Below are 144,179 nucleotides of genomic sequence, written 5' to 3' on the forward strand. Positions count from 1 at the left end.
CGCACCATCTCTTGAGATAACGGACGTTTCTCGAAGTAAACCGTACCACATGAAATCCTGGATTTAATTCTGGGCTTTCTGTATCCTGAAAGTAACAGCCCCAAATTACTTGTGGTGTGTGTGTTTTTTTTTTTTTGAAAGACACTCCAAATCCGGTCGTGTTAAGAATCTGTTACGAGTAACGTTATCAAATAAAATTCTCAGTATTCACCACTGTTAGACGTTACGAGTCTACAACAAGTCTTGCCATCAGACCCTTTCCGAGAAACGCCCAGACGTGGTGTGTGAATGATGCACTGCCTCATACAACGTCACATATAACTAAAATTAGCCGCTATATGTATGACTAAGTTTTTAGCCTATTCTGAAACCAACACTTGAAACTTGTACTAAATTAATCGTTGATGAAAAAACGAACCAATTAATACAGATGTTACGCACACAACATATTCATCGAAAAAATAAGATTATAATTACATTGCGAGCACACAACTCGGAAAAGACGAGGCACAACATAGTATAAAAACCATTTCGAAGCATTGAATACAAAATACAGTATATATATATATGTTGATCATTAGGTACGTAAATACCTGAGTATTTGAGCCAAAAGAATGGAGAACATTTTGGTAGAATCAAAACCATTTTCAAAACTTTTGTTTTCGATTGTAAAACATTTTGTGTTTGCTTTCACAACATAATTAGGTTTGAAGTGTAATTATTTAAGAGAATGCAAAAATACAGTAAAAAATATTTCAATTTTGTATTCGATTGATTGAATCAAAAGATATAGTCTGATTGGTTTGAGAATGAATTTCTCAAATACCCTGATTGGTTAAATCGGATTCTGATTGTTTCAATAAAAAGAATTCTGATTGGAGTTAGATAAAAAAACTACAATGATTGGTTGCAAGAGAAAATAAATTTTAATTAGTTGTGGATGAAAAACTTTAATGATTGGTTGAAGGGAAAAAATATTCTAATTGTTTTTGGATGGAAAATAATATATTCTCTAATTGTTGTGATGAAAGACATGATTAGTTGAAGACAAAAAAATATTTTTGCATTGGTTGGATGAAAGACTGGAATGATCTGTTGGATGATAAAATACATTTAAGCATTCTGATTGGTTGGGAAAAGTATATCTTCATTCATAAATTAAAAATATGTATTCTGATTGGTTAAATGAAAAAATATATATCCTGACTAAAAAAAAACTATTAATAATTACCAAAAAGAAGAGGTATATTCTGATTTGTTGAATAAAAGAACAAGTTCTGATTGGTTTACAACCAACTGCAAAGAAACTATTGACAACAAATTTTTGATTGGTTGAATAAAAGAATAAGTTCTGATTCGTTGATTGAAAAACATCTCATGTCCTCATCGGTTGTGTTTTCAGCAAAGCTCCTCCTCCTTTCAAATCAGCAAAATAATGGCCAGCGAAATGAAAGCTTCACTTTATATGCATGAACGTACAGAAATAGGAATATAAACTTCACGTGTACACAAATAGCAAAAATTTATACATTGGCACTGTATAAAAAACACGAAGCATTATTATTTATGACGCTTTTATATGCGTGTATGTATAACATGAATATAGATATATGTATGTATGTACATGTAATATATAAAATAACACCAAAAATTTACGGAGGAGAGAAAAGCACTGGAAGATATTTCTGCGAAGGTAAACATTCTCTGGCGTGGATGGATATTTTCAAAGCGGGAAATATTTGGTTTCAAGACAATCCTTATATTACTGTGTATTTTAAGCGTCGAACTGTTCAGATTTGAAACAAATTTCCGATGCGGATCTGCATAACATAAAAAAAAAGAAGATTTGATATCGATTCACACGATAGCATAATTTCTATGATAGACGAAAAACTTCCTTTTTTTTGGTAAAATATATTTGTGTATGAATATAATATTTGTAAATACCATCTGACAAATTCATTTATTTCTGTATGAGTCTGTCAGTTATATTTTAAATACATCGCTTTGATATCGTATTTCTTTTTTTAAGTTTTTGAGTAACATTTCATGTTATGATCAACAATTTTTAGTACAACAAATAAGCTCAAGTTATAATAATGTACATTGGAAAATTTTGTAATAGTGTAAGCATTTACAATGGCAAGGAAGGTTTGGACGAAAAGAAATTGAATTGAGTGTTTTTCAGCTGGATTTCTGTAAGATGAAGGGCTATCCACACAAACGATGCAGTTTCTATATATGTTTCGTCCATAATGAATTGACCTTAATATCGAGTCCATCATTTAGTTCTGCAAATTCTTTAGCGACAGTCTCTTTTGTTAAATGTTTCTGTGTAAATAGGCTTTAGCAATGTCCGAAAAAAAATTACAAGGTTCTGTAATATGGCCGTTATTGTATCTTACCCGAATCAAAAAACGCAAATTTTCATATACTTTCTGGCTAACAAAGCTATTGTTAAAATGTTTCGATTGTTTCAGGGGAAACCGCGCCGAACTTGGCGGTGAGGATTCATAAGGAACGGATTCTTATTGGTCGGTGCTTATTTGGGGGTTGTCCTCAGTCGCGCGAAATTCTCGTAAAACAGATGTTTAATCGAGCCAATCATGCAATGCGTGAAAAAAATGTCAAGCAATGAATGTTAAAACTCGTAAGCGAAATTCAATTCTGTACAAGACAAAAACACTTCCAACACGGCGTCGTTATTTGAAAGAGTGGGAAAGCGTGTTTTCATGAATCGACACACGCTCTTTAAGAGTTCATTTCCCCCATCTCTTTCAAGTGTTTATACGCTCGGAGAAACAACACTATTTCTTAATCTAAACATTATACTGCATATATTTCCCGAGCAAAAACATTAACCATTTACACAACCTCAGTAACTGCTGCGTTTTAAAAAGACTGGAAATATAAATGAGAAGCAGTTAGCACATTAAACGGGTTCAACATTTCGTAAAACATATTTACAAGGGTCATCTTCGATGAGAACATCAATATACTGCCGTGAAATGACAGGATAGCACTCGTTAAATCACATATATGTTACCCATACTTACACTTTTTTAAGAAGAAATGACGGGATCATGTCACCAAAGTTCAAACTAAATAAAATCTTGTTTTTTTTGTTTTTTTTTCCATTGTAATCCCGTCTCTACTATAGAGCAGTAAATTCAATGTAAAACATCACATACACGTATAATTAAAGAAAAAGAAAATAACATACAGGTCATACTTTCCGAATATATTCAACGCACATATTTTCACGTGAGTCACTTTATAAGAGTCCTGGTTTTTTTTTCCTTTATGCACGTGCCTCCACGTGCGTGAACATTTTTTCACTTTTGTAATCGAGATCATTTTACAGTCCATTGTCAAGTTCGAAGGTCAGATAGAATCGATGATGACACCTGTTATTATCATCAATTTTTATATTTTCATCTTGTTATTCGAAGAAATGCACTGGCATGCATGTTATTACACATGTAGTTTCATTTTCAGAAAGCACAATTTCTAGACATGAGTATAAATGAATTAATTCATTATTTCTCGTCATTTATATATTCCATTGCATTCCTTACGAATGTATAAACGCGAGTTTCGTTCTGGAAGTCACTTGTCAGCTGGTACATAACATTATTTTGTTTAACCTTATAATGAGATAATACTAAAGTGACCAGATTTCATTAAAACGAAACCAGGACATCACACAGCCATTTCAGTCAAATTTTTTTTCCTTATAATACACTCTTCCGGGGTGGCAGATCAGAAATCACCTTGGGAAGTCTGGTCACTCTATATAATACTGTTTGGCATACGATTAAGTGATTGTGAAGGAAGTTGTTATAATTCCTTCCGGTATATAATAAGAAAATAACAAAATTTGTATAAATGAGAGAAAATCAAATTATAGGAGAAAAATTATTTGATTAATTATATATTGGTTCAGATTCTAACTACAGGAAAGGTAATTGCATATTGCGAGATATATAAAATAACCATCACCCCGAAAATATTATAAAACACTCTTTTGCAATGTTCGGAGGGTTTTTGAAATTTGACAATTGTTTGAAATGCTTGTATGTTTAAGGAGTATTTGAATACTAGATGTTCAAGGGGAATACTCATTAGACTCCTGTCTGAATGAGAATGGTGATTCGTTATACTAGTAGTTAAACTGACCATATTTTATCCATAGAGAGAAATACGGGTATCATTAATTCACACTGAAAAGAATTCAGAGTAAAAAGTTGGGTTGGTTGAATAAAAAATGGTTCTAATTACTTGAACAAAAGAGTAGGTTGTTGTTGATTTAACAAAGCAACAAGTTCTAATTGGTAGAAGAATTAGTTCTGATTGGTTGAATAGAAGAATTAGTTCTGATTGGTTGAATAGATGAATTAGTTCTGATTGGTTGAATAGATGAATTAGTTCTGATTGGTTGAAGAATTAGTTCTGATTGGTTGAAGAATTAGTTCTGATTGGTTGAAGAATTAGTTCTGATTGGTTGAAGAATTAGTTCTGATTGGTTCAATAGAAGAATTAGTTTTGATTGGTTCAATAGAAGAATTAGTTCTGATTGGTTGAATAGAAGAATTAGTTCTGATTGGTTGAATGGAAAACAACTTATGACCTCTTGCGCTCCCTTTCTTTTAGCAATATAACAGCCAATGAAAGATATTAAAGAAATCTTTCGTGTATTTTACAAGCATAAAAAAAAGTAATGTCCCATAAAATACGGATTATGTTGTCAGATGTATCGGGTATTATCATCGATATGGAATAACTTGGCTGTAATGGCTGGTATCAATTTCAATATAGATGAGATAAATTTTCTTTTTTCACAATGAAATAAGCATTGGCTTGCTTCAAGATTTCATTGTGTGTCCAGCTTTGATATATAGTGGAATGGCACCAGAGAATGGAGAGCTGGACTTCTCGGGATGAAGCTGTTTTATTCACTGTTTATGTCAGGTAGAAAATTGTTTCTGGTTAATTAATATGAATGATCATTGTTTTATCTACTTTTAAAAGCTGAAAATTTTTTAATAGAAGAAGCTGCCAACGACTCTTATCACGTTGCTGAGGTATCTTTCAGCTCGGATGTCAGTCTAGAAATATAGCGGCGGTTTCACCTTGATGTGTCGTTGAGCACCTTCCGGAGTTTTATTAATTCAGGGGTAAAATTCTAATTCTGTTCTGGAAGAGATCAGGGATGGATTTTGTGGGAACTTCTCCCAGTTAACTACCAGCTGACAAGTACTGTGTTGTTTTTATTGTTGTGGATAGTTCGTTAGCTTGTTCGAAGCATTGTTCTTTCCGACTCTCGGTCAATATTTCTCCGGAGCTTCAGGAATGAGCACCTGCGTCTCGGTGATGACGCTGTTTACGCTGCTGGGCGTGATGCTGTTGTTTGTCTGCTGGTGGTGGCTGTTACCTACGACCGAGTCCTGACTCGGTGATACAGCGTGTTGGGGCAGTGCCGTGAACTCGGAAACCTCCGCCACGGGCGTAATGTCGTTGCTGGTTGTCTGCTGAGGTGGCGACGTCAAGTTGTCGGCTGAATCCTCGGATTCCTCGTTGACTGGCAATTTCTGTACGACTTTCGTGGCTTGCGCTTCGGAGTAGAAAACTTTGATCATGCAGAGTATGGCTCCCATAGCTATCAGCAACAGGCCCACCGTCTGTGCGGCGGGGACGCTGGCTCCGACGCCTATGAAGAGCAACAGCAGGCCCGTGAACAGGAACAGGGTGCCAAGATACACAAGGAAGCGTCTTCTCTGGCGGTCGATGTCGCTGGATGTGCGGTACCGGAAGCGCTGCTGGACGCTGCTTATGGTGCTGATGCTCTGGTGCGCGGCGCGCTTCGTGAAGCTGCGGTTTCGGTTGAGGGATGTGATGCTGGAATGGTGGCTCGGCGGCTGTTGGTTGCCGAATCGGCCGAAAGTCTTGCTCTTCTTTCTGCCGCGCCTAACGGCCACGGCTGGCATCGCTGATATCATGGCTGAAATCGGAAGACAACACGGTGAGATTTGACAATACAAAAGCTACAAGTAGGGTTGTTACAATTACACTGACCCTACTCAGACCTACGTAAAGCCCGTTCTGCTGGTAGTACTTCATTGAAACTTAGTATGACTGTTACGCAGGCAAAGAGGAAAAATAGAACTGCAATAAAAAGATAATAGTTTGAACTTCCACCATCAGGGTAAAACGGGACGAAAGGAAATCAAAAGACACAAACTGTTCATTTCATTACATCATTTGTTCAATGTGCATTCCATTTGCATCAATCACGCGATTCAAGGGCTTTACAGCATGTTCAACAGTAGTGTTAAGAATTTTCCGAGGAACCGCAGCAATATGGCGTGTTATGTTTGCTTTCAATTCAAGCAAGAATCTGTATGTTTCCTCCATTGATAGAAATTCCCTCAATCGGAAGTCACAGGTATTCAAGTCCGGAGAACGAGAAGGTCAGCCATTTTCGGAAAACTTCTCGTCGAAATTACCATAGCATGTCCAAGGTGAGCGCGAAGCAGTTCCTTGACTTGATGGCCATCTTGCATAAAGACAGTAGTCTATGACTTGCTGCTGTAGAAGTTTGGCGTAAAAGGCATGTACAACGGAACACCTTTTAGGAGGAAAGCACTCCTTGCTTGAGGAGAGCACTCCTCAATATTCTCATTTGAGCAGGTGAATGACGCGAATGTATTGTACATTGAACAAATGCTGTGATTAAATAAAATTTAATGTTTCTAATTTGAGTTTCTTGTTCTTGATGTGCCACTTTTCACCTGGTGGTCAAAATTTAAACTATTATTTTTAAAACAATTTTACCGCCCATGTTCGATGTACCGTATATTACCAAGTTTCAATGAAATATGTCAATCAGAACAGGCTCTACACGGTTCTGAGTAAGGTCAGTTAAGTCGCAACCACCCCGTATATTCAACAAAATTTTCTTTTCGAATGAACATATTTGAACAGGAATTACCTCAGGGATGGAAAGGGTTCACCTTGAATTTCCAAATTTAAAAAAAAGAACGCTTCAGAAGAAAGAGCTTTACTTCATCCACATCTCACACCCATTCAATCGATGAAATCCGGTCGGAATCCTGCGAAATAAAATCAGACGTCACTCAAGAAAAAAATTAAAAATGCATAGACATATTTCATACATCATCATTATTATTAACAGGAAAAACTATTAAAAATTTAAATGGGGAATTAAAATTACAGGCTCGGTTAAATGCTGTAACAGAATTCAATGCCTCGACAGATAAAGCCATGTTCGGCATTCAAACGGACGACGTTCAATCGGTATCCAAGGTTTCGACAGCTGGCTGATGCATTCAAAAAAGAAGATTCAATGCGGGGAAAGCTCGCTTGCCGGGTGAGTGCTCTAGACCACTACACTACAAAGGCTACGAACCTCTTTCCTTAGAGCTCGTGTACGGTGCACGGGACCGTACATAGACAGTCATACCTAACTCAGGCCAAAGCTCACATTGCTGCCAATGCCACCAGATGACGACTTATCCAAAGGTGTGTGTGTGTGTTTGAATTTTCTCTCCCAAATTCATTAATTCCCGAATCAGCCACCTGTCGAAACCTTGTAAGAATGGTTAAATCTACCCATACATATAAACACTTTAATTTGACTGCGACAATGACCAATCAACATGCAGCATAAAATCTCCAAGATTTAGCAAATCGGCATGCTACTTCGTGGAGAGATTTTGTTACCGCCGGCACACACACACATGTTGGACTTCACATGCTTTTTCTGAGCAAAATGCTTTTTATGAGCAAAATGCTTTTTATAGCGTGTTAAAGGGTGTGAGGGGTGTCTATTCTATTTAAAGAACTTAAAATACTTTTTTTTTCATACAGAGCACAACTTAGGTCTATCGCTTTAGGCAATTTACTAGCTAGTGAGTTGTGCCGGAAGTGTTAGTGTGTGTACCTAACAATCTGAGTGCGTATCTAGTGTTGTGTCTGATTTTTCAGTGCTCTCGTCTATATTTCAGAAGTAAAGTGAGTGAAGTGTAATGGCCGAATACTTGTACTGTTTGTAGTCCTGTTGCTCTCAGTGGCGAGACATTTTAATCGGGAGATCGGCTCGCATTTGTGCCTCGAAGTTGGGAACCACAGAAAACCAACTTCAGTCGACAACCACTGTGGCAACGGTGGGGTTTCGAACCCGGCGTGATGCGAGTCCGTCACTATGACCACTCGACCACCACAGCGGCAAAGTATTCTTCTTAAAATACGCTTATTACTGCCATCGCTATGTAGATTGCCTGCGAATGTTTTATTGGAAGAATAAGTACTGAAAGATTACTTTGAGTACTTCCAGTACTCCATTTCCACTTTCAGCACTTATTCTATAACTCAAATAATCAGAACCAAATTATTTATTCAACTAATCAGAATTTATTCTTTCAATCAACCAATCGCAAATTATTCTTTTATTCAACAAATCAGAAACAATATTTTTATTCAACCAATCGGAACCAATTTTTTTTAATTCAACCAATCAGAACCATTTTTTTATTCAACCAATCAGAACCATTTTTTTTATTCAACCAATCATAGCTTACTCGTCCAACCAATCAGAACATATATTTTTATTAAATCAATCAGAACTTATTAGTTTGTTGAACCAATCAGAACTTATTAGTTTGTTGAACCAATCAGAACTTATTCTTTTATTCAACCATTCAACCTTTTTGATTTTCATAGGCCTTCCTCGCCACTTCGTATGCCGACAGTCGTCCCTTTTTGGATGGGAATCGGCTAAACATTCTATTCTGGTCTGGTCTGGACGATTTTTCCACTCCTGGTGCAGGTCATCCGGCTGGATAGTGTTTGTTTTGAAAGGCGGTGTTGCGTTTCTTCACGATGACGCACGTCCGCACACGTTTTTGAGCATCCACCATATAGTCTGGACTTGGGGATAATCGTTGAGGGCAACGATTATCCCCTTTTCCCCAAAACTTAAAGATTGTTTTGGCGATCTTCACTATGGGAGTAACGACAGATTGAAAGATGCCGTTACCGGCTGGTTCAAAATTGTGGCGGCAACCGTGTATGCAGAAGGCATAGTAAAACTTGAGCACACCGTTACGACAAATGTTCAAATTTGAATTATGTTTCGCGATTATGTAAGAAAATAGCCAAGGTATATCATACGTTGTAAAATAAGTTTCGTTTCATTGTCTCAAACAATTATGTCTGGAAAGGAAAACGTTCTTCATTTTCCGGATCACCCTCGTACATCAAATGCTTCTATTATAACCGACTATCTCTTTCAATTAGATCACAACCAGTGATCATTGGGACACCCAAAAAGTCAAGTTCCAATCTTGATATGTTTCTCAATGGAATGAGACCATAAACCGACTTTCCCCCCGAACATATAGCAGAATAATCGGCTAATACGTATCGATTCTGATCATAAAAGAACCCTTTATAAAACTCATTTCCCATTAAGTATATGGCAACATGGACCAATGGATCGCTAAAATTATTAGTGCTACTGTTAATGGCCTTTTCAATTGAATCGAAGAGAAATTATCGGATACTGTAATTATTTTTGGCTTTTATATAGCCTTTTTTCCCCCGTACGGCTTCAAAGAACGCATTGAGAGGGTAATAGAAGTTACCAGAAAATTCCATACATGAATGTAGGAGAACAATTTCGGTTCGAAATCGATAAAAATGGTAGAATAATGGTAAAAATGAGAAAAGAAACACCCGAACACATATTTTCACGAAACATTCCATTCGGACGAAATATTTCTCCCTTAATGTTTCTAGTTCTTGGCTCACGTGATGGATACGTGGCCATCAAATGGCTATAAATAGTTGAAAATGTCCTAAAATGAAAATTTAAGGTTATTTTTTGAAAGCAGAACTTTCATGAAACGAGAAGGAATTTTATTTATCATATACACAGTTCCCCCATAAATTCATAAATAGTTTAAATTGAAGGGATTGGTATATATTTGAATACGGTTTGCGAAAAGTTATTGTTACAAAGGATTTCCCCCCTTTTTGGTGCAGAAAAAGATTAGTTAAAATTTTCATCGATAGAGGGTGCTGCAGACGAAAGCAAATCACGAAATATGCAAATCAGTAGGGCGTTGGATTTCTATGTCTTTGCATATTTCACTATTTTTACGTGATGGAGCATATTTCCAAAATTTTAAGGCATATTATGCATGTTTCATAATTTTCGATGAGAAGTAGATTTCACCCTCGCTATTCCAATCCCGCTTCAAAGCGGTTTTATTTCGGTTACCGCCTCTGAGGAGAGCTCTTAGGGCTAGGATTTTTATGCACTAAAAAACGTTGCTGATTGGTGAAAAATCCCGAAATTCAGGTTTTTCAATCAATTATCAGCAATGACACTGAATTGTTAGAGCATAAAAATACCAGCCCTTCAAGGAAACTGATGTGCGGCTGTAAATACAGATTAATCATCTGAATCGCTGTAAGTGATGGTAACACGTGGGGAAAAATTGGCTGAAGTTGGTAAATGGGGGAATTTTTTTTAGCGTTTGTGGGAGATTTTGAGTTTAATTAAATAATTATATATTATTTAGTGATATATTTTATTAAATAATTAGTGATATATTTTATTAAATAATTAGTGATATATTTTATTAAATAATTAGTGATATATTTTATTAAATAATTAAATAAAAATTATTCTTTTATTTAATATAATTCTTTTTTTTTTTAATTTTGTGCTTTTCTAAAGCTAAATACACTAGTTGGTTAGGTATTTTTACCTATAGATGGCAGCACATTGTTTATGAATTTGGAGGAGGAAAAAACTCGCTCAAAAGGGAAATTTTTAAGGGAATTTTGGCTCGATGAGGTTAGATAGTAAAACGAATGATTTCTGTTCATATAATAAGTAATGGTTCAAAATACGCAGTTTAGACTGCATCAACACTTCTCTTCATCATATTATGTTGCTAAAACTAATGTTATTTGAGATAGGAATGAACAAAATTTTAGGACATCTTTTTAGTTTTATAGGACATATTTACAATTTTTTAAGAGCGTAAATGAATATTTAATAGAGCACTTTTTGGAAGTTTTCAGGCTATAAAAATTCTAGCCCTGCAAATCAGAGTCCTATAAAATGCAGTCATTTCTGAATTTTCCTGTTACTGGCACTTACGTGAGGCTTTTATTGTGATGTTGACACTGGTGGATAATGTGTTATTGGTGAAGTTGTTTTACCTCAGCCACAAATAGCTTGACGAAACACACTGCATTTGATAGGACTCGGACCAGCCTCAGACTTACGTATTTCTAGTTATTTGCATTCGTACAGTGTTCTCTATGTGAAAAATTTTTGCCTGTTAAAAACACACATAAACAGCAAATCGTAAGAATTACTTTTTCGAAAACCAATTCCTTCAATTTTTATGAATTTTTAAACTATTTACAAGTTTTATTGGACATCCTGTATATCAGAGGTCTTCAAACTTTTTCCAGTCACGAGCACTGTCTGTACTCGTCATCAAAAGAAGAGCACCCTTACGGCAAGTTTAACATAGGAATGCATGAAATCAGGGGATGATTTCAATCCTTGAATGCAATTTTTAAGAGGTGTTTTAATTGGAACATTGATCAAGTGCTCGCGAGTACGAAATCAGACGCAAGCATCGAGCACTCTGGGTACTTCAGGGAGCACCGTGGTGCTCGTGAGCAACGGGGTGAAGATGCCTGCCGTATATGTTCGAATGAAAATTATGCTTTCGGGACACCCTGTATATTTCGGTTAAAAACTGTTCGTTGATTCTGTTTCATTTCAACGTTGCTTCAACACGTGATCGTCATCTTCATGAAATTTTCCGTCGTCTTGAAAAGGTGGAAAATATTCGCATACGCACGTAACTTCAAACTATTCTTCATTTTTGTGTTATAGTTATTAATCGCAGTCAGTCATGACCGATGTGAATAAAGTTTCTCACGAAGTGGTTTCTTTAATGAAATAATCGGGTAATAAAATGAAATTTATGATGGAACTAAGTGTAAGCAGATGAAAGCAAAAAACTGAAACTTCAACAAATTTTTTCATTAAAGCCGAAAGGCTCTACGCAAGCATTTATCAAAGCTCTAAAAGCCTTAACAAACTTTCTTCAAAGCTCTACAAATGTTTATCAAAGCTCAACAATTTTTTTTCAGTGCTTAAAGCCTTAAAAAATTTTTTTATCAAAGCTTGAAACATCAATTTTCTTTTACCAAAATTCAATCATTTTCTTTTAATGCTGAAAGCCATAAAATTTCTTTTCATCAAGGATAAATTTTTTTTCCAACGTATTTAATGGGTCTCGTTACTCTTAAAGTAGAATTTTCAATAATGTCTCCCAAAATAAATTTCATTTAAAAAATTAAAATGCTGAGAAAAAATTTCGTGTCAATCGGTTAATTTGGTCTTTCATAATAAAAGAAAGAAATAATGTGTGAATTCTAGTGTAAACGTATGCAAGAAACTCATCCGTGAGGTTAAAAATTCTGAAATTTTGCAGAAATGTTTATTTGACATGCGTTAGTAAAATAGACCTCGAACTTAGATATTTGGATATTGGTTAAAGTTTTGTGAATTTCGAAAAAATATATATAAATTTCAAAAATCTAAATTCAACATTTTCTTAAAAATACTTCCCTTCATTCAATTGCTAAATCCGAGGTCTATTTTACTAACACATGCCGAATAAACATTTTTGAAAAATTTCAGAAATTGTGGCATTGAACATTGAAGGACCGGACACACAACGCTTTCCATCTCAAGGAGATATCAAAGCGTTCCCGAAAGATGGGTGCATCCGGAATTTTATTAAATATGTATATATATATCTATATAAATTTGTATAACAGAATAACAAGTCCAATTACAGGAGTATAAATCAACGGAATAATTATGATAAATCATGATCTAAGAATCGTCCTTGGCATGTACGGACTCGATAGTCAAACTCCGTTGGTGGCGGTCCGTCCGCGTTCGTTGGATGTCACTAGTCGTGTAGGCCGTTCAACGACGAATCGATGTCATGTTTGCGTCACATGTCCTGGTCCAAGTGTCCAAGTCAGCCAATGTTCGGACACCCAGATGTTTTAGCTCATCCTAGGCACACATTCTTGTTCCATAAGCATCCTACGTCTTAATTCTCCTGGGCAATTAGGAGATTTTCATCACAGAAGTTGTGGCAGTATTTTTTTTTCTTACGAATGAGCTCAAAACTGCAATCTGAGAAAATCACGTTCAAAGTGTTTTTTCTTGTACTTGTTTACTATATAATTCATTATTTGTTTATTCCTTTTATCATTAAAGAACCAATTAACCGATTGACATGAAATTTTCAGAATTTTATTTGCAATTTAATGAACATTTTTGAAGTCATTTTTGAAAATTAGACTTTAAGGGTCGTGAGACCCTTTTGAAGCTTCAATAACTTTTTTTTTCAACGCTTAAAGCTTCAAAAAAGTTTTTATTTATCGAAGCTTAATAACTCAAGAAATCTGTAAAGCTTAAAGCCCCAAGAAATTCTTAAAACTTAAATCCTAAAGGAACCTTCAAAACTTGAATATCCTAAAGGAACCTTCAAAACTTGAATATCCTAAAGGACTAACCAAGTCGTTATCAAAGATTCGAAAAATCTTCAAAGAGCTTAAAGCATCTTAACCCGTGATCACGTGCAAGGGGGTGTTTCGCACCCCAACCGAATATATATCACGAATTTTATAACTTTGCTATTTTGAGAACTAGTATAACCTAATGTAGCTGCTTCTGAGGTCATCTTTTAGCAGGGGAACGTGTCAGACGCGAAATTCCCTCTTTTGTTCACTTGAATGTGTTGTTAAACACCCCCTTGAGTTATGAAGATGAGATTAAATGCCTACAAAAAAAATTTGAAGATGTTTCTACAGATGAAAAAACAATATACGAGTCAGAATTAATAATAGGCCTTTCTTTTCTTTCAAACCAAGCACAACTCAGGTCTATCACCATCTATGGGAGATTTACTACCTAGTGAGTTGTGCCGGAAGTGTGTGTGTGTACGAAACAGTCTGAGTGCGTTGCGTTAGATTTTTTAGTACCGCCATCTATATTTCAAAAGTGAGTGATGTGTTATGATTGAATTACATTTGTACTGTGTGTGGGTCTGCTGCTCTCCGTGGCGAGACTTTTTAAAGGCCTAAGGCTGGGATTACACTATAAAAGTTTGATAAAATTTTTTTTATAAAATTTCGAAAATGCAACCAATAAGCGTCTCGGTTACATTTGAGCAAACGTAACCGAGACGCTTATTGGTTGAATTGGAAATCAAAAAGCTTTTACAAAACTTTTATAGAGTAATGCCAGCCTAAGAGCTATCGCAAGATCTTTCTCAGAAGATCTTACCATAGCTCTTATGGAATCCGAAGATGTCGTGGATGTTGTAGATGAAATCGGCGTTCCATATTCTACTACTAAAATTTCAAATAGATTTTTCTTATGAAATTTTTTTTTTTTTCGCATTGCTCACCATTGCAATCAATGCAAGGGTGTTCTCGTTATCAACGAAAGAAATGCCAAATGAATTCAAGAAAAGAAGGCTCTCTTCCACCTAGAAAGACCCTAGCCACTCAGATCCCAAATAGGAAAACAGTCCGCACTCCAGCTTAAAGGAAGAATCTGGAAAAAAAATTTCAGCTTCCAAACCATTTGCAAAAAAATTAAAGACTGTTTTTTATGTGCGCTAGAAAAAGACAGGAACACAAAAACTAGCTGCTCCAAGTCCAGTAAGTATACAGGGTGGGCAAAAAGTCCGTAGAAACTTTAAAAATGAATAAAAACCGGAAAAATAACTGAAATAAAAAGTTTGCAGGGCCCAGTCACCTGTAATGGAACCCCAGGGGTTCCACGGAAGACCACTTGGGAAACCATGCGCTATATGTTTTCCTTTCGTGACCATCCGATACCGACGGAACAAGGGCGAGTGGTGTACGCCGACTGTATTACGACATTTCATTACGTGATATTAAACTGCGTAAATGATTTTTTACTTCATAAAATTCACGAATTTCGTTTGAATTGGACGATTCCGTTCCTGATTAAAATACAGGGTGGGCAAAAATGTCCGTAACAACTTTAAAAATGAATAAAAATAGGGTTAGCATCGCTAGGTCACGTGAATTATTTTTAAGACAGGAAAAAAACGGCCGATAGAGGGCGCTGGCACGAGCGACTTCGGTGGAAATATGCAAATGAGACGGTTATAAGAACTTGCGTTCCTAATCCACAATCAGTTCACCGTTGTAAACCGTGTATGTGGACCTGCTGCACTCTGCCGTTGCTGGATTTGGGACTCGCCTGCAATGTGTTATCCCCTGTAATGGTGGTGATCACGGAGAACACATACTGCTGTAATAAAACGGTTTGGAGGCATTCTGTGTTCATTATTTGCGTATCTTTTCTTTGACTCGTGTACGTCAGTGTCACCTATCGGCTGTTTTTCCCGTCTTAAAAACATTCCCGTGACCTAGCGATGCTAACCCTGCAAACCGTTTTTATTTCGGTTATTCTCCCGATTTTTATGAATTTTTAAAGTTTTTACGGACTTTTTGCCCACCCTGTATTTGTCAAGAATATACTATCGGCCTGTGCGTGGAATAATGTAAGATTCCATATCAAATAAAAATACTAGTATTTACTCGTAAATTCTTCCATTTTAATTAAATGTTGTTTTCAATATATACATTTACAAAAATTTAAATTAAAAAAAACGCGTTTCAGAATAAATTAAGGAGTAGGGTGCAAAGCACCCAATTGGGCGAGCTAATGTTCTTCCCAGTATAGTCAACACCACCTATAGAACAAGGCCTCCGCACGAAACTTGTGACGTCAATGAACGCCATTTCTCCTATTGCCATTGGATATATTGCAAAATAAGGTAAAGATATCGCATGCGTCGGCCTGCTATATCAACACCACACTAAATATATTTAGTGTGGTGTTGGATATATCCAACGGCAATAGGTGAAATGACCTTTTTTCAGTGACGTCACGAGCTTCGTGCGGAGCCCTTGTTCTGTAGGTGGTGTTGATATAGCGCGCGTATACCCATTTATACAAGGCATCTTCAACTCGTTGCGCGCGACCCCCACCACGGTGCTGCCCCTATAACGTACCCAGAGCGCTCGATGCTCGTGTGCAATTTCATGCTCGCCAGCACTTTCCAACGACAACTTTCCAATTAAGTAACCATGTGCGAATTGCATTCGCATGCCGAATTTGTCGTACGTGTGCTCTTACTTTGATGATGGGGCAAAGGCAGTGCTCGCGACTATAAAAAGGTTGAAAACCTCTGGTTTAAACAATGATCAGGTTAAAACAACGCATGCACTTAAGCTAAAACAAATCCGAAAGCTTCAACAAACCTAAAACCTCGTGAAAATCTTAAACCTACATTAATTGAAAGCGTAGAAGAAGAAAAAACAAACCCTTCAAGGAGCAAAATGTTATTAAAAACTTCTTAAATTTAAAATATCTTTCGGTTTATCCTTCAAAACACTGAGACAACATGAATGTTGTTGTTAATTCTTTATTACATCTCGATCCCACTTACAAGTAAACAGATTCAATATGCAGCGAAATACGCGATGAAAGATTCAATTACTTTAATTCAGGTTCAATATATAATTTCAAATACATATTTTATACATAATCTCGACAACCGCATTCATACTCCTTCGTAAATATATTCATTGGAGAACATTATCTAGGTTGAAGAAATATCTACGAAAGCGTTCATTAATTATTCAAATGTCATTATCATGTTGATGATGTTGGGCCACAGAATATTACCCTATACTTTCATTTTCATGTTTGAAGTGTGTAAGAAACGAATTTTATTGGAAATTTCATGTTCCGAAAATGTTAATAATATATAAGATCGGTAATATGATTAGACCCCAATTTCTAATCAAATCAAATTCGGTTTCCATCAAGCTTTCATAGGTCTAATCAAATTTCTTTTGAATAACCGAAGCGTGTTTGCTTGCTTTTTATGCATTATTTATGCAATGCCAATTTATGCGAATGCTAAATTTAATAAATGTATATACTTACACAATATCTTTTCAAAAAATACAGACAACGCTCGTTTTTAAACAACCGCCATCGTTCGGTCGAAAATCGATGTTTTGTCGGGAGTAATTATTGTTAGTTATTATTAAGTATTATTATTTGTAGTCACTTCGGTCGTGTGGGCATCATGCTGCACTCTCGTCCTGAGGATCCAGGTTCGAACCAACACCATCTATAACAGAAGGCCTCCGCGCCACCTATAACAGAAGCTCGTGACGTCACTGAGGAAGGTCATCTCACCTATAGCCATTGGATATATACTGCAAAAAAAAGGGGGTAAAGATAGCGCAATCGTTGGCCTGCTATATCCAATAGCTATAGATGAGGTGACCACCTTCAGTGACGTCACGAGCTTCGCGCGGAGGAATTCGTTAGAAATTCCGAAGAGGAATGAGTACGAGTTGCATGTACAGTAGTTTCCTCGAAAATAAAAACATATACAGTGTAACTCGGTTATTCCCTTAACTGGCGTCGTGGGGGTCATTTTGACCCCAGCAAGTATAAACGCATTTTAAAAATCAACAAAAGAAATTTTCATAAAAGCAATGGGTTTTTCACATGACTTCATTCATCTGTCAATTAATTCACTAAATAATTTTTCAAACTTCTTTAATTATTTTCCGAAAAATTTTCTTTCATTAAGACACACATTCGAAAGAAATGGAGGGATACATGACTTTTGAAATTTGATTTAAATTAATTATTAAATTTTTTTGAACGGAATTTTCATGATTAAAAAGAGAATTGATATGATTCAAATATATTCAGAAAATAAAATTTACATATTAAAATATTATTTACTGCATTTTCTCACAAGCGCTAAAATTAGTCTTATTCCAAGTCGGTAACACAATGAAATGAATGAATGAACGCCAGGGTCTCTGCCACCGGACTTATCCCGTTGCCGAGATCTCTCCCAGCCCAGCTTCGTGGCAGAGTCTGGAACAAAGTGAGTGCACCTAACAGTCTGAGTGTGTAGCTAGTGTTGTGTATGATATTTCAGTGCTGCCATCTATACTTCAAATTGTGAGTGAAGTGTAATGATTGAATACTTGTAACGTTATAGGCCTGTTGCTGTCTGTGGCGAGACTTTTTAACGGGGAGATCGGATCGCATTCGCGTCTCGAAGTTGGGAGAAAACCGCAGAAAACCAACTTCACTTCAACTTAATGCAAAATTTTAAACTATGAGCATATACTAGACTGAATGATTCGCAGTGAAACCTATGATTTTTTTTTTTCAAACATGATCCTCATGCACTTCCAAGAGATCCATAAGATCTGTACAGGAAATTTGTTAGTGTTAATAGACATCGAAGAACTGGGATTCGAAGCCAGACTTGCACAATCAGAGGCTATCTCCACTGGACTGCCGGGCGACCATTTTTGACGCATTTCATCTGTCTGGGAATACAGCAGCGAGTTCTTGGGACTATTGTACTGGTGCGACTTACGCCACTATACGCCAGAGAGGTGCCGGAACTGTCTCGCACGGGTAATAATAATAATTGACTATAAGATAAAACCCCTGAAACCATACAGTTGATCCGCTAGTGACGGACTCGCATCGCGGGAACCCGGGTTCGAGCCCCACCGTCACCACAGTGGTGGTCGGCTGAAGTTGGTTTTCTATGGTTCCCAACTTCGAGGCGCAAATGCGAGCCGATCTCCCCGTTAAAAAACCTCGCCACAGAGAGCAACAGTCCTACAAACAGTACAAATATTCAGTCACTACACATCACTCACTTCACTTCTGAGATATAGATGGCAGCACTGAAAAATCATACCCAACACTAGACACGCACTCAAACTGTTAGGTACACACACTTAACTTCCGGCACAACTCACTAGGTAGAAAATTGCCTATGGCGATAGACCTGAGTTGTGCTCGGTTTGAAAAAAAAAAAAGTTTCATCCGCTAATGACTCAAACATTTCAGCATTTTTAACTTCACGTCCTTCTGTAGAAAGCCTTAAATTTGTGATTTTTGTATCGATTTAGTATTTATCATGTTGGTTGAGAATGACAGTGATTTGTTTTATTAATGCGTGAGTCTCACCCGGACACAATCCAAGGACTTCGTGACAAGTAGATCTGTTTACAATTTGCGAGAGTTAGTATGCAAATTGGTAAGGCAGGGATTTTTAGTTGGTAGAGAGGGTCCCCTCAAAAAAATCAGTTTGTCAAATTCCCCCTACCCCCATGATGCTGTTAAAAAAGAAGCTCAAGCTAACTTTATAGAAATTGCACGAAATCTCATTAAAAAACTCAGCATTAACGTGATCTCTAGTTTGCAATACTATCAGTTTTTCTGTATTTGTGCTTGTGCCATGCTTTGAATATATCTTCAATTATACAATCAATCAAAAAGTTTTAGGATTTTTTGCCGGATGCTTGATGCTGGAAAAAAAATTATACAAAAACATTTTGGCAAACTATTTGTGGTGCCCCTTTTCTCTTGATGCCCTAAACACGTGCTTATTTTGCTTAATGGTTAATCCAGCCCTGGGTGGGGGTCATTTTGACCCCACGGAAAATTTGATCAATGATATAGAGGAAAGAAAAAGTAGAATAACATCATAAGTTTATATCAAACACACTTTAAACAACTAGCTTGAAAAAGGTACTGAAAACAAGATCATCCAGGTGCATTTCTTTCTCAATGGGTGGCGAGATTAAGAATGCGTGTGGGGTCAAAATGACCCCCACCATGCCAGTTAAGGGTTATAATCCACGAAATTTTTTTGTTATAGCCGAGATGTCGTTACAACCAAGGTTGATGTTTTTAAGACATTTTTCGACGGAAAATATAATAAAATAATGCGCACGCGAAGAGTTTTCATTTCTTCACGATTAGGGTGGCCATATTTGATAAAGAAAAACAGAAAATCGTGTTAAAATCAATACTGGACATCACGATTCTCCTCAAACATGCTGTCAAATGTTGGCGGGAGTGCCTAATATTACTTATAAATGACCCTTGGTGAGATCCAAAGCCTCCGTTACGGGGTGTGCGACAGGTGCGATAGCACCTGGCCCCGGTCTATATGAGGCCCTGCAATCACGATAAATTATTAGAAAATAAATAATAAATTTTTTATTTCATTCACTTATTGTGAATTTCCGTCAATCGCGGAGTTTTTTTTTTCCCATTAATTCAGAGTCTTCATCAATTCTCGATGTTTTTCTCCCGTTTATTCTGAATTTTCATCAATATTGCGGAATTAATAATTCCATTAATTTTCATCAATTCTAGAATTAATTCTTTTTATTAATTCCGAATTTTCATCAACTGCGAAATCATTAATTTCATTAGTTCTGAATATTCATCAATTCTGGAATTATTTCTTTCGGAATTATCATAATGAGGAGAGAGAAATGGGAATTATTTCTCTCTCAATTCTTTTTAATTCATCAATTCTAAAATTTTCATTAGTTTTGGGAATTGTTTCGTCTCATTGTTTTAAAATTACCTCCAACGCGCTAAATTTCCATCAATTTTTTTGTGCTAATCTATTTAATTGTGTGAAATTCATGTGCCGATTCTCCTCTCTCCCATAATATATATAAAATTCGTGGCAAAAATGGGTGCCCTGAAATTGTTGAGACGTACCTACCCGCGTCTGGTAATGCTGATCCTGCTGATGACCACGGATACAGCAAGTCTGCGGAAAAAAAATCTTTTTATGGGGAAAAAATTAACTTTACATGTATGCGAAATGAATATTCATTACCAGGGCCGCAACTAGATACTTTTTCCACCGGGGCAAACCGGCATTTCTTCGATCCTTGCCATGTAGAAGAAGCAGTTAAAGAGTGAATTCGGCTTCCCACTTCTGGTCCAGCCCCCAGGGCACCAGACTCACCTGCTTCCCCTAGTTGCGGGCCCTGTTCATTACAACGCAATTTATAAATTATGCAAATTTCCTTCATTCCCGATTCTAGTAAAGATTGGAAATTAAAACCAGCTTCGGTGAAAAAACGGGACATTTCTATAAGAAAAATTCGGGAAGGGCAAAATACGGAAAAATGTTTTGTGTATTGGTCATATCAAGTCGAAGCGTCAAACACGGGAAGTCTTTTTATTTACAACAATAGGTGTAGATAGAACAACAGACGAACATTCCCTAGATGTGATCAGCCTAATCTTGGGAAGTTCTTGGAAAAACGTCATTGCAACGCAAAATGTGTCACTATATCAGAGGTGGTTGATTTTCATTGACATTATAAGCAAGAATCATTAGCATTATTCTTCATGTTAATCAGTCCCGACCACCAATTATTTAACGTTACAACCGAGGTGCCGTTACAGTAGAGATCGTTATGACCGAGTTTGAATGTAGGACACACGTGATATGAAAAAAAGGGGTCTTCTCCTATCAGTCGTTATAATGGAATGTTAGCTATAACGTGGGGTTGTTATTACTATCGTCAATAGTATAAGCTTCCAATCAGTATACGTTTTTGTCCCCCCCCCCCCCGAAATCCACAAAAAAAAATTCTGTCTAAGGCCGTGAACATACTGGGCGACCAAGAAGTACGGGAACGTATGATATGTTGTTGGTGTATTGTTTTTTTTCTACACCGCACATACGCGAGAGGCAACTTCACGAGGTGTGCGATTTGAACAAACAAGTTTGTTTTTGCCTTAATCTTTTTTTGGTCTTCGTTTCTCTTTCTCCCCCCCCCCCTTTTTTCCTTTCGCTCTGAAAAAGAAGAGCTTCTGCGGAGGAATCGTCATCACACCCTTACATTTCAGAACCCTCTGGTCATTTTCTCTCTTCCTCCACCAATAAGCGATTTTTTTCTTTCTTGTAGTAATTCTTGTACCACGTGCGTACCTCTTCCTCCCGGTATGTGCACAGCCTGATCGATTAGTTAATAGTCACTCGTTTCCAGTTTCAAAAATAGATAGCAGCAACCGAGATGAACATTTATTATACACGTAGCATTTAACACCCACACGGATAGGGTTACCAGATCCGGAAACTCCCAAATGAGGACGCATGCTAATGATTTCTTTGCAGCGAACTCATTTGCAACAGATAGCGCCACTGCATTGGGAAAAAACAACGGTAGTTTTCTAATTGAAATAGAACTGCTATTTTGATTTTTTTGGGGGGCCTTTGACAAGACAGCCATCATCAGATTTGGAACTCCAAAATGGGGATGCACACTTGTGGCTACACGCACTGCCTCTATTGACAACAGATGGCGCCACTATACCCAAAATCCCGTACTGGTGAATCAATCAAAATAAAACTGCTATTACTATTTTTACGGCTTTTAACGTGGGCTACTGAATTCCGATACTTACAAATGGCAACGCATCCCCAGCAGTACATCTGCATGGAACGACGTAGAGATTTTGGTATCGTTCGATGTCGTTTACCGATATCGTTCGACGTAAAAATCTCATACATTTGTCGACGTAGAAAAAAAAGCAACACTGAAACGCGCGGCTTGTAAAGGCGCGTATGTATTAACGAGCCGATCTTGCAACGCACGACCCACTGCAGCGGTTCTAATCCACACTTGGGTATTCCAGGTGAGTCCAGTAAAAACAGCTAAAGAATCGAAATACGAAAGCCTGGATAACCAAGCGGAGATCGAAATGTGTTTCAGAAAGAAAATTCGCATTCCTCTGCGGGGAATCGAACCACCAATCTCTCACTATCCGGGCGAGTGTTCTAACCATTGAACAGAAAAGACAGACAGTTTTCCTTCCTTAGAGCATATGTATGAATGCTGAACGGGACTGCGCACGGACAGCCTAGCTCAGCTAATAGCTCTTAAGACGTTAGCCCCCAGATGGCGACATATAGAGAGAAACGATATCAAGAGCTATTTAACTGAGCTAGGAGGCTGTCCATGCGCAGTCCCGTTCAGCATTCGTACATATGCTCTAAGAAGGAAAATGTCTGTCCTTTCTGTTGCTCAATGGTTAGAACACTCGGCCCGCATGGTGAGAGATTGGTGGTTCGATTCCCCACAGAGGAATGTGAATTTTCTTTCTGAAACACATCTCGATCTCCGCTTGGTTATCCAGGCTTTCATGAACAGCGGAGAGTGATATCGTTTCTCTCTGTAGCTCAAGAATCGTTCACAACACCGTACAATTGCGAATGCTTTCATATCATGATCTGCGCGCTTATGTACACGCGCCTTAACATGTATTTCCCTCTTTCAAAATGGCGGTTTTCATTGTCGATAGGGAAGTCGGGACAGGGAGGGGAAATGAACGTCGTTTTCCGTCGTTCTAAATGGCAATTTCGACATTATGATGTGTGAAAATTTGAATTATTACAAAGGGGACTAATTATTATATCAGTAATTTTCCTTCGAAACGAAAACCTGTAAAAATGAGAGTAAGACAATTTTTTTAGAGGAAAAAAAAGATATATTTTGGCGTTTATACTGAATGAATACATTTTTACTATATCGGAAACGCAAAAATTTCCGACGCCCTCACGATATCGTTGTGCTACTGGGGATGCACGCACATTCTTGGCAACGTCACTCACATATTTTCACAACCCCGATGGCATCTCTGTACCAAAAATCTTTGTTGGCACAGAAGTGCATTTGATGTGTATGCAGTATTATTTTTCCGGGGGGAGGTACATTGCACGATGGTAAAAAACAGCCCTAGGTCGGGTGACCAGATGAGGTGCGACAAAACCGGGACAGTTTCAAAACTCAAATTCGGTGGGCATTTCAGTGTAAAATTGCAAACTAATAATGTATTACGAAAATATCACTACTTTTACATAGAAGCGCAAAAATAGAACTGATTGAAGTCATTAGATTAATACTGTAAACGCTTTTCTCCCAGAAGAGACAATCCCAACCTTAACAAGATAACATGCTTTTATCCCTTATCGGAGCAAAAGTGAAGCCATGTCCGGTTTTACTTTAACACAGCAAAACGACTCTTTTGTGGACACCGGCGGGACAAAAAAATTCGTCCGTAAAATAGAGGTGTCCATTAAGAGAGGTTTTACTGTATCATCTATGAACTCGGTGTCAAAGTTCTCGAAATTTCTTATATACCTGCAAAGCAATCTGGCCACAATTCTTTCAGAACTGAACTCATATTTCTGTAAGCCACTTTCTCTGGCTGCTAATTAATATAATCAATAAGTATACTGTCATATCAATAAGAGCTATCTCAACAATGTAATACAGTATTAACATGGCAAAAAAATATAACAGTGAAATAATAAGTTCCTAGCATAATACCGGGTAGGCAAAAAGTCCGTAGGAAATTTAAAAATGAGAGTAAAAATTGGAAAAATAACCGAAATAAAAAATTGTTTGCAGGGTTGACATCTCTAGGTCATGAGAATTTTTTTAAGACAGGAAGAAAAAACTAAAAAACAGCCAATAGGTGGCGCTGACGTACACAAGTCAAAGAAAAGATACGCAAATAACGAACAAAATTCCATCAAATCGTTCAATACAGCAGTATGTGTTCCACATGACCACCACAGGGTAAAACACATTGCAGGCGAGTCACAAATGCAGCAATGGCAGAGTGCAGCAGGTCCACATACACGGTTTATAGTTGTGAATTAAGAGCGCAAGTTCTTATATCCGTCTCATTTGCATATATTTCCACCGAAGTTGCTCGTACCAGTGCCACCTGTCGGCTATTTGGTTTTTTTTTTCCTTTCTTAAAAAATTCCAGTGACCTAGCGATGCTAACCTTGCAAACCGGTTATTTCGGTTATTTTTCTTCTGGTTTTTATTCATTTTTAAAGTTTCTATGGACTTTTTTCCCACCCTGTACCTAACGTAGCTAAGAAAGGTAAATTGGAAAAATATTGAAAATAATTCAATTTCATTGTGCAATCAAAAACAAAGACAAAGAGGCATCCCGATAGCGAAAAAGTGGAACACGGTGCAAAGTTTCACGGTGCAATTTCTTTCGCCTCAAAAGTAGTAAAAAAATTCTGGAACCCTAAAAAATGAGAACAAAAGAGGAAAATTTCAAAAACGCATAAGGATTACATACTTTACATGACTCCGAAATGAGGACACTAATAATGTACAGTCTGGTAACCCTAGTTTATGGTTACTCTGTGATTTCTCGGCACAGGAGAGAGAGAGAGCTACTCAATTCTGAAAGCACACTTCCTTCACTTATACCAGAAATTTGCAAATCCATTCATGAAACTGAATTTTTGAAAGTAAAAGTACCCAACACACATATAAGCACTGCATTCACATCTTGGATCATTCTTAACTCTAATGTGTGTTGTATCTAATTCATTAAGAAACTTATTTATCCACTTATACAGTTTGGAAATTTAATAAAAATTTTATCAGTTTTAATAATCAGTGAAATTTATATTCAAAATGTAAAAAAAAATGATTTCTACATGCAAAATTTCTACAGCCCATCATAAATATAACATCCAAGTGTCTGTTTACAATGAACCAAAAACACAAACAAGATATTAAGCTTACAAAATTTGTAAAAATCAACGCATGTTTGTAGGGTCACATGAAAAAATGTCTCTGGAAAATACTATTTAAGTAAATATTATAATATGATCTCAGCATAAATATTTCAGAATCTCTAATAGTGTGACTGATAACATCAAATAGTCATGTTTGTGTTGGTTGAAAATGTTGGGACACTGTTTCTTGCTGCACTGGAACTTGAAATGTAGGAGTCCATGTTTACGAAGAGAAAGATGAGCTGGGTGAAGGGGTTGGAGGTGGATTATCAATTGTATCCCATGACTGCAGAATCACTTGCTGGATTTTTCTTTTTACTTGGCGCAAAAGCGCGTCACCACCGGCGTCACGTAGTCCCCTTAATTCATCTCCAATGAATTTGACAAAATTGTCCACCGAATCGTTGGTTTGAGGTTGATATGGCCTCTTAAGTCGATTATCTTTAATTATTTGAGTCATTTCTGTCATGGAGCGTGATGCCCGATACAACATAGAATCTGCATTGTTATTTGACATTTTTCTTTTATTGTTTCTTTGTTGACTTTCATCTTCACTGTTGCCACTAGTTGAAGCCGCATCTGTTGCCGTAGGATGTTCCACAGAGGTATCCTGAAAATTAAATCTGAGTGTAAATATATGTCACACGTAATATTCTTAGGTAATTACATTTTAATTTTTTTTCCAGGGTTCCAAGCATAAAAGAGAAATAGAAAGGACTGCAAAGGGATTTTCAGGAGATATGGAATGTTTTAAATGCACTTTGGCACTACGGATGGCAAGCACATCCACGTTGTTTCGCCTCACCTTAGTGCAGGGGGTTCCTAAAATTTTTCAGCCATGACCCAAAATCAATAACAAGATCAGCTACATGGCCCATGGAACTATTTATCTGTAGAAATTAGTGAACAGTGACGCAATTGTGATTTTATAACAGGACTGTAAGTGGATTAGTTCGACTCATCTAGGAAACCATGAATCAAATTTTGGTCGTGCCCCATGGCTCAAGAATCTCTGGCTATTAATGGAGTCATACAACCCACCTTGGAATTCCCAGTAACTCAGGTTTGGGTCGTGACCCATAGGTCAAAAATCCTAGCATTAGTGGTTCACATTTCTTCAACTATAAGTGTTGTAATATCATAGATTTGTTTGCACTCTCAGATGCTAATTACAAATTTCTATTTGTTGATGTAGGGAATAAATGGTAGAATCGGTGATGGTGGTGTGTATGCAAAAAGGTGAACTCGAGGACTGCTTCACAGACACTTCAATACTGAACATTCCTAATACACAGCACAACTGCTTAGTGTCATCACATCGGGAATCAGGGTTTCTGATTTATAAAAATTATAACTGTAAAACCAAAAAAAGTCCTGATTGTATGCACAATGACCATATGCTCTATTTAGTCAAATGGGGCAACTCCATTTTCCTTTCCCACATAACGGGTTTTGAAATATTAAATGGTGTTTTTTTTTTTCCCAATTGTTTTTAAACAGGTCCCCCCCCCCCTAAGATATAATCCTTTTTGAACCAGAAATTGTCATGAAGCGAAGTGAGTGTATAACGTGTATATATGAATTGCGATAACACTTTTCAATGTATGCTCTATAGATCCTAAGAGGAAAGTCTTCAGGCCGGGGGACTGCAAACATGGTCAGTTGAAAGAAACTGACAATGAACTGAAGAAAGGGATTTCTATTCATCTTAGACATGCGTCAACTATAGGAGGCAGGGGCGTTGGAAGTGTTCAAACCTGCGGGTGCTCGTTTCGAGTTTTACACATAGGAAATTTCGATTTCTGAATAAGTTCTGGGGTTGCTCAGACCCGAGTCACAAATTACCGTGGGTGCTCGAGCACCCACAGTACCCCCGGTTCCGACGCTGCTGATAGGAGAGCCATTGCAAAAGCAGCTCCACACACACATGGATCATAGCGGCTATTAGACGAACATTGAGAATCTGAGTACGGAAATTCTTGTTAATAAGGAAGCTTTCTGACCTATTGCATAGTCTTGAAGATTGACAACAATAACTTACACGGGGAAAAATGTATCTGGTTCAACATTTTCAAAATATGAAAAAATGAAAACAAATCCTCAAAACAAAATTGATAACTATAAATATTTTTTCCCATGTAATGATTTCGGTCTAATCTGTACTTAGAGAAAATGATAACATTGTCTGTGATTTCAACAAGCTGCATCTACTATAATCAAATTCTTCCTAAAAATCAACATTAATGCTCTATTTGTAGTCCTTGCAGATGATGCGTTCCCTTTTTTTTTTTAGGATACAGTTACGAAACCGTATCCCTCAAGGAGAGTGACTGAAAGTTGTTTTGGAGTTTTGGCTACCAGGATTTAGAATTACTTTAACAGCCATACACCTATCATTTGAAAAAGCAAAAAAATCATCCCCCCTCTCATAGCAAAAGTTACATCAAAGAGTTCTACTTTCAACCAGCATTGCTTTCAAGAATGTCACTTTCAACCAGCTTTACTTGCGGCACATGTACTACATAACATGCTGGTTTAAAAAAGGAAACATCCATATATTCATCAGGACACTATTACGTTTAGTTGTAAAGATGGTACATACAGTAAAATCTCCCCCTTAACGGACATCCCTTGGATATGGTCTCCCTTCATTTATAACCAAATAATAATTTTCCCTAGTATAATAAAAGTATGTATTTCAAACCCCCTCATTTATGGTCACCCCTGTTTTACGGATGAATTTTTTTTCTCACTGGTGTGCACAAAAGAGAGATTATACTGCATATATATGTTATGGCCAGCCCAAAAACAGTCAGTTCGCGAACTAGCTAGTCAGTTGACCATGCCAAATGTCTGAATTTCTGGCTTTGGCCGGTCTCTATATATCAATCCCTATATATTGATATTTTAATTAATTTATCTTAATGGTTGCCACAGCCAACCGTAACTATAAATTACCATAATTAACATGAAAAAATACACCAACCTGGAAATTACCTTAAATCATCAGGCTATACAGGAGCCGGTCAATGACCGAAATTCTAACATTGGCTACCACTTCACCAACTCTGGCCATATCGCTATATCTTGCAATTTACTGCCATTAATGAAATGGGCTGGAAATGAAGGCACTGTCTATCTAGCCTCAAGCTCGTTAGAGAAAATATCTTTTCTATATCTTCCCTCAGGTTTGATTAGATTGGATTTTGAATTTACTGGCGCAAGGACCAATTTGGTCAAACTGTGCCACCCTCGGATTTGAACCTGAGACTCTGACAGCAACCTTCATGGTGGTAGAGATGAGCATCTAACCACCACGCCACTTGGGCGCTCTGGCATTGGCTAGGTCAACTTGACAGATTTTGGGCTTCAGCCATAACATATATACAAGAATCCAACAATTAACAAGGAATGCCAGGAAATGCTACCTATTAGCAGGTAACTTCATGCTTCAAGTAACTGTAGTGGCCATGAGATTAGGGGATGCCTGGAGTTATTTTATAATGGTCCCGGAAGATAGAGATGGATATACCGGGTGTTCTGTTAATGAATCAACAAACTCAGAGGGTTGTTAGTAGACATCAAGAGGAACAAAAATTGCAATGGAATATGGTGTCGCAAACCGCGTTGAGAGGGTGAAAATCGCGAAAAACTCATGCAGGTTTTGAAGTCACGCTAGAACGATAAAAAGTACAATAACTACAAAAAGATTTATTTGATTATTACAAGAGCTGTTGGTTACTACATTAGGTGTACTACATTGCACAGTCTACAACAATATGAAAACTATTCCCAGATGTGCTTCTGATGTCCACCACAGCAACGACAATCTGCGCTATCATATCCTCTGGTGTGTCCACAGGCTTCGCAGAAACGAGTGATTTAAAGTGACCCCCCATACAAAAATGTCACACGGATTCAGATCCGATGAACATGGAGGGAAAGCAACGGGTCCAGCGCATCCAATCCACCTCCTTGGGTATGTAACATCAAGGTCACTACATGCTTACTGCTGCAATAGCACTAATTTACTTTGTCCCCAGCACATGCATTTTGCAAGTCAGATATGGTGAGAGAACCCACAAACTTGTTCAGTGATCCAACTTTTGTCTCCTCTGGGCTCAGAGCCTGCATGCATTTTTCGTGATTTTCACCCTCTCAAAGTGGTTTGCGACACCATATTCCATTGCAATTTTTATTCCCCTTGATGCCCACTAACAAGGCTCTGAGTTTGTCGGTCCATTAACAGAACATCTGGTATATATATAGTTCTGCTGCATGTTGGCTACACCAAATTTTCCACCTTTCTCCCAGTTTAGTCTAGCTTTCTTGACCACTCATTCTTAAAATTTTCTATCCTGAGCAATTGTCTGCTCAGCCCAATGTCCCTGTTAATAAACCTACGTCTTTGAATCACTCTGTTGGTCACGCACATGCTTGCACACTTTCTTGGTCACTGAACAGATCATTTGCTCTCTAGGTCACTCTTTTGGTTAATGCATGCTTACGCACTCATTGTCGGTCACACTTTTGGCCACTTACCGACCAGGTCTCTCACTCTCAGGGTCACTCCTTTTTGTCATTCACATATTTGCATACTGTTTTGGTCATCCACACGGTTGCAAACTCTTTAGATCACTATTTTATCCCTCACTGACTTTAACCCTTGCTCTCTAAGTCATTCTTTTGGTGACTTACATGCTTGCACATTCTTTTGATCACTCTCACGTTTACACACTCTTTGATCACACACATTTACACACTTCTTTGATCACTCACATATTTTCACACTCTTTTGATCACTCACATATTTTCACACTTTCTGATCACTTGCACATTTACACTCTTCTGATCACTCGCACATTTTCACTCTTTTAATCACGCACATGTTTGCACACTGTTTTCTTCACTCACATTTTCACTCTTTTGATCATTTGCATGTTTACATACTTTTTGATCACTCACATGTTTCACACTCTCTCTAGGTCATTCTTTTGCTCATTGTTGTGCTTGCACACTGTTTTGTTCACTCCCATGCCTTCAAACTCTTTCAGTCACTCACCAACCAGTCTCTCACTATGTAGTTGCGTTTCTCCCTCTTGCTCACTCACATTTTTACAAACGCTCTAGGGGACTCACTGACTCTCTCACTTTTAGGTAGAGATGGATTCATTGTTTTAGCGCCTGTGGGTATGCATCTTTTGCGGCTATTCCCCCCCCCCCCATATTCAACTGATCTTCTCAACCTCTCATTCCTCAAAGTTGCTGCCCCTCTGGGCTATAGCCCGCTAAGCCTCCCCCCCCCCCCGTAAATACACTTCTGCCAGAAGTGGAACCCCTTAGTAAGAAAAATATGTATAACAGATAAAGTAAAATGAAATATAAACACTCACCATCTCTTCAGTATTACTCTCTGAGGGAGTAACAAGTTCTAAGTAGCTTAAAACATCTAAATTTGAGACAGATTCGTCTGCCACTGTTGCACCCGTTTCCAAAAACTTCAACATGTCATACCAGTACACAGTAGGCTTGTAAACATCGTCTCCATCAGCTCCACTTTTTATACTGTTTGCTACCTGTAATAAGAACCACAAACTGTAATGGACTTTCGGAAATTAAATGAAACAAATTGAGACAATAAACTTAGCGTAAAAAGGTACTCAAGTTTCTTTTAAAAGATACCTCAATCATTAGGCTGGTCATCTACTGGAAGCGATAAAAAAATCATGCACTGTCATCCGTATTTGCAAAACTGATCCCATTGTACAGGAAGTAATAGAACAATCCACTGCAAACGATCTTGAGTGAGTGACAGCAGCAGATGAACAAAAAATCCCACCAAGGAAACAGATTTTCCCTGGCTATTATACTGAGATAAACTCTGAAAGAAAAGTCATCTGATCTTTGCCGAGACTCAAACCTAGGTCCTCGTGCAAACTGGGCAACCATGCTACCATCTACACCACTACTTTACCGCATGCCAACTCCAGTCATGTATCACCATATGACAATCTCCAACTAGTGGAGTTGGGTGGGAAATGAAGGCACTGTCTATTGGTGGTCACCCCAGGTTCGATTCAAACCTATGGGCTTTGACGGCAACCTTCATAGAGGAAGACAAGCATCTTACCACTATGCCACTTGGGTCACACCACTGGAGACACGAACCTGCCACCCTAATTTCACACACTGATGCTAGGCGCCAATGTAGAGCCATTAGCAATGCCTCTCTTAACGTCAGCAAATGGCTTTTAGGTGGGATGGTAGAGAAAGAAAGATAGACAGCTTTTTCCTCAAGAGGAGTTTGAGTCCCAACAAAGACCAGATGACTTTTCCTTCCAAGTTCAACTCGGCATAATATCCAGAAAATATCTAATCCTGATACATTCGGCTGAGAAAAAACTGTCTATCTGTTACCACTCTACTGGGGCCATTTGCTGAAGTTAAGAGAGACCACTAATGCTTCTACTTCAGCAGCTTATGTCATAGTTTATAAAACAAAAAAAAAGGGCAGGGTTGTGTCTCTAGTGGTGTAGATGGTAGCATGATTACCCAGTTTGTAAGAGGGCCTGAGTTCGCATCCCAGCGGACACCAGATGACTTTTCATTTCAGAGTTTTCCTTGACATAATATCCAGAAAATATCTGTTTCCTTGATATATTGGGCTGAGAAAAAGCTGTTTATCTCTCTCTCTCTCTCTCTAAGTCCCACCAAATTGGAATTTTGCATGTTTTACCATTTCTGCACAGGTGTAGTGTGGTCGTTTTACTTTTTTTCCCCTTCTGCTCACTGTGTTTTTTCTCTCCTTTGTCTCTCATATTTCCAGTGTAAATATAAAAGATGAAAATTTCATAATTGCCGTTCATGGGTTGTGATGGCAAGTAGTAATCGATTAAATATTATTTATTGACATAATGAATCCCTTTCCCGACTTTGTGTCAGATGTCTCATCAAGTATGGACATAATAAATACAGGTTCTCTCGATCTATTTCTAAAAATGTGTGTATATGTGAACACACATACATGCATGTATATATAAAATGATGTGTTGTCACGAGAAAATATTGGTATGATTTTCATTGATCTGCCGTGGATGGACATAGGTTCCTTGAGAGATCATACACTTGCATTCAGTTGTGTTGTTTTTTGTGTTTAGTCTTTGTATTGTATTCATGTGTGTAAAAAATTATAATGAATTGCCTATGAGATTTCGCAAAAAATATATGTTTAGATTTGAAATACTTTCTCAAAATTATTGCGTGAACTGTAGTCACAAACTCAGTAACGTGAATGGTCACTTTCAGTGGACGACCAGCATTACGTTAGTTTGTTTAGATTATTGAACAATCTAACAGATTATTAACAATTGTATCACATTATAAGAATTTATATGCATTACTAGTGAAAGCGTCATAACAAAAAATGATTTGTACTTGCACTTACTTTCATCTTTTCTGCAAGGTACTGGCTCCTCAACCCGTTAAGTTTTTTTTTCACATCTTCGATGGTGTATTGGAATCCATTTGCTTTCAAAACATTTTCTATTTCTTTGTAAGCTTCCGACCGTTTGCTTCTGTTTTTGTAGTCGGCATGACGGGCATCATAGAGAAATTCGAATCTCTGATATCCATATATTAGGATCTTTGTGGCTCCCACTGACCACCTATCACTCATTTTTTGTTTAAATTATTTGATCAGATCACGAAGTACGTATCGTGGTCTTCAGCAGTTGAAGCTGCAGGATAGAAAGTGCATCAACATATAAATCTTTTATCAAACATCGGATGAGGCGGCTAACTTTGACAAAAGAAACTTTTTGACAAAAAGCATCTTTTATCAAAGTTAACCACTACACTATCATATTTCTTTGTCAAACTTATTTTACAAATGATCTTTGTCAAAGAACTTTTATAGTGTAATACCAGCTTTAGGGTGACCAGATTTTGAAACTCAGAAAGGAGGACACATTTGCACGAGCACTCATCAGCAAATTCAATTATACGAGCCTACAACAGTCAGCGCTACAATACCAACAAAGAAGAAAATTGTTTTTCCATCCGAAACAGAGCCGCTTTTAAGGGGGCATTCAAGTATTATGTCAGCATTGATGGGGGGGAAACAGGAGGTTTCCGATTTGCTGACAGGTGGGGAGGAAGTTTGGATGATGCATTATCATGCTTACATCATCAACCACCCTTTGTGAAAATATAAAATATTCTTTTTGGCTCAATTTCTGTTAATTTCAATGCTATTTGAACAAAACAAATTCTGTGACAAAAATGGGAAAAACCTTTAGTTTGTGGGCAACTGAACTAACATTCTGCCTATTGATAAGTTCCCCTACAGAGCCACTTCAGTGATCTCTAAATGTTTTGCGGATCCAAGTAATTTTGGAAATGTGTCAAGGCCACCCTAGAACTGTGCCGCACCTCACTCAAGCGATCCGTAATAATGTCGCAGATCACACTAAAGTAATCTGGGAATGAGCCAAAGGTAACTTGAGTGATGTAGTAGAGCCGTACTGGGTGCAGCTTAAATGCTCTTAAAACTGTGCCACCAGTCATTAAGTGATCTGTTAATGTGCCGCTCAGTTCATTTTCACAAAATTAGGTTTGAGGGCAGGCCACATCAGATGACCCCTGCCACATTTGGTCCGCAGGCCAAGGGTTTATCATATATGGCTTAGAGGATGGGTTGAATTTCTTAAAAAGAAATTTTGAGTTCTTCAAGTAGCATTGAAATTAACCGAATTTAAAAATATATATATTGTTTGCAAGAAAAATGAATTTTTGATCATCGGGGGGGGGGGGGAGCCCACTATTCCCCCCCCCACCATACCGTATACGTCTGATCCCACCAGTATGGGTGAGGAGACAGGGCAGAGGTGATGACGAAATTTTGCTGATGGGAGGGGGGGGGGGTGTTAAAAATGTCTAAAAATTTGCTGACGTAATACTTGAACAGCCCCTAAAATGTTGTTGACTAGGTGGTCATGAGTATATACAGGGTGCCCCATAAATTCCCAAATAGTATAAAATTTCATAAAAAAGGGATTGATTGATTGGTAGGTATACTTGAATACGGTTTTGCAAAACAGTTATTCTCATGAAAGGGGAATTACTTTGATAGAGGGAAAAAAATTTGAGATCAAATTTTTTTTGGAAAGACAGCGCTGCATGAAAACAAAAATCATTGGAAATATGCTAGATCAGTCGTATAAAATGTAGAGTGTGCGACTAATAAAGCTCACTTCTCAATTTTCCTGTTACTGTGGCGCTCGCATAAGGTTTCCATTGCGATGTTGACAACGGTGGATAAAGCGCTACTGGTGAAGTTGTTCTACCTCAGCCACGAATCGCTGGCTGAAGCTACTTATGAATGCTTCATAAAGAGCTTTACGAGACACCCTCCATTTAATAGAAGTCATATTCTCATTTCCAGTGATTTGCATTTGTGTGTGTAGCACCCTCTATTGACAAAAATGCAAAATTATTTTTTCTCTTGTACCAAACAAAAAAAATATCATTCAGAAGAATAACTTTTTCGCACATACCACATTCACTTTTCAAACCAATCGATTAAATTTTTATGAATTTTAAACTATTTACAGATTTATTGGATACCTGTACAAGTTCACAATAGATGGCACCACTATACCAACAAAGGATGACAAATGTTTTCCATCCAAAACAGCCACTTTTGATATGTGCACCTTTTACAGTATAGTAAAATCCCTCTTTTGCAAACACCGCAGGACAAAAATTGGTCCATAAAAGACAGTTGACAGCTAATCAACTTGGGAAAAATGTTATTTTAGCCATAAAAGGGGGGGGGCAACCATTAAGATACAAAACTGCTAAGTACTTTTCTGCAAGTCATATGCAGCGGTTATCAGGGCTGAACGAATCCTAGGTGCCAGGTCGCCATACATGGGTGGAGATATGGGAGGAAGGAACATTGTCCCCCTCCCCACTCTAAAAGGGCAAAGTCGACTGTAATGTATATGCATATATGAATTGACATCACTATGCCTCCCCAACAATCATTATTCTCTTACTTAATCAGACTCTTACATCTATGTCCGCCTACGTCATCATAGCGACTAAGATGATATCACCTACAGAAGTGTTCACCAGTAATTATAATAGACTTTACGGCAGCGATTGAATTTATTGAGTCTGTTGGCACATGTACACACATTTTTTTTTTGTTCATTATATGTTGTATCGCACATACTGTTTTCCCAGTATGCCATTCGGAAGTTGTTCTCAGGATCACAAATGGAAATATTTCTGAGGTTGTACATATTTATATTTCAACTAATTTTGTCGCATTCTAGCCGTTATAATTTTAATTTTGTAATCGTGTTTTTACTGAACCCAAAGCTTTTTTTTTTTGTCCTGACCATTGTATTACAGTAAAAGTTGTCTTTTACGGACACCGGCAGGACAAAAAAAAATTTGCCCATAAAAGAGGAATGACCATTACCATGGTTTGAAATGCACACTTTCATTATTCAAGAGGAAATTATTATTTGGCCGTAAAAAAAAAAAAAAAGATGTCCATTATAAGAGAGGGTTTTTACGGGGGTTTTTTTTTTAATAGTTTTTATTATCTAAAACAGAGTCCTCAATTCTATACCTGGTATAGGATGTTATACAGTCATATCTCATTATAATGAATACCAAGAGACCAGAGAAATCACTTCGTTATAAAGGAATTCCAGGATTTTGCGCAGTTTCTATGTTAATTTATCTGGGGGATTAGAAAAGTGTTCATTAAAACAACATATTCGCTATAACAGCATTTGTTAAAACATAATTTTTATGCATTTTTAAACTTGATTCCTTATTTAGCCTAGGAATGTTGTTTCGTTATTGTTTTTGTTTGTTTTTTTACCATAATTTTTTAGGTTTTTAACCGCCATGTTATCTACCCTTATTTTTTTGGTGATGCATTGTCAAATTTTTCGTTTTGGCAAGGAAGACGCCTCTGAAAGCATGACTGTTTTACTCATCATGCCTCATCGACGCCTCATCATGCTTTCGGGTGGTTTTTTTTTTTCCAAAGGAAAAAATAATATGCAACACATTGCCAAAATAAAGATTATACTGTAGTTGTTCTCCAAACAGAACGGAACATAATTTACAATAGTAATCAATACTTATTAAATTACTATTAATAAACTCTCTTGAAAGAAAATTCTGTATTTAGGTCTGTTACACTTTTTCTCCAGTATTAAACATTTTTAATTAAGATGTTTAATTTACTTCTTCGATTTATGATTGAACGATTTTCAAGTACCAACATCTTTCAGCAAATGACAACACAAACACAAAGCAGAGCTCACTCAAACGTGAAACATGACGGAGCTCTCAGAAGCATGAAGAACACCCGCATACATAACGTATATATATATGGTTATGATTGTGCACAAGTATGCATTATCAAATTCGCTCAAGCCGCTTGTACAATCACGATGCTTCCTCTTATTACAGCAGTGATTCCCAACGTGGGCGTTCACACTGCCTGGGGGGCGATGGAATGTTCCAGGGGGCGGTAGAAGCTACAAGTATAACATAGAATCCTACGGGTTAGATTCCGTTGGGGGGGGGGGCGATGGGACAAAAAAGATTGGGAAACACTGCCTTATCGTTTCATATATATATATATATATATTCACACACAAGTACTGTTTGCACATGCTATGCTTTTCAAGCTTGCAGTTACATGTGTGGGCACCTTAACACATTATTATGACTGCAAGAAAATAAGTTTAGATAATAATGTTTCTCTCATTCACTAGGTGGACACTTATTTTCCCCCATGCCCATCCCAACAATACACAAACATGTAGTAAATATGAATTTTGCGTTTGTCTCCATTGTTATCAGCCCACCCTGTTCATGCTACTTATTTCTATAATTTCCCCGAAAAAGAAACAAATAATTACTCATGGAAAGATAAGTGAGAAATAACAATAATAAACTGGTAATGTTAAGTACAACGATAGACTCGATGAGATGACACAATGATACACGTGCACCGAACGCAAATGTAAACAAACGAGAAAAGGTGTTAACAGTGTTTCTTCCAACTATACGCAAATGACCGTAAACATAAGTATACGCTTACCTGACCATATTTCTTCGAGAAAAATACGGGATGTCGCCAATTATCTCCAAACAATTGCTAAATTAATGTGAAATTGCCAATTATGGCACTAAAACATTTTAAAATACAGTCGACCCTCAGTTTACCGCGGACAACACAAAATTTTTTTGTTTTACGAGCTTGTCTTCCTTTACGAACACACACAATCCGAAAAGCAAATATGAAAACAGGGCCAGACTTTGACGGGTGCGAAGTATGCGATCGCACCGGCCCGCAAAAAATGTTAAGGTATGGGCGGTAATACGGGGGTGGGGGGCAATGTCAAAGGAGGAGCCTATTGATCTAATGTGTATGCACATATATATGATTTGACATCATCATCGTGCCCTCCCCCAGACTTTCACGTCTATCTCCGCCTATGTGTTAAGGGATCGTATACAACTGAACTTTTTAAAACTATAACTGCTTTAAAAAGTCAGAACATGAAATTCTGTAGATCTATTGGTTACAAAAATATGTCAGACACACATATAACTAGTGCACTCCCCCCCCCCCAATCATCATCCTTGAATGGGGGGCCTTCATTTTTGACAGGATCCGAGACCAAGATTTTTAGCCGACTCCGTGGCGTATTGATTTTCCAGAAAATTTATAGTTTCAAATGCTGGAAAAATATAAGACCGATACTTAACCCCCCCCCCCCCCAACTAAGTCATATTGACACATGGGGATCATTTAGACAAGGCCCGCGTGCCCCGGATGCTTAACTGGGGGGGGGGGGGCACTGAATTCCCCTTCAACTGCTCCTTCTAGATTACACGGGGGCGCCGAAATGTGTGCTGGCCCCTTCTGATAAAATATCTAGTAGCTGCCCTGCCAGGGCGTCAGAAAATGAAATATGGTTAAAATTTTCGAGATTAAGAATTTAAATTGGTAGGCAGGCATTTTTAACCAAGAGTAGTTCCTCAAAGAAATCACTTTGGTCAGGAGTCCCCACCCCTCCATAATGCTCGTGGGACGGTCCTGCTCCAGAGCCCTCTGTTAGCCTTTTCCCTATAGGGGTGTCATGGTCCTAACGGAACCATGACGCCCTTGAGAAAAGAGATTCTCTAAGCACGTCTTCCTATCAAACTTGAGGTGACAGCCACCCCACTACAAAAAATATTTTTCCATCTCAACCACCCAGTGGGCCTATGCCCATGCGTTAAGATGGCTCTTCACTCTGGAACTTCCTCGAAAAAGTTCTTTGACGAATGGTATTTATTCCCATTCCCAGTAAAACCGAAATAACAATTAATTGCCATCATGGCGATTGACCCGGAGTTTTTGGTGGCCAAGAACCAAAGTTGCTGTAGAAATTACTTCCGGTGCGTAACACGAATGCAGGATAAAAGTCTATTTTATTGGGAAATTCCATGAAGTGACTTTCGATTTTCTGTCAGAAACAAAAAGAAAATTTAAACTGATATCATTTTTATCTTTTCTCCACAACACGAATCCATTCACTTTTAACTGTTCTTCTTGAAATTTAACTGAAATAAAATATTGAATCCCAATAAGTCTTCGGGAATCCTCCTCCTACTTTATAAACATAATCCTGACTTATTCCTGGACCGAAGAAATAAAACACGAACTCCATAAAATCGAATGCGAAGAACGTTTCGATAAAAGTTCAACGAGTGTTGAATTCGAATGCAATGTTGTTGTTGTTTTTCTCTGTCAATGGCTCCTACCAATCCTTTTTCGGATATTCTCTTGCATTCAAGAATCTGGAGAGAATCAATATTCTTTGACTTTTACTTCTCCTTCTCTAGAAGAATCGAACTGCGAATGGAAAACATAATAAGTCACAAGAGTTTTTTCCCAACTTAAAGAATTTCTTTCTAAAGAATTTCAAACCGGAATAATTTTACGAATCAGAAGATCGTATACAAAATGGACCCCCTTCCCCCAGATTTTGGATTCTTGAAGTCTGAACGCTGAGCATCCATTTGAAGTGTTTAAATTTGAATGATCTGAATGTCCCGATTTAAAGTCCGTACTGGCGAAGATGATACTACTACTACAATGTCATACAAGCACCTCGTTTACATTCTTCTGCGTAACGAATTGACGTATATTGGAATGAGTGAGTAAATGTTGCGGACCTAACGTGAAGTTTGTTTCTTTTGTAATGCTTGTTATGTGTAGTGCCGCCATCTGAAATCACTTTTTCCAAACTATGAGTGAAGTGTAATAGTTGAATAATTGTATCGTTGTAGACGTGTTGGTCTCTATGGTGGGGCTTTTTTAACGGGGAGATCTGCTAGCATTTGCACCGCGAAGTGGTAAACCAACTTCAGCTGACCATCACTGTGGCGATGGTGGTTGCCCGTCACTATGACTACACGACCGCCACAGCGACTGAAGATGATGCTACTACTACTGAAGCACACATGCAGCTCGTCCATATTATTCAACTTCTAACGAATTGGTACACGTTGGAAAGTGCGTGTCCGTGTTGTGAATCTATAATGCGAAACTTGTTTTGTGTAATGCTTGTTATGGTGCTGCCATCTGCCCCCTATTTTTCGAACTATGAAGATGCTGCTAAATTATCTGTTTTCTCAATGAAATTTATGCCGTCCATCACACAAAGTGCGTGTTTATGTTTTCCCTTTATTGTTTTTTGTCCACATTGTTCTGTCTTACATTTTGACGTTCACTGTTTCTTTTTTTTTTTTTTTTTGACTGATTTTGTTTGTATTTGAAATAGTAATAATAATAAGAAAAGTTCCTGTCAAAATATTAAGAAATTTTAGTATAGTACCCTAAACAACCATAACACGATACGATGATGGAGGAATCTGACGAAAATCTTCGTGACCGAAACGTAGCTGAATTGCATGAATGGGAAAAAGACCAGAAGGAAGAGCAGTCTAGAAGGAAATGATAGGCGCATGGTGCCGAATACCGTTTAGGAATCATTGAGTTTGTCGATTACTGATGGCAAAAAGTTTTGAAACTTTTTGCAGTTGACTTTACATATGGAGACATCATTTCTGAGGCGATCACAGTCCGAAGATGCTTTGAATTCACTCAACTTATGTCAATGACAAATAATTTATACAGTTTTAATATGCGGTCGTATAAATGAAAGCTATTTTATTATGCAAACAAAATCTGTTTATTTATTAATTCAATATTGTTTGGCTAAGGTCTATACAAGAGGATGCGGAAGCAATGTATGACGAAAATGACGATTGATGATAAAAGAAAATTCGGAAATCGTAGTACAATCTGCAATAATTGGTGGTAGATTGTTCCAGTCGATAATAGTTCTTGGGAAGAAGCTAAATTTGTGACAATCTGAAGAGGCAAAGATGGGTTGAAGTTTTGGGAATGGTTGAGTCTAACAGAGAAATGTGAGGGTTTAATTAGAATGTTTTTCAAGTGTCGGTATTAAAAACCCATGGAGAATTTTGAAAAGAAAACTTAAACGAGAGATAAGTAAGTCTATAAGAGAGGAAAGTGGTTGGATATTGAGTTGACACTTGAGCTCTGATATGGTGACAGACGAAGACCAACAATTTAAAATGAAGCGAGTGGACTGGATAGATTCTAATTTGTCAATGTTGGTTTGGGTATGGGGGTCCTATTCCTCACAGGCATAGGAGAGAGCAGGAGGGATATATGTCTGGTAACACAAGTGACGGACAACGGGTAGTTTTTCAGGTTACGACGAAGGAAAAACAGTTTTTGGATGCATTTATTAAAAATATAACCAACGTGAAGATTCCAGGGGAGTTCGGAAGAGATTATAATGCCCTGGTATTTATAACGGGAAACCTCGGAGATCAAAGAATTGTTTATCGAATAAGAGAAATCATGGGGAATTCTTTTACGGGTAACTTTCATAAAAACTGTTTTTGAGGAACGGAGGGGCAATTCCCAGGTTGAACATCATTCGGAAATAATGTTAAGGTTGTGTTGGAGAGATTCTATTGGTCGAAAAAATTGGACTCTGTTTTGTAAATGACGAAGAGAAGAGTCTGATACGGCAGTATATGTGGAGTCGGGTAGATCATTTATATAAATTAGAAATATTAATGGCGAGAAGACCGAACCCTGGGGTGTGCCAGACTTGACATGAAGAAACTGGGAGTTGTGGCCCTTGAATGAGACAAACTGGCTACGGTTAATGAGGAAGGCCTCCACCTATTTAAGCAGTAGAACATTTAGGCCATGTTTGAAAGTTTTAGAAGTTTATTATGAGGTACCCTGTCAAATGATTTAGAAAAATCTAGGAAAATGATATCGGATTGAAGGTTTTGTCAATGGTGTCTGTTAAGTCACGTATGAAAAGTGTTAACTGGGTAGATACAGATGACGATGATCTAAATCCGTATTGGTTAGGGAAGAAAAAGTTAATCGAGTCGAGGTGGGGATACGGATTTCATTGGCAACTATGTGTTCAAAGAGCTTGGAACAAGAGGAGGTGATTTCAATAAGTCTAAAATTAAGAGGATGGGACAGTGAACTTGTTTTATGAATGGTAATTATCTTAGTAATTTTTCAATCACAGGGCAAGTTAGATGTGTTCAGTGACACGTTGAAAATAATGAGGAGATATTTAGAACACAAATAAAACCTCTTTTATATACAAAAATAAAAATGTTTTTAATACAAAAATTAAAAAAAAAATTATACTAAAATAAAAACTTTTATACACAAAAGTAAAAGCTGTAAAATATATATAAATAGAAGTTATTGTGTGTACGAATAAAAGCTAAGCAAATTTTACAAATTCTTAAATTAATTTAAATTTTGAATTAAGTTATGCGAGAAATCCGATGGGGTTTTTTAATCATAGTATAATTGAAGGTTATTTATATAGAAATAAAGGCCCTTTTCGTGTACGTAAATAAAAGTTATTTTATATAATACGAATGCATGCTATTTTGAATAAAAGTTATTTTATACCTGAATGATCGCTTAAAGTTATTTAATTAGGTGAATGCTATTTTATATGTAAACAAAAATTGTTTTAGGCCGGTATTACACTATAAAAGTTTGATAAAAGTCGTATTACAAAACTTGAAAAATGCAGCCAATAAGGTTAACGGTTGCATTTTCTAGAATGTAACCAATAACCTTATTGGTTAGATTTTTCAAGTTTTATAAAATGGATTTTATCAAATTTTTATAGTGTAATACCGGCCTCATACAAAATATAAAAATAGAAACTATTTTATATAAATAACAGCAACTTCAAGTAAAATTTGTTCTTTAATTACATCAATATCAATGCTATTTCATAAATAAATAATATTTTCTTTACAAATAAAAGCCGTACAAATTAAAATAAAATTTCTTAAATTAATTAAAATTATGAACGTAAAGTTATGCAAGAAAATCTTACTGATTATGTATATATATATATCTGTGTCGATCACCTTAATATATAAATGCTCTCAAGTACTTGAGCTTCAATGAAGTTCTAAAAGTTTTCAATGGAAAGAAAAAGTTTGAATGGTTTTATTTGTGTACGGCTCAAGACTTGGAACAAAAAGGTCAAAGTTTTGGAACTGATCCAAAGAGACTCTTTTTTAGGTAAGAAATGGATAAAAAGACGTGGAAAAAAAAAAAATTGCCTACGTGATATATCGTTGAGTGAAAAAGGATTGGTAGTCTCTATCTCCATCTCCTCCAGGGTTTTTTTGAAGGGGGGGGGGGTTTTGCCAATCCAACCATGATATCAAAAACTAAAAATTTACAGTCGGGAGTTCACTAACAGTTGGTCGAGGAAGAAAATAAGAGATCGATTCCCAAGAAGATGAAAGTTTCAAACGAAATTTTATTCTCGGACAGAGTGGAAAAACCTCTCGAGGAGGGAAACGTGTAGACGGATAAGATGGACTTTTTCTGCCTAAATAGATGAAACTGGGATGGGCCGAGGTCATCAAATCTTGGTGGATGGCCAAGTTCCCATACTAAGTGTCGGGCCATCTCCCCCAGGAAGTCATCGTCTCTCTATGTCCGGTTTTTTTCTTCTCCTTTTTGGAAGGAAAATAAGCTTTCGATCCGATAGTTCAGGGAACGTAGAATGCATTGAAGATGAGTTCCCGTGTTTTCACTTTTTATTAACGGTATCCTAAGTCGGAAATGGCCCGATGTGACATCCATAGGCAATTTATTTAGCAAAAAAAACGTCCGAGTCCAATAAAGGTTCTCATTCAAAAGAAAATTAACTTAATGTCCCGTGAGAGAGGAAAAAATTATCTTCATTTTATAGTTTTACAGTTTTTTTTTGTTGTCTTTCTGCCTTTTTAATTATTTACTGCATTTTTGGAAATAACGTTAGTTAATTCATCGTATTTTCCAGCTTGTAGTAATTATACGTTGAGAAATATATTTGAATTTTTTCTAAGATTATATCAATTTCAGAGACTGTAAGGTGAGACGAAGTCCGCGCTCTGTCCCATGAGGGATATAAGGGGCCATTCAAGTATTACGTCAGCCTTTATGAAAATATTAAATATTCTAAATGGCATGACGTGACGCAAAAACGAGAAAAACCTTTCGATAGTTTGTGGGCACTTGAAGTGACATACCCCCCCCCCCACCTATTTATAAGTGTCGTACAGAACCACTTTAGTGATCCCTAAATGTTTCGCGGACCCAAGTGATCTAGAAATGTGTCCGGGCCGCTTTAGTGCTCTGGAACTGTGCCATGCATCCCTCAAGTGATTCGTAATTATGCCACGGATCACTTAAGTAAACTAGGAATGTTCCACGGGTATCTTGAGTGATGTAGAACCGCACTGGGGCCACTTAAAACTGTGCCACATGTCACTCAAGGTATCTCTAAATGGTGTCACGGATCGCTAAAGTGTTCTGGAACTGCGTCCCGGGACATTTAAGTGATCTGAAAATGTGCCGCTTAGTTCATGTTTACAAAAATAGGTTTGCGAAAGGCAGGCCGTATTAGATAACCCCCAGGGACATATTTGGTCCGCGGGCGGCCAAGGGCGTTTATGCGATTTATCATCATAGGGCTTAGAGGGTGGAATCGCTATGAATTTATTAAACATGAATTTTGAGTTCATAAATTGATTATAATAACACATAAAAGTATTTTCTTCCGAAATTTCAATTAATTTTTTTTTTGCATTAAAATTTTTTTTGATCATCGGGGGGGGGGAGCGACACGAGCCCCCTATGCCTCTTCCCCCCCCCTTCCGTGTACGTCTTTAATCTCACCAATATGCGTTAGGATTCAGAGGGGGCAAAGCCCCCCGAATGATTGGACCACACTGAAGAGAACCCCCTTTAAGACCCGAGCGTTCTTTTTTTTGGAATTTTCAAGATGTTTTTTGCATTTTTGGCACTCAAAAAATGCATTGAAAACATCAATGTCACAATGTCATCAAAAATCTTTACTTTTCTAAAAAAAATTTAAATTTTCAATTTTTTTTGTATTATTTATTTATTTTTAGTTTTTTGAGAACAATTTGTTCCAATTTTTTCAGCTACGATGATGCAAGGTTCTGGGTTCGAACCCCATTGTCGCCACAGTGGTGGTTGGCTGAAGTTGGTTTTCTGTGGTTCCCAACTTCAAGGTGCGAATGCGAGCCGATCACCCCGTTAAAAAGTCTCAGAACAAAGAGCAACCGCCCTACAACGAACGATAAAATCATTCAACCATTACCTTTCAGTCGTAATGAGAAAAGTTGGTGGCAGATGGCAGCAGTACACACAACAAGCATTACACAGAAACAAAACTTCACGTCAGGTTCACAGCACGTACACACACATTACAACATGTACCAATTCGTTAGAAGTTCCGCACCTGGATATGGACGAGTCGCATGTGTGTGTGGTTTAGTAGCCAAGATGATGCAAGGTATATATCCATCTTCTCATACAATTTTTTTCCCAGAATTTGGTATATTTTATGTAATAAATTCCCGGAGGCACTTCCTCCTGGAAGTCATCTTAAAAGACCCCTGAAAGTGTTCACCTTCAAGTGCTACCCTCTGACGGAAGCCTCAAAGTTCATATTCATCATATTTCTAACTCAAAAGTTACACAATCCCTTAGGTCAGGGCTTAACTTCCTGAGATTAAAAAAAAGCAACCCATACATTTGTAGCACCAGGAAATTTGTCTTGAAGGGATATACTGCGGCGTTTTTATCTGCAGTTCTGAGCATTTTATCTTATTTTTGCAGTTTATGAGCCACACCTTCAATCATTGGCGATAATAAAATGCGTTAAGTCAAAAAAATATCTCCGTCAATATTGCACTATAAGTTTTTTTTTTTTTTTTTGTAAATGAACTTCTCAGAGAGTCGCATTTACACTTCACGAATTGGAAGTTTTGGTAAGAGGCCATTCAAGTACTACGTAAGCAGATTTTCCTCTTGTCAGCAAAACACTGACCCTCCCCCCGTCAGCACCTTAGAATATTTCATATCTTCAAAAAGGGGTGGTTGATGACGTAAGCAACCTTCAAACCCCCTCCACCCCTGTCATCAAAAGTCAGAAAATCCGAAACCCCCTCCCCCCCCCCCGATGCTGACGTACTACTTGAATGACCGCTAAACAGGGTCTACATAAAAAAGTTTAACTTCTATTTTTTTCGGTATACAATCTCTTGTAAAATTTAAGATAATGTAAGTAGAAAACTTTTTTTTGTAATTTAAAGTATGGTACGAAAGTCAACGGTTGCAGAGTTAACTGCTATGGGGCCGTTCAAGTATTACGTCATCATCGATGGGGGGGGGGGGAGAGGGGATTTCCGATTTGCTGACTTTTGATGGCAAGGGGGGAGGTGGGGGTTTGGATAACGCTTACGTCATCAACTACCCTTTATGAAAATATGAGTTAGGATTCAGAAGAGGGGCAAAGCTGATGACGAAATTTTGCTGACAAGAGGGGGGGGTGGGGTTAAAAATGGCTAAAAATTTGCTTACGTTATACTTGAACGGCCCCTTTGACCTTTGAAGACCGGACACACCTCGCTTCCCAGAGGTAACTGCCATGTAAACAGTTTGGGGACAGCCTGAACGGCAGAATTTTCGCGAAAATCACGGATTCCCGAGGAAAATTCATCAACGGAGTCAATGAATTTGTTCAAATTAGCGTCTCGTTACGACGGAATGTGCAATGAAAGCTTCTAGTTCAGTTTAATTTGTTATATACAGTGTTCGCGTTACCTGATTTACGACATTTATCGTGTTACAACGTTACCACCTGCCACCGCAAATCTGACTGTAACGAATTCCAAGAAATTCTTCACCACTAAAGAAAGAGATTGCGTGCTTGGGAAAATGCCAAAATATTTTCGGTGCTGTCCCGATGCCCTGCTGAGAATTTCACTTACTCCTTTCCCCCCCCCCCTCCTGTGCCAAAACCCCATTAAAACAATAACTGGAGATAATTTTCTCTTAAAAGAAAGAGAACACAATGTATATCCCAGAAAAGTAATTGAGCTTTCTCTCCACGAAACAATTTACGGGAATGAGTTGGATTATGGCCTGTACAGCTGTCACCACTCATTCAATCGATAATCAGTCGATATGAAATCTCTCTATGTATCAAATAACAGTATTTTTAGCGGAATGAAATTTTTTTTTCCCTTCTGTATTCATTTCAGATGTTTTACTTCACCCCGGAAAGGTAACTATAACTTGAGGTTTAATAACGTATACTAAAAACTATAAATATGTACCTATAAATAAAGGTTACCTATTCACAATGTTAGTGAAAAAAAAGTACATAATTACAAAGGTTTTTAACAGCTGGCTGATGCGAAGATATATTCTGGAAGGAGAGGGAAAATTCAACTTATCCCCTGCTGGGAATCGAACCCATGTCCTTTCACTTTCCGGGTGAACGCCCTAGACTACGGAGGCAACGAATTTCTCAATCTTTCCTTGGAGCTCGTGTGCACTGAACGGGACCGTACATGGACAGTCGGACCTAACTCAGGCCACGATTGCTGACAATGCCACCAGATGGCGACTTATCCGAGGATGATGCCACTCTCCGCTATCCATACAGAGGTTTTTAACGGCTGGCTGATGCGAAGATGTATTTAGGAAAGAAAGAAAATTGAACTGCCTCTTTGCGGTCAATCGAACCCACGTCCTTTCACGCAGGGGCAGTTGAATTTTCTGTCTTTCCAAAATATATCTTCGCATCAGCCACCTATTAAAAACCTTTGTATGGATGACATCATCCTCGGATAAGTACATAATTATCAATGGGTGTCCAGCAACTGAATTAATAAGGCGTATTTTCGAAGCATTCTCGTACTTTCTTTCCGACCGCCTCTGTTTTTCTTGTGTTTTCAACCGAGCTTACTTGAATTTTTATTCAAGATTTTACTGAAATCAAAGATTAAGGTTATTTTCATAACTTATAAACAATGCTAATTATGGCTATACCACTGGGCAACCATATTTCAAGATTTTTTTTTTTTGGTTCTGGAGAGGAAAATATCCGCCGCTGCGGTGGTCGAGTGGTCATAGTGACGGGCTCGCATCGCGGGGACCCGGGTTCGAGCCCCACCGTCACCACAGTGGTGGTCGGCTGGAGTAGGTTTTCTGTGGTTCCCAACTTCAAGGCGCAAATGCGAGCCGATCTCCCCGTTAAAAAAAGTCTCGCCACAGAGAGCAACGGTCCTACATACAGTACAAATATTCAGTCACTACACATCACTCACTTCACCTCTGAGATATAGATGGCAGCACTGAAAAATCATACACAACACTAGATACGCACTCAGACTGTTAGGGTACACACACACTTACACCTCCGGCACAACTCACTAGGTAGTAAATTGCCTATGGCGCTAGACCTGAGTTGTGCTCGGTTTGGAAAGAAAGAGAGGAAAATATCCATTTCCTTCTGTGCTGAATACGAATATGACAAAGAATAAGCTGAACTGGCTACGGTTTTTTGTAAATTCACACATTATTGAGAAATGTGTATATGTAAATATTACACTGCTCAACAGAAAAATATTTTTTTCATGTTCTTAAAGAAATTTTAATGGTTTTAGGGTATATTGGGGCTACTGATTTCGAATCTGGCATTCGTTTTGCCACATTGGCTTCAGTTTTTGAGATAAAGTGAAAATTATATTTCAATGTTAATACATAAGTAGCATACAAATCCCATTGAACCTGTGCATTATAAATAAATACAGTAAATCATTGGGAAATATATTTCAGTGATTTTAGAGCCATTTTGGGGAGCTGATTTCGAATCTGGCATTTGTTTGTGTCACATTGGCTCTAGTTTTTCAGATAAAGGGAAAATAAAATTTCATTAGTAATACATAAGCAACATATAAATCACAATGTTGAGAGTATGCATTATCCCAAAAACTAGAGTCAATTCGGCAAATCCAATGCTAGATTCGGAATTAGAGCCCCAATATCACCCAAAAATCAGTGAATTACCTTTGGCGATCATTTAAGTTCACAGTTTCAATGTGATTCGTATTCTGCTTATGGTATTATCATTTATAAAAGGGATCCTTATTATCCCTTTATAAAAGGGATTTTATCAAACTTTTACAGTGTAATCCCTGCCTCAGAGATGTTTACGTCCGGGGTTATCGGTACAATTTCTGAATGTTTGATTAAATCTTTACGTAATTTTAGAACTTATTCAAAAAAATTAGAATTTTATCCTCAGATATATATCGATGCACTAAAAGAATAAACATTTGAACATCGATGTAAAGTTCAAATAAATTTAATTACGAGTAAAATAATTTTTCCATTAAAAAAAAAATTGTCCGTAACGAGTAAAATGTATGAGAAATTATTTCAGTAATTCTTCCTTTATACTTACGAGTGAAAATTATATAAAAACATTTCGATGAATTTTAAAACAAAAACAGCAAAATGAAATATTATATACGAAAAAATAGAATAAAAGAAAATAATTTATTAGGGATTTATATATACATAAATTTTATTTATCAAGAAATTTGAAATGTGTAAAGAAATCGATGCAACGTGAAAGAGGGAAAAAATATCCTTCAATACATTTATACAAATACAAATACAACGCCACAACAGGCAAAATGCCCAACGAGGTGGCTGAGAAAAAGATGCCCATAAAAACATGGATGTCATATATTTCAAAAGTATAGCAACCCAATTAAAAATGCAATTAACAAAAGTTGTAAACAATATACACACATGATAAAACATTATACAATGCCCATAAAGAATACTTATGGTTGTCTTATTCTAAGTATGGACATACTAAGTATAGATTATAATAGTAATTGCGAGTAATTAGTGTGAAATTGTTTCTTAACACACAAAATATTACTAATTAGTTTATTAGTGAATTAACTATACTTCAATGTAATTAGTGGAACTTTTCGTTTCTTAATTGAATTTTTATTTAAAGACAAAATACAATTTGAAAAAAAATTTCCGATACGATCATAATGGAGAATAATACTTGATAAAAGAGAAAAATTTTGTTTACCGATCAGATTTTATTGATTCGTTCCTCATGTTATAATTAATGCCGAACTCGGTGAAAACGACATCAAAGAGTTCCACGAAGTTCCGAAAAAAGTCGTTTCCAAAAGTCGTTACGACCCGAAGTGCCATTAAAACAGAAGTTGACATTTCGAAGACCTTTCAGACGTGGAAATTATAACCAAATAAAAATTTTATTTCTTAAAGATCACAGGAGTTGGGGTATTTTAGCGAGGAAAATACGATCTCATGAAGACTAGAAATTGATGATTCTCGCCAAAAATGTCGCTAATTGTCGGCGGAAGTGCTAATTATTGAGTATAAATGTTTCGGTGAATGTGATAAATGCGGTTGTTAAACATAAAAACCCGTTGTTATGCGTACGTACCAAGCATTGTTATAACTGATAAATTTCGGGAAATGTATCGCTTTTACCGGTCATTAAGCATAATATCCAACCGTCGCGTCTTTGGTAAACATGATAAGTTGCACTACATATGATATACTCGTACTTTACAATGATAACTCATACATGTATTGTATCATTACATCGGGATACGATCGTAGAATATGTTATCATTATATCACGATCCGACTATATTCATCATACGTACTTGGACTCATTTGAGTTTTTTTTTTTTTTTTCATTTTTATCAAATTCACCAATTACACTAGGGTGTCATACATAATCACAGATAGAGGCGATAAATTTCAAGTATTTATCAAATTTTACCAACGACACTTGGTTATTATTCATAATCGTTCCCCTGCAGAACCGAGTTGCTAATTGTTAATTACCGTAGTTTGCACAATCGTTGCATTTTTACTGAAATTTTACAGCCCATTACATTGAATTTTTTCCAAAATTATGTTTTCGGTTATTTTCATTAGCATCTGTTTAATTGTTGGCATTGCTTCGTTCAACCATTTAAGCATTTAAAACAAGAAGTGGTAACTTCCACACTGAGAATATTTCTCTCGGACCCATTTCAGTTCGTGTCCGGAAAATTCACCGCCAGCAATTCACCGACAACAATTCACCGCCGGAAAATTCACCGCTAGGAAATTGAAAGCCAACTCGAGACGGATAATTTCAATTATCTTTTGAGCTTTCTAATATATTTTTATCGATCGCAGCGCCATGGCTTAGGTTCATTACGAAGTGGAATTGTGATAAAATTCGAACAGACCAGTGAGATAGCTTCATTTCGCAAGCAACCAATCAAGGCGTTATAGAAGACTTACACGCAGGCACTCGGCTTCATTCTGGTCACGACGCTTGACTTGGACCGACGTATATTTTTTTTCTTTCCACCGAGCAACCGAGAGTTTAGTAACCAATCCAAGTGGGATCATATGAGGTCAGCGTTATATATATTTTTTTTTATCCTCTGAAGACGACATCCATAGCGTGTTGTGTAAATGACCATGTGAATGATCAAGTGATTTACCAAGTGAGTGATCGAGTGATTGAACGTATGAGTGACCAAGTGAATAACCATATGATTAACCAAGTGAGTAACCATATGATTAACCAAGTGAGTAACCATATGATTAACCAAGTGAGTAACCATATGATTAACCAAGTGAGTAACCATATGATTAACCAAGTGAGTAACCATATGATTAACCAAGTGAGTAACAGCTGTGTGAGTGTGAATGACTGTATGGTTAATTGAATGACCAAGTGACAGTTATTCAAAGCATGATATGCATTGTTGAAATTTTTTCAGTGTACTCACATAATATTTACACAAGAAATGAAATGTCGATCGTGAAATATCCAGGGCTGAATGTTCAACTCACTTGGTCTCTCGGTTGATATTTCATATGATCACTCACTTGATTACTCACCTTATTACTCATATGATCACTCACTTGATTACTCAATCGGTCGATTATCTGGTCAGTCATGTTGTCACTCATACGGTCGGGGCAGGTGAAATATCGGGGGTAAATATCCACCTCACTTGATCACTGATTAGGCCTCTCGTTTGGTCGCTCATATAGTCAGGGCAAACAAAATTTTCGTGGGCAAAGTTTCCGTAAACCCAGGGCACCCCTGCATAGCCCTGCATTTATATGGAACACATGGACTATAAAGTTTGCTGGAGAGAAGAGAAAATAATGATTTTCCTACAAGCCTTTTCTTTTCTATTAAGACTTCTTTGCTCGATAGGAAAAGTAGGTGACCCACCGAACAACCACAACACGCACCAAATCATCTCGCATTCGATGCCATTCCGAGCATTTCCGTGGCATGAAATAAATATCTAATGAATCGAACATTAATTCTTGGCAGGTAGATGACACATGCGTGCATGTGTCTACACACATGCGCTATCCATGCAAAAGAAATATAAAAAAAAAAGTAATAATGACGTGGAAAAATATAAGGAGGAACAAGAGATAAAAAAGCTTATTGATTGGATATCGTTTTCTTTTCTACGTCATTTTCAGTGACAAGTACGTGTTACACGCTACACAATGGCAAGCATTGAAGACATTTTCTTCACATGATTCATTATCATGTGAGACATTGTACGTAATTGATTGATTGGCCGAATTATTCACAGTTCTTTGAAATAACATTTACGTAAGATGGAACTTTTATTCTTACCGAAATGAATGGATTTTTGTGGATTTTAAGATTTTCAAATTTCAGTAGATCTTTCAATATTTTTCGTTAAATTATCGACAATCTAAAGTCCAAAACGCCCGAAGACGGCCCGGATAGGAGTATGGATAGTATGGGTGTGTTTTTTAGATTTGTGAAGGGCGAGGAAGAATGTGAAAGATCTCGTGAGAAGCGACCTGAAAAACAAGTCTAAGGCCGGTATTACACTGTAAAAGTTTGATAAAATTCCTTTTATACAACTTGCAAAATCTAACCAATAAGGTTATTGGTTACATTCTAGAAAATGCAACCGGTGACCTTGTTGGCTGCATTTTTCAAGTTTTATAAAAGGACTTTTACAAAAATGTTATAGTGTAATACCGGCCTAAGTCTCATACAAGGGTGAGGGGAAAAAAAAGATAAATCAAAACTTGGACGAGTCTATTTTGGGGAAAAACATTTGGATGTAAAAGAAAAAGTTTTATCAAACTCAGAATGCAAGGAATATAATTTTCATATTGGTACCAAAATTCCTAGACTTGAAAAATCTGGAGATTGTTATGTGCTGAAATATTTAGATAAAATTCAGGATATATGTTCGGAAATATTTGAGAAAAGAGAAAATTCGGGATATATATTTGAAATTAGTTAAGAAAAATATAATTCTCGGGATATATATTCGGAATAAGCGATAATTCGGGATATATATTCGGAATAAGCGATAATTCGGGATATATATTCGGAATAAGCGATAATTCGGGATATATATTCGGAATAAGCGATAATTCGGGATATATATTCGGAATAAGCGATAATTCGGGATATATATTCGGAATAAGCCGATAATTCGGGATATATATTCGGAATAAGCGATAATTCGGGATATATATATTCGAAAATATTTAAGAACGGAGATAATTCGGGATATGTATTCGGAAATATTTAAGAAAGGAGATAATTCGGGATATATATTCGGAATAAGCGATAATTCGGGATATATATATTCGAAAATATTTAAGAAAGGAGATAATTCGGGATATATATTCGGAAATATTTAAGAAAGGAGATAATTCAATATATATATATGTATTTAACAAAAGAGATAATTAGGGATATATATTCGGAAATATTTAAGGAGATAATTCGGGATATGTATTTGGAAATATTTAAGAAAAGAGAAAATTTGTGATTTTCTTCTTTTTTTGGAAAGGGGAGATTGCTTGTTCTGACCATAAGACCCGTTTTCCCGGGACATTCCCGCATTTTCCAGTAATTTTTGCCGTCCCAACTTTCTTTTACAAAAAAAAAGTCTGATGTTTTTTCCCCTGTATTCTCAACGAAACTTGATTTTTTACTGTTTTACGCTTGAATTTTTATTCCTCGCTAAAATCGAATATTAGAATCATTTCACCAACGCATAAATTACATTATGATAATTATGTTATAAACATGAAATTTGTCATGTTGAACGTCTGTTGAATTCACTTTTAATTCACTATGATTTGCAGTAGCGTTTCATTTCCCGTCATTGGTGATTTTAACAATAACTGGCTTCACTAAATTTTTTTAGCGTCATATTTAGTGACAATTTGCAATTGAAATTTCTTGGAATCCCAATTCCCCGTATTTTTCTCGAGGAAACATGATTAGCCTAGAAATTGCAAAGACCAATGGGTTTTGTTGTAAATATAAAGCATTAGCACCTATAAATTTTAAAATATTTATCTTCTAATTTTATGGACGGATATTGAAATCGTGAACGGTATCAGCAATAAGCTAGAAATAAGAATATACAGTACAAAAAAAAATTGTATATCTATCAAAGAATATTCATAAAATTGATCAAAAAAAACATTAAGTTTTTTTAGAGAGAAACTAACATTATTTTAAGACAGTCGAATCCCGTTTTAAGGAATACCAATATATTGAAAATCTCGTTTTAACGAACACTTCAGATAAGTTTACGTAGGAACAATGCAGGGACCTGGAAATCCTTTATAACGAAATTTCATTTTATAACGGGATTCGACTGTATTACTCTGTTCTGAATGCCTCAAGTTTTGTATTCTATTATACTTTAGTTGAATTTTTCTCTTCAAAAATTTAAAATTTTTCTTTTAAAAAACAAAAACGAAGTTGAAACATTCAATTTATTTTCACTTTTTCATGTATGAGAAATGCATCAAAATCGAATGAAGTACGAGTTTAAATTCGTCACATTCAAAAAATTTCAAGATGCAAACTTACAGTCGAATACACTTATAACATATGCTGGAGATAAACGTATGTTATTTCCACATACGGTTTTGTAATACCCGATTTTTGGTTCATTCAATTCCGTATATCTTCACCTCCGTTATTACATAATCCCGCTTAAAACATACACTGTGAATATAGCATGATATAGCAACACTCTCTTAAATCAGAAAATAATTCGGATACAACATACAGCAAAAAAAATTAAAAAGTCGACGTATTTTGTACATGTAGTGTATGCAGGTGTATTGCACGCACTTGTTTTTTGTTTTGTTTTTGTCGCAGAAAGCTGTGGAAATTTTACAATGACCAAAAAAGTTATTGCCAAAGTAATTACGTTACTACTGTTATGATCTGCAGCTTAAAAGCGCCATCTCTCAGCAATAAATACAGCTGTTATAACAGTAAAATTATGTGTTATTTGAAAATATTTTGTCTTTCTATGGAAAACTGCATGGAATATGCTTTTCAAATTATTGAATGTTTGCATCTTAGATATTAGTTTTGGATCACTCGGTAGATGGCAGTGATTAACTTTGAATTAAAATCAATGGCATTATCTCAAATAATACCAGTAAAATCAATTATATTGAGAAAAAATGTAAGGACGTTCTGTAAGTTCAGTGGGACCTCATTACAACGAACTTCACTTACAAGGGAGAGTTAAAACAATTGTAATAATAATAATAAAGAATTCTTATTTTTATCTGACGCGTTTAAAACTCGTTTTAAGGATTTAAAAAAGTATTAACTTGTTCAAAAAGTATTTCCAAGCAAGCGATTAAACATCGATCGTTGTGTTGTTTTGCGTAAACGTGAAATCGCTACATGAATCATGTCACTCATTAGCCGGAAAAATTGATAAATGCAGTGTATACATACACATCTTTTTCGATTCAACCTATGTTCAAGGTCGTTTTTATTTAATACTGGCTATAATACCCGGCACTGCCCGGGTTTTATTCAAGTGCTGGGAGGATCGAAAAAGTGACAAACCATTATAAAAGAATGAACTATTGTACATAATATTGGCAGGATTACGACAAACCATTACAAAGGCATATACTTTATACATGTCTGAAATGCATGCTACGGAACCACGGTAACCAAAGTAAACATTCCGAAAATGATTGTTGAAACCCAGAAAAACCACTGTTGCCCGACAGTTTTTTTGCCATTTCGGGCATTTGTCCTGCTCTGACAAACTTTTAAAGTAGCCTATCGTTCAACCGGGGTCCCTGTTTGATATACACTGAAGAGCCAAAAAAAACTGGTCACTTGCCTAATATCGTGCAGGTCCCCCGCGAACACGCAGAAGTGCCGCAACACGACGTGGCATGGACTCGACTAATGTCTGAAGTAGTGCTGGAGGAAATTGACACCATGAATCCTGCAGGGCTGTCCATAAATCCGTAGGAGTAAGAGGGGGTGGAGATCTCTTCTGAACAGCACGTTGCAAGGCATCCCAGATATGTTAAATAATGTTCATGTCTGGGGATTTAGGTGGCCAGCGGAAGTGTCTAAAGTCAGAAGAGTGTTCCTAGAGCCACTTTGTAGCAATTCTGGACGTGTGGGGTGTCGCATTGTCCTGCTGAAGTTGTCCAAGTCCGTCGGAATGCACTATGGACATGAATGGGTGCAGGTGATCAGACAGGATGCTTACGTACCTGTCAGAGTCGTATCTAGATGTATCAGGGGTCCCATATCACGCCAACTGCACACGCCCCATACCATCACAGAGCCTCCACCAGCTTGAACAGTCCTCTGTTGACTTGTAGGATCCATGGATTCATGAGGTTGTCCCCGTACCCGTACACGTCCATCAGCTCGAAGCAATTGGAACCGAGACTCGTCAGACCAGGCAACGTGTTTCCAGTCCTCAACAGTCCAATGTCGGTGTTGTCGGGCCCAGGCGAGGCGTAAAGCTTTGTGTCGTGCAGTCATCAAGGGTACACGAGTGGGCCTTCGGCTCCGAAAGCCCATATCGATGATGTTTCGTTGAATGGTTCGCACGCTGACACTTGTTGATAGCCCAGCATTGAAATCAGCAGCAATTTGCGGAACAGTTGCACGTCTGTCACGTTTAATGATTCTCGTCAGTCCCGTTCTTACATGATCTTTTTCCGGCCGCAGCGATGTCGTAGATTTAATTTTTTACCGGATTCCCGATATTCATGGTACACTCGTGAAATGGTCGTACGTGAAAATCCAAAATTCATCGCTACCTCGGAAATGCTATGTCCCATCTCTCGTGCGCCGACTATAACACCACGTTCAAACTCACTTAAATCTCGATAACCTGCCATTGTAGCAGCAGTAACCGATCTAAGAACTATGCCAGACACTTGTTGTGTTACATAGGCGTTGCCGACAGCAGCACCGTACTCTGATTGGTTCCATATCTCTTTATTTGCATACTCATGTACCAGTTTTTTTGGCTCTTCAGTTTATATGCAAAATTTGGCGACGATCGATCTAAAATTGTATATTTGTATACAGAACACACAGACAGAAAATCAATTTTATATATAGATATAATAAACACTTTTTTTTATGCATAACTACTGTACTTTTAATTGATATATACCCTGCTGCATTACACCCCCAAAAGAAATTTATTATAAACCGGACTTCCGTTAAAATGTACGATCTTCAGCTCCATATTACTCCGTTATAATAAGGTTCCACTGTATTGTAATCCGATAAATTTTCAAAATTTCTCAGTATATATCAACACCAAAAACTACGTTCAATATATATTGTATTTACGTGCGGTATAAACTTATTTTGTCCGGGATAATCTCAGTGATGCACTTTATGCATGCATGTGTGCAACTGCTTTATAAGTTAATTTCATTACTTGCTTATAACATATTCACCAAGTGGGTGTGTTTTACAACCGAGCTCGACTGTATTTATTCCTCCAATGGAACTTTGCCTACTGAATGCGATTGTTATGAAGATCACAAGATATTTTAATTTTTTACGATAGATATATAAAACAAGCCGTTAAGTATTCGCGTATCTTTTCAATGCGTTTAGCCGCTGTGGTGGTCGAGTGGTTATAGTGATGACTCGCGATGCGAGGATCCGGGTTCGAACCCCACAGTGGTGGTCGGCTGAAGTTGATTTTCTGTGGTTCCCAACTTCAAGGCGCAAATGCGAGCCGATCTCCCCGTTAAAAAGTCTCGCCACAGAGAGCAACCGTTCTACAACGATAAATCATTCAATCATAACACTTCACTCATAGTTAGAAAAACTGGTGGCAGATGGCAGCACTACACATAACAAGCATTACAGAGAAACAAAAAAAACCTTCACGTCAGGTTTCACTACACGTACACGCACATTCCCGCATGTACCGATTCGTTGGGGGTTCCGCGGGGTGCATGTGTGGTGTAGCAGTAGTAGGTAGGGCCTCCAAAAAATGGCTCGGGGATCCATGATGTTCTTAAGTCAGCCACCTCGTTGGGCAATTTGCCTGTTGTGGCGTTGTAGTTGTATTTGTTGTATATATTGTCACCACAAAAAAATATAGATACCATGAAAAATATACGAAATACAAGCATTCCCAGCTTCGCTTTCTAGATTTTTTTCACGTATATTTTATCTCATTTTTTGTTTATTCTTTATATGTAAATTGGATGCAAATCTAATGAAAGAGCAGAGCTCAGGATTTTTCTGGATAAGAAAGAGATGAAACTGAACATGAATTCAATTAATTTATGGACCGGCTAAAATAATTAAATGGGAGAAATAATTTGCGGACCGGAAAAATATGAATAAATAAGAAAAATAATTTGAGATCCACCAAAAATAAATAGAATTAATATAATTTGCAGACCGGCAAAAAATACATAACAGTATGTAGACTGTATTTCATCTATCAGTCATTAAATATTTGACAATTACTAATATTCAAAATATTCGAAGTATTATTTATGCTTTGGAATGCCTTAAGTTTCATATTTTATTAAATTTTAACAACATATTCATTTCTCCAATGAAACTTGTTTTATACGAGTTTGTTATGAAGATAACAAATTATTTTCATTTCTTGCGATAGAAATATGAAACATGCCATTAAGCGTTCGTGTATCCTTTCAATGCGTTTATATTCTGAACCAGAAAAAAATAGACCAAAACATTTTCAGGAATATACCTTCCAATAAAACCGGAACACGGCAAAAAATGCGCGCAACAGCATGTAGACTGTATTTTATTATCAAACGTTAAATATTTGAGAATTACTTATGCATTCAGAACATTGAAGAAGGTATGAAATACATGATTTCTCAGCGTCGTTTTTTAAGTTTTTCACGTATATCATTTCACTTTTTGTTTTCTACATGCAAATTGAATGCAAGTCTAATGAAATAGCTCAGGATTTTTCCCGATAAGGAAGAGAAAAACTGGGCACGAGTCTCGAATTCAATGAATTTACGGACCACAAAAATATGAATAAATAAGAAAAATAATTTTAGATCCATCAAAAAAAAATTAATTTGCAGACCGGTAAAAAGTACGCAACAGCATGTAGACTGTATTTTATTATCAAACGTTAAATAATTTGAAAACTACTTATACATTCAGAACATTGCAAGTATTACTAATACTTCGAATGCCATTTTAAATTTCATATCTTGTTAAATTTCAGTTGAATTTTTCTCTTTTATGATGAAAAAACAAAGAAAGAAAAATTCGACATATTTTTCCTTGGCTGACGTTCACGTATAAGAAATTCTTCGAAATTGGCGAAATTGGATGAAGTATGAGTCTAGATTCGTCCCATAAGTCACATAAAAAAAACGATACGAACCTATTTATTTCTCCAATGGAACTTTACCTGTTTCATACTATTGTTACGAAGATTTCAAGTTATTTCCATTTTTTACGATAAGAGATACATGCCATTAAGCATTCGTGTATCCTTTCAATGCGTTTATATTCTGAACCGGGAGAGACAGAGAAAAAAAATAATAGACCAAAACATTTTCACGAATATACCTTCCATAAAAACCGGAACGCCATGAAAAAGATACGAAATACGCGCATTCTCTCAGCTTCGTTTTCCAGGTTTTTTTCACGTATATTATTTCATTTTTTTTGTTCCTTATATGCAAATTGGATGCAAGTCTCGTGAAAGAACTCGGGATTTTTCCCGATAAGAAAGAAAAACTAGGACATGAATCTCAACACGGGAAAAGAGAATGAAAAATCCTACCGGTAACGTAATAAAAAAAAATGAGAAAAATGGAAAATTTATGGTCATGGAGGAAAAAAAAAATGAAAGAGATAAAAACTTCGAAAATATCTCTATCCATTGATACTTTTTCCTTCTAGAACAAAGAAATATATATATAAATAAAATGAAAAGGATCCGGGAAAAAAAAGGAATCAATTTCACAAACTAATGAAATATATCGCATATTGAAATATGAGGAAAATGCTATATATGTATATAACAAAATAGTATAAAATTTTTTTATTCTTCTCCTCCCCCTCATATTTCTTTACAGAAATAACAGGAGAAATACCGTTCCAGGATTCTACAATATATTTATTATATTGTGCCGTAAAATTCCGAATGTGCGTTATACTCGGAAAGATACGCACAAAGATGGGAAAATATCTGATAGAAATAAATTTTAATTCCTGATTTATTTCGTACTAGCAAAAATACCCTGCGCTCTTCCCGGGTTTTCTTCAATTACTGGGGGGATTGGAAAAGTTACAAACCGTAATAAACGAATAAACTGTTATGATGGCAGCATTAAAGATGCGACAAACCATTGTAAAGGCATATATACATGTCTGAAACGCATTGTTGGGGAACTACGGTAACCAAAGTAAACATTGCGAAAGTGATTGTTGTGGCTCGGGAGCCATTGTTGCTCTACGGTTTTTTGCCCATTTCGGGCAATTGCCCAGCTTTGACGAACTTTTAAAGTAGCCTAGGGTTCGATCCTGGTCCTGTTTGGTATACAGTCGAATCCCGTTATAACGAACATCAAGAGACCAGAAGAATCACTTCCGGTCACTCAACGAAATTTCTTTATAAAGGAATTCCAGGTAACCTAGCACTGTTCTTGTGTAAACTTATTTGGGGGGTTAAAAACGAGTTCGTTAAAACGAGATTTTTGCTATAACGGTATTCGTTTTAACGGGATTCGCCTGTATATGCAGCAATTGATGACGATTGGTCTGTAACTGCAGATTTGTATAAAGAACAGACACACTTTCACATTTATACATAAGATACTAGCTGATACCCGGCGACGTTGCCCGCCCCGTAAAAAAATTATATATGTATACCTTAATAATTATTTCTTAATCAAAAAAATTATTGCATCAAGTAAGAAAAAATTACTTTTATTTTTAAATATTTTAATGAAAAACTTCAGGCAATCGCTTGTGGATAATACACGATATGTTTTGTTTTTCCATCTGGTGTGTAGATGTACAAATTTTTGGGATTACCAACACGCGACGTAAAGCAGTCCGCGTGAAAATCAGGGCTCAAGTAGGTTGATACCTGCCACTGCTAACGACTGGCCTTGCGCTTTGTTGATTGTCATGGCAAAAGCTAAACGAATCGGAATTTTGCATGTTGGTGAATAATGATAATTGTTTAACTTCGTGCCAGAGTGTTGATGATTTGAGGCAAGCATTGAGTTCATCAGATGTCGTTGAACATTTTTATTCTCAGTTTTGTCGTCGTAGTTGTTGTTCTCTATTATTAGTGACGCCTTATGTCCAGCGCATATTATTCAAACGCCTTTTTAAGCATTCTTTAAATTCAAACTATACCTCTACGATGGGCGGTTGATGAAATGAAGACCGCATTAGCAATTACAGGACACCCTGTGTATAGGCTAGCCATAATACCCAGTGCTTCCTGGGTTTTCTTCAATTACTGGGAGGATTGGAAAAGTGACAAACCATTATAAATGAATACACTGTTATAATGGCAGCATTAAAGATGTGACAATCCATTGTAAAGGCATATACACGCTGAAACGCATTGTTGGGAACCACGGTAACCAAAGTAAACGTTCCGAAAGTGATTGTTGATGCTCCAAAATCATTGTTGCCCGACACTTTTTCGCCCATTTCGGGCATTTGCCCAGCTCTGACGAACTTTTGAAGTAGCCTGTCCTTCAATCCCGGTTTTGTTTGGTATATATGCAAAATCTGCCGACGATCGGTCTAAAACTGTAGACTTGTATAAAGAACAGACAGACATACTTTCACATTTATATATGAGATCCGGAGTTTATCTGTTTCGAAAGATATCGGATCATATTTAGGATATCGCCATTTTGGGTATTAATAATTTTTTGTTACTCGCTTGGTGCTTTATTTTGTAATTTTTGTTTTTCCGCTGCGGTGGTCGAGTGACCATAGTGCCGTACTCGCATCGCGAGGCCCCGGGTTCGATCTCCCTCACAGCCGTCACAGTGATGGTCTGCTGAAGTTCGTTCCCTCTGATTCCCAACTTCGAGGCGCGAATGCGAGCAGCACCTCCTAGAGATAGAAGGCCTCCGCACGCTGCTTGTGACGTCAGTGAGTAGTCCATTTTCCCTCAGAATATTCAGAGGAAAAAAATTCCTTGCTCGTGCCACTATCATCGTTGTTCTGAAAAGAAATGATCGGGCAGAGAATTTGCGATTGGTCTAGGACTTGGCCTGGCCATGGTGGAGGACTTTCCCGAGCCAACAAGTCAACGAGGGAAGACGTGGTCCAGGACTTGGCCTCGCCACAGTGGAGGGCTCAACCGAGCCTACAAGTCAACGAGGGAAGACGTGGTTCAGGACTTGGCCTGTCCACGGCGGGTGCTCACGCGAGCCAACAAGCCAAAGAGGGAAGATGTGGTCCAGGACTTGGCCTGGCCATGGTGGAGGGCTCTGCCGAGCCAACAAGTCAACGAGGGAAGACGTGGTTCAGGACTTGGCCTGTCCACGGCGGGTGCTCACCCCAGCCAACAAGCCAAAGAGGGAAGACGCCTGGTCCAGAACCTGACCTGCCCACAGAGAACAACAAAGGGCTCACTAGGGACTGCAAATACATTATAAGAGCTCATCGATATAAATTTTGTATAATAGTGTACATACCTTTTTTTCAATAATGTGTTTATATTCATGTACTGTATTTTATATGCATAATAAAGCACCCGAAATCACCCAGGCTCCCTCATCCGGGGCAATGGCTATAATTCACAATGGTTGATAGAGCCTGGGCGGTGCACGGTATGAAATGGGCTGAGCATATTCGTGAAAATCCCGAAATGAATAAGTGCCTGTAAATTTGTTTCTTTGCAATACGATGTTGCTTGCGGGAGAGCAAACATTACAAAAAAAAAATCAGATTACGTAATATATTTTTAATGAAAGACAATGAGTAAATGCTTTTTTAAAAGATGAAATAATAAAAACTTATTTTTTTAATAAAAGCATACAATTCATATATTGCTAATGATTTTCAAAATCGGAACGTCGAACAAAGATGTCGCTACGGAGATCTGCGGTGTGGGCGTTTATATTTAAAGTTGAATTTCCATTTTTTATTTACCCTTTTGAATTTGCATAATGGCTACCTCGAATCTTGCGAAATCATTTGCATACGTGTATTCCAGCTAAAGGTTCGAATCGATAAATAACACATCATTTGCCCGTCGCGTCTATTAACTACGCAAAAATGGCGCAGTATATTATAGGAGAGTTTATGTTTCAGACGTGAATTTTTTTCTTTTCTGCGCTTTCAGTTTTCCCTTAAACTTTTGAAAACTTTGCAATTTGTGTAACCACTTTTATACTTTCTTTTCCCTGTTATCTATGGGTAATCTGATGTCGTTCGAAGCATCTGTTCCACAATTTATACCGTTTTTTTCCCCCTTCTTTTATGAATAATACGGTATTTGTCCTTCATCTCAAACTTCCGAACAGCAGATGGTTGAATGCAAAAGTAGTCTTAGTCGAAAAAATTTCCAATCAATATTTTTTATGTTTTCCTGCTGATCCAAAAGTTTTAATCGTTAGAAATTATTATTAGGGGCCGTTCAAGTATTGCGTCAGCAAATTTTTAGCCATTTTTGACCCTCCCCCTGCTGTCAGCAAAACTCTGACCCCCCCTCCTCCCCCTTGTCAGCAAAGTTTTGGTCAGCGCTGCCCCTACCTCTTAACGCATACTAGTGGGATCAGAAACGTACGCGGACGCGGGAGGGGGGGGGGCATAGAGGGCTCGTGCGCCCCCCAGACGAATTTTTTTTTATTTAACGTGAAATGTGTATTTTTTATTAAAAATTAAAATTTCGAAAGAAAATACCTTTGTATGTATAATCCTAATCTTACAATCAATTTCTGTTAATTTCAAGCCTTCAATTGAGGCCGTTCAAGTATTACGGAAGTAAATTTTTAGCCATTTTTGAACCCCCCCCCCCTTGTCAGCAAAAGTCAGCAAAACGCTGACCCCATCCTCCCCTCCTGTCAGCAAAATTTTGTCATCAGCTCTGCCCCTCTGAATCCTAACTCATATTTTCATAAAGGGTGGTCGATGACGTAAGCATTATCCAAACCCCCCTCCCCCCCCCCTTGTCATCAAAAGTCAGCAAATCGGAAACCCCCTCCCACCCATCGATGATGACGTAATACTTGAATGACCCCTAAGAACTCAAAATTCCTCTTTAAGAAATTTATTGCGACCCACTCTTTAAGCCAAATATGGTAAAACCTTGACCCGCGGACCAAATATGGACCTGAAGGTTATCTGATATGGCTTGCCCCCGCCCCCCCCCCAAATCCAATTTTGTAAAAATGAAATAAGCGGCTACAGAGATCGCTCGCTTAAATGACCCGTGGCACAATTCCAGAGCATCTAAGTGGTCCGTGGTACATTTTAAGATCACTGAAGTAGGCCCGTGGGGCACATTTAGAGATCCCTTGAGTGACACGTGGAACAATTTTAGTGCACTTAAGTGCTCTCCCCCCCCCCCCCCCCCCCGTGCGGTTCTACATCACTCAAGCTACCCGCGGAACATTCTCAGATTACTTGATCCGTGGCATAAAAAATTACGGATCAGTTGAGTGATGCGTTGCACAGTTCCAGAGCACTTAAGCAGCTCGGACACATTTCCTGAGCACTTAAGCACCTCGGACACATTTCCTGAGCACTTAAGCACCTCGGACACATTTCCTGAGCACTTAAGCACCTCGGACACATTTCCTGAGCACTTGGAGGACCCGTGAAACATTTAGAAATCGCTGAAGTGGCTCTGCAAGGGATTTATCATTAGGGAAAAGTTAGTTCAGGTGTCCACAAACTAGTGAAAGATTTTTCTCGTTTTTTGGCGCACCGAGTAAGATTCCATTAAGAATATTTATATTTTCATAAAGGGTGATTGATGACGTAAGTGACGTAAGTATCATCGAAACCCTTCCCCTCGCCCTTGTCATCAAAAGTCAGCAAATCGGAAACCCCCGCCCCCCATCGATGCTGACGTAATACTTGAATGACCCCTTATTATTTACAATCGCGTGATCTCAGCCTGAGGCAGTGGCTCCCTGGTCAGGGAGGTGGAGAATGAGTCATAATATTTTTTCAAAGGTGTTGTACCGAACTGAGAATATTTATCTGAGCCTTCATGGTGATTAGGAGAGTCATGCGATTTTTCCCATGTGTTTTCTACAACTCTTACTGAAATTAGCGTGGCACAAATGACTGAACCAATGCAGAAAAGCATACATTCTAGTCCTTGATTATTACCGAGACAAGGGGCCTCTAGAATATGATCCTAGAGCAAAGTAACAGTGAGTATATGACTTCAGGACAATGCAACAGTGAGTATATGACTTCAGGACAATGCAACAGTGAGTATATGACTTCAGGACAATGCAACAGTGAGTATATGACTTCAGGACAATGCAACAGTGATTATACGACCCTAAGGAAAGGAGGCTGTGGGTGTATGATCCCATGGCAAGAAGAACTGCTATGACTATCCAAAAGTGAGAGAACCATGAGTTGTAGAGCTAAAGATTACTAGAATGTGATTACAGGATAACTTCAGGGTTTCCACATCCTATAGCAGAATCGTTGTAAGCTGGTATCTTTGGCATACCTTATTCCAGATTTCTCACGGGTCCCTTTTTAAGGAATTTATTGTGTGAAAAAAAAATGATTGGAGGATCGCGTGTCTCTGGCCTGGATTCTTTTCAGCCTTACCCCCGAGTAAGGGATACGGCAAAGTGGGTGCCACGATCAAGAAAAAGTCGTGTGTGAGTAAATTATCTCAGGCCAGGTTTCCAAAATTACGTTGGTTTTTATTCTAAAATTTTCATTTTGCTGTATAAAATGTAAAAAACATTCGAAGTGTCATGACAAATTGTCATTTGATTGCGCCCCGCGACCGTTTATCAAAGCAAGTAAATGGCCGACGAAAGATTGCCAAATCGCTCAAGTGGCTCGCAACAGGATACTGAATCATTTGAGTGGACCACGACAGGTTTGTAAGTCCCTGAAATAGCCCGCATTCTCCAAAAGGTTGAGCACCTTGCTCTAAGACATTGATTCAAAAACTGGAGCTGTGTGTCGAAATATTCTAAGCTGCTGACGAAATTTTGCTGACAGGGAGGGAGGGGTCAAAAATGGCTGAAAATCTGCTTACATAATACTTGAATGGCCCCTTATATTAATTTTTGTTTAAAAAAATGAATTATGTTTTGTATTAGAAGCTTCCTGAAAAATCAAGCTAAGGCTTATTTTTCTGTAGAATATTAGATATTTTTGAATGATTGTTACACACAAAAAAGAAAAATGCAAATGCTTTTAACATTTATAAAACATTATTTTAAACCTATAAAACATTTCTTTTGGGTGTCGTCGTTTAAAGTAAAGAAGAAGTTCAGTTTATAGATTTTCGGGACCAAACGAGGCGATGTGACCGCCAGAAATACTCTCTTCATTCGGTCCTCAGCGTCCAACTGTATCTGTCGTTTACTTAGGGCCGGGATTACAGTATAAATGTTTGATAAACGATTTTTTGCAAAACTTGAAAAAAAACAACAACAACCAATGAGCCTATTTATTGGTCACATTCGCTCGAATGAAACCGATGCGTTTATTGGTTACATTTTTCAAGTTTAATCAAAGAGCTTTTCAAATCTTTTTTTTTGTTTAATCCCAGCCTATGACAACGACATTCATTGGGTAGCCGGAATATGTCATATAAACTCGGGTTTATGCTGTAAAAGTTCTTTTATAAAACATGAAACAACCAATAAGCCTATTGATTACATTTGCTTGAATTTAACCAATACACTAACTGGTTGAGTTTTTAAGTTTTATAAAAGAACTTTTCTAAAACATTTATAGCGTAGACTAATATTGGCCATATGTTGCTTTTTTCATTTATCATCAGAAACGCTGTGGGTAATAATTTTCTTCGTTTTCTGCGATAAAAGTTAGTCTCAAATTTATCTGTTTACGTAGGCGTTCACCAAGGAGTCCAAGGAGGCCTGCTTAGGTGTTAGCGAAAATTTAATTTTTGTTTATATATATTATAACTTATTTCAAGTATAAATTTCAATGCTGTCATTTATTGATATTTTTATTTGATAATAAATAATAATAAAACCATTATCATTTTATATAGTTCGATACACCCGTCATACTAATGCATCTGATTGACAATTTTAGCTAGGGCTTATTTAAACACCCCCTACAGATAAGAGGGGGGAGCTTATATATAGGAGGTGTTGCTTATTTTCGGGGTAAGTCTTATTTTCAGAGAAACACGGCATTGAAGACATTCAACTCCATTTGTCTACATCAATAAATGTTTTCCATTATATTTTCATGAGAAAATATCATGATGGCGAAAAAAGGAGGTATAATAATAGAAGCGAATGGTTGTCCATCGTCGTCCGCAGCTCTCGATATCGTCCTTGTCCCGGTTGTCATTACATATTGAGCTTGCAAGGCTATTGCAATCGCCCATCGAGGCCCCATTAAGACCATAATAAAAGTCCGTACGAAATATAATAGTGGCCGTGTGTAAGGCGAGCTTTTTTTCTGTTAGGTTTACGTGATATGGTTGTACAATTTATTTTCTCATGCTCTCCTTCGTGTACGTAAAATATAGTAGAAGCATCGTCTCCTTAATGATGATTTGTTTACTATCAGCCGCTTTTTCAGCGACAATTAGTCCGCATTGAGGGTGCTATCATCTTTCCTGGTGGCCGCACCCAAACCAAAAATACTGTTTAATAGGAGGTAATATTGTTGCTCATCATCCTTAGCTCATCTTCCTCCGCTTTCTCATACGATTATCACCGTGGTACATCCAATTAAATAATTAACCTTTAGATAAGTGGCTCCCAACTTGTGGAACATCCAGGGAGTGCGCGAAAAACAGTCAGCAATGGAAAACCAAGAAGAGTTATTTTAAAAAGTGTGAAATATATATTCTGTCCTAATTCGCATACTTATGGGGTGAAGTTCGTACGCATATCAAAATATCCCGCTTAAATTCTTGTGGTAAAAAAGTCTCCTACGCATATCTTGCGTATGCGTAAGAGACTTGTTTACCACTAGAAATACGCATACCTAGTGGTAAACAAGTCTCCTACGCATTTCTGAGGTTGGAGGGAATAAGCAAGTCTTCTACGCATTCCTATGGTTACGAGCGAAAAATGCTAGCCTCTTACGTGTATCTCGGGATGAGATCGGTTAAGAAAGTCTTCCCCCCCCCCCCAACGCATAGTGGATAAGCAAGCCTCCCACGCATACTTACATGAGATACGAACGCAAATCTAGAAATGCGATCTTTTCCTGCGACTTTTAGAGGTGAACTCCATATGTGGAAACCTAGAACGTTATTTGTTTGCTAGAACGTTATTTGGGGGAATCACTGAAGGTGGGAAACATAGTGAAGAGGGGTGAACGCCCTCCCGACTATACCAGCCATACAAACACCTCCTGCGACGAACGCCCAACGCATTCTTGAAATGCGGGAGTCACAAATTAGAATACTACGCTTGCTACATATAATAACGACCAGACCAGAATTGAATTTTGGCTGATTCCCAGCCCTATGGGCCGCCTGTCAGCATACAAACTGGCCAAGAAGAAAGGAAAGTATATATTGTTTGTGCATAGAATTGTTTTGTGCATGTATGTGTTTGATAGGAAGAAGTCTAATCGGTCATGGTCTGTCTGTCTCCCTTAACACATTCAATGCCGCCACAACATACTCAACACCACCACATGACACACATCACCAAGGGAGAAAGTCCATTCGCTCGTAACGCTCAATTCGGGTGGAAAGGGGGGAAAAACCCCCACATGGGTGTCGCGACGCAAACCCCGTCAATTTTTATCATCAAAAATTAATGTTCAAAATAGCCAGTATGAAAGTTCTGCTCAAGTATTCAGTGCAGTACCTTCAGAATATACATATATATTTTTTAAACAATTCAAAAATTCTGCCAATCCGGTTTGCAAGTTCAACACTCTCATCATTCATTTTTTTTCTCAAAAGTTCCATCAACATGTAATTATATGTGGTTAAGGATAACAGTATATGCGGTTAAATATGGCTAAATGCTGATAAAAGTACTATCGCAACACAAAAATTCAAATGTATGTACTTGCAGGTATTTCCAATTTCCCATATCAGAAAAGAATGAAAATGACTTACAGTCAGCCCCCCGTATTCGCGGTTTTTTCCTTTATTGGAATTTTTCTCTAAAATACTCAGCAATCGTCGTTCACGTGTTTTATTTACAAAATTTGAGTTGTGCTTGTTTAGGATGGCTCATTTTTCTAGTGCTACTGATAATGCTTTGAAAAGGTAAATCAAAATGAAAACTTGACAAGAAAAATTTGATATATTGACTGCTTGGCGAAGTCAATACCTTCTGTGGTCCGCCATTACGGAATCAACGAATGTTCGGTGAGTTATATCAAGAAAATGGAATCTGAAATTCGTTCAGCCGTAGCTGTAGCCGCACCTGTGGCAGTCAAAACTTTGCAGCACCTATGGGATCCATGTGTTTCACGTACAGAAAATGCTGTTTTTTGTGGGTACAAGACTGACGCAAAAAAGTATTTCAATTGATTGTAATATTATAACAGAAAATGCGAAAAATTTTACTGTTCCATAAGGAAAGGGCTGGTGAAACGTCTATTTCATCAGAATCTTATGCAAGTAAAGGTTGTTTCATAGGTTTAAGAAACGATTCGGATTGCGCAATGTAAAAAGCACTGGCAATCAAGCCTCTGCCGACCAGGAGGCAGCTAGAAAATTTCGAAAAATTTGTAGAAAACTATTAAAGAGAAGGGTTATGCACCTCACCAGGTGTTTAACGCTGACGAAACTACACTATTTTGGAAGAAAATGCCGCAAAGAAGTTAAGCAACAGGAAGAAATCGAGCTCCTGGTTTTAAGTCAAGTAGAGATAGACTTACTATGTTGTTTTGCGCAAATGCGTATGGGTACATGATAAAGCCCACCATCATTTTCAAATCATCGAATTCGCGAGCGTTGAAGGGAAGAATAAGCAGAAATCCCAGTATTTTGGACGAACAATAAAAAGGCTTGGACTATGAAAACACTTTTCCCGGATTAGTTTAAACGGTTTTTCGTTTCGGAAGTCAGGAGGTACCTTGTTAGTGAATACATGCTATTCAAAGTTCTTTTGATATTGGGTTGACCGAGGAGGAGTTAATGCCGCTAACTGTTACTGAAACTGAAGCAGTACCAGATAAAGAAGTAGAAGACAAGTTCACCACAAGTAACATAGCGAAAGGGATTCGCAAGCTGAAATCAGCAATAGATTATTTTCATAACATAAATCCCTCTATTTTACGTTCTTCACATGTAGAAAAATTAGTAGAGGAAGCCTTGCCAACATACTCCGACATACTTAATGATATGAAGAAGACACGGCAAACAGAAAAATGACAACAACAACAACAACATTCTTTCAGAAGACATCGCCAACAATCTCGCAGCATCCTCTTTTACATTCCCTTCTACCTCTGCTCTTTCTCATGATATTCAATAAACGAGATATACAATAAAAAAACCTATGGTTTCCGTATTCGCGGTCACTCCTGGAACGTACCCCCGCGAATACGGGGGGGGGGTGGCCGACTGTATCATTATTTGCCTAATATTAAGTAATTTTTTATTAAAATATAATACTTTATTACACTATCAACTAATAGTGATTCGATCAAATCATTGAATAATGTTAAATTAAACTATTAGATGTCATTTCATCAGATAATAATTGGGTTTTTCTGTGTTTTTCTGAATAAGATGCTTTTAGAGAATAAAACATAATAATTTTATTGCTGGAATATTCACACTACTAGATGGCGACAAATTACGTTTTCTAATCCATCGCGTTGTATGTCATAAGCCGATATACGGTCGTGCGGGCATCGTGCAGCACCTCCTAGAGATAGAAAGCCTCCGCACGCTGCTTGTGACGTCAGTGAGAAGTCCATTTTCCCCCAGAATATATTCACGGGAAAAAAAATTCCTGCTCATGCCAGTATCATCGTTGTGCGGAAGAGAAATGATCTGGCTCAGTATTGGCGATTTCTACGCCTCACATCCAATCACTATGCAGTAGTCTGTTAACCAATCCGGAAAATTCTACGGCAAAATAAGAGGAAACGTTTATGGCAACCCGTGCAGAGAGGCCTTCTATCTCTAGGAGGTGCTGCATCGCGCTGGGCACTCATCTTGAGCATCCAGGTTCGAACCCCGTTGACGGCACAGTGGTGATCGGATGAAGTTTATTTTTCGTGGTTTTCTAACTTCAATGAATGCGAGCCAGTCCCGCATTTAAAAAAGTCTCTCCGCAGGCAAAACTCTTACAACACACATTTCCATAACATGAAAATTCAAGCATTTATCAACTTTAATTCATAATATAGAAGCACCAGCAAAACACGAAACAAGCACAGTTCTGGCAACATAAATACGTTAGGGCCACACATGCACTCAAAATACGGGAGCACCAATTCGTTAGAAATTCCACAGCAGAATGTGTACAAGGTGCATGTTCGCTTAAGAAGTGGTAGTAGTCGTTGCATAAAGCATATCATATCATATGAAACTAGAAATTTAATATGTGTTGTAATCCGATTTTTAAAATAGTATATTCTTGAGAATTTCTCTTATTATATATATTGTCTGAGTATTAAGAATTCTTGAAGAATTTTATACGGACACCCTATACACACGTTTGCTTCAAGAAATTAGAACCTCCCAGAAACTAACAAGAGCAGTTCATGAAATGCTCAAACTAGAGAAAGCCAAAATTTACAGTACGGCTGTAATTTATATTCTTCCGTCTCCTAAAAGGTTTTTCTTAAGCATATCGGCGGCAAAAAATTGCTTAAAGTAGACTGAAAATGCATCCTAAAATAAATGCCAAATTACTTTTTCAAATTTGTTTAAAAAAAATTAGGAGAGATCCTGAAATATTTTTCAAAAAACTAGAACACATCTGACTAAAAACTGATTATTACATGAATATCTTCATGCGCACTTACATGATCTTGAACGGATGAGTGTTGTATTTTTTTCCAAGTTATGTATGCAAACCCAGAGTAGTTCAATCTCTTCGCATTACGGGTGAAAAAAACGGGACGTCTCACTCAAAGAATGCAAAATTACATGCGCATTTGCTTGGAGATTATGAGAAAACGCGTACCGATATCGTACGAATACAGTGCATTGTACTGTGGCAGTCTTTGGCCTGATCATGTACTAATCATGATCAGGCCAAAGTGTACTAATCATGCTCAAGCCAAAGTGTACTAATCATGCTCAAGCCAAAGTGTACTAATCATGCTCAAGCCAAAGTGTACTAATCATGCTCAAGCCAAAGTGTACTAATCATGCTCACCTCTACCCAGAGAAGTCTTCTGACTCATATTGGTCTCTATTTTTTTGGCAGCAGGAAGACTTTGTTTGAAAACGGAAAACGCAGAGTTTGGATCTGGAATTTGGCAATATTCATCAGGCATCGTCGATACTTCGGTGGTTTCGTGACATCTGACGTGATTGTAGACAAGATTGTTATCTGATGATAATAGCAAGGATGGGATTCATGGGTGAGGTTCAATTGAGATCTGTATATATTTACCGGAGACATCAATCTCTAGCTTGATGCATAAAACCCATGATCTAGGCCACAAATGGCCCACAATACGATATCAACACGCGTTTTCGAATATTATCCAAGCAACTATACGCGTAATTTTGCATTTGTAGAAATGTTCGGTTTTTCTACCTGTAATGAAAAGATTGAACACACAAACATGGTTTACATACATAACCAGGGAAGACATTCAACGCTTATTCGACCAAGTCGATGTAAATCTGCATGAGAATATTCATGCAACAATCCGTTTTAAGTCAGATGTTTTGATTTTCTTAAACAATTTTCGGGATGTTCTGATTTTTTGAAACAAAGAGGAAAAATTAATTTGGCATTTTCCAACGTCGACTGCACATTCGATGTACAGTCAACGCCGCTTATTACAATCAAAATAATGCAATGATTTGGATATTGTTATCACTTTTGCAAAGAACGGAACCGACCATTATCATAAAACGGGAAAAATTCGTTTAGTAATTCAATTCGGAAATAGTTATCAGTACTTTAGTTTATGTTATCAAATTTTTCGTCGATAGTTTTTTTTTTCTTTGCACATTTTGAAGCTAAAGATGAACCAGACTAATTTTCCCCCCTTATGAGTTATCGTTATCAATCTGCAAAACTATGTTAGAAGTCAGAAATCTCTCTTTTCGACAAAAATTTCCGTATTCACTTTCACAATGTCCTAATCGTGCCGTAAAAGCCGCCAGGATCCATGTACGCGTAGCGTTTCTTTTGTAATTTCTTTCCAATAGGTAGTGAAAGAATCTAAGTTAAGAAATCAGTCCCTTTCTTCAGTTCTTGGGCAGTTTCTTTGAACTGACCGCATTCCCAGCTCCTCGGCCGGAAGACTCATAAAAGATCGTACATTATAAAAAGTATCATAATTCGTCACATACATTAGAGAAGGTTCCATTTCTGAATACTCACAATTTCTGTTAACAGCAATGTTAACAATTACATAATGTATAAAAATGTTAACAATTTCTGTTAACCTTCACAATTTCTATATATAATCACATCGAGACTCTGGGTTTCTGATAACAATTACTAATTGATAACTATATCCGAAAAAAGTCTTTGTAGTACGTTCTATGACCATATGTCCCGTTTGACCCTTACCTTTACCTTATTAATGAACGAACGGGACGTATGAAAACGAGACAATTACTTCTCCCCGCCCTTAATTGTTTCAAAATGTTAAATCATGTGCGGGGAGAAGTAATTGTCTCGTTTTCATACGTCCCGTTCGTTCATTAATAAGGTAAAGGTAAGGGTCAAACGGGACATATGGTCATAGAACGTACTACAAAGACTTTTTTCGGATATAGTTATCAATTAGTAATTGTTATCAGAAACCCAGAGTCCCGACGTGTTTATATAAAGTGACATAGCACTGTACTTACTTCATACAAATTTTTTGCCCCCGATATGCTTTTAGAATGTGGAGATGTGTGCAAATTACGACTGAACTATAAATATCGGCTTTCTAATTTGAGAATTCCTTGAATTGCGCTCGTAAATTTCTGGGACGTTCTCATTTTTTTGTGAAACAAACGTGTATAAAATCGGCATTACACTATAAAAGTTTTAGAAAAGTTCTTTTATAAGACTAAGCGTGACAGTTATATTCAAGTGAATATAACCGACTAATACTTAATTAAGCTTATGTGGTTATATTCAAGTGAATATAACCACATAAGCTTAATGATTGTTGTTGCTTTTTTCAAGTTTCGTAAAAGATCTTTTATCAAATTTCATAGAGTACTCCCGGCCAAACAAAATTTAAGGATTCGCCCTAAAGAATATTATACACGAGACACTTTATAATTCAGTACATAGCAATGACGGCAACGATACCGAAACAAAATTGGACGAATTCAATTCTCCGTAATTACAGTCATTTAACCCCTTCGCCTTCGTTTATCTCTGAATCCGCGTTTTAGTTTGCTTATCTTCTATGAATAAATAAGTACATAAATAAACTTCAGAGTGTCTTCTCACTGACCCCCCGTGGTGTGGAACATTCCGAAATGTCCCGGTCGATAAGGGAGGGCGCCATCGCGCAGACGCCATCACGCTCTTAGATCAACCAGTTTTTACCAATAAAAACATACAAAAAAAAGCAAAATGTATACTCGTATATTTTGGATAAAGGTTAACTTTTCAGCTTCTCGGAGTCGTGCGGAGAGAGATATTTGCGCTTGGGTTTACGTACAGGGTGCCCTGTAAGTGTTAATTCGGCCTTTATCTCATCAACCGCCCGTCGTAGAGGTATGGTTTCAATTTAAAAAGATGCTCAAAATGCGTTTAAAAAACCACCCTATACCATTTTTGAGAGTGGAAATAGTGTTACAAACTAAAAATAAAAATGAATTTTTTTAACGGTCCCAGTGTGCTCTAACTTCCAATTAGAAAGTTGTTACTAAGTATCTCCTGAGGCCGACATGTTTGGAAAATGCAATATCAAGGCAAAAAGGCACTAAAAATGACTAAAATGAGGATTAGTGGGAAAAAGCGAAAAGTAACTAAAAACTATACGGTATTGAGGTTCCGAAAACTGGCTAAAAATTGACTGCTGCACTCACTGAATCCATTGTTTTGTTAATACATTATACTAATTTGAGTGGCAATAGAAAAAATAAAGGAAATATATAAGTAAAAATATTACACAAATAGAGAAAGCCGATGGAAATCGTACAAGAAATTTATAATTCGGAATTAGTTCAAAATCGCGAGCTAAACTGTCCAAAGAAAAAATTAACCAAGTTAAAGCTTCAATAGTTTGAGTCTGAATTGTGAAATCAGAAAATTTTCACCATGGGAACCTACGACACAACAATTAATTTAATTAAAATTTCTTCTTTTTTTTTTTCAAAATGAGGATTATTGACTTTGTAACACTTCTAACCCTCCTAATAGTACAGTCAATCCGGCTCATATAACCTTTTTTCAACAAAAATCATCATGGGAAAAACGTTCTATGCGGGAAAACGTTTTTATCGGGAAATTCCGATGGGTATTAGCGAAAGTTGAGATCGCGAAAATAAGTCGCAAGCAGGGTGTACATAATAAATCATTGATTTAAATCACAAAATTTAAATTTCATTTTTGATTTTTAGGGACCAAAAATGTGGGAATAAGTGTTACTAATTTGTCAGGAGCCAGCAGATTATCTAAGATTACCTATAGAACTTATGTCATCTTAGCGCATGGGCCCGCCCAATCATGGGACGTTGGACTACACCAGTGTTTCCCAAAGTGGGCAATATCGCCCCCTGGTGGGCGATGGAATGGTCCGGGGGGGGGGCGATAGAAGTTACGGATTTAACATAGGATCCTATGTGTTCGGTTGAGTTGCGGGGGGGGGGGTCGATGAGAGAAAAAAATTTCTGAAGAAGGGGGCGATGGAACGAAAAGTTTGTGAAACTATGGTCTACACCAGTGATTCCCAACGTGTGCGTTAACGCCCCCTAGTGGCGATGGAATGTTCCAGGGGGGCGGTAGAAGCTACGGGTATAACACAGGATCCTATGGGTTAGATTGCGTTGGGGAGCGATGGGAGAGAAAAATTTCTGAAGAAGGGGGCGATGAGGCAAAAAATGTTAGGAAACTATGGTCTACACGATGAGATCTGGTGCTTTATGATTTTAGACAGTATATGCGTAAGCTGCTTCTTCCAACTGAATGCCCAGAACATCGCCCCAACTGGGAAACCATTATGCTGAGACAGCCCTGCATAGCAGTGTTTCTCAACTACCGGGCCCTGGCATCAGTCAAACCGGGCCGTCATCTTTTAATTCTTCCCCATTTATTTCCCATAGGCGTGTTTATGACCGGGACTTCCCAAGGGTATCGAGGATCTGTCTCCTGGGTGAGGGTAGGACCCTGACGGAGAAAAACATAGTCCCCCGTTAAGATGGGAAACGGAAAAAGCGGGTTTTAAACTCGCTTCAAGGATTTTCACCAAAACCCGTTCACATGAACCGGCACTTTAATCCCACTTTTAATATGCCAGAGGTCACGTTTGCTACATTTTTAAACACAGCATCCTATTTCGTTTCTTATTTGTTTTGGTGTAGAATCTTCCTGATTGGCTCTCAAATGCCACATGGTGATTGGATGTGAGGCATAAAAATAGCCAATTCTAATCCCGGTCATTTCTTTTCCGCACAACGATGATACTGGCATAAGCAGGGAATGTTTTCCTCTGAATATTCTGAGGGAAAATGGACTACTTACTGACCTCACAGGCATCGTGCGGAGGCGTTCTATCTCTAAAACCCCTCTTCACATTTGCAAGATTTAGGGTCGCTTTGGTGATAATTACCAGCATGACAACTTTTTTCCCCTCGTAGGGAAGAAAAAGGTGCGAGAGAAGCTCATAAAAAAAGACCATCTTTCTTGGAGTGGATTGGAGGTCGACACCGACCTTCTCTCCCATAATCCTTTGCCCCTCGAAAACTACTGCAAACTCCTTCGTCAGCCATCTTGAATCAAGCACTTCCGTTCAACCCACGTAACCAGTGACGACTTCCGGAAAGAAGAGGGGGGATTACCGGCATAAACTGAACGTCACATGAATGGTTTGTAGCGAAAATCCTCGTTACCGGGAACTTCCCGGGATGTTTTATTGCACATGTGAACGGGGCTTAGGAGGTGCTAGTTACACTCCCCAAGTATACCCAACAAAGAAGGGGGAAATTCCTGCTCCTCATTTGTTTCCCTAAGAAGGGGAAAAATTCGTCAGACGGGTGCTAAAAATCCCAATGCTACTGCAATGTTGTACATGTAAACGGGGTTTATATGATCCAAAGTGGGAGGGAGGGGGGCAAACACTGAACTAGATGATTTAATTCGGTAAACACGAGTTCATTCTTGAAATTTGTTGATTTAGTTACTGAAGAGAACGAAAATTCGAGAAGTTTTTGCTGTGTTTTGTTTCTGCGCCAAGATTTTTATGACACGAGCAGCCATGGGACAATTACCAGGTAAAAGTTTCGCACTCTGGCATTCTAAAAATGTCACGAGAAACCTCGCGTTTCTGTATTCGGCTAGAAATGCACACACAGATGCAGGTAACGGGGAAAGTATGGAAGAGGAAAAAATACATGATATATGAACTGTGAGTTGAAATGTGTGTGAGATTAATAGAGTTCGTTCGAAGCACTTCGTGGCAATTGGCCAACAACGATTAAGTAATATGCGTGTTCGGTTTCTTGTGTTCCCTCGTCGCCAACGAACACGTGCAATAAAAACCATAACAACTCTCTCAAATCACAGGAACACAAAATAGAAAGAATGTGTCGAATGGCAATGGCTGTCAAATGGCAATCATCTTATTGAGGGGGCGTTTATTTGACGTCACTCATCCATCGACCTTGCTTTCGGAATCAAATGTGTACTTATTCTAGTGTTCATCTACTACTACTGCTATTTCACCGCACGACAACTCCTTATTCACCAAAACACGTTTACATGAACAGCACTTTTAATATACCAGAGGTCACGTGGGTCTACTGGTTCAATTTGCCACACAAAGGATTATAGGAAAGGAGGTTACACTCCCCAAGTATACCCAACAAAGGGGAAAAAAGTCGTCAAGCGGGTGCTAAAAATCCCAATGCTACTGCAATATTATACATGTAAGCCCCGTTTACATTTGAAATAAAGTATCCCGGGAAGTTTCCATTACTTATTTCCCAGTACTCCATTACTTACTCTAGTGTTCATCTACTACTACTGCACCACACGACAACTCCGGTCATATCGCCTTATGACAATTTACTACCAATGAGGTTGGGTTGGAAATGGAGGCACCAATGTTTCAGTAGTCGACTCAGGTTTGTTGAGGAAAAGTTTGTTCTTCACCAGGTGCGAATCTTGGCGTAACCTTCATGGAGGAAGGCGAGCATCTTACCTATCACCGTGCCACTCTGGCGGTGCTCCATTCAATTTGGGTGGATATGGCTATGGCACCTCGGGTATCATAAAAATTTTTGCAGACTTCTTTCTTTTCTAGAAGTCGTTTTTGATCTGTTCTTGCTCATCTGATGTGGCCCGCGGTACAGTTCCAAATCACTCAAACAGTTCGCGACACATTTCCAGATCCCTTGAGCAATTTCAGAGCGCTTAAGCAGCCCGCGGCATATTTACAGATCACTTAAGAGATCCGCGATAAAATAGTAAATCCCTTAAAATGCCTGCGACACATTCACGGATTACTTAAGTGATTTGCGACATATTCATAAACCACTTCAGTCACCAGTGACACAGTTACAGAGCACTCGAGTGGTCTACGACACAGTGCATCCAGTTCACTCAGGTTAACCGAGGAACAGTTCCAGATCACTCAAGTTACCCGCCGCGCAGTTTCAGATTACTCAAACAGCTCGCGTATATATTTTTGAGTAAACTTTATATAGTTTCCAAACGCGTATAGCCGTGTTCGTTTTGGAATTTTGGGTAAATCTAACGTCGATTATTCAATTGTATCAGCATTTGCATTTCACTAATTTGAAGTTTTACACAGGGGGGGGGGTCTACATGAAAAGTTGATTTTTTTATGTGTACGACACACACGACCCCTTGGAAAATTCAAGAGATTTTGAACTACGCGTAATTTGGAAACTTTCTGCAATTTAACGATTTCAGAAGTAACCTGCCCTTTAATACTAGTTCCACATTCAGCCATATTGTAAATAGGCTCGTACATAATCACCGTACCATATAGCTAAATCGACAACTGGATTACTTCTTAATTATTTTAAAAACTTTTAATTATGTAAAAGTAAATTGTTAAGTTATGTTAATCGCTATTTATACTATAAAATTTACATTATTATGTGGCATAAAAATAAATAACTAATAACTTATTATACCAAAAATTTATTTTTTTATATTGAAAACTTTAAAATCAACGCCCAATCATACTCAAAGAATTACAACAAATAGTTTTGTTTTTATTTGATAGGTGGCAGCAGTGACGCTATCGCAACGCTTTCTCTCTGATGTATAGCAATAGATATCACTGGAACCACTGCTACCCAGATTGCAAAATAACTTGTCCCAATTATGCCCGTCCGTGGAATTGTTCACTTAATTTCACCGGTCCGCAAATAGTAAAATGTCTGAAAAACCCTGATATAGTTGATTCTCGGAGAAAACTTTAGGTATTTCAATAGGCAACTCACACACACACTTTTCATGAGAAAAGGGAGGAAGAGCCTCAAAAATGAGCAGAGAAAACGGCGATTAGTACGAGCCTTAATTTCTCGGGGTCCTTTCAACTAATTATTCTCTATATCAAAGCTAGATTAACACTTAATTAGATTCACCACACTTGATTGCCTGTAAAGAGATAGATGATAGCTTCGAGCTCAATTAAACGCGACGCTGGAGCTAATAAGAGATAACCTGATTAATTAAACTTCCCTGGCGTTAATTAAGGAACTATTTAACTGCTACTACGATAAGCGACGGACACGTTTCAATGTTGAAACGATTGTTTGAACATTAAATGGTTTCCTCTATAACAGGGGTGGCCTACAGCTGGCCCGTACGGCCCGCGGGATGATTTTGTGCGGCCCACAGCAAGGTACAAATACATTAAATTAAATTTGTGATCATTATTTCAACTATTGGCTACAACAGCAGATTACCTGATAAACAAACTACAGCGAAAGTCCGTAATATAATGGACCGGAAAGTGTGGCATTTTGTTTTAATCTCTTTACCCCATTCATGGGTATTTATAAACGGGGATTTTCAATACCTTCCAATAGATAAGAGGACCATGTGCTATATCTTATCTTCTTATTATCTGCATGGGAGGTGAAAAAACACAAAATTTTATCTGTAGGTGCGTTCATTAGGCACATAGTGCACGACCCCTGGTTTTGACATCGTTGTTCCTGGAAAAAAATTCTTTCCCCCCCCCCACTCTTTCTCTCTCTCTCTCTCTCTCCTTTCTTGGAATCTTCAAAAACTGGACAAAAGACAAAAATAAGGTCTTCATTTTCTCTGTTGTAAGTTGTTTTCTGCTGCCGGATCTAACGAGAATCTTCGTTGATCTGTCCTCAGGCAGGAATTGGCACAGCTATGGCTTACTCCGTTTAACGAGCACTCCGCTTACTAAGTCATATTTTTGCTCTCCCCAGAGTGACTCATTAACGAGGTTTGACTGTACATCAATATTGGAAACTGGAATTCTACGATATAGATATATATCTTTGTGCTACTTGGGCTAGGATCAACGGTTCGCAAGTAAATTGCGATACCCCCGTTTGCTATGCACCCTGTATATACATAATGAGAGAGAGGAAGTGTCATATAGTTTATACATATATATGGAAGTGAAAAAAAAATCCATTATCAATAATGGAAATTTGGATATTTTAGACCAGTGGTTCTCAACCTGGGGTCATATGGCCCCCCCCCCTTGCGGTCCTGGGATATTCTAGGGGGGCCACGGGAGAAAATAAGAAGAAAGGTGATCCACGACAGGTGGTGAAGGGAGTCAGCGAGCTATGAAGAGGAAAAGCTTCAAAAGTGAAACATGGTTGAAAAATATTACTATTTTCAGAATCCATCAGATTCGTCCATAGAACCAGGGGCATCTTAACCCTTGGGTCTATGTGGGCATGACCCGGGTTCTCATGTCTGTAATGGAGGGAGGGGACTGCACTATATACGGGATCTGGTACTATTATTTTCATACGTAAGCTGTTATTTCCAGCTAAGTATGGAGGGTCGCCAGAGCAACGGTTGATTTGTTGGGAGGGTCGATTTATCGTGCAGATTCGTTGGATCATCCCGTATTTTACACAGACCGTTTTTTACCATATAGTTTGACTCCTGGGAGAGATAATCCACAATTCGAATCCGTGCCTAGCCAGGATTCCAGAGATTGATTCACTCGTGGATGAGGGGGTAGAGAGGGCCATGGATAGGGAAGGGGTCCACGAGATAAAAATGTGATCCATAGGGGGCCATGAGCTGAAAAAGGTTAAGCACTGTTTTAGACAACTAAAATGTAGCTTAACCAGTCAGATTATTATTACTTTGAACAAATAGTTGGGCCAAACTAACCAATTAGACGTATTTTACCGTTGAAAGCTAAACAGAAAAGAACGAAATCATTTATATTTGTCAGAAACATTCGAAACAAACCCTTTGTGCAATAAAACGTTGTCGTGACGTTTCCAGGAAATCGATTGAAAAATTAGAACGCGATAATTGAATGCCAATCGATGAATGACAATAACACACTACAATATCGATTATCTGCAACCTATCACTTTGATTGGTTCAAATGCTCTCTATATCCAAGTCTTGTTTTAAACGTAATCTGACGTTGGAATAATCGATCTGTTATCGCAAAAAAGTTTCAAAAATGTACGGTAAAATGTCATTTAAAGGGTATGCATCATCATCATCATTAGTTTGAAATTAAGAGTTTGGACTCTCATAGTCTTCAGCTTCATCGTCTAAGAACAACCTTTAGGAGGGTGCGGGCTACTTTATATTCCTTCAAAAACGTGCAGCAGGTCGCTTAAGTGCTCTAGAACTGTGCCGTGAATACGCTCAAGTAATCTGTATGTGTGCCGCGGATCACTTGGAAGATCTAGAAATGTGCCCCGTGGGTCACTTAAATCTATAATCTATAAATGTGTCGCGGGTCGCTTAAGTGCTCCAGAACTGTGTCTTGGGTCACTCATTAATCTGGGAATGTACCGCAGGCCACTTAGGTAATCTGGAACTGCACCGCGTACCGCTTAAGTAATCTGCAAATATGACGCAGGACACTTGAGTGATCTGTAGATTTGCCGTGGGTCACTTAAGGCCATGTTCACACTATTGCGATACGGCAAACAATAAATAATGCAACTCGACGCAGGTTGGTAAAAATACCTGAATTTCAAGTTTTTTAACCAATACGCGCCGAGTTGCATGATGCGACTCTTGCCACGCGCCAGTGTATGTGAACCCGGCCTAAGAGATCTGCAAATATGCCGAGGGACACTTGAACGATCTGTAAATGAGCCGAGTTTCATTTAAGTGATCTGAAAATGTGCCGCTTGAGTACTCTAGAACTGTCCTCAGATCACTCGAGTGATTAGATCAGACCCTTAAGTTACCTGGAAATATACCGCTTAGTTCATTTTTATTCAATTATGTTTGAGTTTGCGGGCCATATTATATGATTCCGATAGTGACATTTGGCACGCGGACCATGGGTTGAGCAATGTATGTCCAAAAATGGCCAAGATGCATGATTGAGTTCCTCGAACATGGAACCCATCATGAACAGTCAGGAGTGCTTAAAGACATTACAGCGTAATTCTTCATACGATATGGAACAAACTTTCCGGAATGTTTAATGTCGATATTGAGCTATAGCAGATAATACCCGCCATTGCACATCCCAGCAAGCAAACAATATTATCGCTGAATTCCACTGGGAAGAGCTGCAGCAACCACTCTACAATCCAGACCTGTCACCCTGTGTTTCTTACATTTGCCCCCCCCCCTATCATGAACCTCTCCATAACGGACACTATGGCAACTAAATCTTTATCCGCTTACGGAGAGTTAGCGGACTTCATGTCGTTAATGTACAGTGAAATACACACACACGGGCCCTATTTTATAAACTTCTAAAGGACCATTAACGGAAGGTATCCGCTAACTAGGAGTGTCTGTTATAGAGGTTTGTACCGTGTCAGCCCTCTACGCGAATGAGAGAAAAATTTGTTTTTTTTATTTTTTAACAAGAACTTGGCGTTTATTTATTTTCCTTCTGTGAACGATAGATGGCACTTGAGCTCAGACGTTGAATAGATCCAACAGAAACTTTTAGTTCTCGGTTAACAGTAATTAAACCGAATCCCTTATTCAAGAAAATAAAGATTTGAAACTAAAAGCGCAATCGTAAAATCATAATTTAAGTTTTTAAAAAAATTTGAGCTTTTGAAACTCTTCTTGGCAAAAGAGTTCGGTAAAAATTTCTAGAGGTCTCGAAGCCGTCTACGCACTTCCATTTGGGTAAGGATGCTTCCTCTCTCCCTCTCTCCCTCTCCGTGGATTTCTAGAAATACACAACTTTCTACATATTAACAAGGGTAGGAGAGTGAATCTCCTACGAATTTCTAGACGAAACTCCCATTGTGTGTGTATAGAAATGTCCTCTCCACTTGTTAATACAAGATTCATCGAAAGACCTCGATTAATTATTTGTGGAGATGAAGATTACAAGGAAGAAAATTCATTTCTGCCCCCCTCGGGGACTAGAACCCTGGTCTCACTTGCCGGACGAGTGCTCTACCATCCAAGACATAGTTTCCCAACCTTTTTTGTCCCGCACATCGCCCCCTTCTTCAGAAATGTTTTTCTCCCATCGCCCCCCAAAGCAATCTAACCCATAACATAGGATACTATGTTACACCCGTAGCTTCTACCGCCCCCCTGAAACATTCCATCGCCCCCCGGGGGCGTTAAAACCCACGTTGGGAATCACTGATCTAAGCTATGAAAACAGATATAATATTGCAACTTTGAAGCGTATATATATGTTGAAAGGCTCCGTGCATGGACGGCGGCAGCAACCAACTAATAACTTGTGAATGAGCTATTATTTGATTGCTGCCGCCGTGCATGTGCGGAGCCTTTCAACACATACATACGCTCTAAGGTTGAAATATTCGATTTGTTTCCATAGCTTAGATGGCAGAGCACTCATCCGGACAAGCGAGAGACCGGGGTTCGAATCCCGCGGTGAGAGACGAATTTTCTTCCTTGTGTAATCTTCATCTCCACAAATAACCAGTCTTTCGATGAATCTTGTACTATGTGTTTGCAGGAGTAAGGAAGCTTCTTATCAATTGCCAGAAATGCACACCTTCTCCGTATTTCCAGAGGTAACGAAGCGTTCCGCGAATTTCTAGATACACGCAAATCTCCTACGGTTTGTTTTTGTTTTCTTCAGGAAAGAGAGCCCGTGCATTCAGGAAGCTTCCTGCGCATTTCAAGAAACATGCAACTCCACTATACATTTCCGTAGGTATGGAAGTATCCTACTCATTTCCAGGGAAAGAAACATGCTACCTATTTTGGAGGAAAGCCTCTTACAAATTTCTTGAAATACCCACTTCCTACGTATTTCTAGGGGGTTAAGCAAGTCTCCGGCATCTAGACTTGAGCAACTTTTGCTCCTCAGCATTTATTTCAGCACATTTCGGTCCTAAAAACATATTTTTTTCCTTATCATTCTCATCACTTTGACCTTTCCTGGCCCAGTTTTCGGGGCATCTTAGAGGCATTTCACAGCATCAGCCAGATTCTTCGAGAGAGAAACACGCAAATAAAACAGAGAGAATTTAAAACGTTTTTACATTCCGACACATTTATTCGATTTGCATATATAAATACACAATCTCATTTCCAACACATTTATATACTGTACATCCTCGCGACTTCTCACTTGAAATATAACGAAATTCTCTTACTATTCCGAAACTTTTGTAAATATCCCTTGTTATGCAAATTAAGTCGAATCTCTATTTATTAACAAAAAGGAATGGAGAAGTGCGTTTTAAAATTACCTAAAACAACAATCGTAATGTAAAATCAATATAAAAATTTAAACCGCGGATCTTTTTATGGATAAATAATCTATTAGCAAAAATAGCATTTCTGCAATTTCCCGAATATTTTTGTTTTCTGAATAAAATACATAAAAGTGGGGAAGGGAGAAAAAAAAAACATTTCAGATATTAGAATCCGGAATTAATTAAAAAATAATGAATTTTTCCAAGCGAAATGTGAAGAAAACATCCTAAGGAATATATTTAAATTTGTTTTTCCCTAATCCTCGAGAATATAATTAAGCCGAATCCCTTATTCAAGAAAATAAAGCCTTTTTTTTAAACTAAAAACACAATCATAAAATCTTAGTAACATTTGAAAGGGGGAAAAAAATAGAGCTTTTAAAGCTTTTAGAGCTATCCTCGGTAAAAAGTACTCTCTTTTTTTGCGGGTGGGAGTAAAAACTACATAAAAATGAAAAATAAAACATGGGGAAAGATAGAGAGCTTTCTAATATTTGAGCTTTTAAGCTCTCGCGGCTTACTCTGCAAAAACATCCGGGTACTTTTCTTGTACCGTTTCCTTTTTTTTTTTATCGTTAAAACGGGGCTTATAAGGCTGAAACCACTGGCCTTCGACTTTTATTCCCGTGGGCATCGCATTACCTAAAAACAAAATGCTGAATAGCAGAAATCTTTGCAGTATTTACATGGTATGAAAAATTTTAACTTTCTGTCCACTTTAAGTTCTCTCTACGGGTTACTTGCTATTCTATCGACTGTCACTGGAATTAGAGAGATAACAACCGGGCAGAGTTTTGTAACAGGGGTTCCCAGACTCTTGTGTCGAAATGGCGCTACTGTGTGTTCATGTGGGCCTCGCATCGAGTAGACCTCCTAGAGATAGAAGGCCTCCGCAGTCTGCTTGTGACGTCAGAAAGTAGTCCATTTTCCCCTCAGAATATTCAGGGAAACGTGCCAGTATCATCGTCGTGCGGAAAAGAAATGATCGGGCTCAGAATTGGCGATTTCTATGGCCCACATCCAATCACTGTGAGGTATTTGTGAGCCAATCATGAAGATTCTAAGCCATAATAAGAAGAAACGAAATAAAATGCTGTATTTCAAAATGTGGCAAACTTGCTAGGTAGTCTGAATGGCGTTTATGGCAAACAGTGCAGAGGCCCTTTTTTCTCTAGGAGGTGCTGGTAGACTGCCGATGGCTAAGTGATGGTCGGCTGAAGTTGGTTGTCTGTACCAGCGGATTTTCCATTGAAAAACATTCTTTCCACATAGAGCAATCAAGCCTACACAATCTACAAATTTAGCCATCTCAACAAGCAGAATAAACTACACCAAGTTGTTACTTCCGAATCCGGAATGCAGATGCAGAAATCCCTAAAAGAAACATGTATTCATCAGAAAAAGCATCACGTTAGGTAACAGCATATTCCGGCGTACACCCATTAATTCAAAATTCCTCAGAGGAATGCTTACGAGGTGCGTGTGCGGTTTAGTGGTTGTCTTACACGGCTACGCATTTTACAGGGGTGAGCGAAATTCCTACGAATTTCTAGAAGTATACATCTTCCCTAAGCATTTCCAAAAGTAAGCAAGCTTCCCACGAATTTCTAGGAAGATATGCATCTCTCCTGAGCATTTCTAGGAATATATGCATCTCTCCTGAGCATTTCTAGGAATATATGCATCTCTCCTGAGCATTTCTAGGAATATATGCATCTCTCCTGAGCATTTCTAGGAATATATGCATCTCTCCTGAGCATTTCTAGGAATATATGCATCTCTCCTGAGCATTTCTATTAATATATGCATCTCTCCTGAGCATTTCTAGGAATATATGCATCTCTCCTGAGCATTTCTAGGAATATATGCATCTCTCCTGAGCATTTCTAGGAATATATGCATCTCTCCTGAGCATTTCTAGGAATATATGCATCTCTCCTGAGCATTTCTAGGAATATATGCATCTCTCCTGAGCATTTCTAGGAATATATGCATCTCTTCTGAACATTTCTAGGGTTCAGTAAGCTTCCTACGAATGTCTAGAAATATACAAGCTTCCTATGAATTTCTAAAAATATATAAGCTTCTTACAATTTCTAGAAATATATAAGCTTCCTACGAATATCTAGAGATATGCAAACTTTCTACGAATTTCCTAGAAATATATAAGCTGTCTACGAACTTTTATCAGGCACCTCGTTGGGCATTTTGCCCTTTGTGGCGTTGTATTTGTATTTGAATATCTAGAGATATACAAACTTTCTACGAATTTCCTAGAAATATATAAGCTGTCTACGAACTTTTATCAGGCACCTCGTTGGGCATTTTGCCCTTTGTGGCGTTGTATTTGTATTTGAATATCTAGAGATATACAAACTTTCTACGAATTTCCTAGAAATATACAAGCTTCCTACAATTTCTACAAATATACAAGTTTCCAACGATTTTCTAGAAATAATCTTTCCTACGATTTTTTAGAAATAATCTTTCCTACGATTTTCTAGAAATAATCTTTCCTACGCATTTCCAGAGTTAAGAAAGTCTCTCGCGCATTTCCAGGTATAGTGAGCTTTCTACGAATCTCCAATAATATGCAAACTTCTTACGAATTTCTGAAAATATGTAAACTTTCTACGAGTTTCTATAAGCATGCATAAGACTAAACATGGAATGAAATTAGCCGTAAGACTAGTCCCAAAGTAAAATCAATCGTAAGACTGGACAAGAAATACAATTAATTATAAGACTAGACATGGAATAAAGTTAGCCATAACCCTGAGCACTGAAATACAATTAATCATAAAAAAACTGGAAATAGAATAAAATTTTATCTTTAGAACAGACATGGGGAGGAAAGAAACTGGATTAGAATGAAACATAAATGGATCAAAAGAACCGAAATAAAACTAAATCAAGACAAAAGTCTGAACGAAACAAAAGTCTCAAATGTAAATATGCGAGGGATCAAAGACTCGGGTCATTTACCATCTCAATCTAATCTCCCTTATTTTTCATTTTAACACGGTTATAGTTAGTTCGTTGATGCATTTAAATATTTAATGGAAAAAAATAGTAAAAGAAACAAATTTTTACATTTCTTAGAGCTTTACAACTTTTTGTTTACCTCTGCCATTTCCACAAATCTCCGAACAACAAAACGTGATTTGGATGTTAAAAACCTCACAGATTAGGAATGAATATTTTTTTTTAACCGAGTTAGAAAGCTAAAAACTGAAAGCAACAACTTTGAACCACAAAAAGGAAGGAGTAAAAAAAAAGGAAATTATTTGAATAATTCAGTGTGAAGTTTGCCATCACGTGCGCCATTAATGAATAGATGCGGAATGTGCCAAATGGGAATCAGAGTTAAAAGTCAAAAGTTTAGTTTGTTTAGAAATTTCACTCACGTATCTCTATAATGGTAGGAACCAGCGAATACTAGGTAATGTATATTATAACGTATGTAATGTATATACTCTCTTCAAGAAACTTTATCCAAGACATTAATTAGGAAACTTGCAAATTATGTGAAAGCATGTTAAAACTGTGTTCTCATAATTTAGACAGCTGTCGAGTTTCTCATGCGTATATACTTCATCACGTATCCTAATTTAACTCTAACTTACTTTTTCCTAAAACTATACATCAACGATACAAAAATTTCCCGGGTTGTAGTTTGTGAGGGTATGTTCGTGGTGTCATGTGTTAAACATAGACGGCAGTAACTTTTTGTGAAATGTCTTCTAGATTAATGTTCTTCAACGTTGTTCTACTTGCGGACCTGTGAAATGAAATGAACAAGTTCGCGGACAGGAATAAATGGGAAAAATGATTTGCGAACTGGAAAAAAATTATAATAATATGAGAACAAAAATTTTCTGTATCCTTTCCGGCGTATTATATTTCATATTTATACTTTACTATGACATGCGAGAAACCACTTCGAGCTGAAATCATTGCTGCCACCTATCAAACAAAAATAAAAGTATCTGTGGAATTCTTAAAATAAAATTTGTTTGCTGGTTTCAAACCAGTTTGCAGTATAAAAATGAACAAAATGCGATATTCATACTGCATACTGATGTTAGTTGAATGCGCCGTAATACCGGTTACCATGTTTTTTTGGTGCTCGTTGTGATTTTGTAGCAAGCGTAAAAGCATATTAACCGATATTATATCACACATAAGATTCACACCGGAATTGAGCATGAAAATAAATATTATACTGTATCATACCAATATATAATATTCATTTTAATGCTGCATCAACAATCAATTTGACTTGAAAAATATTACAAAAATATTTTTGTTCTTATTTGATAAATGGTGTCAGGAGTCGCAGCGCAAAGCTCTATTTCCAGCAATATTTATGAGAGCATTTCTCGTCTGTACAGTAATATCGGAACAATAAAATGAATAGAATACGAGTTCATTCATCTTTTAATGGTCCAGGCAACTTAATTTATACTTCTAATAACACTCAAATATTTAGGATTAATCTTTGACACACGTTTTTCATTCGCACATCCTGAAGTTATCAAGAAAGCCAAGCAAGAGCCAAAACTCTGCTCTGTCGCAAACCAACAACTGGTTATCATTCCGACCCTTTGTATGCCATAAACATCAGCGGTTACATGCTCTTCGAACGGAGGGACGGGGCTGATCCCCTTATGTATGTATACTGGTGGGTGGGGGACGAATGTCACCTCCACCCTTCCACCTATGCCAATAATATAATTTTTTTACTGAACGGGTGACCATACCATGGACCATGCCCGAATGGGCCATGTGGTTGCCTTTGTTCTATGGACAGCTCCGCTGGATTCTGAAAGTAATCACTTCTTCCCGCCAAATCAGGACTGGACAAATCTATTGCCGGGGCACCCAGGGCATGCTTTTTTTTTTACAATATGCCCGACGCTGACATATTATACAGGGTGGATACTATCAACATCCTAGTAATTACGCACGTCATTCCTCGTGAAAAACTAATATGGGAAAATGTTTTAAGTTTTTGATTTGACCAATGATTATGGAATTATAACGCATTAAAAATTAATGACGTCACTTTCGAATCCTGCCAAATTCACCGAACGTGCACCAAACGTATAGCTTGACGGACGTTTTTAAGGTGATAGCAACGACATGACCCTCCAGAGTAATCAAGAAAACTGAAGATGTCAAACCAGTTTTTTCCCCTCGCACTTTCTTTCAAAAATTTGACCGAAGGAAAAAAAATTACCGCATTTTGGCAAAAAAAGTGGTGATTTTGGGAAAAGAGAATTTTTCAAACAGATCTCGTTCGGCTAATACTTTACAAATCCGGTAATAAATTTGCCAATATAGTGGGGGCTAAGGTAGAACGTAATAACAAGGTTAACATCCTGCTGCACCAGTGATTCCCAACATGAGCGTTAACGCCCCCTGGGGAACGATAGAATGTTCCAGGAGGCGGTAGAAGTTACGGGTATAACATAGGATCCTATGGGTTAGATTGCGTTAGGGGACGATGGGAAAAAAAAAATTCCGAAGAAGGGGGCGATGGGACAAAAAAGGTTGAGAAACTATGCTCTACACGAAGAGTAAAAAGCGCCAATCGTGAAACAAAATAATTGATCTTGGCTTCTATTACTCTATAGAGTTGAATGTTTCAGTTCATTTTCAATAAGAAGGCAACCTGCTGCATGGGGGAATTTTTTTTTTCGTTCGGTGTTTTGTCTGTAACTGACCGTTACGAAACTGAAACGTCACAAAATTTCAAAACTTCCGACTCCCTTAATATTCGTAAGATCTTAAAAACAGAAAGCACTTTCCCGTATTAGTTTTTTCACAAGAAATCACGTGTGTAATTACTGGGCGGTTCATAGTTCCACTCTGTACAAAAGAAAAAAATTAAAAAACACTTCTCTTTTTTAATTTTTTTGTTTTTTTCATCGATGGTAATGCAAGTGTTCCTGGGCACATGCGCGCTATTTCACAGGAATTCTTTCTTTGGCAGCCATGATGCGAATGTGCAGTCAACGTATTTTGATCAATTTTTTTACGATTTAAATATTTAATTATGGGATTCATCCTAGGCTAGGGTGGTAGTCCCAGTTTTTGACCCGATAAAAGAGTGAAAGCATTTTTCCGGGAGATCTGTTTGTCCCGGTTTTTTCTCCGCTTATCGAAGATTCAATAAAATCAAATTATTTTTTTTAAGGAAAAAAAAACGGAGATAATGGTGAATATATTGGGTGGTACGTTTTCTAATAAACGACAATTTTTGTGCGGAAGAGAAATTGCACATAAATATATTGCTTGAACGCTGTGACTTCTGCTGCTTATCTTTTAGAAAAAAAACAAAGCTGTCTGTCAAAATAGAACGGTTGTTGCTTTTGAACCAATGTACATGAAAATCAACAACATGTTTGTGATGTAAAGCCATATATATATATTTTTTTAATTTTTGTGCTGCATACCGGTGTAAATTTCATATGCCAAAATATCGTTACTATGTATTTATGTTTGCTACAGGGTGCGGTAGCCCAAGTCGATAAGATACTCGCCTAAAGTACCAAAGGATGTCTAGAGGTGTCGCGAGTTCGATACCCGGTTCGTCCTTGTGAGTAAACTCTCATGACACAGGGGTACAACAGAAACGGCGATATGACCGCAGAAAGAATTCCTCAGAAAAGAGTCCCCCATCGAGGGGTTAGTGCACCAACCTCTCGATGAGTATAAAAAAAACAAGCCTGCCGTTCGGAATCGGCAATAAGTTGTAGGTCTCGGTCTAATTAGCCTTCGTGTGCAGAAAATGACCGTGTTGCGATAAGAATGATCAATATTTGCTACAGATATTGATTTGTGAAGTTGAAAATATAGCGACCGATATATTGTAGCGTATAGAATTTATACTGGTATGCAGCATAAAAATACAAAAAAAAAACTATTGTTTCATAACAGTTCATTCCCATGCTGCACATCGGTTTTAAACCAACAACCATTTTATATTTAAAAAATTATAACAGATAGCTTCATTTCTTTTTATTCAACAGGTGACAGCAGAAGCCCTAACTTAAAGCGTTTTCTAGTGTTCATTATAGCAAAGTCTCAGGGCCGTCATTTCAACATTTTCCGGGGGAGGGGGAGCACAGCACATGTACTCAATGTATGTATATATATATATATATATATTTGTGCCCCCCCCCCCGAAATGACGGGCCTGCAAAGTCTAAATAATTATGAAATACAATCGGACACAGGTGGTCAAGAAATATCCTCCTAATACTTTTTCGCCGGTTCGTAAATTACTTTTCCCATTTATACCTGTTCCCGAAAATGTCCACGTAATTTCAGCAATCTGAAATGAGAAAAAAGTTGAATAACACACTGAACTAAACCGTGCAAGCCTCAGGCTTTGTAGCCAATACGTAATTTTAGCCTTCGATACAATAATGTCCTCTGAAAATTTTCTTTAGTCAAGATTACCCTGTGTTTCTCACTCGCATTATCTCTTGATCTGCCCCCCTTCCCTATCCTAGGCCTGCGCCTGCCGGCCCACGACCTCCATGGGTCATTGCCGACCCCGTACCGTAAATCGGATATGATTCTTCAAGAGAGGTGAAATGTAACTTAGAGACTTCTTTTCCGACGCCATCAGAGCAAAAGATTAATTTGATTAATTTGATTCTTCGATTTACATAATTTTTGATTTCCTTTCACTATATGTAATCTTTGACGAATCAATAAATTTTGGTTTTACCGGAGATGCCCTGTTCCCCCCCCCCCTCGGGGGGGGGGCAAAGTGCTTGCGTTGCTTCTTGCAACAGAGCCTGGGTGTCTCGCGGTTTCTCCAGTTTCTCCAGAGCAAAAGAATGTAATTAGATGTTTCTGACTAATTTTATGTTTTTAATAGGTGATCACATTTCTTTTGGATTTTCGTATTTCATTCAAAATTCAGATTTATTAAAAAATTATATCAATTTTTATATTTTTTATGCGAATAAAAAATTTTCAAAACAAATTGCTTCAAGTCAAGAATCCAGTGATAATCTTTATTGGGCATGTAAAAATGTATTGCGTGATCTGGGCACCTATTATTTTTAGTTGAATGCCCGACTGCGCATGTAAATGTTTGGCGAATTGTCCAGCCCTGCGCTATATTTTACATGAAAGCTTTATCTCTTCGCAACTCTGTGGCGGGAGCGATAGCCCAGGTCGATAAGATGCTCGCCTAAAGTAACAAAGGATGTGTAGAGATGTCGCGAGTTCGATACCCGGTTCGCCCTTGTTCAGAAACCTTCCTGACGCAAGGGTACAACAGAAACGGCCCCATGACCACAGAAAAAAGATTGCTACCGCAGGGAGTCCCACGCGGAGAGGTTACCGCACCAATCTTTCTGTGAGTATAAAAAAGACTGCCGTTTGGAATCGGCAATAAATTGAAGGTCCCGGTCTAATTAGCCCTCATGTGCAGGAAATGGCCGCGGTGCGACAAAAATGATCAATGTTCAACAACTCTGTGAACCCCTTCACCGCTTGTCGTGTCTCCGCATCGTCTGATGTTTATCCGTGATCCTCTAGAATAGTGTTTCTCAACCTCCGGGCCCTGATTTCGTGGGCCCCACTCGTGGCCTGCAGGCGATGTGCGTCTCTGCACCCGCCCATGTTCCCCCATATATTTCTATTGATATCATTTCATGTACAACAAGTGGGGAAGTGGATATGTGTGTTTGGGGGGAGGGGAGTCCTGTTGCTGATTGGCTTGTGGCTTGGTGTGGGTGGTTTGCTGGTCTTGGATGTCGTTGGATTTTTCCACCGTTGCCCACGTCTCCTGAGACGAACCAGCTTATATCCCCTAGGGGGACAGAGCGCGGGTCACGGTTGGTCTGGTGGTGGGTCCTGATATCAGTCTAACCGGGCCGTGAGTGGCTCCCCGTTTCATTTCTACATATTCATTTCCCATTAGTCGTGTGTATGATGTGGGGCCTTCCACTCACAAAAACGAAACCAACCGGGCCACGTGCTTCCAAAGGTTGAGAACCACTGCTCTACAATGCCAAAGAACCGCATAGCCCCGGGTTGACAACCCCCTGCTCTAGACAATGGGATTCAGAGATCAACCTTGAAATTCTCGCAAAAATGAGAGAAATAATTTTTTTTTCAGCAAAAACTAAGCTCTTTCTTCCTCACGTTTTGGTGGGAATTTTTCCAGCAGTGTGGGAACTTGTGGTGCTGGCGGTGTGTATCAACATGTGGGACTTCTGCAGTGCATTCAATTCGAGTACAGTATATCGTCTAAAAATGTATATTTAAAAATATATTGGAGGATATTTGGAGCGAAGTATAAAAAAATGTTGTGTGGCGGTTTCAAAATCTTGAAAAATATCGTTATAGAGGGATTCATCGTAGTAATTGATGTCGTTGTATCGAAAGGAGTTTGACATTAGACTATAGGCGATTCCAAACGAGATTTGAAAAAATATCATTGTACAGGGATTTATCCGTTATATCGAGTGTCGTTGTAGCGAGGTTTCACTGTATTATGAGATAAGAAGAATAGCATCGGTATCCGAATTCATGTTACTCCCCAAAAAACAAATGCTTTCACTGGACTAGAGTATAAACAAGGATTGATTATTGATCACGTGACTTCACCATTGAACATTCTCCAGCTTTGCGCATTTCACGATAGCATTCTCTCTCTCTTCCACGACGGCAGTAAGCAAATCGATATTGGCAGTCATCAAAACATGACTAGATTCCAAACCCGATGGACGGGAGCGATGCACATCGAAACATGCTATCGATTGTAGTAAATTATTCAACACACGTCACGCGTAAAATGGAGCTATGATCAAACTTATGGACGATCGAGGACATACTGACAATATTAGAAAGATTAATATATGTTATCGAAAATGGATTGGTGATTTTTGTACAGTTCGTATTATAGTTAAAACAGAGTCACCGGAAAGTAATCTAACATTGAACATTGGAAGCTTTCGATTTTGTCAATTTTTCAATGTTCTCCAAAAACCCTCAGAATCGTTCATACGTATAATTACTTTATTTACAAATATTTTTCATATATTGGGGGCGGGGCCCACCAAAGATCCCCCCACTCCACCCATCCAGATGCTGTATTTCGAATGTCATGAGCGAACTCGAACGCGGGGAAACAGAGGGGCCAGTCCACCTAGATTTGGCTTGGACACCCATGGTCGCCCTTTTTTGGCCATGTTTCATTTCTGTGGTCCACGCATCCAAGAGTACTTACCGATTTTACTACATAATTGAATGGACTTCTTGCCCTGGTTTTTTTTGTTTTTTTTCCACACGAGTTTTGGCCACGGCCTCCTTTAAAAATACCAGTGTCCAAGTTTGAAAACTGTTAGTATACACGTTACGTAAGTACGTAAATCTTATAAAATACACAAGAATGTAAACGCGTCCTTATACATCCTTTACCTTCTGAATCGTTGGTGATACATACTGTTCTTGCGACTGGGGGAAAAGTATTCAAATAACGCACTCATTTTAGATACATTGTTCCTTCAACTAGGTGCCGTTACCAAGATATAAAATTTAATTTTTTATACGGTCCCCCCGTCCGAACTTCCAATTAGAAAGTTGTTGCCCTGTCTCTACACTGAACAAAACGAAAAACATCCATATCTCTAAGAACGATATCCGCTGAGATATTTCTGATTGAAAGTTAAGGAGACATCTCAAAATTTAGGAAAGTTTTAATGAGCCACGCGAAAAAAATATTTAGAAATTTTTCTCCCGAGTTTATCCCATTACTAGTTGGAACCATACGTTCCGCATTTCCCGGTCCAGTCCCGGTTTTTTTCTGTTTTTCTGACCGTCCCGACTTCTTTTGCAAAAATGTCCCAGTTTTTCACGTATTTTCAACGAAGCTAACTTAACGTTTTATTCTTCAAATCAAAGATTAAAATTATCTTTCCAACTCAGAAATTACATTACGATAATTGCGACTACAAACAAGAACCTTTTGTATTTCACACATTTGTCTTTTTTTTTTAATTCGATGAAATTTAAAGTGCGTGGCTCTTTATTTCCTGCGATTGGCGACTTTTCTACGATTTTAGCATGAGTTGGCAACTTTGCCTTCTTTTAGCATCATTTTTGGCGATAATTGGCAATGTCCCGTATTTTCCCGTATTTCGAACCCCAATTTACCGTATTTTGCTCGAGCAAATATGTTCAGCCTACCATATAACACAACTTTCAATTAATTAAATTTTCGCTTAAATTAGAGTAATTAAATCAATTTAATTAAAATCAAACGAAATTATGATAGTAAATATGTTAAAAGAGAACCGCTTATACTATGTGTCAAAAATAAATTATCAGAAACAATTTTTTTTCTAATTTTGAAATATTTTCCTGTTCATTGGTTATATGAAATTCTATTTCTCTTTGTTGGCTCTTCAGGAGAGACGGGACAACTTTTTAATTGGAAGTTGGAGGACAGGAAAACAGTATAAAAATTTAGATTTTTTTTTCATTTTGGGACATAGTGCATTCTTAATCTCAAAACTAGTACAGGGTGACTGCTGAACACATTTTGAGCATTGGAATCATATTTCTACGATGAATGGTTAATGAGATAAAGGCCGAATCAGGATTTACAGGACACCCTGTATGAAAACATCTTCATAATCTTTAATGATTTAGACAAAAAGCGCATCTGCAACAGTAACAAATGCAGTACAAGAACAGAAATTACAAATAATCATTTCACGAAAGACACAAAAAAAATTAGTTATTATAAATGAACTCTTCTGTTTTCGAGATAGTTTAAATAATTATAGTTAGTAAAATATAGTAAAATATGTATATTGCACATGTTAGTGAATAAAAGATTCAAAAAATATGTATATCTATACATGAAGTGTAGAGATACGAAGAAACAGATATTTTTTCTAGATTTTTACGCTGAGGTGAAGTCGAAAAGAAAAGCCACTTGATCTCCGTTGGGACTCGAACCCAGGTTCGGTTTCATGCCGGGTAAGCATGCTACCATCTACACCACCGGAGACACGACCCTGCCTTCCATATTTCACTCACTGTGGCGTGAGGCGCTGAAGTGTGGACAAGCTGGAGAGATTCATTACACAAAAAGATCTCAAAAGAATATTATATCAGACGGTAAATGGAATTGGCGATTTTAATTTTGTTCACAATTTTTAAGAAACAACAATAAAAGAGGTCGTATGCCTAGACGTGCCGAAATATTTGCATCTGAAGGAATTGTAAGCTGAGCATGCATAAATATATGTACGCGAAACCTGCGAAATGGTTTCAAGGATTCTCCCGTTTATGAATAACCTATTTGCCCCCAAAACGAATTTGCATGAGAATTCTTTCAAATTTAAGCGGAATATTGTAGTCAGTAAGGTAGCTTACAAGACAAAAATGGCTTTTAAGTTGTTTGTAGTGGGGTGAGAAATTTGTGCTCTGGATATTAGCCATGTCAATTTGCATGTTTTCAATGTTATTTGAGTTTAGAATGACAGGAAACAATAGCCCGGTTACTAATTTCTTCGAAAAACAATAATCACTGTTATCAATTATTTTCCACAAATTAGCAAGCTAATTTGCCTCGTATCTACCGCGAAGTTTTAAAAAGCATTGTTTTGGAAGCCTATTGTTCGGCATTTTTTCAATCCTGAGCCAGTAACGTAATATAAATTTTGTAATAAGTGCTGAAAAATGAAACGTTTTAGACAAATTTTCGTTGAACGTTCAATTTCGTTTCGGTACTAATCGTTGAACAGACTATATTTTGATTTCGTTTAAGACAGGTTTCCGTCTCATGAAGTGTCCATCTTTAGACAGTTTTCACTGTAATAAATGCGAAGGCCTATTTCTTGTTTCTGGAAATAAATAAGTGAAACACATACAGTATTTCTTGTATTTTTTTTCCAAATTTTCATCCTTGTTGCTCACGAAGTATCCTCATTTTTCAAGCACTCGTATAGTCCTCGTTTGGAAGACATCGCACGCGTATGTATTATAATGGAGCAGTCTCTCCGGAGGCAATGGTTTCACTACACAAGTCGGGACACTTCCTTTGAATGATTTCCCGAGGGTGCCCTTTTTTCCGGGATTTTTTTCTATTTTTTTATCCTGTTCATGCGAATGGAGGAATTCTCGACACCAGAGAAATCTCACGTAACACGAAATAGAAAGAGGGGAAAAAATAAAGTATTAAAATGATCTCTTGAAGATTTTTTTCCCGAGTATGAAAACTCCGGTTTGGTGTCCACCGGGATGTACCATTTTGAAGGCTTGTTTTCTTAAGGATTAGCATATCAAAGCTTCTTTAATGTAATGGAAAAAGTTTACGACGGGAATAACTTTTCTAACTGAAAAGAGAAGAAAAATAGGCCGTTTGATTTCGTTTTCAAGAAAAAATACGAATTTATTTTTCTTTAAGTATTATTACTGTCATCAACGAATCACAAAATTTGTTTATGGCGTGTTGAAAAAAAATGTACTTTTGATGTATTAATTCATTGCTGTCAAACAATCACTTTAAATACAGCCATCGACCTTTCTTTTACGGACTTTCACGGAACTAGAAAGTTTGTCTACTACTAAACCACACATGTACCTCGTTCATATTCCTCTGCGGAACTTCTAACGAATTGGTACTTGTTGGAATGTGTGTGTCCGTGTTGTGAGCTTGAAGCTTGTTTCTGTGTAATGCTCATTATAGTGCTGCCATCTACCAATTGTTTTCCGAACTATGAGTGAAGTGTTAGAAAGTTTGTCTGTAGAACGGAGGTGACCGCAGAAAAGGTCACAATGGACAAAACGCAGCGAGATCCGGAAAAAAGATTTCCCCATAAAATTATGTCTGTCAAACATAACTGAAACACAGCAACTAAAATTAAATTTTATAATTTAATAATAATTATTATCACAAATAAATAATAATACACACTAAAATAAAACTACATTTAATAAAAACTAATGATTATGGTAAAATAAAATACACTGCCTACAAACAAATTATGGTTATGTTTACCGGTCAGAAAGATTATAAAAACTTTCCCCCCCCCCATTGTTAATTTTTTGTTGGTCCGCAAATTACTTCTCCTATTTATTTTTTGCCGGTCCGTAAATTATTTTTCCCATTTATTTACTTTTTTGGATCCGCAAATTACTGCTGCTCTTTATGTATTTTTTTTTCCGGTCCATACACAAATTATTATATACTACTGGGGGTGTTCATTTTTTCTCCGGATCATATTTTGGCTGCCCGCAAATTGCTGCTCTTATTTATTTTTTCTCATTGTACAGTATTTATTTATTTTCTGTCAGTTCGTTAATTATTCCCTCTGTTTATTTTTATTTTATTTATTTATTTTTTTGCTGGCCCGCAAATTACTTTTATATATATACTATATTTAGGTTTTCTCCCCTATTATTTTACTGTTTCAAAAACTAGTCCCCGATTTCAGTCGGTCCGCGAAATTGTTCAACTCTTACCAACGCTGTTGGGAAGAGGTTTAAGAACAGTGCCCTAGATAAAATTTCTGTCCAATATTTTATTGCATATAGAAATGTACTCTACACTTATTACAAGATTCATTGAAAGACTGGTTATTTGTGGAGATGATTTGTGAGATTTGATTAAACAAGTGGAGAGGACATGTACAGCACTCGTGCGGTAAGCGAGAGACCGGGGGTCCGAGTCCCCGTGAGGGCAGAGATGAATTTTCTTCCTCGTAATCTTCATCTCAACAAATAACCACTCTTTCAATGAATCTTGTAATATTTAATTACCGCAAATAATGCGACAATCATTTGTTAAATATTTGTAAGTTAAGTCTAGTAACTTTTGGTTCACTGTGTACTTGTAACCGGACACGTAGACTGATCTGACGCATGATGATAATGATGGTAATAAAAATATCTCGTCAAAATTCCATTTAAAAGCTTAGTAATTTAATTGGCTCCTCTACTGATTCCTAAACGTCAAAAAATGTCCTAGAATCTACTCAAAATTTATTTCTCAGCACTCTGGTACGCAATAAAATAAATTATCCCCCCCCCCCCACAATGTCCAAAAAATGCATTTTAAAAAATATGATAAATATTTCAATGGTAAAGCAATTAAATATTTTTTATTTATTTATTTTTAACAGATTCCTCGAGAAGTATAAATTCATACTAGGAGTGGAATATCATAAGAACATCGAGGAGAAATTTATTAGACGCATAACACAGTGCACTATACGTTATGGAGGGGGCCCGGAATAAGCGGATAAACGATAAACTAATGGCCACTCAGACCTATTCTGTTAACGAGTTCGCATAAAACTGACACGAGCTGAAGATTTAGGGCCGTTTCCAGGCCTGAAAAAAAGGCGTTATTCTGAGGTGCGAAAAAATAATCGATAAATTTTTACTTTTTCAGTCACGAAATTTTTTCGCTGCAGCATAAATATTCTACACAGTAATACAACTTGTATTATTTATCACCCACGCATATAAATATCTTACATTTCCGCCAAACAGTTGAGAAAATGTTTCCGTCTTTATGTACAAGGTGGAAATAAAGTAAGATCATTTGTTCCGAACGCACTTGCAACCGATACCAATATTTATGTGAATACTGTTATTATCCAAATAATGCTCTGAATAATTCTGCAATAATATAAAATGTGAAGAAATCACTTGATAGAAAGCATTTTATGCCAGTTTTCGAATGCGGATTTATCCTATGACGACCCTATCATTTTTCAAAGAAATTACTATTACCTTGACCGTAAACATGCACCTCGTAAATATTTCTATGAGGAGTTTCTAATTAATTTGTGCTGCATACCGGAACGTGAATGCTTGAGGCTAATGCAGGGTTTTCGACTTATGGCCTGGAGGGCCATATTCGGCCCTCGAAGTTTTTTGCAATGGTCTCTCCCCCCCAGAAAAGGCTTACATAGTTCTAGAATTTATAGTGATGATGAAACAAAAACCTCAATGGAAAAATATAATCAAACTAATACTTTACTTTCAGAAAACGTTTCAGAACTAATGAGAGAAATAATTGCTTAATTACCGGAAGAAAAAAGTTCAGAATTCATAAGCATTCATAATTAATGAAAAATAATTCCAAAATTAATGATAATTATTCCTAGAATAGTGAAAGGAATATTTTACAGGATTGATGAATTTTCTTTTTTTTAGAATTATCGAAAGAAATAGAAAGCATAGGGTTATACAGGGTGTTCTGTTAATGGATCGACAAACTTAGAGGGTTGTTAGTAGACATCAAGAGGGAACATAAATTGCAATGGACCATGGCGTCGCAAACCACGTTGAGAGGGTGAAAATCGCGAAAAACGCGTGCAGGTTTCGACGTCACGCTGCAACGACAAAAAGTACAATAATAACTACATAAAAGATTTATTTGATTAATTATTACAAGAGTTGTTCGAAAACTGGCGGCCGCTGACGTCATTGCACAGTCTACAACGACGTAAAAACGATTCCCGGATGCGCTCGAAGAATGGTTTTGATGTCTGCCGCAGCGAGGACAATCCGAGCTATGAGATCCTCCGGTGTGTCCACAGGTGTCGCATAAACGACATTGCCATCTGCTCGACCGTAAATCAGATGCATGTCAGCGTATTCTTCGTCCGTGTAGTCAGCCATCACTATACTCATTGAAACTAGACAACATAACTGCTACACGTGCTTACCACCGCAATAGCGCTAATTTACGTCGTTCGCAGTGCGTGATCCTACCCCAGCGCACGCGTTTCGCGACGCTGCTTACGTCACATATGGTGAGCTAACCCACGAACGTATTCAGCGATCAACTGACATCTACCTTTCGTCTAATCTGGACTCTCAGAGCCTGCATGTGTTTTTCGCGATTTTCACCCTCTCAACGTGGTTTGCGACAACATGTTCCATTGTAATTTTTGTTCCTCTTGATGCCTACTAACAATCCTCTGAGTTTGTCGGTCCATTAACAGAACACCCTGTATAAGATCTGAACATACATGGTATGTTAGTACATAGTAATCTAAAAACAAAATTCGCAGAGAACCGCGCAAACCAGTCAGCTTGAATTTCAAAAATACCGTATAATTAATTTTTAATTTGCAGCGCCATCTAACAACAGACTTTGTAACTAATCTCGAAATTCTATCTGAATTCAATTCAGACGAGTTTTATCCGAAAAAAATAATTTTGAAGAGTAATTTCACTCCTCTCTCCTATAAAATTTTAAAGCGTAATTTTGCACACACAAAAACGGTATACTAAGTATCAGAAATAACTATTTAAAACAATTATGTAAATTTGAACTATTTTCACTCCTCAACAAGATTCGGAGTAAAATTGAATTTAATGCAGAATTTCGATGCATGAATCACGCATTTAGATGCATATTGGCAAACACTTATTCAGACCATCCCGGCTGGAGCAGAGTTTTCGTAAACTTTGTTATAAGACCCAAGAGGCGGATTTAACGACGGGAGCGTGCACTGGGCCCCGACTTCTGAAGGGTCCCATAAAAAAGCATAACTTCGCTTTTTTTTTATCCAATGACTTCATGTTCGGCCAAGGAACCCAATATTTTCTTCTGCACCCGGCGCCTCAACCTACCTTTATCCACCTGTGCTGAGACTACATCATTTTTGTTACATTCCCAATAGTAGGCCTATAAAAAAGGGAAATTTTTGTAATGTAAATAATGTATGCTTGTAAATCAAACATGAATGTCCAGCACTGTCAACGGAGGCTCTGTTTGATTATTCCCGTCGCAGTGCAGGCTCTGTGTGTGTATATTGCATATTCTGTAAAAGGAAAGGCAAACAAAACTGCTCAGCACTGTGGACGGAGGCTTTGTTTCTTCGTTTCCCGTCACAGTCGAGGCGCTGTATATACTATATTTATATATTGTATACATTGTGTATTTAGACCAGTGATTCCCAACGTGGGCGTTAATTCCAGGGGGGCGGTAGAAGCTACGGGTATAACATTGGATCCTATGGGTTAGATTGCGTTGGGGGGCGATGGGAGAAAAAAAATTCTCAAGAGGGGGGCGATGGGACAAAAAAGGTTGGGAAACTATGATTTAGACCATTCTCAAATTTCTCCCACTTCAACATGCCAGCTTCTTTTCTTCTTTCTTGCCCACAAGTCTTTTCCATATTTCTTTCGAAATCCCAGGCTGTGGTCTCCGGCCCTTATGTGCCACTGGGCGCACGTGCAATTTTTCTCCCTAGTCATTGGATTCAGTCACCGATTTTTGTGAAATGGCTTGTACGTTGCATCGAGTTGTTGGCTGTCTTCATGGGGAGAACGACGCGAGTGATTCGATACTTGTGAGCATGGGGCAAGAGGAGTCACCACTATAAATCTTTGCCAACTTTTCCGACACAACTCTTTTGAGGTAACGGAAGTAAGGTGCTTTGCCTCAGTCCGGGGTCGTGAACGGTTCTGTCTATCTATCTATCATTTTCGTTGCTGAAAATGGTGGATATTTTGTTGTATTTTCTTCAGCTGCGCGTCACCTGTTGCAAAATTTTGCAACAAATTTTCAAATTCTGTCTTACTGAAAATTTACTTTTTTTTTTCCCAAGCAAAACGCATAAAACGGTGCACTTTTTAATAACTTTTCGTTCTTTTTCTAAATTCATTTTTCAAAAGTTTCCAGTCAATTTCGAGACATTGTACATATAAACTTATACTTTTTTTTTCACGGAAATGTTTCGTTGAGAGTGATAACATGAGATGAACCCCGATTAACACAATCAACGTTAATTATAATTAATCAATTACCTTTTATATACCAACAGCAACTTGCTATCAACAATTTTCGCAAAAAAAATAATTGCTTAAATCGACGGACTGAAGCAGAAAATTAACTTGTTCAAAATTGACAGGCAAAAAAACCATTAATTTTAGGAATTTAAGATATTCTTCGTCACTGATTAAATGCAAATATTTACTTTACAAAAAACGTTTAATCAAGTTATTCTTTAGAATGAATAATAATTTAATACTTCAACCGCATTCTTTTTAACCGGATCTTTCCTATCAGTTTGACAAGTTGTTTGTTCCACGAAACAAAAACGTCTTCCTCATGAATGAATAATTTCAATTTTTTTTTCAAATCATTTTTCTCATGACAGCCAAATTAATTTGGTTGAAGAAGATCTTATCAGACGTGTTACAAAAATTTTCAATTAAAGAAAAAAATTAATAAAATTATTAAAAAGTTATTTTTTAGAAAGTGAAAGTAGCCAAAAACCCACAAAAAGAGTAAATACCGTATATCAGTGTTTCTCAACTACCTTGTATTGAACCCAAAGACCAATAAAATGTCTGAAATAATTCGACGGACCACTTTCGTCCCGTATTACTGGACATTCCTGTATTTTTAGTCGCCAATTTTTTTCATACATTTGTCCCGTTTTTCCAACGACGCTTATTTGAATTTGTAATGTTTATTGAAATTGTGAATAAACAGCGTTTTTTTTTTATAACTTATTATGGGATAATTATGGCTATAAATACAAATATTCATCTATTTGTCAGTTTCAACGTTTTCCCCGATAATTTTCAGTGATCCTAACTACAATTTGGGGGTTTCACCGACTTATGGCAACATTCTTGATAACTGGCGACGTCCCGTATTTAACCGTATTTGAGATCCCAGTTTCACTTATTTTCTAAGTGAAATATGGTCAATAGATTGTTTTTTCCTTTAAATACATTTTTGTTTACATCGACTTGTAGCAGCCCTCTATCACCCCCCCCCCATCCATTTTTGCAATAATTAGTGAATTTGTCGTATGTTGTCGTCAAAAATTGAATTTTTTAGCTAAAATTAGTGATATCCCGTATTTATGACCGCAATTTCCCGCATTTTGTTAATAAGATACGGTAAACCTAAAAGTATGAGGTAACAACTTTTATTTTTGAACGCATATCGATAGCACTAGCATCAGTTATAAAAACTGAATGATTTTTCATTCAGTTAGAACAGAATTATTGTCTGCATGTGAACCACCTATGATATCGTCGAGGATTACCCCTCGTCCGTGGACCATAGGTTGAGAAACGTGGCCGTACATGATACATTTTCGATAAAACAAGAAGCGCACTGGAATTGGCCGGAGTTTACTTGAAAGGAGATGAGGCACGTCTCTAAGGTATCCTCAATCCATAATTTAACCCTTTAAGAGGTAATGGCGAGATATCTCGTCTCCATAAAAGTCTCTTATTTTAGCATTGACAAGCCCAGATATTTCGTAAAATTGTTTTCTCAATGTAAAAACTTTTTTCGGTTTTTATTTCGGTTTTTCTCACATTTATTCTGAATTTTTATCAATTCTGGGATTTTCATCAATTCTGAGATTTTTATCTCTTATTCTGAATTTTCATTAGTAGGTAGATACTTTTAGCATTCGTGTATATTATGTGATAATGTCTGAATCTTTGAATGCTAATTCGTTGATTCCTTCCCCCCCCCCCCCAAATACGTAATATCGAGGGCTAAGGAGCCAAACCCGAAATTATTTTCGCACCGGGCCCCGCGTTCGATAATGGCTTCCCATCTTACACTTAATCATTACTTGAGGGTAAGCAAACTCCCTACTTATTTCAAGCTATTGGCATGTCGTTTAGGGGCTAGGCCAGTGTTTCTCAAAATGGACAATATCGCCCCCTGGGAGGGGATGGAAGTATCCAAGGGGTCAGTAGAAGCTTTGGGTTCAGTATAGGATCCTATGGGTTGGATTGATATTGACACGGGGGGGGGGGAAGGGGGCGATGAGGGGAGAATGTTTTGGAAGAAGGCGGCCGATGGAACAAATAGTTTGGGAACTATGGGATAGACAAATTCCAACGAATTTCTAGGATGCTCACACCTACGAATTCATATGAGTAAGCAGACCTCCCACGCTATTGTAAGGGGATACCCAACACTTATGTAGGAGCGCGCAAGACTCCTACGCAATTTTAGCGGATACCTAAAGCTTAAAAGATTGGGAGCCACTATTCTAGAAGTAACGATTACCTGTTACGTAGATGTTATCACCAATCACTTCTTTCCAGATGATAATGGCTTCCTTAGACTATCATTCATTCGCCTCCCAATACGCTAGCTACTCCAGCTGAAAATTAATGGATATCACAAAACAATTCCATCTAATAAAATACACATTACTTCCCCTTCCAATGTCATCTATACATCCGAATGTACCTTTTTTTCTTTCGATGGTTAAATCCATGACAAATAATAATAATAATAATGTCAAAGACAATTCCAAATGGAAAAATATATAAAGGGAGAAAGATGTTCATCCCGTTTTTCCCGTTGCCCGGAGAGAGTGGTTAATCTCAACTGCGATGGAGACTCAACGAAATCGATAGATACTTTATCGATTTTCATATCAACACACAGAGGAAATAGGAAAGAATGCGATGATGGAAGTAGTACAAAAAAGAAAAAAAGACAATTCTCCAGGTCGTTTTTCTTTTCCGGTTTCCTGAACAGTTTTATGTTTACTTATAACTAAGCATTAGACAGCTTTGGAAGGCGTCACGTGAGAGAAAAGAAAAAGATGGGTATAAGAAAGGATATACGAGAGAGAGTCGATGGAGAAAAGTAAAAGGAAAGGGCACTGGGGCGAACTACTACGTGTACATAACTGGAGTTTAGTGTACACACAGTACGGGTGATGGAATAGTGTTTGCACAGGAAATTACTTCATGACATTATTTACCCCCCTCTTCTATAAACTTCAAACGAAGGAATTGAGAACGTACCCGTTTTGAGAGTTTTCGATGACATTCTTGAAAACATCGGAATGAGATTTCGTTTTTCAAATGCGTACTGGATATATCGGTGTGTACATATTATGTACAGTAATTTCCTGCGTATAATTCAAAACATAAAAATGTGAATCCCGCAACTTCGAGGAAGAATCCTGTGAAATCATTAGGATGTTTCTGAAAGGAATTTATCCTAATATTTTTAGGATTTCTCAGAAAGGACTCTCAAACTTTGAAATGACATAATTGGGAAACAATGATAGGCAATGAAAAAAAGAAAAAACTAATTAGTTCGTTTAATGCGCAGACCTGGAATCTCAATTAAACCGGTTTGTGGAATTAGTCACAACTTTGGCTAATAGATGGCGTCTCACTTATAACTAATCATTACACAGCTTTGAAAGCCGTTACGAGAGAGGAAAGAAAAAGATAGCTATATAAAAATGGATACGAGAGTGGATGGGAAAAATAAAAGAAAAGGGCATTGGGGGCGAACTACTACGTGTACATAACTGAAGTTTAGTGCATGCACAGAACGGGCGATGAAAAAGTGCTTGCACAGGGAATTACTCCATAACATTATTTACCCTCCACTTCTATAAATTCTAACGAAGGAATTGAGAACGTTTCTTTTTTGTTTTGAGAGTTTCCGATACCATTCTTGAAAACATCGGAATGAGATTTCGTTTTACAAGCGCGTACTAATTATATTATGTACAGTAATTTCATCGGTATAACCCATACATTGGAATGCTGCTACCTTGAGAAGAAAGAGGTTAAGGTGTATAGGAAACAATATTAAGCAATGAAAAAAAAGAAAAACTAATTAGTTCGTTAGGAAACAGTGATGGATAAAAAGATGAAACAAGTAGTTTGTTTAATGGACAGGATTGAAATTTAAGATAAGCCGGTTTCTGGAATTAGTTACAACTTTGACTGCTAGGTGGTGCACAGTACCGGTGCAATGTCACTCTTTAGCTACTAGATGGGGCCACAGTATTAGATCAATCTCTTTTGGTGGGTAAATTGTCCCTCGCAAACATGGTTCAAATCACATGATGGATTCGAAATGGTCGCCTTGCCTAGCAAGGACAGGACAAAAGTGCAGAGTGTAACTCGAAGCTACTTTCCTGCAATGTCTCTGTGTACGTGCGTGTGTGTGCGCGTGTACGAAAACTTTGAATTGCCTGGAATTTTATACATCGGTATATTTAAAATTCCAAGCCTGTGAATCAAAAACGTACCACACATTTTTCTAAAACTGTTATCCAAGTTATGCCATTTCAAAGTTACTGTGTGCTTTCAGAAACGCTTCGTAGATATGGTCACGCCATCCAAAAACGTGACACAAGAAACCTCTCTCACCCCTAAAAGATTTCATTATTGATGAACGAAATTCCATTACATTAATAGAAATTCCCATTACAAAAATAAAATTTGGCCTCCCTCAACGTGAATGGAAAAGAGGGAAAAATACACATAATAAGAAATTAGTAGTCAGTGACGATGTCCTGGTGCCCCTGCCCCTTCCACATCAAGCTAGGTCTTATGAAACAGTTTGTCAAAGCCATGAATCCATCTAGAAAGTGGTTTTATGTACCTATCAAAAACGTTTCCTCGTCTTTCGTCCGCAGAAAATAAATAAATAAAAGGAGAGAGTGTTTTTCGTGTCCCCAAATTATATGGAGAACTTCAGAAAGACACACATTTTGAACAATTCCTGCCACCAAAAGAGAAAAGTGCATGAATTTACTTCAAGACTGTAATGCAAAACTTTCTAGGAAAAAAAAAGATCTGGCAATTATGAAGAATTGGTTCGACAGCTTATGAATGCTTAAAGGGATTCAGGATGTAACATGTCCCTAAAAATGCATTTACTAGATTCCCATCTCCATTATTTTCCGGAGAACTGCAGTAATGTTTCCGACGAACATAAGTGAAAGTTTTCATAGAGACATAATGACCATTTAAAAGTGGTATGATGGGAAATAGATGCCTGCAATGCTTGCTGACTAATAATAGATCATTATTTGAGTGAGCAAAAATGATCACAAAAGAAAAAATAAGCCTTTTAAATTCTTGGGGAAAACATGAGTTTGTAGATATTTTCTATGAGTAAATAAGATTTGTTTCTTAAAATTATATGATATAATTTATAGGCCTGTATTTACTTTTTTGCTTTATTCTATTTGGAATGATTCAATGCAATTTTAAAAGAGACTATAATACTAATTATTACATATTTTACCCATTTACGGCCCCTAGAAAAACTATTCTCATCTGGAATCTGTCTAGAAAACTATCTACTCTGGATCTGCTCTTTCTGTCCCAATAGTAATGTTCTACAAATTTTATAGAACACTGCTATTGGAAAAGAAAGAGCAGATCCAGAGTCATTTGGCAATTCTGACTCATTTTGACCATTCCTTTTTTTTATACAAAAGGCCACAATAGGCAAAATGCCCAACGAGGTGGCTGAAAAGTAAGAGATTTTATTTTAAAATCAGAAGAATCCTTTTACGGCCGTATTCACCCACAAAGTTTAAACTGCAATCACACGATAAAGGATTAGAGATCGACACCGATTGTTAAAATACTGAATTTAAACAATCCGTGTCGATCTCCAATCTTTTCACCTGTGATTGTAGTTTAAACTCTGTCGCGGTGAATACCGCCGTTAATGTTTCACACTTTAATTTGAACAATCTGGAAGCTTTGAGGAACAAATCTGAACTTTCAATCTGCGGCATTACAGTGATGTTAATTCTTGGAAGAGTTGATCAACTTTGCCCAAGAATATTAAGAAGACACCAGCGAATAAGGCAAATACACGAAAATACAAAAACTGACCACGACGTTTGAAGTGAACAGACGTACTTTTTCCGCTGAGCAACCGAGCGTCAAGATTTGCTATTCAGCCCAAGTGGGAAACTCGGGGTCAGCGTGACTAGTGGTTAAATATTTTTCTTCTGAAGACGACACCCATTGGTGTCGAAATGCATTAGAACTTTTTGTATTTTCGTGTATTTGCCTTATTCGTTGGTGTGTCTTCTTAATGTTAATTCTTGTGTTTACGGGATGAACATCAAAATTGGTTTGGTCCATTTATAACATTCTGCAGCTGAAAAAAAAAGTCGGATCAGTGAGAAGAAAAGCATCTTTTACGGATACATAAAAAGACCGCATCCGAAATCATCGATTAATCATCAATTTATAAAGTTTTACTTTGCATTCTGAACGATAATATCCTCGATTTCTTTCAAGTTTTCGTATTGAAAATGTTTAAAATACGGTTAAACTCGATAAAAAGTGAATATGCAGTCAAACTCGGTTACAATGACCTCGGCTATAACGTCAATAACTGACGGTCCAGGCCGATTCCCCTATAAAGAATAATTTTCAGGAAACGTTTTTATAATGTTGATGAATTGTGATGGCCACCGACACATTTCTTATCGTTTTTGCGTCCATGTTTACGGCGTTTGCTCAAAATATTTCTAGATCATCGTATGTGTTTGCACACCAGGACAGTGACGTTAAAGACACCAGTGGTCGGCAATGCGGCTTTCGAAAGATAGAATCTCCCGTTTTCACCTCTAGAGAACAATAAGATTCTTCCACACAAAGAAAACGATCTATTATTTTACTCGCTTGCACCATAGAGTAAGTTTCAGACATTTATAACAATTTTTGGTACTTAATGAGAAAGACCAACGCCTTAACAAAACATGCCAACTCATATTGCGTAAAATCAGTGAGGAAGACAGTTCAGATACTCCAAAGAAAGAAGTGTTCTTATTTAGGTTTGTTATTATGCACTTTTTTCATCTACTGAAGAATGACGCCATTTCTTCAGGCAGACGTCTGGCTTTATTCTCAATTTTCACTGCTCAGATTTTTTGGAGTGTCTCCAGCCGAGAAAGTTTGAATGCATTATTTTGGAAGGTTATAAGAGTTATTTCTCTACACACTCGACTTAAAAACAATGTACTATATTGTTGATTTTTTAGCAAATATCAAGAATTTACTCTACAGCAGGGATGCACAACCGCAGGTTCGTAGGCCAAATGCGACCTGCAGAAAGGTGTTCCGGTAGGAACGTAGTAGTATAAGGGCTGACTATATTTCCTTCACAAAAATACGGAAAATCGGGATCTGTCCGGAGGTCGCTAATTATCACCAAAAAACAAATTGTTAACCTCGAACGTAAGTACAGTTGTCAATTATAGCCCGAAAACATTGTCAAAGTCGCATATTATCGCTAAAATTGCTGAAGAATCGTGAATGATAGGAAATGAAGGGCTACTATAAGTCCCAGTGGATTGAAATTTAATTCACCGAAACACGTATACTTATGCCAAAATGTGAGATAGATATACTTATATGACAGAGAGTAATTTAATTATGATAGAATCATAATTATCGTAATAAATTCACAAGTAATGAAAACGATCAAATTCTGATTTCAGCAAAGAATAAAAATTCTAAAAAAATAACCTTCGTTGTGAAAATATGGGAAAAAACAAACATTTTATGAAAAAGAGGGGATAGAAAAAATTTTACAGTGTTTCCAAACTCTGAGTAGTTTTCCTCAAAACTGCTTATCCGAATTCAGCCAAATTGTTAGGATATCATAATGAGACCATGGAAGAGAGATATACGAAATAAAGAAAAATGCCGCTTCAGCTTTTATGCATGTGTGCTAAAAGCCATAGGCATAAACTTGTATCGGGGGCCCTGAACCCGATCTGCCATCACCCATAATTTCATTCCCCCCATCGTCTTTTTATTTTTAGCATAAGTAGAAGTTTCAGAAGCATTCTTCTCACCGGGAATAATGCAGCTTCCCCCAATCATGTAGAGGCTCTGAGACAGAGGTCTTCAACGTATGGCCCACGGGCCACCTTTGGCCACTAAGAGCTTTTTGTCGTGGCTCGCCAATAATTTTCAGAAAATGGTTGAATGTATGAAAATGAAAGGAAGGATTTCCGTATATTGATGAGAGAAATGATTCCAGAATAATTGAACAAAATAATTCTAGAATGATTGAAAAAACAATTCTAGAGAGAGAATGATTGAAAAAACAATTCTAGAATGATTGAAAAAAAAATTCAATTCTAGAATGATTGAAAAAAAAATAATTCCAGAACAATTCAAAAAATAATTCTAGAATGATTGAAAAAAAAATAATTCCAGAACAATTCAAAAAATAATTCTAGAATGATTGAAAAAAATAATTCTATAGAATGATTGAAAAAATAATTCAATTCTAGAATAATTGAAAAATAATAATTCAATTCTGGAAGGATTGAAAAAAAATAATTCCAGAACAATTCAAAAAATAATTCTAGAATGATGGAAAAAAATAATTCTATAGAATGATTGAAAAAATAATTCAATTCTAGAATGATTGAAAAATAATAATTCAATTCTGGAAGGATTGAAAAAAAATAATTCCAGAACAATTCAAAAAATAATTCTAGAATGATTGAAAAAAATAATTCTATAGAATGATTGAAAAAATAATTCAATTCTAGAATAATTGAAAAATAATAATTCAATTCTAGAATAATTGAAAAATAATAATTCAATTCTAGAATAATTGAAAAATAATAATTCAATTCTGGAAGGATTGAAAAAAAATAATTCCAGAACAATTCAAAAAATAATTCTAGAATGATGGAAAAAAATAATTCTATAGAATGATTGAAAAAATAATTCAATTCTAGAATGATTGAAAAATAATAATTCAATTCTGGAAGGATTGAAAAAAAATAATTCCAGAACAATTCAAAAAATAATTCTAGAATGATTGAAAAAAAAATTCTAGAATGATGGAAAAAAATAATTCTAGAATGATGGGAAAAAAAAATTCTAGAATGATGGAAAAAAATAATTCAATTCTGGAAGGATTGAAAAAAATAATAATAATTCTAGAATGAAAACTCCAATATTCAATCACCAATATTTGCAACAAATAATTTCAGAATTGGTGGCAGAATGACTTGCAAAACAATTACAGAAATAATTTCGTAATTTCTGATAGAAATTATTTCACGATCAATAATAGAATAGTTGCGTAATTATTGAAAGAAATTACAGTATGAGAAAGAAAATAATTTCAGAATTACCGGAATAAATAATTAAAAAACCATTATAAGTGATTTCAGATTATAATTAATATCAGAATCAATTAATTTGACCAGTAATTAATCAAAAACTTTTTCAAAATTAGTGAAAAAATTATTTCAGAACTAATCAAAATTGATATAATTATTAAAAAATAATTATTTCAGAAGAAACAAACGTCTTCAATTATTTTTGTTCCTGTTTAACCAGGGGTCCCATTGGCCCCTTCTATTGAAGATGTCACTAAATTACATGAGATGATGGTCCGCGTTCTTCGTGGGAAGTTTCAATTCGGCCCTCCGATACCCTACTCTAAACATGCATGTTCAACTCATGGCCCGCGGAATCATTTGATTTTGCCCGCCACAAGTAACCAGACTATTCAATTAGCTCACGAAGCATTATCAGATCACTTAAGTGGCCCGTGGCACATTTCTAGATAACTTCAGAGGCTCGCGGTACATTTCCAGATCATTTAAGTGACCCCAAGTACATTTCCAAATGGCCCACTTCAATGATCCGCGACACACCTCCAGTTGAATTGGTTCGTGGCACCTTTGTAGATTATTTGATTGACTGGAGGCCCATGTCCAAATTACTCGAGTGGCTCTTAACCGGCCCGCTACACGCTTGCAGTTCATTCAAGCGGCCCGTGGCATTTTTAATAGATCACTTAAGTGGCTCTTTGTATAGATCCAGATCATTAAGTGACTTGAAGCCATTTTCAAATCACTTGAATTGCCCCGTGGCAGAATTATGTCAATCAAGCGGCCCACGGCACACTTTCAAATTTTTCCGAGAGTGACTCACGTCACATTTTCAGATAAATCAAATGACCTGCGGCACATGTTCAGATACTTCAAGTGGCCCGCGACACGTTTCTCCAGCATAGCTCAACCCACACGAGTAAAGGGCTAATATCCCGGAAGTGAGAGAGCCCGGGCCTTTTCTGGTCTGACAAATAACTGAAGTGGCCTGCACATATTCTCAGACCACCTGGAGGTGTGAGGGGAGGGGCATTTCCGAATAACTCAAGGTGCCCGCGGCACATTTTCAGATTACCTGAGCGATGGGAGACACTTTTCCAGATAACTCAAGTTGCCCGCGACACGTTTCCAAACCGATGAAGTAGCCCGCACTCTGCAAAATGTTGACCACCCTTGACCTAAGAATTCGGCAAAATGATTTGCGGACCGATGAATGATACTGATATAGCTTTCCTACGTCTGGTAAGGGGTGGCCCTGTTTCAGTACTAAGCTGGCGTCTCTGTACTGTAATTCTGGGCAAGTTACACATTTAAGTTACACATACAAGTTACACACGCAAAAAAATACAATTTATAATGTTTTTCGTGCTAGATACCCGGGGCAAGAAATTTGACGTTTCGGAAGAATCACCCAACTCGAAATACTATGGAATGTTTATGTACAGGGTGTCCTGTAGGTTCTAATGTGGCCCTTATCTCATCGACTGTTCACCGTAGAGGTATAGTTATAATTTAAAAAATGCTCAAAAGACGTTCAAAAATTACCGTGTACCAGTTTTGAGAGTGAAAACTAAGTGTGTGACAAAATAAAAAAAACTAAATTTTCATGTGGTCCCCTTGTCCTCCAAGTACCAGTTAAAAAGTTGTTTCTCCGTCTCTAATGAGGGGAACAGAAAAAAATTCCAAGTTTCTAAGTGCAATATTCACTGAGATATTTGAATTCAAAAATAGGAGAAAAGTTATGAAAGAACAGCAAAAACTCACGAACAACGCAACGCATCCTTTCCCTCATTTATACTGTCCTTTCCCAACTTTTCCCCGATTTTTGGGTTCTAATATCTGCGAATATTGCACATGGAAACTTGTTTTTTTTGCCTCAGGGTAGAAGTTTCAACAACTTTCTCTTTTGGGCTTATAAAGCAAAAGGACCGTTTAAAAATTTAGATTTTTGTTATTTCGTCGCATAGTGTATTTTGACTTTCAAAGCTGCTGCAGAGTAATTTCTGAACGCCTCTTGAGCATTTTTTGGATTGAAACCATACCCCTCTACGACGGACGGTTGGTGAGATAAAGGCCACATTAGCACTTACGGGACACCCTGTATATACAGTCGAACCCCGTTATAACGAACTCTAAGAGACCGGAGGGATCAATTCATTATAAAGAAATTCCAGGTTACATAGCATTGTTCCTATGTAAACTTATCTATGGGGGGGGGGGGGGGAATTAGAAAAGTGTTCGTTAAAACAAGATTTTTAATACAACGGTATTCGTTAAAACGGGATTCGACTGTATATATATCATCAAAGTAAATTGAAGACTAAACCATAAAAAAAACTGTATTTTCAACTTGCTCTAAAGTATAAAACACGTCTGTGGGGGAAAAATATCCGTACAAACTGGATCAGTTCGTGGCAGCAAAATATTAGCCACGGACCCTTTTAAAAATCAGTATTCAGCATAGTAGCAATGTAAAAGCAACGAGTCAATTATTCCCTCATACAAGCTTATACCCCCCCCCCCATGAATTCTCTTCAAAAATCCCTGGTTAAAAACCCCTTGAGCTAAGCATTGCACACATTTGTCTTCTTTTTTTTCAATTTAAATTTAAATTTAGTAAAATTATCTCACAAGTCACTGCTTTCCTCTCACGTACACTTTCCATCACAACACATAATTATCCTTCCCTCTTTCTCTCTCGTTAAATATTCGCATTTAAACAACTTTTTCTTACATGAAAATCTCGAGATAATAGCAATGGCATTAGTAGATGGCATTACAGAATAAATAAATAAACCGATGTGAAATTGAATTCCTACTTAAAATCGGTGTTTTAACGTGAGTTTTTATAGAACTTAAAATAACTTTTCTCAAGCTTTGATATTTGTCCCTCTATGGTTCAATCCCCCTAAAAACGTATTGAAAACTTTTCGAAAATTTGAAAAAAATAATTTGTCAGTAAAAACGAATATACATTTGTGCTGTTAACAAATTTTTATTTGAAACAATACAGCAATTTAGTTGGAGTATATACAAAAAATACCTAAAAAAAATGGTTAATTAAGGGTAAAATATGCAGTTTTTCTTTATTTTACAGTCATCTATGAATTGGTAAAATCTTGCTCATTTTATAATTTTATTGTTATAAGTTTATAATTTTTGTTAATTGCATTTTTAATTGGGTTGCTGTATTTTTGAAATATATGACATCCATATTTTTATGGGCATCTTTTTCTCAGCCACCTCGTTGGACATTTTGTTGTGGCGTTGTATTTGTATTTGTATTTGCCCAGCGAAATTAAAGAGTTTTTACCGTGAACTATATTTCCAATCCCGTCAATTTGATACGATGTAATAAATCTCTGAACACGTGTTAATATTTCAGCATCTCTCGAAAAATGACACCGACAAGGAAATCTTGTAAAAAATATTGTATTCATATATAACTGTATTTTGCACTGAAAAATGGCACTAAAAGATGTACTTTCTAAAATACCAAAAAAAATTAGGGAAGAAATCGGTATAACGGAGGTTTTTCTTTTTGACCATGCGTATTCAAATATATACTCGTCGACCCCATAGAAGATTATACACATTGATATTTCTGCAGTTATAAATAAGAAAATTTCTTATTTATAATATATTATAATTATGTACGTAAATGCTCAATGAAATAAATAGGCCTACCCACATAAATAATGATGTAAAATTCCCCTTCTCAAATGTTTAGATATAATGAACTTTTCTTAAAATAACAAGAAAATACGAAGAATAAAATTAGCACCTTTTAATGGATAATAAATGCCTGAATCATTTCTACATTTATAGAAAAAAAAATTTCTACGGAAGAAGATTCCGAATATTTATACAGGGTGACTCAGAAAATATGGGGGGAAACCTTTAAGACAGGTGATAGTACGCACCAATACAAATAACTGTCATCGAAGAATGCGTGGTCTAACATAAAGCGCGTTTCGAAACAGCCGCTCAGCAAAACGTTAAAACGGCATTCCTGTTGAAATTTATCGGGAGAAAAAAGGAACACCGTGCATGCAAATGTAACCTGGGGAAGAAGAAGAAACCGTATGCAAATCTGCGTTACAGTAAATAAAAGACACGGACGCCAGCCCTGTGAAGTTATTCCAGTGTGCAAAACCGTTCTAATAGTTGTAATGTACGGGATATAATGACGCAGTTTAGTAATACTGAGTCCGCGCCTTTTATTCCCTATGACGCAGATTTGCATACAGTTTCTTCTTCTTCTTCCCCAGGTTACACTTGCATGCATGGTGTTCTTTTTCTCCCGATAAATACCAACAGGAATGCCGTTTTAACGTTTTGCGGAGCGGCCGCTTCGAAACGCGGTAGCACGTTTGCGTTTCATGTTAGACCACGCATTCTTCGAAGGATGTTGTTTGTATTGGTGTGTATTATCACCTCTCTTAAAGGTTTTTTCCCCATCTTTTCTGAATCACCCTGTAGTATCGAAAGTACAAAAAATGGCTGTCAGGCTTACAGGCTTTCAATAGCCAATAGATTTTTTATTTTCCTCTGACAACCTCAAACACACTACCCTCCATGGATCGAGTTAGATTCTGTGCGGTTTTAATATGAAAACTATACCATACTTCCTCGATAGAGCTCTTCAAGTTATCAACAGTCGAAAATACTGTATTTCATTTGCAAACACATTTATCGTAATTATGCTCCCATACATTCCTAATAGGATTCAAGTCCGGACTCATTGATGACCAGTCGAAAACCGATACATTTCCGCGATTAAAGAGCTTTTTTTGTGGCAGCCGATCTTTGAATAGACACGTTATAATATTGAAATGTCAAGTTTGGTCCTCCTAAATCTTCTCCAATCAGTAGCAAATTGTTCTCGAGGACCTCCTTTAAACATCAGAGTTTCGACGGCCAATTTCAATTTCTTCATCCACCAGCCAAAAAAAAAATTAAATCAAAATTTGAAACGGTATCTTCATGGTGCAGTGTTAAAAATCTAGAGTGTCTAAGGCCGGCATTACACTATAAAAGTTTGATAAAAGACCTTTTATAAATCTTGAGAAAAAAAACAACCAATAAGGCTTATATCCCGGGAGGGGCAGAGCCTGGGTCGTGTCTGGTCTGTCGGAGCAACCAATAAGCCTATTGGTCACATTCGCTCGAATCTAACAGATGTGTTTATTGGTTACATTTTCCAAGTTTTATAAATCTTTTATAGTGTAATCCCGTCCTAACATTTTGAAATTGAAAAATGAAAAAAAAAAACTTATTTTTATCAGCAATGACCGAAGTGTTTGAAGTAGGTTTTTGCATTCTGATCACGAGCAAAAAAAATTAAATCTAATTTTGAAACGGCATCAATGGCGCAGTTAAAAATCTGTAGTGTCTGAAAACTATTGAGACTGACTTTAATCAATAAAAGAAACGGTAAATAGATTCATAAAATATCAAGCTCAACTGATTAGTAACGCATTTTGATGTACAGTATCAATCGTTTTTGTCACTGATACGTCTATTGAAATCTATTTCGAAATAGAACGAAAATGATTCATATTCCGCGATGAAAGGATGTAAGTCTACGGCTAATGTATGGACATATTCTTCGGCCGTCTCTAACAGACCTTACAGTTAATTAGAATAATTTTAGTTGCTCCAAATGTATGAGAGGCATGGCCCCAACAAGGTCTGACCGGAGGGCCCGTGAAAGATCTCAGCCTAGGGGCCCCGCTCCAGGATGTTTGGGGGCACGATGAGAGGTTATATTATATTATATGTATATAAAAACTCGAGATGAAACAGCAATGACATTACATCGATGACATTAAATACTGAATAACTTTTTCGATTTTAAATTAAAATCGATGGAAATTAAATCCGTAAAACTAAGTTTTACGTGAGTTTTTTCGGAACTCACTTTTTCCACGTTTAGAGATTTTACCCTATCTATAGTTCACCTCCATAAAAGAGTAATGAAAACAATTTTTTTTTTTGCCATCACAAACGGATGCAAATTGGTACTTTTACCATGTTTTTAATGGTAACATCAACACAGCAATTTAACTAATCAAAATGGATCTTTCATTCAGATAAATTGGTTAATTATACAAGCACAGCTTTTCTTTATTTTACTGCGATATGTAAATTGATGGAAATCTTGCTTATAGCGAATTTGACCTCCAATCCCCTCAATTTGGTGCGATAATTTGAATTTCTGAAAAAATGTAAAATTTCAGTATCTCTCAAAAAAATGACACCTACAAGGAATCATCTCTTTTCAGATTAAAAAATATTGTACTTATATAGCTGTGCTGAAATGGCACTAAAAATGTATTTTCTAAAATGCAAAAAAAAAAATTAATATATATAATCGGGGTTTTTTTTCACCATGTATTTATCATGTATATTCAAATATACACAGGACCTAGAGAAGATGAAATACATTGACATTTTTATTGTAAATATGTAAATAAATACTCAATAAAACAAATACCCCCATAAATAATAATGAAATCAATTTTTTAAAAAAACGGTAAATACACTTATCAAGTTCACAACTGATCAATAAAAAATTCCGATGCACAGTATTAATCGTTTGCCACTGATATGTTCATTGAAATTGATTCCAAAATAGAATGAAACTGATTAATCTTACCGAGATGAACGGATATAATCCTACGGCAAGAGTATGGACATAATCTTCTACCGACTATCTAACAGTCCTTACAGTTTATCCAGATACCGACGGAGTTTGCCATCGTTCCTTGGCTGCTCACCGGATAAAAGTTTAAATTCTCGTAACCCCTTATATATATATATTTCTCAATTCACTTTTTCATGAAAATAAGAGGAGGGCTCTCACATTCCTCCTCCTCTTTCCGAGGAAAGTGATATTCGAGGATTCTCCTCCTCCTCCTCCTCCTTTAATCCCAGGAGTTCGATGGAGAAAGCACTTGGAAATAATGTGTGTGTATATAACTTGTCTATCGCACTAACATCAATAAGGAAAGAGACAGAAATGAATACCCACAATAGAGTAAAGCAAGGGTGGTCTTCTTCTGGAAGCGGTGGTAGATACGGTGGGACCCGAATGTCCTAGCTGCTGCAACGCGTCAGGGGGGCCCCCTGGTTCGAATCACGTGACCGACTCCCATCGATTGGCGCGAGTGTGTGTGTGCATGTATGTGTGGGGGCCCACGATAAACACACGTTTTATCGTATGGGGGGTGATGTAAATGCTATGAGATTCAGAAAGCTTTTCCTACACTGAATACACTTGATTTGTAAGCTGGAGGGGCTGTGGAAGAGTTCTCTTGAATTGATGGTGATTATTATGTGCAACAAGAAGAAAGTTTTTCTTAATTTTGGTTGTCTTCTAAAGTAGCGTTTCTCAACCTATGGTCCGTGGGCAGACATAATAATTCATTGAAAGAACTGGACCCTCACACTCAGGGTGACCATATTTCATCGAAAAATACGAAAAGTTTGGATTCTGAAAGAGGGATATGACTGACTCACTGTCACCAAAAAATTCAACTTTGCACAAAATTTCCAATCGCAGTATTTTAAATTTAATGTTATTTAATTCATAAACAAAAATACGGGAAATTTAGATTTTGAATATGGTGAAAAATTCGGGTAATTGGGATCTGAAATACAACAAAATGCGGGAAACTTGAATCTCAGATATAGCAATTATATGGGAAACAGGGATTTTAAATACAGCCCATTGCAGGAAATTGGGATCTTAAATACATTTCCAGAGAATTTTCATTGCAATTGACTCATTTCAATAAACAGTAGAATCAGAGTGTCCACTAATTGATGCCCGTTTTCTATTGCCACATAGCTGGCGAACCGCCAAACCATCCATATGGCATGTTCACAGGCGTGTACATAGAAATATCAAACAGGAACCACTCAAAATCTTAAATACAGAAAAATTTTAGAAATTGTAATCTGAAATACAACAAAATGATGGGAATTTGAATCTTACATGCAACAGTTACGTGAAATTGGATCTCAAATGCAGCAACATACACAAAATTGGCATCTTAATTACAACGTAATGTATAAAAAAAACTGGGATCTTAAGTACAGCAAAATACATTAAATAATCAGGTTTAACGGTTTTGAATAGTTTTAAATGATTTTTTTTTAAGTTAAGACCTGAGGTACACATATATATTATATTATATGTGCAAATATGCCTTTTAGATATATTGAAAATAACTGTTAGTTTTTTCATATATAGTTTCCATACAGAGTGTTCTGTTAATGGACCGACAAACTCAGAGGGTTGTTAGTAGGCATCAAGAGGAACAAAAATTGCAATGGAACATGGTGTCGCAAACCACGTTGAAAGGATGGAAATCGCGAAAAACACATACAGGCTCTGAGAGTCCAGAGGAGACGAAAGGTAGATGTCAGTTGATCGCTGAATGCGTTCGTGGGTTCGCTCACCATATCTGATGTAAACAGCGTCACTAAACGCATGCGCTGGTGTAGGATCACGCGCTGCGAACGACGTAAATTAGCGCTATTGCGGTAGTAAGCACGTGTAGCAGTTATGTTGTCTAGTTTCAATGAGTATAGTGATGGCTGACTACACGAACGAGAAATACGCTGCCATGCATCTGATTTACGGTCAAGCAGATGGCAATGTCGTTTATGCGACACCCGTGGACACACCGGAGGATCTCATAGCGCGGATTGTCGTCGCTGCGGCAGACATCAAAACCAATCGTCGAGCGCGTCCGGGAATCGTTTTTACATCGTTGCAGACTGTGCAACGACGTTAGCGGCCGTCACTTTTCCAACAACACCTTGTAATAATTAATGAAATAAATCTTTTTTGTAGTTATTATTGTTCTTTTTTTTTTGTCGTTCCAGCGTGACGTCGAAACCTGCATGCGTTTCTCGCGATTTTCGCCCTCTCAACGTGGTTTGCGACACCACGTTCCATTGAAATTTCTGTTCCGTTTGATGCCTACTAACAACCCTCACAACCCTCTGAGTTTGTCGGTCCATTAACAGAACACCCTGTATATAGACAGTAGTCTTTTTTTCCCATCACAATAACATCATTGAACTAGAGCTTCTGCTGTCACAAAGAATTATAACAGCTATGTTTTTATTTGGTCGGTGACAGCATGGGTAACAACAGTTCAATGGTGTTTCTTGATATGTAATAGAATACTGTATTGTACAGTTCTGGTCTTCAGACATTTGTGGGTGAAGTCCCCGTGAACTAACTTCTTATGAAGCCCACGGGTCACCAACTGGTCCATAACTGGGCCGGGACAACTAGGGCAATGCCCCGCCCCCAAAAAAATGTACACTTATTTCGTATATTTCTTGGAAATTTTAAAAGTTTCTTGTTTGAAGTAATCAACAAAATGGGAGTGGGAAACAAATCCTTCTCCTTTTTTTTAGGATAAATATTTCATAAAGAGCTTAGAAAAAGACTGCCACGGGGTCCCAAGGGGGTCCCCCTCGGGTTTCAAAGTAAAGAACAGTTTTGCGAGTATCAGTCACGAGAAAGTTTCCTTCTTTGAAAGCTCACCGTTTTCCCGGATTTTCAGGGGTTCCGTGACGTTTGATTATGAGGAACCCCATTCACCTGTAATGGAACCCCAGGGGTTCCACGGAAGACCACTTGGGAAACCATGCGCGATATGTTTCCCTGTCGTGACCATCCGATAAAACGTCCGTTTCCGACGGAACAAGGGCGAGTGGCGTAAACCGACTACTGTATACGTCATTTCATAACCTTCATTGGACACTGATCAATGAAATTACGTGATGCTAAACTGCGTAAATGATTTTACTTCATAAAAATCACGAATTTCTTTTCAATTGGAGGATTCCGTTCCGGATTAAAATACAGGGTGGGCAAAAAAGTCCGTAAAAACTTTAAAAATGAATAAGAACAGGGTTAGCATCGCTAGGTCACGAGAATTATTTTTAAGACAGGAAAAAAACAGCCGATAGATGGCGCTGGTACGAGCGACTTCGGTGGAAATATGCAAATGAGACGGTTATAAGAACTTGCGCTCCTAATCCACAATCAGTTCACCGTTGTAAACCGTGTATGTGGACCTGCTGCACTCTGCGGTTGATGGATTTAGGACTCGCCTGCAATGTGTTATCCCCTGTAATGGTGGTGATCATGTGGAACACATACTGCTGTAATAAACGATTTGGAGGCATTCTGTGTTCGTTATTTGCGTATCCTTTCTTTGAATCGTGTATGTTAGCGCCACCTATCGGCTGTTTTTTTTTCCTGTCTTAAAAAAAAAAAATTTCTCGTGACCTAGCGATCCTAACCCTGCAAACCGTTTTTCATTTCGGTTATTTTTCCGGTTTTTATGAATTTTTAAAGTTTCTACGGAATTTTTGCTCACCCTGTATTAAGAACTATCCATTTATTTTAATCCATTTAATGGATTTATCCATCCATTAGGAGATGATGATTTTTAGGAAGGAAATTCATCTCTGCAATTACGTTTGCTGAACGAAAGACCGGGGTTTGAGTCCTTGTAAAGACAGATAAGAAATTTCTTCCTAAAATCATCATTTCCAAGTATAACCAGTCTTTCGAGGAATCTTGTATTATCCATTTATTAGTGGACGGGGGGAGGGGGGTCTCATACGCTTTAACATGGTGAAAAACTATGCCCTCTATTAGAAATATCATTAAAAATTACTATTTAACCATTGTTTCACATTGTTTACATACCTTCTTGATTATTGTATGTATGCGCTATCCTGTGTTAGTGTAAAGTTTTTCATATCTTTCTGATACTTGACTTTTTCGTAAATTTTTAAAAAATGCACTAAAATGCGGCTTGAGCCCATAATAAAATACCATGACATCAATGTAATTAGCAAAGGTTTGAGATTTCATTGACTAAGGGGGTTATTCAAGTATTACGTCAGCATCGATGGGGGGGGGGGGTTCGGATTTGCTGACTTTTGATGATAAAGGAGGAAGGGGGAGGGTTTGGGTGATGCTTACGTCATTGACCACCCTGTATGAAAATATGAAATATTATTAATGGCATCTCATTCGGTGCGCCAAAAACGGGGGGAAAAAACCTTTCGATAGTTATTGGGCACCTGAACTAACATTCTCCCTAATGATAGATCCTTTACGCCACTTCAACGATCTCTAAATGTTTCACGGATCCTTCAAGTGCTCCGGAAATGTCTCCGGGGTGCTTAAGTGCTCTGGAACTATGCAACGCATCATTCAAGTGATCCGTAATTAAATCTCGGATCACTTAAGTAATCTGGGAATGTTCCGCGAGTAAAACTCGAGTGATGTTGAACCGCACTGAGGGCCGCTTAAATGCTCTAAAATTGTACCACACAAACTTTTGCTGACAGGGGGAAGGGGGGGGTCGAAAATGGCTAAATATTTGACGTAAAACTTTTGAATCGATATTTTAAATCAATATTTTTACTCAATTACATTGATGTCATGGTATTTTAAAACTTCATCAATTCTTTTATTTTCTTGAAGCAGAAAAATAAGGTACTTTATGTTGCATTATATCATACATGTCCAATCCATGACCCAAGGGTCGGATGTGGAATGTGATCTCAAACCTAATTTTGTAAAAAGGAACTAAGCGGCACATTCCTGCGTGATTTGAGTGACCGGCGGCAAATTCCCAGATTACTTGAATGAACCGTGACTTATTTACAGATCACCTGAGTGACCCTCCTAACAAGGTTTGAGATCACCTGAGTGGCCCACAACACGTTTTCAAACCAATGAAGTGGCCCGCGCTTTCTTGAAGGTCGAACACAGCTCAATCTTTAAGAAAGTGCGGGCCACTTCATTGGTCACCTTGATTGGTGGTCAATGAGCACCCTTGCATTGCATCATTACTTGTAAATTGTTACTATAATATAGGGTTGCACACTAGACGTTACTCTTTTGGAGGACATGACCCTCCTTTTTTATGTCATTTCAAGCGCCCTACTATGTTTCGGAAAATTCGCACTTTTGTCTTTGTCCGGGGGTCTTTATCAGGGGGTTTCCGGGAATTTCTTTTTTCTCTAGGGGGAAATTTTTGTACGGTTTGGATTGGATTGACACGGCTCGGAGATAGATAATAACAGGTCTTTGTTCGACATAAACTGCAAAGTGCCACCCGCAACGACCACAAGCCAGCTGGAAGTACTGTCGAGCTTCGGCGGTCAGCATCAAAGTGGCAAGTGGCCTGTGCTTCGTGAAACAGCCCCCCATCCTTTCAACAAAGCTATAAAAACTTTCAGAAAGGCCAATAAATAGAACAAAAAAGCAAGGTTCTTCGCTAAAGATAACCTCGCCATGCTCCAAGCAAAGGCCGTGAAGCAATAAAACTGACCAAACAGTTTGAACAATCCATTGAGCGAAGGGAGAAATGAAGAATTGGCAAAATTATTGTGTTTAAGCGAATGGGAAAAAGTATTGTGGAGGCGAGTTTTTCAGTCGATACAGTAGCGTCATCTGTTGAGAAAATTGGGGAAAGTAACTTACCAAGAGCGCGCATGCAGTCGTCCCCGTATTAGTCAGAGCCGCAACTAGATTTTCTGTCAGCCGGGACAAGCTCGCATTTATCCCCCCCCCCCACGTGTAATGTAGGAGTAGTTAAAGGGAAATTCGGTTACCCCCACCTCTAGTCTAGTGCCCGGGGTACCAGACCCACCTGCCTCCCTGCCTTGCTGTTAACTCCTCTCTATAATTGCACACTACAAGTGCTGCTATGATAGCATGAAGGAAAGATGTCAAATCAGAGCGGTCCACTATCCCAGGTAAGGGTTCGTATTCCAACCGCCAAGCCATGGGCGGAGATACGGGAGCGCGTGGGAGGGGGCACAGCGTCAAAGGTAGAGTCGACTGATCTAATGTATCTATGAATTGACATCATTATCGAGCCGCCCCCCCCCCCGGCCAGACTTCCAAGTTCATCTCCGCCTCTATGCGCCAACCTCGCCAACTTAGTTTTTTTCCCCCTTATGACGCCATCTGTCCTTAAAAAAATTGAATTATTTGCGAATGATAGTTATTATGTCATTTTTGACGTTTTCAAAATTTACTCAACAACCATTTTTATCACGTCAATTTTGAGACATTTCATGTCTTTTAAAAAAACTTTTTCATCGACGACAAGCGACCGGTCTGCAAGCAGAAAAAGTTGGAACACTGAACCCACCCCCAGGCTTTTTTCAATAGGTAATTTTAGCCATCGTCATAGTTTGTGAATCATATTGTGTGAGGGAGAATCATATCGAGTTACCATACGTCCCGTATTTCCTTGTTTTTTTTTTTTTTTTTGGTCGTCCGACTCCATGGCAAAAGTGCCCCGGTTTTTCACATGACGCCTACTTGGATTTTAATTCTTTATTGAAGTCAAAGATTGAAATTAATTTTCAACTCATAACCTATATCATGATAATTACAGCTACAAATAAGAACTTTAATTTTCCACATTTGTCTTGTTGAATGTTTTATTTTGTCGAATTCATTTTAATCCACTGCAATTTGCAGTAACGCTTCGTTTCCCGCCAATGAGATTTTTCAGTAATTTCAGCAATATTTGGCAACTTGTTGAACTTTTGGCGTTATTCTTGGCGATAATTGGCAACGTCCCGTATTTCTCTCGAGGAAATATGGTCAGCTTAATTATGAGGCCCTCAGGAAAATTATTTTTGATATCCCGGTTTTTAATAGATTTTGTCCCGATTTCTTAGTAGCATGATCTGGTCACGATTATCTTGAGTATTGTTGAAGTCGTGACTTTAATTTTTCGGCACAAGCCGTTCATATTTTCTGGAAAGTTCAAAAATCACAGGTCACAACCGTCCTGATCTCTTTCTCTTTGTTTATCAATTTTGATCTCGACTCGGATCCAGTCCTAGAGTCCTCGGCAGACATAGAGGACGTTAAATCGGTATCTGTAGGACTTGTTGCATGGCGTTACAAGTCAGGTCGCTGCTGAGTGTTTCGCGCGGAGGTAGGACTTTCGTGCGGACTTGTACAAGGACATTGTGCAGCGGATCGAGTGGCGATGATCAGAATGCGAGAGCGATCGAGGCGGCGAAACAGCGCAGCCTGGAGCTGAAGAACGAGCCCGTCCTGCAAAAGACTTTGCGGATCGCCAAGAACGATATCGGCGACCTCATGGTCGGACGCGTGGCTCCCCGCGAACCCAAAGTCCCGAAGCAAGTCGATTTCTTGATCGTTGGTGGCGGCATCATCGGATCGTCCATCGCCTATTGGATGAAACAACGCGCTCCGGAGACATTTGACGTCATGGTCGCTGAAAGAGATCCCAAGGTCTTACATCTTTATGGGCATTGTATAATATTTTATCATGTGTATATATATATTGCTTATAATTTTTGTGATTGTATTTTTGAAATATATGACATCCATTTTTGTTATGGGCATCTTTTTCTCAACCACCTTGTTGGGCATTTTGCCTGTTCTGGCATTGTATTTGTATATGTTAATACTGTATCTCATAATGATTTCGTGGGGGGGGGGGGGGGGGGTGTAACGTAATTTTGCTGGCCCCTCCCCCATACTGTATAAGTCAATGATTTTATTATTTTATTACAATATTTTCCGTTTCTTCTAAAATTCACCACTCCTTTTCCGGCCATATGCCGATGTAGGGAGCAATGCTCCCTTCCCCAGTGTCAATAATAGAACCAACCAATTTTTGTTTTTATACCCTATATATTCGTGTATAAGTGACTACTCATTATTGAAATTTGCCGCCATAGGCTATAGCTTGCTTAGCCCCCTGTCACTCTGGAAAAGTGTATATTTCAGCTTCCCCTTTCGTAGTTTTGGTTGAACAAAGAGTAAACTTATCGCCCTTGCTGGTCCAGTGCTTGGGACACCAGATCCCCTGCCCTCTACTAACTGCTACCCTGCTCTAAATTACTCTTTTGCTCGATTGCTGGCCTGGTCTCTTGCTCTCTAGGTCGGTAGTTCTCAACCGCAGGGTCCTGACATCAGTTGAACAATATATCATCATCAAACCCTATTGTCATAAATCATTGTGCAAGATCTTATCTTGGAAGCCCCTATGCAACTGAGGTCCCCACAAGGGGGGTGGGGCTGGCAGGACCCCCACGATGATTCTTGTCATTTTTGTTTTTCACGCTATAAATTCATAATAAAGAGGCTGACGTGGGGTCCACACTAACAAGCTCAGCTTACTGCAGGGCGTGGGAGCTATATGGGCCATTGAATCATAGTGTGTTGTCGGTTAATATCTCCGACATCCATGAAATCTAGGCTCAATGGTTCAAACCAATCAATTTTTTTTTCTTCTAGTTAGTTTTACATTTCAATGTATATATATATTATGCACTTGAATTATATATTTGATTCCACTATTGAAAATGACTGTGCCTTTATGAAATTGGTGTGTCCACCAGTAGGATCCCTTGATGGATTTTTCTATGTTCGATTTATGTTTTGTAACAATAATGAGACAGTAAAACTGAAAAATTGAAACTTACTACCATGACCCCCCCCCCCTCCCCCCAAAAAAATTGTAGGGCTCTAGCATGAGAGCTTGGGACAAATCTCGCTGTTGGTTTTTTTTTTTTGCATTGTCAATTCAATATAGAGGAGACTCCCACCAAAGATTTCATTCATGGGGGAAGGGGCATGATGAGCACTCTGGAAAAAGGGAAAAAATGTCTTCCTACATGAACTGTATCCTCTAACTTTTTCCCCCAGATGGAGACACACTGCCTTTCATTTCACCTGCACAGACCTGTTTCTCAGTGTGCAAAATTTTGCTATCTGTATGGAATGATAAAATAGCATATTTATCCAATATGGGGGAATTCTTTTCTGCACTGCAAAAAAAACTGAGAATGTGTTTCCGGGACCTAGACTCTAAATGTTCATATTTTTTAAACTTATTAAACATGAAGAAATTGTGCCTTTCTTAAGTTACTTTTGTCTGTAACCAATAAATGTTTCAAAATAAAATATGCCTGCTAGAAAATATTGAGAAATAAGTATACAATTAAATGTAAGAAACATCATTGACTGTAATCTCTGCTGCCACCTGTCAAATAAAAATGTTATAATTCACTGATTGAAACTAGTAACTAGTTTTTGATTAATGTGTGGCATGAAAAATGCATATGATAGGATGTTACATTAATGTTTTATAAGCAATAATATTTATTAAATTATTGTGTTTGCTTCGAAATATTAACAGTTACTGTTTGGGTATTGTAAAACAGCATAAGTAAAAATTTGCAAAGTCTAATGATTCAGAGGAAAAATTGACTACAGTTACTAAATGCTAAGGAAAATTAAGACTTTGCAAATTTGTACTTATGTTACTTTACAACACCCAAACAGCAATTGTTAAAATTTTGAAGCAAATGCAATAATTTAATAAATATTATTGTTTATAAAACACTAACGTAACATCCTATTATATTCATTTTTCATGCAACACATTAATCAAAAACTAGTCACTAGTTTCAATCAGTGAATTATAACAGTTTTATTTGATAGGTGGCAGCAGAGATTCCAGTTCAATGATGTTTCTTACATTTAATATAATACTGTACTGTATACTTATTTTTCAATATTTTCTAGCAGGCATATTTTTGCTGATAAAATTTTGTTTTTCCATGTTTATTGGTTATAGACAAAAGTAACCAAGAAAGACATCATTTCTTCATGTTTAATAAGTTTACAAAATATGGACATTTAGAATCTGTGAATGTGTTTTCGCGTATCCAGAGTTTTTTTGCTATGCAGAAAACCATTCCCTATCTTGGATAAGGTAACGTGTTATTTCGTCATTGCACACAGATATCAATATTTTGTGCACAGAGAAACAGGTCTATTCACTTGAAATAAAAGACAATGTGCGTATAATAAGGCTCCCAATCTGGAAAAAAAGGGACCCTTGGCACCACTGAAATAAAAGTTTTTATTCAGCTCAACAGGTTGTGTCCGCTTTAGCAGCCTAATGTTCAGTATTTTTATATTTCATAGATGACAGCAAAGATTCCAATGCTTCAATCTTTTGGTCACTCACATGCTTCCACACAGTTTCAGTCACTTGCAAACTCTGTAGGTCACTCTCCAGCGAACACTGACTTGGTCCTTTTCTCTCTGTGTTACTCTTTCTGTCATTCACATGCTTGCAAACTCTGTAGGTCACTCTTTTGATTACTCATTCACAAGGTCTCTTGCATTCTAGATCACTCGTTTTGTCACTCATTGACTTAGTCCCTTGCTCCTAAGGTGACTCTTTTGGTCACTTATATGCTTGTGAACTCTTTAGATCATTCTTTTGATCATTCACTGAAACTGGTCCCCTTTTTTTGTGGTTACTCACATGCTTACAAACTCTCTAGGTCACTGACCTAATCCCTAGCTCTCTAGGCTTATTTTTACTTTAAGCAGCAGCCTATCTCGGCACAAATAGCTTATCTTGAGACGACCCTCTGTTCTGTGGTTGATAGAATAAACAAAAGAGCCAGTTACATTCCTCTGTTATTTCCAATCAGTAAAAGGATGCATCATATAAGCTTCCAACCAGGAAATGATACTTAGCTACCTCCTATGTCACGTGATTTTATTAAATTTTTTTAGGTAAAACAATTACATATCAATGAAAAGCTTGTCATCTTCTATGTTTAGTTTGTCCTTCTAGAAAAGAATGGAATTATCTGACGTGGTGTGATGTGCCCTTGCCAAGTTGGTTGAAGGCCTATAAATGACAAATCCCAGCAAGATGCAATCCGAGTTATCTAAAATGACAACATTTTTCCATGATTCAGTCAGTCAAGGCCAGTGATCATATAGTATTGGTTCTATTTGTGAAGGCATGAAATCTAGGTTGATGTGTTGGGAGGGGATGATTTATCATGCAAGTTCATACGAGCATCCAGTATTTTATGGGAGAGACCAATTTTTCCCGTATTATCTGGCTGTTCAGTTGAACAATCACACTCCCGTCCTCTGGATCCATACCTGTGTTCGTCACAGTCAGTTTCATCAAATTTCTGGTGCCGATTCCAACCCCCCCCCCCCACTCCTATTGTTTCAGAAATTTCAAGTTGATACTCATGATGGCTCCTCAGCCCAGGAAAACAGTTTTTATTCATTTTTTTCTCAAATTTGAATTTGACTTGTATCAGATGATAAGTCCCTATTTAAAAAAAAGAATATGTGTGCTTATTATTGCAGTATACCAGATCATCGACAACTCTTTCCGTTGGTGGTATCAGGCAGCAATTTTCCATTCCTGAAAATGTGAGGCTCTCGATGTACAGCGCAGAATTCCTCAGGAATATAAAAGAGCATCTTAGCGTATTAGGTTTGTACATGGTGGTTTTCTTTCTAGTCATTTGATGTATCATTAATAATTCTTTAATTATAATTGTACCTCGGGTTTGGTAACTTAGCTTATTAGTGTGTTGCTGGAGAAGCAGATGTTTTTGGTTTACAGAAAATTCATGCCATGTCATGCCAATTCATGCCACACAAACATATCAGAAAAATCATCATTGGGAAAATTTACCAATAACAGTTCGCCACCAGTGGTGAGTTACAGGGTGATTGAATGAGTGAGTGAGTGAGCAAGCAAGTGGTTGGCTGAATGAGCTAGTAAGTGAATGACCACATGAGTGACCAAGTGAGTTACCATATAAATTAGTGAGTGACCAAGTGAGTTACCATATAAATTAGTGAGTGACCAAGTGAGTTACCATATAAATTAGTGAGTGACCAAGTGAGTTACCATACAAATGAGTGAGTGACCAAGTGCGTTACCATATAAATGAGTGAGTGACCACATGAGTGACTCACTCGCCTTCTCACTCACTTCCTTATTCATCCACTCACTTGCTCAGTCTAATACATACTAATTCTGTCAGTAGGGTGATTGGAAGTGTTTCAAACTTGTGAGTGCTCATCTTCATCTTTAGGAAATTTTGATTTCTGAATCAATTCAGGGGTGTTCAGACCCATGCAATCATTCAAATTAGTCATCAAATTCTATGGGTGCTCAAACACCCACAGCAACCCCCGACTCAGACGCCACTGTCCCTTACTTCCTCATTTGCTCACCAGCTCCCTGAGTCACTTGATCAATCACTCACATGCCTACTCACTCACTCACTATGTCACTTTGTCTATGAATTGCTTGTTAGTGAATTTTCCCAGCAATGTTGATGAATTGCATGGCAGTGAATTTTTCCAGCAATGTTGATGAATTGCATGGCAATGAATTTTACTTTCAATGAATTGTTGAGGAATTTTTCCAACGCAGATGTTTTTAGCAATTTTTGACTTGATAAAGGAACACTATCTCACAACATGAATAAGTTAGTAAGTATACAGAAGACCTCCTAGATGGAGACTAATCTAAGAGACTACTTGTATATTTTGTTCCGTCAACACAGTCAGGTGATTATTCAAATCTGTATAGATCAGGGCTTGACAAATCCAGAGGTAGGCCGCCTGTGGGCTATACAAATTTTGCCGCACCACTTCTCCCATTCTCGTCTAATTTTCTTCACCGCTCATTACTAGAATTTGCCGCACAGTTCTATTGCACCCCCATTCCCCTACCGTGAATATGTTTTTGTTTTTAAGTCAGTCACTCTATTCGTTATTAAAATGCTTGCACACTTTCTTGATCACTCTTTTGGTCGTTCGCTGACGTGGTCCTTTGGGCATGCTCTGCCTCACTTTTAATGATTCACTCACCTGATCCCTTGCTCTCTAGGTAACTCTTTTGCTCATTTGCTGACCTGATCACTCACTTCCTAAGTCACTCTTTCTGTCACTATTTTGTCCTGTGTGGTCACTATTTTAATCACTCACTGAGAGAGAGAGACTTGTTCCCTTGCATTCTGTCATTCACATGCCTGAACAGCGATTTTTCCAATGATATGCTTGTATATGCCCTATGTCTGTCTTTTGATCTCTCACTGACCTAGTCACTCTTTTAGCCATTGACATGCTTGCACATTGTTTTAGTTAGCATGCTTGCAAATCTTTTAGGTCATTCATTTGTTCACTCACATGCTTGCAAACACTCTAGGTCACTCACTGACATGGTCCATTTCAGTCACTCACATGCTTGCAAATCCTTCAGATCATTCTTTTGTTCACTCGCACATGCTGGCAAACTCTCTTGCTCACTCGTTTGGTCACTCACTGGCCCACTTCCTTGCTCTCTAGGCATAAGCAGATTTATAGTTTTGTCACCTGTGGGATATACAAATTTTGCCACCTTTCTCCCATTCTACTCTTTCATAACCACTTATTCCTTAAATTTGCCACCCCTCCAAAACTTGCCTCCCTGTAAATATGCCTCTGGTCCAATCCCAGGTTGCCATGGCAACCAGAAAATTGGCATTGGTGCCTGAAATTTTCTATGTGTGATTGCTAAATTGCAGTCAAAGAATGGCTGAAAATTTTATGATTTCATATCAGTGTCATACATCAAGTCCCTAGAAAGTCTAAAACACATTATTCATTACGGTTTTTTTTTTGTAAAAAAAAGCATGTTTGTCTTTTAAAAAAATTTGGCAGGCACCTACATTTTTTTTAAAGATTTGTCAAGCCCTGGTATAGATACAATAGCAAATTGTCCATATTTGGAGTGGCCAAATGTAGTGGAACATTCGATTCATTGGGACAGCTGAAACGGGTCAAACTAGTTTTCTGTATTCTATATTTTTCGTGTGGAGGAAATATTTGCTATTAAATCTTATTCGATTTAGATGATGATCCTCCTGATGTTCAATTCCAGCCTCACGGATATCTCTTTTTGGCCACAGAGGAGGGTGTTGATCAAATGATAGAAAACTATCGTGTGCAAAAGTAAGTTCCAGTGCTGCATTTGAAAAATTATCACCACAATCTATTGAAATATTTACTTTCAAATTTACTGATGAAGAAATTGTGCGGCTTTAATGGCACGGATATGTTAAATCTATTGAAAGTGAATGTTAAATAACCAAATAGAATTGTTGTTTCAGTAATATTATATAGTTATTTAACAACCACTTTTTCAATAGATTTAATGCATTAGGAGTTTGTGGAGCTTTTCTAATACATAGAAATGGGACAAATATTTGACTGATATTCAGTATTCAGCCCTTTTGTTAAATGTTTGGTTTGGCCGAATGTATCTTTGTACCGAATATCTAAGCACACAAACTAATTAAAAAATTAGATTAATTTTTCTCCCATAATTAAAATGAATTAATTTAATGAATTTTTCCCACAAATTAACAATTTACTGATTATATTTTATTGTGTGGTGCATACCTATCCCTTTCTGTGAAAGAGATTATGTCAGGGTAAATTTCTAGGGTAAGAAGAACATGAAACTGAAAATAGAATCCTATTGCAATATATAAGGTGAAAGTATTCGAGAATTACACAAGTTTGCGAACTGAAGGATATACATAGACAAGATACATATTGAGCTACTGAAAGAGAACATCTAAAGAGGAAAAATAAGAAAATGAGTCGTAAATTTTATGATTCATTACAAGTTGAGAATAAATGATGGTTGTCATTTTTCTTAAATTATTAGATGTAACATTGTAACAAGTAGTTGGGGTGGGGGGATGATTCTCTAAGCATATGGCATGATGTCGCTCCCCACTTGTTAATGCAATATATACAGAAAACTGGATGTTGTGAAGGTATTTATTATTTGAGATGTTGATTTTTTTTAAGGAAGGAAAAAACTCATCTGTGCCTCTACCGGGAGTCGAACCCTGGCCAACTTCAGGCTTTGGCAGTAACATATATACCATTGGCAAACCCTACTAGTAGCTGATAACATCTTTATCAGCAAAGAGAAAATCATTGAATGAAAAAATCACTGTTGTTAATAACCTAATAAGAGATAAATAGAGGAAAAATTCATTTCACATTTTTTTGTTATAAATGTCAAAAACATTTATAATGTAAAAATATGTTTTTAAAGTTTTATCCCTCTTATCATACCTTGTTATCAACAATGAGATAAAGGGGCAGATACATATAATAAAGAGCATATCTTTCTATTTTTGCTTGATGGTTTCGGGATAAGATAAAGCTTTAATAAAGAATTGTTTCGTAAGGAAAAAGATTAGCAGACGGTTTATCTCGAGTTTAATAATCTGACATTAAATTCTTCTGATAATGGGTTGATCTTTTTTTTTTTGATTATTTTGTTTCAAATTGCTTTTTTTTTTTCTTAGTTTTGACATAAACAACTGATATCACATTGAATCAAATTTTTGATAACATAAATGGTCAATAATTTAATTTTTTTACTGAATGAGGAGGGGGGCATTACATTGTGCATTTGATTATTTAGTGATTTAGATTTTCCGATGCTGGCTCATCCTAATTGTGTCAGATACTTATATGATTTTCCCCAAGTAAAAATGAGTAGACCATACATTTCATGTATCTGTTGGCAGATAAATAATTTTGTATCATGATAATTTCAGAGATTGTGGTGCCAAAGTTGAACTTCTTCGAAAGACAGAACTTTCTTACAGATTCCCATGGCTCAATTTAGACGGCATTGCTATGGGATCATATGGTGAGAATTAACTATGTGAAGTCTGATTTAGACTGTTTAAAAATAAAACAAAAAAAACATTGTTTTTCTCTTCTTTTTTCAAGAAATGAATTGGAGTTTGTATTTAAGAAGGCAGTTGAAATAAAGTTTGTGCTCAGTTTTTATTACTGTATATGTGCGTATAAGCTGAGTTTTTTGTTCAAATAAGTGTTTCGACATTAGGAGTTCAGCTTATTTATGAGTCAGTTTTCTCTAGGGGGAAAATTCACCCCGAAGTTTCACTAATAACCCTCTCCCTTTTCACTATGGCAGAGTGCACTAATTCAAACCCTGCCCATGAAAACAGACCCTACTTTGCAACATCTGGGGGGCGCTGTGGTGGTCGAGTGGTCATATTGACGGACTCATATCATGGAGACCTGGTTTTCGAGCCCCACCATTGCCACAGTGGTGGTTGGCTGAAGTTGGTTTTCTGTGGTTCTAAACTTCAAGGTGCAAATGTGAGCTGATCTCTCCATTAAAAAGTCTCGCCACCGAGAGCAACAGGCTTACAAACAGTACAAGTATGCCGTCGTTACATTTCACTCATTTCACTTTTAAAATATAGATGGCGGCACTGAGAAATCAGAAACAATGCTAGATATACACACCCGGGCTGTTAGGTACACGCACACACTTACACTTCTGGCACAACTCGCTAGGTAGTAAATTGCCCATGTCGATAGACCTGAGTTTTGCTTGGTTAGAAAAAACATCATTGGGGGAGGGGAAGCTGTGAGCAATACACTGATGTCCCTGAAAAGCTGGACATAATTTACTTCATTTGGTATGCAAATTCATCTGAGGCTTAGTACTCATGCACATGAGTATACTTGTTTCTCGCCCATCAATACACATCTGGGTAAAAACTCACTACAGCCAATGGGGTAACGAGCTAGTGGATGTGGTGGCCAAAGAAGCGGCCCATACTGGAGTCTTTTACAACAAACTCTCATACCTGGCCTCTTAGGCCAATTCACTCCTCTGGAGGGACATGATAGGAAATTGGCAACTAGATTGGGATAAGCCGGAGGGGCATCAGGAAGGTCAACTCGTGAAGTTATAAAGAAGGTAGATACTAGGAGCAGTGGTTGGTCGCGGGAGCTCATCTTATTTGTCACTTATCATGGGCCTTTCCCGGTAACCTTGCATTGCTTTAAAATTATTGCCTGTGATAAATGCTCGTTTTGAGCCTGGCACGCTCCTGCACTATGTCACATGCTGTCTAGAAGTGACGTCCTTTCACTTCCATTCACCGGCTGCCCATCTTCACAGACCATGGATGCTTGGCATACTACATTGAGAGGAATCAAAAGAAAAGATAAGAAACTTGGTGAAATTCTCTGAGCAACATCCAGAGAAGATAAAGGATCCGACTCCCCTCCAGCTCCTGTAACTCTGGTACCAGTGCCCCCATTAAGGAGATCAGTGTGTCTTCACCCTGACAGAGTGCACTGGTGGCACTGTTTGCAAGCAAAGATCAGGATAAATCTGTAATCTAACGAAGCCCTGAAGAAACTTTCAAGATCTTCAACAGTGCTCAAAAGTGAATTAGACTGGGTGAATTGAACTGTCTGAATGGAGTGGAATGCTCCGCCCTTCTGTCATACAATTCTGGATTGATCAAACTTCTGATTGCACCTTTTTCTATAATTATTTAATATTGGTTCCCATTGCACTTTGACTTTCACTTGGTTCATTTCATTCTTCGATTTACTTAATTTTAATTATGATGCATTATATGTAATCTTTGATATATCAATAAATTATGGTTTTGCCGGAGATGACCGGGTCCTCCCCTCTCACAGGGGCCGAAGTGCTTTATGCTAACATTAAACATCTGCAGAGCCATCAATGGTGCTCACCAAGACTGTTACTAGAATTTGGGGGAGGGGATATAAACATGATTCTTCCACGGTAAAATTCAATAGTTTTATACATGTTTTTTATACCCTTCTAAAATTTGTTATCCTGTAACGCTTACTGTCCGGATAGTTGTTCCCCCCCCCCCCCCCCCCGCCGCCGCAATGCCTGACTTGGTGCTCACATTGAATTTTATTAAACTACAATATATATATATATATATATATATATATATAAATAAATTTTAAAAATTGCAGCCCTCTTTAATGCAACAAGAATTTATAAACTTATCATGGGTGGTCCTCTCATCATTAGCTCCTATTTTTGGATTTTTTTGTCCAGACACCCTAGATATAAATTGGTGAGGTTGGTATTTTGATGAGATAAGAGGTTCCAAACACATCACTTTGTCCAAGGGACCTATGATGCTGTTGGGATGACCCTGCCTTACATTCAACTGCTAACCAAACACGAGAAGGCTTATTATTATTTTTTTTTTTTTTGCTATATCAGTGAATTTGTTCTAGGCTATTCTTTGGGATTGGCGATTCCCTTAAGCTTTCCCTCGTCAAAATGAATCGTAATTTTTCATTTATTGGCAATAATTTAGCTGAGTCTGTCACAGACTCAATTTAAAAAAACTGTTATAATTCTCTCACTCAATGTTAATTGTTTTTAGTGTTACTGAAACTACTGTAGTTTTGTATAGTAAAACTTTCTGCTTAAAAATCTCTCTTTGAAGGTTTAGAAAATGAAGGTTGGTTTGATCCATGGGCTCTGTTGTCAGCATTCAAGAAAAAAGCTTGTTCTTTAGGTGCTAAGTATGTTCACGGAGAGGTTATAGGGTTTGAATTGGAAAATGTTCCTATGGAGATGATTCAGAACCCTGATTGTCCACATTTGTCTTCTAATTATGCATATGTGAGTATTTTATCAAATGCTTACTATAACATGCAATCAAAGATTTATTCTGGCAAAATGTGTGTCAGACCAGTGTCTGAAGTCTGGTCAATTCGCACAGGCTTATTCTAGGATTTTCACAAAATCTGCTCCAGACAATGATTCATGGTAAACTAATATTGCCTTACTTCTAACTGCCAATAAATATGCATATATACTGTGCATGTACAGCTTCATTCAGGCAGGGTTTTTAATTCAAATCGGTAGATGCTATACAAGCCATCCTGTAGTTGCTTCATGCTCTCAGAGACCGTCCATTCCTTTGGGAAAGAGCGCAAACCATCCTAAGATGGTCTCTCTGGGTGGTCATGTCTGTCTGTAGTTGCTTCAATTTATTGTGTCCTGGGCAACATTTTTGAACACATAGAAATTACATTATGACAATGCTTGTTTCACATGTTATCTTATAAAGAAGAATTTATACGATTTTATTATTAAATATCTATTTTTTTTTTTTCGATTTTGTTTTAGTGCTATAAATACAAAGGCCGCAACAAGCAAAATGCCCAACGAGGTGGCTGAAAAAAAGATGCCCATAACAAATATGGAAGTCAAATATACATCTAAACCAGTGATTCCCAGTGTGGGCGTTAACTCCTCCTCTGGGGCAATGGAATGTTCCAGGGGGTGGTATAACATAGGATCCTATGGATTAGATTGCTTTCGGGGGTGATATGAGAAAAAAATTTCTGAAGAAGAGGGGGGGGGGCGATGTGAGGCAAAAAAAATTGGGAAACTTTGATCTAAACTATATCAAAAATACAGCAACCAATAAGACCAATAAAAACTAATAATTATGATAAAAATAAATACACTGCTTGCAAAAAATTATGTTTTTTTTCATCTAAGTATGGATAGCTTCTCGATTTATCTCAATATGTTTATCGTATTTCTTTTTAAATGTGTCAATTGTGTTAGCATTCATGACCCCTGAAAGTGAGCTATTCCATCCATTAACAACTCCATTAGAGAAAAATTCCCTGCGACACTACAACTTGAAATTGTCCCTTACCAATACATAGTGGTGTCCCCTTGTCAAAGCAGTTGATTGACAGTGTATTAATAACTCGTGATCCATTTTATTCATCCCATTTAAAATTTTAAATACTTCAATCATATCTTCCTGACATCTGCGCTCGTCCAATGTAAGCATGTTCAAAAGATCAAGCCTCTCTTTATTGCTTAAGACCTGTATGCCATCAAGAGCATGTGTTGCTGTTCTCTGCATCCCCTCAACCAATTTAATGCCCCTCTATAAGTATTGTCTCAAAAATTTGGCGATATACTCCAATCCAGGGCCAACTAAGCTCAGGAAAAGTGGAAGGATCACTTTAGGAGAACTTGAAGAGACCTTTTCAAGAAGAGAACCGAGCATTCTGTATGCTTTTTCAACCACTGCTGAACACAGTGCTCACAATGCCTAAGCTGCTTGTCACTGAGGATTCCCAAACTGGTGATCCTAGTTGTATCACAAATGACATCACCATTCAATCCATAAGTGAAACGTGGGTTGTTTTTTGGTCATGCTCCAATCGTTAGCCCATCCTGCAATCATATTCGTCTGGAGCCTCTCCATGTCACTTGAATTCCCAACTACCTCGCATTAGCTTCTCATCATATCCCATCGATGCTTTTTTTTCTCGATATTTTATCAATAAAAAGTGAAGAAAGTATGGTCCTAAGGACACTTCCTTGAAGGACTCCACTTTTAACACATGTCCAATCGGGAAATTCCCCATTCACCATAACCCGTCATGACCTATCTCTCAATCACAATTCTAACCAATTCAATAAGTTTCCCCATCTCATGTAAATGCTTCAAGAGTTTGGCCCAACATGGCTTGATCGAATGCCTTCTGGAAATCAAGATGAACTACATCAAAGTTTATGCCTTTTCTCAAAGCCTTAGTCACGTGATCATAGAAACAAAGGCGGTTGATAATACATGTCTTCCTCCTTCCTGAACCCATGCTGGTTTTCCAACATCACATTATTTTCGTCTATCTACATCACCTTCCCCTTTGATGATAATTTCCAAAATTTAGGTGAGAGAGGGTTTGTCAAGCTCACTGGATGATAATTCGACACAGTTTCTCTACCACCCTTTTTAAATATCGAAACACCATTAGCAAACTTCCAATCCCCTGGGACAATACCCTCAGCATACTGCTCTGGTTAATCTGTGCAATTGGCTTCAGCAATTCATCAGCACATTCCCTAAGGACCCTAGGATAAATATTATCTGGTCCTGTTGCTTTTTTTTGCTTGCACCTACATTTTCTAGAAGTATTAGGTCTTCTACGTGAATTTTGTTGAGGACTGGGTTTCACTGGTACTTTAAATATTGCCTTCACTATTAAAGAGTGACAAGAAAAATGCATTGAAAGCATTACACATGTTTACATTGATCTCTACCCAAGACCCTCCTATCCAGGAAAAGGGAGCGGTCCCTTCACATCCATTATTGACGTACTTGAAAAATGATTTTGGGTCAGGGGCAATGTTATCTGCCACCCTTGATTCAACTTCCTTTTTTGCTATCCCTTATTACTTTCTTCAACACCCTTCTTTTTTCAGTAAATGATTACAGTTCACCTCTTCCACTTTTTTATTATATGAATGCCCTCTTTTCAAGATAAGTATTACGCAGGTTATCAGTGAATCAGAAGGGGTTGCGATGATATACCCTATTTTCCTGACTGTAATCTGCAGATGATACATTTAAAAAACATTCGAATTTTTCTTAGTTCGGATTATATGTGCCGCAGCATCTCATCTTCAACTTTTTTCTGAGAGGTTGGAACAGACAAATATTTAGAAAACTAATCTGTAAAAGAAGATAATGTTTTGAAGATTTGTAAATGGTGTATAAATGTCAGTAGGAAAATCAGTATTGTTTTCACAAAAACTTGGCAAACAACACCTTTCTATTCCTTAAGATTCCGTTATTGCTGAGTAAAATTTTCACATGCAGAAAATACTATGGCATATTTCCCAAAGTAGAGAAATTTATGTCTGTGGATTATATGCAGGAAATTGTGTTGTATCATTTTTTAATGATCTGTTGTTGTTTTTAGATGTGTAAACAATTTGTGAACGTTTATCTTACTTTTAAATTCTTATTTCAATATTTAGGTTAGAGATGAAAGTGGTGAAGTCCATATAGTTGAATTTGCAATTTGTGTTATAGCTACTGGTGCATATTCTCATGAAATCGCTAATATGTTGAAAATAGGAAAAGGCCCTGGTCTTTTAAGACATCCACTGTGTGTTGAACCCAGGTAAAAAAAAAAATCTATCTGTTAAATTTGATTTTTCTTCCTTGCCTTAAGATCTCATAAAAGTAACGCAAACATTGTCAAACCCTAAAAACACGATATCAAACCTGTTGCAGGGTTATAAGTTTGCACTAAACTCGCAGGGAAGCTGAATAATCCATTATTTAATGAAAGAACGAAGGATGTCCATTACTGTCATGTAAGACCATGTATGTCTATCATACTCACATTTTGCGGTTCGCAGCAGAATTTTTGATTTGCATCACTTTCGTGGTGTTTCCTCATGCCTTCTTGTTTTCAGAGTATGAAAATCCTCCTTCTTCCTGCAAGCCAATTATGTGTCATGTTTAAACTAAGTACCTTGTTTATAAAGTGCTCTTAGACATGTGAGGCATAATGAGACTTAAAGAAATTTCGACAGCATGCTCATAATGATAAATTATTCTTCAGTCTTATACTATTTTTTGTGTTTTAAAATTTTGATACATTAGTGTTTTTGGTTGTGTAATTTTTTTTTTTTTCATGATTTTCTTTTTTTTAATAAGTGTTTTCATTGTGTTTTTACTGGCTTTAAGGAAAAGGTATGTGTACACTTTTTGCTGTGATAGCGGTCCTGGAATTGACATGCCTCTCGTGATCGATCCCACTGGTGCATATATTAGAAGGGAAGGTCTTGGTGGAAAATATATATGTGGACGTTCTCCAAGCCCAGTAAGTTACTTGTAGTATCTTTATAACCAAGAAGCAGGGGCATATGCAGGATTGACCTTTGGAGAGAGAGCACACTGAGTGTTGGGGAGGGGGGACAAGGAATTTCTTCCAGAGATTTTTGAGTTACTAACTTTTAAAAAACATTTTAAATTCATGCAAATTCATTAAGGCAGCGGTTCTCAACCTTTTCTGACTCGCAGAGCCCTATTTAACTTGAGGAGCCCTTTTTAGTATATTATTTATATGGTGGTACCCTTTAGACCTCTTTTTTTTTGTTTGTTTATCAAGTTTATTGATTTATTTTATTATTCTCGAGTGGCCGCGGAGCCCCTGGAAAGTGCACATGGAGCGCTGGTTGAGAACCGCTGCATTAAGGTATAAGCATATAAAGGTGTTTTTTTTATGTATTTGAATTATTTTACTAAATTATTTTTACTTTTTTCATCACTTGCTCCCCCCCCCCCCCCCCCTCCTGTGAACGCTTCTGCCAAGAATGTGTAGTTCTTTTTTTGAAAATTGGCATTCAACTTTATGGATTGAAGTTTTGTTGTTTTTGGCATTAAGAAAAAAATTTCTAACACATGGACAAAATTGTAGTTTCATCATATCTTAAAAGACATGTTCCTGGCAGTGGTTTCTTATATGTGGTCAATTCATTCGAAGTAAAATTTGCAGTTAACTTTTTTTAGCACTAAAGTATTTAGATGAATTAAAACTTCCAGGATCAACTAATTCATTCCAGGTCCGACCCAAAATTAACAGATAAGTTTTATATTGCATTAAAAAACACTGTAAAAAATACAAAATCTGACCAAAGGCTGAAATGAACAGCTTCACAATTGGATGGAGGGAGATTTCATAGGGAGATTAGAAACTGAAAAATCTTTTTATTTTATGCTATGTACACAACCC

At 37.5% G+C, this 144,179-nt stretch overlaps 3 protein-coding genes across 3 annotated transcripts in view; 1 reads left to right on the forward strand and 2 right to left on the reverse strand.

Moving 5' to 3' along the window:
* Positions 1-3,134: 3,134 nt before the first annotated feature.
* On the reverse strand, positions 3,135-120,893 carry LOC149069004 (uncharacterized). Its single transcript, XM_089250634.1, has 3 exons — positions 120,480-120,893; positions 6,992-7,112; positions 3,135-6,001 (listed from the first exon to the last, which is right to left on the reverse strand). The coding sequence occupies exon 3, from the start codon at positions 5,997-5,999 to the stop codon at positions 5,328-5,330; it is 672 nt and encodes a 223-aa protein (XP_089106760.1). The 5' UTR covers positions 6,000-6,001; positions 6,992-7,112; positions 120,480-120,893; the 3' UTR covers positions 3,135-5,327.
* Positions 25,452-37,680, reverse strand: LOC149069005 (uncharacterized). The gene is made up of 4 exons (XM_089250633.1): positions 37,571-37,680; positions 33,061-33,352; positions 31,010-31,192; positions 25,452-26,226 (listed from the first exon to the last, which is right to left on the reverse strand). Exons 2-4 carry the CDS (start codon positions 33,289-33,291, stop codon positions 25,840-25,842), a joined length of 801 nt encoding a protein of 266 aa, XP_089106759.1. The 5' UTR covers positions 33,292-33,352; positions 37,571-37,680; the 3' UTR covers positions 25,452-25,839.
* A 6,787-nt stretch (positions 120,894-127,680) lies between the features above and the next one.
* LOC149069006 (FAD-dependent oxidoreductase domain-containing protein 1) overlaps positions 127,681-144,179 on the forward strand; it is a 22,089-nt gene continuing 5,590 nt past the window's right edge. The window contains exons 1-7 of the mRNA XM_089250692.1: positions 127,681-128,156; positions 132,066-132,195; positions 134,612-134,711; positions 136,343-136,437; positions 139,061-139,239; positions 142,414-142,559; positions 143,132-143,267. Of these exons, the coding sequence (XP_089106818.1) occupies positions 127,791-128,156; positions 132,066-132,195; positions 134,612-134,711; positions 136,343-136,437; positions 139,061-139,239; positions 142,414-142,559; positions 143,132-143,267 (1,152 nt within the window). The 5' untranslated portion in view covers positions 127,681-127,790. The remainder of the gene's footprint in view (positions 128,157-132,065; positions 132,196-134,611; positions 134,712-136,342; positions 136,438-139,060; positions 139,240-142,413; positions 142,560-143,131; positions 143,268-144,179) is intronic.

This window comes from Pholcus phalangioides, unplaced genomic scaffold, assembly GCF_987345545.1.
Source record: "Pholcus phalangioides strain wild (caught in Gottingen) unplaced genomic scaffold, Ppha-v1.0 ptg000024l_1, whole genome shotgun sequence".
Classification (NCBI taxonomy): Eukaryota; Metazoa; Arthropoda; class Arachnida; order Araneae; family Pholcidae; genus Pholcus; species Pholcus phalangioides.

Excerpts from the sequence above, each read along its gene's own strand:
- LOC149069004 (XM_089250634.1), bottom strand. The coding sequence starts at position 5,999 with ATGATATCAGCGATGCCAGCCGTGGCCGTTAGGCGCGGCAGAAAGAAG.
- LOC149069005 (XM_089250633.1), bottom strand. The coding sequence starts at position 33,291 with ATGAGTGATAGGTGGTCAGTGGGAGCCACAAAGATCCTAATATATGGA. Across the intron at positions 31,193-33,060 it reads ACCTTGCAGAAAAGATGAAA|GTAGCAAACAGTATAAAAAG; the intron begins GTAAGTGCAAGT and ends TTCTTATTACAG. Across the intron at positions 26,227-31,009 it reads AGAGTAATACTGAAGAGATG|GATACCTCTGTGGAACATCC; the intron begins GTGAGTGTTTAT and ends TTTAATTTTCAG.